Raw genomic sequence first — 144,179 nt, 5'->3', positions numbered from 1 at the left:
GGCTGGTGTTGACGTTCATATTGCAATTATTCACAATAAAGTGTTTAATTAATAGAGGTGTCCCTAAGTGCTGTAGATTTAATTCTGAAGAACCGCTCAAACTCCAAAAGAAAAGAAAACAGAAGAAATCTGTCTAAAGTTCTATCTACACTACCAAACTTGTTTGACAAAAAAAGTGTGGCGTGCCCAAATGATAGTGATATGCTTAATTATGGTAGTGATATGACATCATCATGTCCATATATGGGCACATCACATTTTTTTGTCAAACTAGTTTGATAGTGTAGACAGAGCTTAAGTAAATAATTCAAATTTGAAACGCACGCGCAAAATAAGCACCGTGTTTTGTACGCGTGCCAACATGTACGTATTTAATAATAATTTCCTGGTCGACTGGCATATCTTTCATTGGTCGCTCCGTCATAGTCTGCGATATCGAAAGTCTTCATCCAACTTTGAACTTGATATTGTTTTGAAAATTGAAGATCAAATGTTAAGCGACCCGAATGTGATGTTTTAATTGCTATTAGTCTGCAGGGATGTCCAAGGGGGAACACATACCCACCTAAGCACACAGCTGGTACCAACAACCGAAATTTATTGATCAGTGGATAACTTTTTTGACATGTTTGATGGAGTACGTGCGAAATTGAGTTCCAAGTGTTCCAAACTTAAGATTCACAATTTAAAAGTACGAACCGTAACCTAAAGCTGTTCTTCTCAGAATCAGTACAGAAAGTTATAGTCGCATCTATAATAATCATAAAACTGTAGTTATCGTGGACTTAATGGCTGCCGTACCAGTTCACTTTTCTCTGGTTAGTTTTAGGACAACTACAAGCTTGGGGGGGGGGGGGGGGGGGGGAGGGGTAGGTTACGCTGATTGTGATAAACCAATCAATCAATTAAGCCTAGACAAAATTAATCTCTAATTACCTGGCCTAAACTATAATGGCTAGAATGAAAGTCATGGGCATAATATGAAATATTAAATTAACAAGGAAAACGTATGTGTTTAAAGTTCTAAAAGCGTTATCAATCATAATCCTAACCTTTAATGATCTCGGATTGAATACAAAAGGTTGTTATGACAATCGTGAAACTGCGGTAAAGCTGTGTACTGTACTACTACCAATTTCCCCCTCCTACCTGACGTACGATGACGATGGTTATGTCAAATAGCAGACGATAATCCATCATCAGTACGCCAGGCTGAGGTGTTTTCGTCGGTCAGTGTGCACGGTTCAGAACTTGTTTCACCTTGCGTGGAAAAATGCATTTCGGTAAATCTGTAGGCCTATGCTTCATATGACACATCTTGTAAATACTGATTGACGGTTGGTATGTGCAATTAAAGTACATACTGAACTTCCTTGATGTTGAAATAAGAACATTAATCGGAGTATAAAGCTTCAGCAAAGTGCACTAACGGGCATCATGGGTTTTACTCATAGCAAAAGAATGTTTTAAGCAAACTAATGAGCAGTATAACAACCGTTGAATTTTATCTGGAACGTTTGATGCATTTATCAACTAACAATGGTAATGGGCCTATTATGAATAATTTTTTATATATTATATAAAAAATTAGCAAGGTCTTAAATCAATACATCTTTATCAAATAAGTAAAAGTATTTGAAATCAATTTCTATGTTTTATTATAATTATATTGAACAAATTAATTGCTGGATGGATCACACTCATTAAATATGGTTCCAATAAAAATAAATAAATAAATAAAATAGAAATTAGATTATAGCCTTTTAATATTTTACGGAACATTTCGGTGTACAGCCCACTTACACGAATAGTCGCCTGCACTCAATATAATCCACATCAAGTTTTCTACTGCTATGCTTTAGCAATTAGTAAGCTTTCGTCACTTTGGCATGAACTCTGCCAGTGAATTCATGTGATGACATATCGTTGTATACAGAATGGACGAAACATTCCACTTGTTTTCTGTATGACTTTCTAATGGAAAATTTTCTCCAACCCTTAGATATTTTAACAATTAAATTTCTGAACAAGTTCTTAAAATGATATAAGTGTAAGAAGAGAGGAAGTAGTTGTATAGGAATGAAACTCAATGCAGAGTATAGAACCCATATTGAAATGGCACAAGTAAAGTTTCCCTTTAAGAGGGTTATCCATAATAGATCCCCAACCATCCCCCCCCCCCCCCTCCTCTCCTTGAATACAAACTTAGTTTATACTGATATACTGTTTATTCCTCCTATGTTTTCTTCTTATTCGTAACATGTAATATTATAATTATATTTGTTTTAATAAGAATTTAAAAATATGTAAATCAATAAAACTTTCTAACAAACATGAATGATTGATTATAAATTATTATTATTATAAGTTATCAATCAATAGTCAACTGAAAAAAAATCATAGAAATGTTATTATCACAATGCTGTAATATTATTATTATATAATTATATTATTATACTATTTTACAGTACCTTGAATCTGTCCTTTCATCCATGGATATAAGCTTCTTTTCTGAATTCGTACTTTACCAGGTTCCACTGTTTTTGTCAAGTCACTATTGTCGTTTGCATTGTTTTCATCGGTCTTAATATTATTGTTGTTGTCTGATGGTAAACAGTTATTTTCTGATTCGTTAGTGCAGTCTGCTAACGTAGTAGTAACAGGCAAAGTTTCTACATTTTGATTGGAACCAGTGCATTTAGTTAGGCTTGTGTTTCGTCCCTTAGAAGTGGCATCTATGTTGATATTGAGGTGTTCATCTTCAGTATGATCTTGGTGAATACCGCTAATTTGGTGAGGGGGTAATATATTGGTAGCGCCTAAAAGAAACTGTGGACGATATCCTGCGTAATAGTACGTCTGATGCGAAACGTTTTCAGCCGTAGCGTAATTTTGCAAATACTTTATTGGATCGTAGAACTCGGCGTTGCATAAACCATTCGGCACTGGATAAAAGTCCGGCCCGAAGTTCAAATAAGAGGAGCTCATCTGAATGATTTGTGAGCAGCTTAGAATCACCAACAACTTGTAACTATATAACATCAATTATAATAACTTTTTAGTTACCGTTTAACGACACCAGGAATATGATGGCTGGCCACGTGATGCGATTGAACCTATTACAGAGCTGTGTTGTAGCCAGATGTTGTATGTTGTTGAGACAGAAACCCCTTCAGTCTGTTTGGAACTGTATACCTCTCAATAATGGCAATTAGGACAAAGAATGAAAGTTGATAACAAGTATATGTCGTGGGTGTCATGGTTTTTTGGAAATCATCCACGCGGTTAATTGTATGCATTTTTATGTCCTAAAATAGTAAATGTGGACCTACAATCCAATATTATTAATTAATTGGTATTAGACCCCTATTGCAACCTCGGACGAAGTTTCTGTATTATATTTATACCTTTTAATTGATATAACATAATGGTGGTGACGGAATAGTTATGCCACCATGCCACACGAAGTTTTTTAAGGAATCTATATCTGTATATTCTATTCATATTCATACTAGAAGTTATTGTTGCATAAATCCCTCGTTTCAGGGATTACAGTCCTTTTTATGTAGGCCTAACTATCCAGTATTTTAGTTTAATAAACAAACACTTCGGTAGGCTATCTACCGTCTGTATTTTCTAACGTTCACCTATCTATGATATCGGCAGTATATGAGTGATCAATCTACTTCATCAGGCTCATCAATCACCTTACTTGTCAGCCAATATACAGATTTATACTATGAATTAATTTACTAATTGGGCTAATTATAAATACAATTATTTCTTGGAATTGGTTAACACCATTCAATTGACTCGGCAACATCCATCGCTTTTTACATTTATCACTGCTAATTTACAGAAACTTGAAAACAAATAACCAATCAAATATCTCGTTATGGAAATTGTAAAAAATTGACCGCTTTGATCTTGTTATTAATTAATGTGGAATTTAATCAGGCAGCCAGCTAGGCCACAATGGTATGGAATTCCAATGATGAAAGAAATAGACTCATTTTAAGGGCCACATTTGGGACCCAAAAAAGTGCCCCTTAATAGAAGTGTCCCCTGAATAGTGCTTGAATATAGTGTTAAAACATAACTATATTTCTTCTTTCACGGGAAGTGTTTCTTAGGAGTGTTCAATAAATAGGGTGTGCCCAGAGGAGGTGTTCTACTGTTTGTTAGTTGAAAACAACTTTTACGCAGATACTAATGCAGACAAACACATCTTTACTAAAGATTATGTGATAATTTCAAACACTGTAACCTGTCACTCCTGTTACTTCAACATAGTGCACTGATGCATACTACATTAGTATTGCCTTTAAAAAAGCATTTGTCCACTTTGGGGTTTTGTGCATGTTGTGTATTGTTGTTTGTTTATTACAGTTATCTTTAAGAAATCATTCATTTATTTGGTAAAAATCATTTCCAATAACAATATACAAAGAAAGATATAAGAACAATATTACAACTAAGAAATGGGAAATATAATCAAGAATTAGCATGAATAATTAAAAATAAAATGTACAATTTTATATTTATTTTGCTTGTACGTGTAATTTACAATGAATCAATCATTCCTTAGAACTTCTACTTGAGGTCAAGTATCCCTCGATTAGCTGTTCTGTATCATTTTACCACGTACTTTGTGACGCATATTGGATTCTTATTAAGTATGTAAGGCCTAAATTAAAAGTAAACCATTATGAAAATATAAGTGCGTCTTATAAACAACAGTAAGGGTTGTTGTTATATTCCAACATTCGCCCGACTGTACATGTTTGTATAATACATACGGACAAATTGATGAGCCCTCTAAACATGATATTATCATGAGGCCTAGTTGTTTCAAAAGTTAGTCCAAGTTTGACATTCTTTAGTCTGATACATTCGCTCGTGTGAGGGCGTTTACAAATTTGTTAAGAAGTGTTTTAGAATTTTAAAGATGTATTGTCCTCCCAAAAACATGAAAAATGAAGATTAAGTAAGACTTTGAATAGGTTATTTTGTAGTTTTAATAAAGTTAATCACTTTATCACTTTCGTAGAAAAAGAAATGGAAAAAAACAGTAATGTTTTCACTTAAAAAAGTAAAATGACAAAATAAATGATTAAATTCAACCAAAAATCCAATGGTTGGCAGCCAATTTGACTTTTTTTTTTCAAGGTAAATCATTTTTTTTTTCGATCTAATTTTTTTTTAAAGTGAATAATTATTATGTGACATTAAAATATTGTTTTTTATTTATCTTTAATTAATGCAAAAATCGCGAATTGATCATTCTTCTGATTATATTCTTTGGTCTGGTGAAGTACTAAATGGTCGTCAGATGGCAGCAGACGCAAAATATTCGATATCATATTTCACCATCAATTCTTTGTTTACTTTTAGAGAGTAATACTCCCTCTACGGTACAATTACGATTAACATGTTAATATGAAAGAATGTATTATTGAATTTAGATTTTACTATTATTAGTTTTTCTGATAATTATGCATGTACTGCATCTTGAAAATAACAAAATACGTCATAATTACTAACGTAGGCCTATATTTAAACATGGCTTATAATGTGTTGTAAACATGAGATAATAATGTATAGATGTATGATTTATTGTACTGTATCTATTACGTTTTCTACTTAGAGTAATGCTAGACATAGGAATATTATATCGTAAATGTTACGTAATGATGTATATTTTTACCGCTTTAACTACATTCGCCAACACGGATATAGTCATAATTTGATGGTAAAACATACATAATAGTAATATTAATTAAAGAACAAGAGTTGTGTTTTCAAATAATATTATCATTTCGGTATTGTTTTAATTAATTGTTTTATAATAGGCCTACAACTTAAAGATACATTTCCTGTCCTTAAATCCGACAAAAGAACATAGGCCTATAATAATGCCATGCATCTTGCATAGCTTGGTCCATTTTACATTATCAGATTATTTTTGCCAGATGAATTCATTTTATTGAATTATATTTGATAAGTTCATTGTTATTGTACCGTTATGTCAGCTTACAAAATACTTTTATTGTCAACAAATATACATAAACCAGTTTACTTGCCATAATTACAACAAATTCTCAAACTTCATCTTATCAAGTGTTACAGTTAATTTTCTTCGTCTAATTTTCTTCGTCTATCTTTTATGGATTTTATGTTTTATTCATGAACATATAATATAATAAATTACACAGTTGGCTAAAAACGCTGTATTTCGCTAAATTGACATGAATAATTATCTGTTTTATTTATATTATTCAACTTCACATTGTTTTATAATTGTTATGAATATTTTGTGAATTAGTAGCGTTGAAATGGCCTATACGTCAGATGCTATATTTGCTGCAACCTGAGATATCTTAATGCAAGCATGTACTTAAATCTGTTGTCTTCAATATGAAAAACAAAATCCGAAGACTGAAAAACAACATCCGTATTTTTTTGTTATTCAAAACGATATTAGTCGTAAGATTATGTTATTATCCATTCCATTGAGCGTCGTCCCATGGGGCTAGAAAATAAAAGCTACCGACAAGTTTATAAGGTGATTTTTCTAATTTCACGATGCATAATAATCAGAATGTCTTACCAAAAGTATTGCATTTATTCATATCCTTGTTGTAGCGTTTCGAAATTCAAATTTCCGAGCGCCCCCGCGTGGTTCGACATTAAAAGCCGGATAGTGAACTTAAACGTGAAAATGTCGATGTCTTAAAATCCACGTTGAGATTTCCTTATTATAATTTAAACAACATAAAACTTCTGCAATGCTTTATACGTTTTTGTATTAATATATAGGTTTACTGTACTCGCTAAAACTAAAGGTATACTAGATAGTTCATTATAATGCCTAGTATACTGCCCTGATTTACGAAAAAAAATGTAGTTTTGAGTAAATGAGCAAAACGCGTTTGAGTTTATTCTAAAAAATTTAAGGACAAAGTATTTGTTTTTTAGCTATAATATGTGCATACATGAAAATTATGCAGCTTAAATTTTATTTTAAGGGTATCAACATTGAGATAATTTCTTCTTGTAGATTAATCATCCCAACTAATAACAAAAATGATTTAACAAAAGGCATTATCTCTATTTCTTTCTTTGAATGTACAGTACAAAACATATAATAACACAAAAATGTATTGTGAGTAGTGATAGAGCAATTGGGAATATTATTTGACTTATAAGTGTTGGGTGAGGGGTGTTTTTTTATCTCCGTAAATATTTTAATAGTAGAAAAAAAGCATACCAATTGTGATAGTACATTTGCGCACCAAAAGAGTTACTGCGATGATGTGCACTATCTTTTTATAAACGCTATCAACTATTATGTCATAGTCAGTCTGTCCATTAGTGTGTCCATCATCACAAAATTGCCATATTATGTTTTATTGTAGGCGCGACATACTTCATAATAATTGTCACAAACAGTTTTCCCTTCCTCGGTTCTGTCACTCTAAATTTTATTAAAAGCTTTTAGTAAAAATCAGGTTTTACATGGTTTACAGTCTAATTTTGTTTTCAATATTGCCTTGGCAACGTTTCCTTGAGTAAAATCTTAAAATTCATTGCAACAGACACAATCGTTCGTAATGAAAATGTTGTATTCATATCATTACAGCAGTTTGATGTCTGATCGCTAATGTTTCGTCGTCGTAAATGGTCCACCGAATGTTGAATTTTAACTTTCCATCTGTCTACGAATTCCACGGCATTACAAGCTAATATGGCACCATCATTGGCTTAGAGATAATGTAATCTATTCGTGATCCCCAAATTAATTTATCGCCTGTGGCTCAGATTAATGTTCCAATTATATTTAGTCCCATATCTCAAACTGCGATGTCGTAGAAGAAGAATTGCAGTTAAAGATTTTCTAAACCAATTCCCAGTGTTGCAGTTTTGAGTTACACATTACCTCATGTTATTCCATCTAGCTCACTTGATATCAGCTCTTAAATTTTCTATAATGAGTCGTAAAGTGAGACATTTATGCGCGCTAGTCTTCTTTAGCACCGTCATTAGCAAGCGAATTGGCGGTAGTTTCGGACGGTTACTGAAAATTGGAATTTTGGAAGAACCAATTGAATGGGCCGTAAAATTATGATCTGTAGTATTAAACCTCCAAAATGCAATTTGCCCTTTGAAATATGCGTTTAACTGCTTAGTCAGGACACTTTAGTTTTGGCCTTTGGATAAGATACGATACCTATAAACGCTTCACTATAAATACTATTTACAGAAATCTTATGAATATTTCGTACTTGGAATTTTACTAGACATATACCGTTAGTTTGTTCGTCTTTCAGGACAGACATGTTGTATTGGAGTGTTGTTGGATTCTCGGCAGACATTTTCCGCTATCATGGTGAGGGTTTTAGAACCTATAATTTAGTTTCAATTAGAAAGTAGTTTTTGTAATCGTAATTAATAATATTTAAAACGTTTAGTATCCGTGTAATATTTAGTCGTAAAATGTTCTGTTATTTTATACGGTTACTTTCAATACTGAAACGCTTGTTGTACGTGAAATCGAATATATACTAGCGTAATTTACACTTTACACCGAGCGCTTGTGTAACGCGGAGCTGCTACGCGGAATAATATATTACGTTTTGTGCTGTTAAATATTTTACCGCACCGTGTAAAATGGTGTTACATTTGAGACGCACTTGTTTCAAAAATATATTTTTGAAAAAATTTAGAGTGCTTTTAAAATAATCCACGGCGGTCGCGTCGCATAACACATTGCTATACGCGGAATAGAATTTTATAGAATTTCTATTTAAAAAATCTATAGAAAATGTTTAAACTAAGACAAAGAAGTTATAGTAGATAATGATTATTTTACTATAGCTTCTTTTTATAATGACTTGCATTATATTTTGGTCGAACTTGCAGAATTTAGCATTATAACAGAAACGATTTGAATAACATGTAGAAAGCATAACGAAATGAAACGTTATTTGATTTACATAGTATTATTGGTTCTACGCCCCAACTTCGCGCTTCTGTGTGTGTGTGTTTCTAAATTGAATAACACGCGTAATTAGCCACTTCACTGCACGTAGGCCAGCGTCTTATTAAAACCAGCGAAAGATCACATTTAGTCAGAATCAATTTAGAAACGTACTGTATATACAACACTATAGTATGCAAGTCAAGCAATCGGTTATACCGAGGCCTCGATGAACGATATAATATGCATGTACGGCGAAAACTACTTGTCTTATCATCTAATAATCAATACACGAATAAGTTAATTAAATTTTTAATTAATTAAAATCGTAAACTTATTCACTGAGCTAATTTGTATTTAATTGTTTTTTTTGTTTTGTTATCGAAATTATGTCATTATAACTCCGTGTAGGCCTAATACGAATTAGGCCTATAATTATAACTTTATTAACTATAAGCAACACGATATTTTATACATAGTGACCTAATTAAAAGTAATCAATAAAACTCGATTAACCCCGCTAGGCCTATCTGGTTAATTTTGTTTTAATTTTTTAATTAACTCTTTTCCATATACTACAAAAGTAAACATGGTGTTCATTTGGAAATAGAATTATTTACAAATGATTATTTGATTTTATATCGGTTTATGCATTAAACGTCTTAAATAAACAACAACTGATTGATTACTACATATATCATTGTTTCTTTACTATGTTAGTGTAATCTTATTTCATTATGAAATATTTCTAGGCCTAGCTAACATTGAAGCTAAGTAAGAATACCTCGCTTGTCATCAAACCTGCCGCCGTCATAATGTGCATGATACTCATCATCACACACCATACTCAAATTAAGTTACGGTACCATAATTCTCCTGCACCAACATAAATACATTTTTAAAAATACAATTGATTAAATAATATTACTAGATATAAAAAGACGTGATCGTAAATAAACGTTTTCTGAATTAAAGAAAGTATGATAAGTGTTAGGCCTAACTTATGTTCTTTCTGATTGTTTAAGACGGCTACGAGGGCGACAGTGCAGTGGATAATTTACACGGTGTTTTCAATACGGCAGTATTTCATCGAATGCATCAATAGTATCGCATTTAATTTTTATTTTTGAAATATTCTACAACAATAACAATAATTATGATATGATTCAAATAATGAAATTAACACTAATAGCCTATATAATGAAATATTATAGTATATGCCTTTTATACGCATACTATAATGCGTTTAATAGAAACAAGTTATACTTTAAAACAAATACCGCGAACTTTTAATAATAATTATGTTTGTTTATTATTATTATTAATAGATAAAATGATGATTTCAAGTAGTATAATTATTTCATAAATAGTACCTTTCACAGAGTGAATCGGTATTTTTTTTTTATAGAAAGATAGATTTAAATTAGACCTGTATAAAACCGATAAAAATATATATAATTGTGTCATATTTTCTGAATGAGTGTATTATTTTCAATATTAAAATATGCCTTCAAAATACCATTTCTTAAAAGTTTTTAAAATGTATAGCATCATCGATTTTTGTTAATACAGTAATTTATATTTCAATTTTAAAAAGAGGATAAATATAATACACCAGATTGATTATTGTTTATTTATTATTTATTTTTAGTCGGTCACATTGCTGTCGGTACACTGGCTATATATCTGTCTTCAGCGGTTGAATTGAAAAACAATAAAATATCGCTCTATTCAGACCTAAATTTCGTTTATTGTAGCAAAATTCCTTTAGACAGGTCGGCACGTTTGCATTGTTATTGTTTATATTGAATAGCGTAGTCTATACCAATCGAGAGGTATATCATTCTAGGTATACCATGAGCTAGCATAATAAACAAACAAAAAGAAATTTGTCAAAATAGTAGTGTAGTCAATCATGTTATAAACTCCATATTGTTTAAGAAATGTTATAATTTATCTCTCTGCTTTGATTTATTTCACACACATTTTAAGCTTGGGGTGATAATACACAATGTGTGTCCCGTAGGCCGAACAAGCCATTTAGATATATACTCGGTTGTTACGGGGAGTTAACCAACCATGCCCGCGTGTGTTCCGTTTATCTTACAAGGGCCTTGGGGCGCAACCTATTAGGGTTTTTGTCATTGCATCAGAAATGAAACTAATTTTATATTTGTGATGAGGTAATTACAGCTGGCTCCACTGAAATGGATACATCCCCGAGAGAATTTAAACACACCGAATATATTCTGTTCTTATATCTCGGTGTGTTTCAACATATTGGCAGACTAGGTAAACAGATTGAGTAATTCAGTCTATTTAAATACATTACTCGCTAATTCAATACAATATGTAAATTACTAAAAAGTCTCGTTAAATTACTCGTATATAAAAGAGAAGTACAATATGGCAGTATAGCGAGAGGATGAACTCTACGGTTCAGAAAGTTCAAATTTATACCGTAGGCCTTTTTGTTTAGAAAAAAAACACAAATTCGCGTTTACCCTTTTATGAATTGCTTTGACTTGTTAGGAGTATATCAATGCGTTCAGGTTAAATGATGAAAATGAAATGTTTGAATATAAAATATAGAATAAAATGATAACAAGGCCTAACAGTATTTTTAAAATAAAACAAAGGGAAATAAAACTAGAAAATTGGTATAGTTTATTAGTTTATTCCGACAGCGTATAACAGGTAGAGTGGCTTGTATTATTTCATTTTTGTCACATGATTTTGTCTGTTTCTCTCTAAAAAATAAATAAGGAGCAACCATCCAATAAAGTTTAATTTTCATGCAATTTTGTTAAATTAATTGATTAATTAATAATTCCTTTTACACATACATCATCATGAAATAGTTTGTTTTGTTGTTTTACTTGATTTAAAATAATGAACGAATTTGATTGTTGTTGTTATATTAAAATAATTCAATGAATAAGAAGGTTAACATTATAGCTTATAATTGTGGTAATGTTTAAGTCCATAATTTTATGCTATATTATATAGCTTTTATGTCTTTATTTTTGTTTTTTATGTAGGCCTAGATGCGGTCGGACGAGTGTTCTTCCAGCGTATAGATTTCTGGACGATTTTCTGAAAAAAATTATTTTTTGTTTCAATGTTGTGCGGATTGCTAAAGTGAATATTCTTAGAGGGCGCCGTGGCAGATTTGGAATCAGTCAGAGGTGACGCAAACTCGGGTCAGGATGCTCCTGATTGGTCAATATTTTATATTAGGCATTTCGGGCATATGCTTAACGGAATTACTCGGCACTTAGTTCCTGGATTTCTGTGTCAAATCAGAAAAAGAGTTGCTCTCGGTATTGGCGCCACCAATTCCTTAGAGCCCAATTAAGTAGCTACAAGAAATTAGTCATATCTCTGTCATCTTAATATCTGGAACTGTCTGATTTGATTTTTTAGTCCTGAATCTCACCTTGATAAAGTAAAGTTCTTTGTTCTACGTTTGTCTAAAAATATTTCTTTGCATTTTTACGTTGTATAGATAAATTTCAATTTAGTATTATTCTATCCATATTTCCATTCATTTGGAATTTAATTATTGTTTGATAGATGACGAATACCATAAAGTACTATTCATAAATTAGGCTACGTTTTTACGACACACTAACACTTATGCTTGATGGTGGTATTTACACTAGTGAAGATAATTCCTTCTTACCGTATCAATATTTATTTGAATTGAGTAAAAGCTCAAATTTATACATAAACAATATTTTTTTAAATTGTACATAATAATGCCAATATTTAATAATAAAGTCAATATTTTTATTGTCTTTTTATAACATTTTACGATGTTTTCTAAAGATCGTTGCTTTTTATGTGCAACTTAAGACCATGGGGGCGCTGTTAAATTACCGCGCCTGCTTTTTTTTATATTATTAGTTATTACTTATAAATATAGGCCTACAATTCGTTACGCAATTATTTTGTGAAATGCCTTGAAAGTATCTTTCTGATGAAATGGTAGTTATAATTATGCGATTGTAATTTTTATAATATAACTTTACACATGGATAGGAATTGTAATTTTTTTAATGTAATAATTGATTGATAAAAATATAATCAAATTTTACACATGTTACACAATTAATTATTGTACAAATATGAGATTGAATTAAATAACGCAGTTTTGTCCAAAAAAAACTAACGTTTCCAGAAAAATGTGTGATGCGCTTACAACATGTTTAATAATAACGTTTGTGATTTTAAAATAAGTAAATATATAAATAAACGAACGCTTGTTTGTTCTATATGAATAATTTCACAGCTTTTGACAGGAAGAACCATTAAGAGCTAATAAATTATATCAAAGGTATTAATTTCGCCATGTGACAAATTAGTGGTGAAAAGGTTTGAGGCAATATCTACATCTTTACACATTCTCCTTTATAAGATTAGCTTGATGGTGATTGATATGATAGCTTTCATAATGACATTAATACATTGATAAGATTAGGAGTACAATAGGCACAATTTATCGTATACGTATTGGACACACGTGCGTCCTGCGCCCAAACACATCGTGTACGGGATCCTTTTTCATGCATCGAAATATTTATTTTTAGTTCTCTATAATTTTGTTTTAATGCTGAGTATGTCCTATCCATGATTACAGATCTTTAAAGTTTTGATACGTTGATGAAGATAAAGGTTCATTATGTCGACTAACTTGTTATGAAACTGTGGATTGTAATAGTTGCATTAGGTCAAAGTATTGTTTTATTTTTGGATTATTAAAAGACACTTTAACCCATACTTAATAATAGAGAAATTGGGAAAATGGTACCGTTTATGGGACGCCAACCATGCATGACAATTTGTCGCGCATTCCATTTTCTTTCACATTTTGATGTGGAAAATGATTTTATTATAGCATAAGCAGACACCTTAGGTAATACTAGAAACGTTAATAACAACCTATCTTATTGTTATTACTTGTAGTTGTCTGAAATTGTGTTGCTAATGTTATTAAAACACAAATGACCTTGTTGGATCAATTAATATTATATTATTGTTATTACACTTTATAGGTTTTATAATGCTATTAGTATTATTTAGGCCTATAGCTTATTCATAGTTTAAAATAATAACTAATCATAAAGTTTAAGACACAGTTTCATAATAGCTGTTAATGTCTTAGTTTCATAGAATATGAATGTTAGTTATTTTATAGTTGTTTCAAACCAGTATTTGTTTTTCTTATCGGAACACAATGTTTTATTTAATTAAAGGATGATATTTATAGTTTGTCGATTCTAACATGTCGCTGACGATTTATGTGATGAATGAGGAGGAGTTAACGAGGACTATTGTAATTGTGATAAAAGTATGCTCAAAATTATAAAGATGGCGAATATTATGATGGTAAATATGATGTCATGATAAGACTGATTATGGTATGACTATAATTGCTGATTTACTGAAGATGTTGATTGTGAAGAGGAAAATTATGAACAGAAGATGAAAATGTTGGGTGTAATTACTGTATAGGCCTAAAAAGCAGGAAAATTTATATTGATTATAATTATGAAGATGAGTATGTGTTGAAGTTGTGAATTATAAATGCTGTAGAGAAGATAATGATGATTTAAAAGAATTATGATAATGATTATGATACATGCAGGTGCTGATAGAATGGTAATGATAATACTGTAATCATCTTTCGCCACATATTATTACCACACCATTTTTTCATTTCCCAAGTACGGTATACATAATCTTGATTATTATATGAATTGTCTTGGATGGTTTTTAGAAAACATCTACGGGGCGCAAAATGGTAATGGTTTTGCTCTCGTAAATTTAGCTTGTTTAAAAAACATTAATAACATTAGCATTAATTTGACGAATAGGCCTAAATAATTTTATTTATTATAGTAATATTTTAAGAAAAATATTAAAATTTGTATTGATTTATTTCATATTTTCTTTCTATAGTTTTTAAATAAATTCAATCAATCATTAATTTCATTGGGCCCATTTTGCAAAATATAAATTATACAATTTATATTAATATAATCATTTTATTCTTAGGCCTATAGTTAATAATTGTAGAAACCAGATACCGTTATTTATGAATGTTTTATTAAATGAAATCACGTTTGCGATACACCACTGTAAAGTTCTGTAAAATTGTACTAAAACTGTAGATCATTTTTTCACCATGAAAACCTTCAAACAGTATACTTGCGTTAGATAAAGCATTTTTAAAAACTAATAATAATAAATAATGATAATTAATCGTTGTAAAAAAAAACAAAAAAGCGTATGAGATATGATATATTTATGTGTTGACTTATTCTTTTTAATTTTAAAAACATAATGATAATACAAGCACAAAGTTTGCAAACCTTCAAACAATATACTTCCGTTAGATAAAACATTTTAAAACTAAAATGATAATTTAAAAAATAACAAAAGGCGTATGAAATATGATATATTTATGTGTTTTTTTAGTAGGCCTATGTGATTTTTAATAACATAACATAATGATATGATAAAAACACCATACTAATACAAGCACAAAGTTTAATGTTATGTTTCACAAACTAAGAATATGCAAACATGTAACTAAAACAGTCTTACGTCTTAATGCTGCGTCCATAAAATATAAATGAATTGAGGTTTAGTTGTACAGTCTAGCAAAGAACATTGATTTATTGCCTTAAAAATGTCGTCTACATAGCTTATTAACTTACTGTGATACATTGTTACATGCCCGTGAACATTCTCTCAAACATGTAAAGCCATTATGTATAAACCTAATAATTATACCTTACGAAATGCATTACATCATGATATTTATAGAAAATAAATCAGCCATCACCCAAAACGGTATATACTATATTGCAAATAAATTTTAATATTGATAGCTATTGATTGCTATTAGAAAGCCTTATATAAACATTATTTAAATTATATTGATTATTGGTACTAAAATATTATAAACTAATATATTTATACCTTATCGTACCGTATCGTTTCACTATTGATGTATCCATTATTGATAATGATTGATTATTGATTGTATTGATTGTTACATTGTATTGTAATTATTGCGCTCCATAAAATAAACCATGGTCAATCAAATAACAAGCGCATTAATAAGTAAAAATAAAAAATAAGTAAATAAAAAAAATTGGGGGAGGGGGATATGGAAAAGCATTATGCTCTAAAATTGTTTCAGAAGGGGAGAAAAACCATAAATGATAATATAGGCCTACACATGGATTGTAAAAATAGGCCTATAGCCTATTATACACAAACAAAATAATTTTTTTTTTTATAATTTCAATATTATTTCAGGTTTATTTATTATTAGAATAATCTTTAAAAATGTTACCCTAGGGCCTAGACGTGCATTATATCAAGTTATAATATATTTTAATTTTTAGTATAAACTGGTGTATTTATTACAATGCCATAAATTGGTACAGTATATAATTATTATATAGGCTAAAGCTAACAATATTCATCATTTTATTTCTGTTTCAAACACACATAATTAACACAGGTAACCGAGTTCACGTTGCGATTGTCTTTATGTGTTGAAGCTCTAACGAGTTCTTAATTCAGACCATCATGAAATATTATTTCTCACACATGTAATGTAATTATTTACGTCCAATAACATTACAAAGTATGTTAGCGGCTTGTTATAATAAAGTCGTTCGAATCGTCGATCACTGGTTCATACTAACACTCTGACACAGACCTTAAAAGCCAGAGAAAAAAAATCAGAAAACAAAAATTAATGATGTGAGTAAATGGCACACTTCACGGCATGTAGTTTCGGTGGTTTGGGAATAATTTATGTGTTTTAACTTCGTGCCGGTTGTTCAAATCTTTCTCGCAAAGGATTAAGGACGCTTCCCGCTTACTTCTCCTAATGGTTGTAAGCGCTAGCAAGAAGCATACGAGCGTCTAATTGGGCCTGTCATTTCTACTAGTTTATTGATCAAATATATACGCTCGCTAATGTGAGCCGTTTTTTTTTTTTACAAATGCTCTAATGCTCAGAGGGGCCCGTGGGCTGTCGTAAGACAGGAAATAGCTTGTAAAATTCCGTTTATATTCTCTGTTGAGTATAGATATCATAACAAGAGTAGTGTAAATATTTCTAAACTAATTATGTCATGTATCCCGATATATAAATGCAATAAGAATGATAAACATCAATGACATGAATAATAGTATACCATATTATTGAGAAGTGTACAGGCGAAACAATGTTTTGTCCATCCTTATTTGCTGTTATCATTGTTCCTCCCTTGCGTCATCATTTTTAAAATTTATTCTGGACATTTCATTTCATGGACTTGTGTTTAGCTAGTGATTATTTCTATTTAAATATAATTTAAAATATGAATATACGTACTATAGTTGTAAATCAGATTTAAATTTCCAACGAAACAAATATTTTGTCAGAATTTGTTTATTCTTAAATCTTCTTAGGCCTATTCACTAAATGTCAGTCGTACACGAGTCGGGTTATGTTTCTTCACATTTTTTTCGTAAAATTGAACTCTCATGAGAAATAACAGCGCCACCACTAACAGTTGTGTTCAAGTACCAATCTTATCTCCAATTTCCAAACTTCTTAATTTAAATAAGTTAATCAATGAAAATGTAAAAGCTATACCAATAAATTGACAAGTAGCCAGACAGAAAAGTGCATCTTCACTGAAATTCGTCTTCGCTTAACATACATTCTGTAATTAGCTTTTATTAGATGTACATTGTACCGCTAATTACCCAGTCATTAAAGTTCATTTGTAAAATATCCTCTTGGTATTTTTTTTTAATGTTCCAATTTTATATATTATCATAAAGCGACCTTTTAAAAGATCATTGGTAATTGAATATATATAACCAAACATTGGACTATAATCGGATTTGTGGATAGAGATACCGTTAGTATGAGCGATAGGATTAGTGCAGTGCATTATTATTAGAACATAACTTTAAGAACGTAATTTAAAGAAGCAGAGTAGTTCTTGGAGAAAATATTACATACCCAATAATCTAACTCATTTAATCGTCGAACTAACTCGATTTATGAGTTTAGCGATGAGCACATGTTGCAACGAAATGATAAATTGTGCGAAATGAGCGTAACATAGCCTACATGTTTCAATCAATTCAGTCAACGTTTCATTTCGGAAAAGTTTGTGTCTTCCTGAAAAAAAAATCATTATGACGACAAAGTATGTAGTTTGATAAATAAACATGTCATGAAATGAATATCATTTACCGTTATGTGTATTATACTGTTCATTTAAAATAAAATGTCTGTCTTTAATTAAGAACAAATTCATGTTTCAGTTATCGCTTTATGATGACGATGATATTATTTATTTTGCTAATTTCTATATTAAACAATAATACGAATTAAATAGAATGTGAAATAGCGATCACACAAAAATATGATTTATTATTTTTAATATTGTGGTAGGCTTAATTTTATGAATTGCACGGCAAAACGTTCAATAATTAAACTACGAATATCCAGCAGCACAATAAGATAGAAACAAAAAAACAAAGTGAAGGAATTTCATCATCGGAATGGTCACATAGGTATATAAGATATAGAACAACATAAAATAACAAGGCCAACAGCCATTAAGTCGCGTGCTACAATGCATAGTGATACCGGACCGATAGACAGACAGACCGACAGACATACCGACAGACAGACCGACAGACAGACCGACAGACCGACAGACAGACCGACCGACATAGTGAACTATAGAGTCGCGTCCACGCGACTAAAAATCCCAGTAATGTATTGAATGGATAGTAATACCGCCCGCACTCAGGCTTTGTGATACCAGGGATGCGTTTAACACTCTCCTCTTGTGATAGGCCTACATAGAAAAGCAATAATATTAAAAAAAGATAGACCATTATATTCAAAATTGGATACAGCAAATACATTACTTATCACAGCTTCTCAATATGAAACCAACGAATGTATTAGTCACGTTAATTTATTTGAAAAATATAAGTATACATTATAAAATAATTCGTCACAATGCTCCAAATGATTTTATAAATAAACTATTAATTTTCGTAAAAAGTAATGTCTTAAACATTAATTAGGCAATATGATTTGTCATAGGAATAAATATTTAAATGTATAGGCATATGCCATGTACTAAACCATGAACATAAACAATTAAAAACGAATTCTGAATTTGACATTCTCAGAATGTTGATTATTCTTTCAAACATTTCGTACATAAATAGTGTTTCTTGATCATTTTGAACACAAACTATTACACACAGTGTGTTTTTATTTCAATATAATTGATACTTCATCCAATTTAAATTCCACTTTACAAATATGGACCTAATATCACCATTGATTGTTTTTTCCTCTCGAACACATAGAATAATGCAAAACGCAGACAATAGGTCTACGACAAATTCCTCGTGGCATGTGGATTTACCTTCATAAAAGAGGTCTGACGTTTACGGTACATCTTAGGTTATACAACATGAATATGGAAGGGAAGATACAACTCTCCCCCTCCTCTCCTCCTTCTAATATTTGTTTTAGCCAGGTAAATGTGATTTATGTGGCTACAAATCTTTCGTTTACAAACCCTAAAAAGATTATTTCCTTTCCAACCCACATCAAATGTAGTTTAAAACCTTTCCGGTACAATCATTTTGTATAACAAACAAACGTGTAAACGCAGTGTTAAAAAGTCTGGATTTGTATTGTATTTGATACCGAGCAAATGGTACAGCGGTTCCCTCTTTTAAAATAGATGCAGGCTGAGGCGTACATTATTATACAAACTGGTATGTTGATGTATTATAACATTTTAATTGTATCATGATCTACACAAGATTGACCAACATTAAATATGCCTATTTATTATACTGTTATATTTTAGAAAACACAATGCTTTCTTCATGATAAAATGTTGAATGGAAGATAAGTTTATGTACAGAGGGCGGTGTTTTGTCATTAGTATCTACATTAGAAGATGTGCACGCGTGGTGGTTGGTTCGATTCCCCAATGAGTCATTACATGAAACTTAAGCTCTTCTCTGACTTTTAGAAACATTTAAACGCCTTAATGTCTTTCAACGGTGATTTATACTACGAAATCAAATATATGTACAAAATACGATAAAAGTATTGTTTATTTAAATTGTTATTAATATTTTTACGGTAGCTATCTTTATTTTGAAGCAAACACCCTGAATGAAATCAAACAAATATTTGAACAATCTTTTGCGTTATTATTCGAACATTTCTAGCCATTACCGATGACTTAGAACTACTATTGGTTACTTAATAGTTAATGAAGTATAAGACATGAGTAAAAATACGTAAAATACTCTGCTCTATTTTAGTATTTGTTTCTAATGATTATATGTTTCTTTGTGTTAGCCTCTGTATTTATATAAAATGTCAATATTTAATTTCATTCCATTGTTGGTATTATGTTAAGGATATAGTGGCGGTTTCAGGAAGGTTTTACAGGATTTTTAAAGGCATTACAGATATTGAAATATAAAGATATCATATCAATTCAAATTCTTTCATTCATTGTAACTGCTTATTATTAATTTCTCAATTAATACCATGCATGAATTTAATAAAAAATATAGGTCTCTATTAACTATACAAATAAGTCAAAGGAATATGTATGTATATCATAAACGTATTGTAACACGTTCTTAATATAAATTAATTAGCATCACGAGCTTCTATCCCTGTAATCGATATACATATTTCTCTTAGTTTTTGATACTTTACTAAGTGAAAGGCTATTATGAGTTGGGCGTGCGTTCGTGGAATGCATTATGTATTAATATTCAAAAAGTGCTTCGGCTTGTGTTTGGAGTACCGTATAATATACTCTATCGACTGTATAAGACAATTTTTTTTTTAATAATAATATTTTTTTTTCTATTTTGAATGTCCTATGCTTGAGTCGTATATAGGTCATGAACAATTGAACAAAACGATCACTATTTTATTTCATTAAACGACAGTTTAAAACAGTAAGTATAAATAGATAGTCTAAGTTACGATCTTTTCCGCTATATTTAGTGTACTTAAAAGAAGATATCGTTAAACTCTTACAAAATGATTGAAACTCGTTAAATTCCGAATGCATTAACATAGTCGTATTTTAAAATTTATGAATTACAATTGTCAGGACGCATATTGCAGTAAACGTAAAATTCCCTAGGAACAGTTACAGTAAAATGCGTTTTTAATGCATATGGTTTTCAGCAGCGCATAACTCCATCTTTTAGATTTAATACTTTGACTTTCGAAAAGAACTATCGACGTTAGGCTAGTGATCTCAATCAGTAGGGCTACGGTTTTGTTGCGACCCGGCAGCAGATGCACGATGACTGCTACTTTCTACACCGTAAACGACGTGTCCCTTAGGTTTTGAAAGATAGCGCTTTAATAAGATGGCATGTAATTTTGTCGTAAACGGCAAATCCGTCTTCAATAGTGAATCGTAAAATGTATATTAAGATCACATTCAGCGTTTCTACGACGTACATAATGTAAATGTATATTGTCATATTTTAACATTTATTCTAAATATTATTATGGAACATTTATTTAATTTGATTTGTGATTGAGCTATTAATGTTATCCAAGAAATGTTTCTTTATTAACAGCGCCCTCATCTTTACCATTTTGCTGCTATAAGTGTTAAATAATTAATGCTATTTCCCTATTTTATGCGTTGACTCAATAATATAAATAACTAGGTTGATGTAATTGGTATAAGTCTTACTTATGTCCTTTATTGTTCAGTAAGCTAATTGTGAAACATTAAACCTCACCTATAAACACAACCGTATAAATCATCACCACACATGCCTTAATAACAAAATCAACTGTGAAGCTCTGTGCTACACTATCAAATTAGTTTGACAAAAAGTGATATAACATCATCATGTCCATAATATGGGCAAAAAGTTTGATAGTGTAGACAAGGCTTAATGTTTGAATATTAAAACGTATGCAATAAAATATGTTGGCGATCAACTTTAACCAAATTATAAATGCATGATACATAGCCTACTATATTTTGGCCCGAGAGTAGAGTAGATATTTTCAATATATTATTTAGTTTGAAAATAAATAATGTTGTCAACAAATTATTTGTTCCCGGCCTTGCCGATTTTAATGCCCGGTTGAAGAACAGAAAACAGATATGTTGTTTAGGACAAATACATGTTTTACACTGATCTATTATTATATCTTCGCGGTTTTAATCAATTAATTTCACCGAAACAAAAACAAAATATAAGGTATACATAATTTATCAAAATGTCGTTACTTGAAACGCTACCCCCGTAGCTAGTCTTCTCATGTTTGTTTTAGCCAGGCGAAATGTGATTTATCTGGCTACAAATCTTTCATGTACGTTTACAAACCCTAAAAGATTAATTCCATTTACAGAAAACGATGCATTTTGCAAGGCCACAACTTGCTAACTCTGGCGATTTCCAGGCCGTGAGAAGATTTAGCACCTTAACGATGGTGGTCTCTTGCCCTTTTCCACATATATATCTGTTTCTTTTTAAAATTTATTATTATGTGAGGGTCTGATATAAATAAGTATGAAGAAGCAATGAGTGAAAGAACATGTAGAGAACTACCGGCAACGAATAGGAAACAAAGGCAACATAATCGCAACAATATCATGTTATACTGGCTCCTTTTGTAACACATTACGTGTAATTTAAAATAATTTCATAATTTCAATTAACTTGTATTTTACAAAGTAAATGGTGGTCCCTTAATTATGATTTATTAACATAATCGCAACAATATCATGTTATACTGTATATACATAACATGTAATTTAAAATATTGTTTTCAATTTAATTCACTTGTATTAAACAAAGTAAAAATAATATAAAATGGGGATAATTATCTTAAATTATCATGAATTATAAAAATGATATATGGTACCGTAGTTCTGTAATGTCCTAATATAGGCTAGATGAATCTTTCAATGTGATTACATATCGCGCGCTCAATATTGTTACTGGACATGCGCAATACAATTTGTCTTATTTTACGAGATTCCTGTTCCTAAACGTAAATCAATTACATTAAAGAGAAGAAATGTAATGAATGTAGTGTGATAACGTAGATAAACTGCTATCAAAATGTACTTATTGTAAAACTGGAAATTATAATCTAAATACAACGATATATAAATCAATGCAACGAATATCAACCATAAACGACCGCTGGACAAGCATAAATATAACTTTTATGTATTTACATACTAAATTGTCATATCGTCTTACTTTTTAATTCCAATATCGTTTACGAACTACATAAATGGGTCATAATTTGAATGCAGTAACATTCTTTCGAGCTACGATTGCAATACTACGAAAGAAATAACTCACGCGCAAAATGTTAAACCACATAGGGTTTTTTTTTAACTTGACCCTGACTGGTTTAATATAAAGTGAATAGATTGTTGTTTTATCATGTTTGTAACGCATGATATACCGGTAAGACACACATCTAACGCACGCGTTCAAAATGTGATCGGTACAACATTTGTACGCACGAGAATTGCATGCTGAATTATATATTATTATATGTATTATAATTAGCTTTAAAAATCTAATTTTACTTTATGTATTTTAATTTTTTTGTTTTCAGGCACTAACCTGTAGAAATAAGAATGTTAAAATGAGGCAAGTGCCTGACGACGTGACAACGGAGTACCACATAACGGTGGTACCGTATATTTTGTGTGACTCTCAACTAAAATGTGTACAGTTATGTTATAATAGTTTAAATGATTCTTTATAATACTACAGTTTCACACACTTTATACGACAAGGATAAATGCAATATTGGATGGTTTCACAGATAAACGCGGATCGCCAATATTTGAGCTCATTTTTCCCTGGATACAGGATAACAATTATAAGGAATACAATTTATAACAGGACAGGTATAGCCTAATAACGGAAGAATGGAAATTGTCCGCTCATCATCTAGAACCACAAAGTATAATGTTTTAATGACATCAACTGGTCGCCACAAATACAATAAGGAACAAAAAGACAACGTTTATGTATCCTTAAATACCTCTGGTTTGGTACGCGTGGACAACCAGATAACGTTATGTAACTAGATACACACACTTAAAGAGGAAAAACAAGATTTAATCGCCAACAAGGTACACACCCGGGTTAGGATGCTATCACAAACAGCACCACCAGCTGGAGAAATGAAACGTGCTGTCGCGTGCTTACAATGTTTGCCAACCGTCATTGTTTCACCTGAAGAGTACTTAATAGTTTTTAATAACTGTGTGTGACGTAATTGTTGCTGACAATTTTATGACACGAAACATAATATCCTATTATTATTGTAATACAAAGGAGGAGTGCATGCTATTTTGATGAAATAACTTGTTTATGTTCATTTTTTGAATGTTTTTAAAAGACAATTCGACGAATTGTATTTCAATAACATTATCAGTAGTCCATCAGTGTATCAAAGATGATGACATTCCATCGAAACTAAACATACATTTTATTTAAGATAATATCTTATGTCATCTTCTTATGAATATTTAATGTTAAGTTATTATTTGTATGTTATTATAGGTGTTTTGCCAATAACATCACAATACAGTAACAACATAATATTGAGATGATAATTCACTAATATCTCAATCTATGATAAAGCATTGTAAAAAATAAAGTTTAAATATAAAACCGTTGTCTTATGGTTTGATCTTGTTTGCGTAATCACAAGTCTGTTTTGTGACGTACGTATGCATGTTTACAACGTATACTATTTTAAAGTATTCGGGAATTCAGTAAACACACTTAGTATGCAAATGCAATTGTTCTAAAAATAGCGAAGCATGCATTTTGAAGAACGCCTTTCCTAGCTGTCTGAAAAATAATGGTCGAAGGACATAACACAAGATCGGAAGATTGGAGGTTCAATTCTAATGGCCAAACGTAGGTCTTTGTTGTTTTGAATGTATTGACGATTATATTATATTAACATTACCTTATAAATATGCCAATGTTTTCTCGTTAAGAAAATTTCTGTCTAACCACCATGTCCTACATGTTTGCACCCTACATCTTAATACTGTACCTAATTACACGCTGTTGTAAATACATGCTGTAGTATAGTACGATTCCAATGAGTAGAGAATCTACGGAATACTGTAGAGGCATAAGGGTACAAACCGATATGAAAATAAAATTAATATATACACTACAGTATTTTAATTCGTCACGTTGACCAGCACCTATAGGCCTATAATAGTTGATTTCCGTTATTGGGGATATTTTCCGACATTTGTAATAAATAACTATATCTGAAAGAAATTGTTTGGATAAATATAAATAAACATTTGGAAGTAAAATCGAGAAAGGATGCAAAATACGATGTATTAACAAACTAAAACGAAAGAAATCTTTTAAATTCAAATGATGACGTCACAAAATGTGTGCATAAAATGGATCAATAATGAATTTAAATAAATTAAGAGGTATGGCGAAGGTGTGGTGGATTCTTTAATCTTTCTTTAGTCTTATGAATCATTGTCTTCTATGTCAAACAGACAAAAATATAGTAACATTTTCGGTAGTAACTGCGAGGAAGGTTGCATAACCACACCATTCAATGTCTGATTCAAAATGGGCCAATCTATTTTCGTAAGGGGTATGCATACGTTAAAATATATTACTTAAATTAAAGGCCAATGCTGGGTACATATTTTTGATTTGTTTGAAATTCTATTAGTATAATGGATAGGTAATTTATAATGTTGTGTTTTACAGAACTTTGATTTGCTGTTTCTTTCCGTGGTTGATTTTATTTTCAGTAAAGTCACACATAAGGTTTATTTATATTTTGGAATATTTAAACTTCTTTCTATTGACTTTAACAGGTATAGAGAAATAAATGTCAAATAAGCAGATATAAATAATATTGAGTATATTTAGTTACCAGGAAATCTTGTTAGCCTTTTAGAGCGCAAGAAAGCGCACCCCCTCCCCCCTCCCCCCTCCCCAGTCTGATTGAAAATGGTGTATACGCACGTCATCTCTTTGTAATTTCCTGACGAAATATCGTTATCATATTTGAGGTCATTTTCGCCTCTCTTTCTTACAAATTCACGTTTATCCCAGTGTGTACCTTTTATTTATTTTTTATCCGCTACAGGCTCTTAATATTCACGGTATAGCTTATTCATAGGGCCAATCTATTTGTCATCGGTCGTCGCCTGAACCTAAACCATCAAAACTGATGAAACACATCCCAATATCTACGCATGCGCACAATCTACGCATGCGCACAATCTACGCATGCGCACAATGAATTAACATGACGTAGTTTGGTCGTCGGTCGTACGCGATTTTCGTAATGAACTGATCAATTACGATTCAGCGCATCATCGTCACCGCCATCGATAAATACAAAACTCTCAAACTTAGCTAAATTTATTCATGAAATGTTTTATTTGTTTTAGTTAGATGTTGATTTTCGATATATCAATTATGTATAAGACCAAATATTTATGTCTGGAAGTGTTTAATTATTTGCTTTTGTATAAGATTGAAAGAATGTTCTTTCATACCCTGAAAAAGGGTCGATAAAGAAATAAAGGAATCATTGTCATTGTCATATTTATGGATTTTCAATTATCAACAATATTGCTTTAAAATAATAATACATTAAACTAGTATATATATTAATAAAATAAAATATTTATAAAAATGTTCAATCAAAATTCAATAATTTGTATAGGCCTACTAATAATTATAATTTGTATACTCCTTATACGGGGCCAGGATACGAAATATTGCATTTGGCAAAAACCTTCGATAGCGTTCCTCTTTCGTGACATTTAAATATCAAAGTCATTGTGTTACTTAAGCATGCAATCCGTAGGTTCATGATACGATGCAGTAAAACTCGCTTTTTCTGTGTTGTAAGCTTAATTCTTTACCGATTTTCGCTGCAACTAAAAGGCACATGATTTCGTTAATGGCGTTGGTTAATAAACACGATGTTTGTTTATTCGGCAGATTACTGAAAGATGAAATAAGAATACTTTTAGCCGAACGAGAATAAATAACTCGTAAATAGCATTATCATCTATTTTTTGTTTTAACGAACTCCACTTATTTACAGTTTATAAAATGCCTTATTTTGCAAACAATTCTTTTCGAATAAAGTGGTAACTTTTTCGTTCTGTTTTAATTTGTAAAAAATAATAAAATCATAATAATAAATAAATAAAATATACTGATTATATTAGGCCTAATATGGAATATGAACTTAATTTTCTTAATATTCAGTTTACAAAATTCAGATATTTAGTGTATGTTAACTAATTTGATTATGTTGCGGTACTCCCATCAATAGTCCTTAAATTTAGGCCTAATGATAATAATAATATGGATTTTAAATAACATTGTATTAAGCAATAATAATGAGTTATTGAAGTTTTATTTATGGAAAAGTCAACTAAAAAGATCAAATAAAACTAGGAAATACCATAGCAATTCAATTTCTAATTGCATAAATAACTAAATAACCTGTAACTAAACTGAAATTTAGAAAAGGGAACAAAAATGTACATAAGCTTAGGCCTATAATATTTATTTTAATTTTAGAATTTAGATTTTATATAAGAGTGAACAGGGAATAATTTATTTCAATAATTTAATAATTTAGTAAAGTAATTTAGGAATAGTAGTAATTAGTAATAAAGGAAATTTACATTTTAACAACAATACTTTAGCTGCCTCTTTTATCAAATGATGGTTATGGTATTTTTTCGGAAATTCTCGATGTTTGCGTGCATTATTTTCTATATTATTAAATAAGTAATAAAAACACGAGGGCGAATCGGCAAGTCGGCAAATTGATTAATCTCGCCAGGAAATACGACTAATAGTTGAAATGGGAATTTAAACCTCGGCTTCTTCTCCCATCGATACATCATTACGCTGACTCTCGACCTTACTTTAGTAGAACATCGCTAACAAACATAATTAATATGTAAGAATTCAGTTACCTCAATGACTATTAATTCATTTATAGGAATTCGAACAATCAATGAACGAAGAAACCATGACCGGACTTTGTACAGCTTAATTGGCTTATCTTAGTTATGAAAAACAAAATTGTAGATTTAAGCAGTTTCGAAACGCGTTTCCAACTCGTTTTTAATACTTTGTTCTGTTTTTATCACTTTGCCTAGTTTTACCCTAGTGGCCGCCCATAGTAGAAGGATAAATAGGACTTATTATATATTATTATTATTCAGTTCAGTGTGTACTATGTTGCTACAGTATAAATTCAAAATTCGACTATCACTCGACAAATAACACCCCAACAGCATATGTTTCATTTTTGGAGTAGGCCTACAAATAATAAAAAACCGTGGCTGACAAAACGTCACCTTTTCATTTTCATTTGTTCAATTTAAATGCTTTGTCCAAGATAAATGCTTTACACATTTAGGTTAAATTCTGTCACAAAGGAGGTGTCTCAACTTAGGATACAGATTGGCCTACAATGGATCGTCATAACGTTGTTAGTATACTGTGGATAGACAGACAACGGCTGTGGACTGAGATTCTTATTGTTGCCGCTGATGAGATTAGTAAAAGAGTGTGATTAGTGTTATCCCCGCTTTGCTTTCAAAAAGTTTCATAATATAGATTTGTTTAACCATTCTCTCCATGACAAACTATTTATTTTAATTGACAGAGCAGACAGCATGTTGTTATATTATTTTCTACCTCCAATAAAGACCACTAAAACGACAGGCTTATAGTGATTTTACTCAACAATAAAAACACATTTTCAATATATAAGCCTAGTTGATTTCGTTCACCAAATTGTCCCGTTTCTGTTTGTGTTGACAGTAGTATGAAAGTTTATAGATCAAAATCACTTTCAGTACTGATAAATTTAAGTTGATACCTGGACCTATTATAAAATTAATAATATAAGCCTCTTATATTTTTTTGAAATCCATTTTGTTTTAGCCTGTATGGATTTGGTATCGATTCGCAAGAGTAATTGAATCGTTAATCATTTAATTTGATTTTTATTTCCGCTTTGTTTTAGAAATAAAATGAAATAAAAACAGTGTCCAAAACAAAAGTTTCATTATTCTTCAGCTGTGTTTGCTGTTAATAAAATGAATGATAACTAATATATTCTGTCTGCAAGCATTTAGTTCCATGTTTATAATCATAGAATTACACGTTTGAGGATTTACTTTATGTATTTATTCATAATAGTTTTTGATGTACGATGTGAACGGCAGGTTGAACTGTTGCACAGTCAAAGGAGGAAGAACACTAAGTGACAATCTTTATGTTTAATATATACATTCATGACTGTATACTTATATAGTTAACTTTATAATTAATATAGTAAACTGATTGCACAGGATTCGCGATATAATTGAATATTTAAATGAATGTTTTAGTAGGCCTATTTCTTATATTTAACAAAAACAAACATTTTTAAGTGATCGTGGAACACAGTAAGCGATAAGTTATGCATGCAAATGATATTCATTATGCTATTCCGACAGAAATAATATGTTAATATGATATAGATATAGGCAGTACATTGAGGCACTAATATGCTAGTGATATTCCCAAATACGGTAGTTATATGACATCATCATGTCCATATATGGGCACATCACATTTTGTCACAAAGTTTTATAGTGTAGACAAGGCTTTTTACGGACCAAATCCGGTCTTAGTGTGAACGTACATTTACGCTCGTTTCTAAAGCAACGCATGGACGTACGTACGCACAACACAAGTATTGCAATTGACCCAATTTAAATGGCGCAGTTGCGTTTAGCCAAGCTTATGCGTTGCGTCTTAAAAATGGAAATAAGCAACAATTGTCGACATATTGATGTCCTACTCTTAATTACCGGTACATTTAATGTGACGTCATCAATCTATAATACACTGTACGTAAATGCAAAACTCGTTTGAAAAAAAAATATCAAAATATTCAGTAATTCATTAAGTCAATTAAATTTATTTATTTCTTTTCTTTTTCTTAATTGAAAGACAATTCAATTCACATCGCATTAGCACCGCTTTAAAATGTCCTCAAAAAGACGAGGTTATATCATACATTAATCATATATAAATAAAATAAAACGACTAAATCACATACAGTTATTACACAGAATATTTAAGAAATTGACATTACAATTATCAAAAGTGTTTTCTGGGCAAATGGAATACTGTAAAGGAATGATAGAAAAAGGAGAGACACTTAGTTATCGCGCGCGTACAAAACCTGTTTATCAGCGTTTGTACGCAAGCGACAACGTTTGCTTCCTTTCGTAGTGCCACTGACAAAAAAAATGTTATATATATATAATTCTTTTTTCATGAAAATGCAGAGGTACAGTAGACTTAAAAACAACAATACCGGTAATAGACCTAAACGTATAATTATTTTGTTACAAAATGAGTTTTTTATTGACCCTTACGGTACTTATTTTTACTAGGTATAAGCATATTCATAAATTCCTTATAGTAGTCAAGTCAAGAAAAATGCCTTATTTTTGTAAAACCTTATGTATCATTAATATCATCTTTATCAATAGTAAAAAATATACGGAAAAGAGTCTAATATGAACGTTAAATAAAATATAATTTTAAGCCATGGATACAATATCATCTTATCGGTATTAACGTGTTTATTAAACACACGACAGGGCTATTTTGAGTAAAATATACGGTTGTAGCCTTAAGCACTTTTTATGTTAAAGGATATCATACTGAAATTTACGTTAGACAAGCACACTTAAACTACATTCATATAAAACCCAGTCTTCAATGTCAGAATTTTAAAAATGACTTTTCAAAATCATGGTTGGCTGTTTTTTTAAACAAAATTGTCAAAGGGCCTACTACTCCATCTGTCAACAGATGGCACACGCAGTCATCTTATGTTTGTGTATGCCCCATAATGAACAAACCATTTTACTAAACAGATTTACAATTTGTAACGTATGCCTTTAAATTGTATATGGATATTTAAGGTTATTTTAATAGTATCATCTTGGTTATACATCGCGTTAAATAAATAAAATGTCGCTATGTGAAGACTTATATAACATTGCATTTAGATAATGCTATATACTTGTGTATAAATGATAATTGCTAATCATACCATATTTGATTCTGTATTTTATTATTATAGATTTTAATCAAGCGGATAATAAAATTATAAATTCCGTTTATCGGTATCAGTACTGCAATTTCTGATGATATATTCCTACTGTATAAGCCTAAGCAGCCCATGTCTACCTAATGTAGAACATTTTTTCTGAAAGAATCTAAAAAATATACTTGGAACAAAAGAAAAGAAGGGGTCTAAATTGTCAGGGGTCAATTTTAGAATAACAACAGAACAGAAAAATAACACTATCTCTATAGTTTGATAATAAATTATATCGTAGGGCTATCGTAATATTGAAATACGGTACAGAATTATTATTGTTAGATTAGCTTGAACGCATGAATTTTCTGTCATGTTGCTATATTAATTTTCTTGTTGTGCTTAGCAACGTGTACGAATGCAGATACGAACATGACACATGTACCAGGAAAACCGGCAAAAATAAGTACTGGTTGTTCTTATTTTTGTAAAAAGTTTACTCAATTAGAAAAGATTTATGGTAGGCCCTATTTCGTTAGAAACACAAGGAAAATACGCAAATTTTGACGCGCGCCTAAAACACTGTTTGTACTGATTCAATTGATATCAGTATTTTGTGTTATTACAGACAAACTGGCCTACATCATTATCAATAATTAACCAAGACAAAACAAAGTTTATTATCATTATTTAGCACAAATGTTTATATTGATTTCACACACTATAATTGTGGTGAGTTTTCAAACCATAGGCCAAACCATTTCTGACGCTTGTAGACCTTATTTATAAAAAAAAATCTTTGATATGAGAAAATTAATATAAAAAAACCACAAAATTATAACTTTAAAAGGAAAACTGTAATTGCAAAACGCCCATGAAAGTAACACGCATACTGTAGGCCTACACTTTGCTGTGTTTGTTCGTTCGTGAATTACAACGCCATGTAAATCCTCCTCTGGCTTACATAAACGATACCAGTGCATGGTATCGATACGATGCACGGTATCAACGATACATGGTGCTGTCCCATCGGTTGCTTCTTCACTCCCGGGCCCAGAACCTTTGTACCGTCAGGCCAGCAAACGTATAAAAGGTAAAGGCAACACCAGGAACATTGTGTATAACGCTCGGATTACCTCAATTTGTTCAACCGTCAAATTATTATGTACAGTACATCGTATATTATAGTTTTTAATTATTTTCTTCTCAGTCCTATCTGTTTTGTAAGTTTCATTTATTTTCACACGTATCTGTTGATTTTTCGTCTACCAATTCAGTTGTTTCCGTTGGTGTTGTATTAATATCATCATTCTCGGATTCCTTATCCGTCATACCGTCTTTCTTATTCTCCTTCTTGTATTTCATTCGTCTGTTCTGAAACCAGATTTTGATTTGTCTTTCCGTAAGCCCTAGAAGATGTGAGAGTTCTATTCGGCGCCTTCTTGTTAGATATCGATTGAAATGGAACTCCTTTTCTAACTCGAGCGTTTGGTAACGTGTGTATGTTTGCCGGCATCGTTTCCTGCCCATCTCAACACCCGTTGGAGCCGCTAAAGGAAAATACAATTAAAAACGTGTTAACAAACTTCGCTAAAATATGCGGTATATACTAAAACATGGAAGTCTGGCTCCATAGATAAAAACAGTAGTTAGGAAATAATGTAAACACACTTCGTTCCTAACATTGTATCTTGTAAAAAGAGATTAAAAGCGAAGCACCGTATTTCCTTATAGTAAAAACAAAAGAATACAAATAATATAGTCTACATAGCATTTGTTAAAACATCCATAGAAGAAAAGCGATATTAATTTAATTTAATGTACAATGTCTCATAATATTATCAATAAAGTATAATAATAATATAATAAAGTATTTAAAAAGAATAATTAAGTAACAAACACAATTAAGAATTAAGAACTATCCTCTCATAAACATGGAAAATCATAAATACAAACTGTACGATGATTTAATTAATCTTTACATTATCATACAAATATCATGTTAGTTTATTACTATATAATCATATTGCAATTGACTAGATAAATAAAGTGTCATTAAGTCACATAAAATTGGACATTATAAAACAATAGTCAATGAATTATAGGCAATAGTTGAAAATTGCAACATATACTTCACATGAATGTATATTCAAATAATATTTTATTGCCCATGTGATGTGAAAATATTAGCAGCTATTAAAGTTTATGACATATAGTAACGACGAATCATGAATAACCTGAATTCACATTAAGATAAGATCTTCAGGATGGAATAGTATAAGGGCTACAGGTACTGAAATTAATATATGTATGCCTACAATACCGAATAAGTATAGCGGCTAACGAATAAGTACGACTACCGAATAAGTAAAGCTACCAAATAAGTAAGTCTACCGAATAAAGGCTACCGAATAAGTATAGCGGCTAACGAATAAGTACGACTACCGAATAAGTAAAGCTACCAAATAAGTAAGTCTACCGAATAAAGGCTACCGAATAAGTATACGGCTACCGAATAAGTACGGCACCGAATAAGTAAGTCTACCAAATAAGTACGGCACCGAATAAGTACAGCACCGAATAAGTAGGTTACCGAATAAAGTATGACAACCGATTTAATTTTAATAACGAAATGCACTACCTATATGAACAATTAAGCCTCTGAATCTGATTTCGATTGTTTCTGAACATTAAATCTATAGAAAAAAATGAAATGTTCCCGTAATGTTGTTCTATATTTTGGGGTCGGGATGTTCATTCACTCTCTTTGGACTGGTTATGTTTTTAGATAAAAACCATGTTCGTTGCGGGGGTGTTTCATTTCATTTTACTTAACTTTAATCGAAATTGAACTTCAATTAAATGAACATGATTCAACAAATTAAACAAACTTAATGCCAGCCGGATTGTTTTATTTTAATATTTTGAACAGACGTTTTTGGAAACTTTTATTATTTAGTGGAATTTTTTTATACATTAAGTTATCGGTGTTTCTACTTTAGAAGACTTTTGTGTAAGGTAATGACAACTTTTTAAAAATGATGTTCATTATGTTTATCTTCCGGAATGTAGATTGTTGGTTGTAATTTGTCACTAGTGATGGTCATAAAACAGTAGGTAGGAATGAAGTACCTTGCTCAAGGATAGTATCTGTAATGGACCTACCCGATGGTTTGAACTTTTTATACTCTAGGCCATGTATTTACAGTTACACTTGTCACGAAAATAGCAAATTAAACAAAAATATCACTGATGAATTACCAATAAAACATAATCGAAACAGAAATAACATTGGTTTAGGAAAATGAACAGACTATTACAATTTAATTTTCTCTTTTAAAGATAGCTCACATTGCCATATTCGGTACCGGTAACTGATTATATCTTAACACATTATTTTAGTGATTGCTACGGTGGATTACAGAATATTAAAGCCCCTTGATGGTGCCTATTTAACATTTAGAATAATAGGAGCCTGTGTTCCGGTATGCATAATATGGACTAGAGGGGCCGTTTGCTTGTTGCATACTTTTATTCGTCAATCGACAATAGGCCTACACATTTTTCATTCTTATTTCTTTTATAATCACAACAATAAGAACGAATAGATGTTGGGTTAATTTGTTTTAATCAAGCATTTTATATATCAAACAAAAAAGGTCAACTTATGAGAAGGCATTTATTGTTAGAAATTAGTATACAATATACTAGTTCACACAGTTGAAAAAAAAATCATCTCCTTTGTTACATTAGGCCGGTTCGTGTTTGACATTTTCATAATAATACTGAAATGAACAAAATATAATACTCCAGAAATTGAAGTCTATATGAAAACTTTACTTTTACTGGTTCTTTGGAAAAAAAAGTATATATGGAAATATCTGTACGGTATTCAGCAAAATGATAGGCCTAAAGCTTGTACTGTAGGCCTATACTTGAACAATTATGTTTGTTGCATGTGGGTTTACCTATGTTTTTGCTGCGACATATTCTATCATTCCTAATTCATCATGGAGGTTATTTGGGATTATTGTTATACAGCATACTTTTTACATAAGTATGATGACATAATATATAAGCTCTTAAATGATAATGATTACTATTATTTGAATGAAAACAGTCGTCAGTTAGACTGGACATTCAACACTTCACGCCATCTTGACCAGTCGGACAACCCTTTAACACCACGGTGGTCAGTCGAATTATTTATTAAATAACCTGTTGGATATTAATGTGTTAATATCGATTAGCATAGGCCTAATGATCGATTCAAAACGGTTAATTGGCTTATGTTGTAGACAATTTTTACGGTGTGCATAGGGCATTAGTCCCACCACAACACACCAAGTATTTCCTCGATTCGGAGGTCCTTAAACCGTAATCTACACCTAGACCAGGAAATATTTTGCTTGTCCACGCTTAGCAAACATAATATTAATATAACCTATCCTATATTCAACATGTTTTAAAACAAAGTACTTCAGTATAAAAACATACATTTTCACTCAACATGTTGCTAGGATGTTGCTTAAGTATTTTTCCTAAACACAACATGCGGTTAGTATGCTTTATTTCCGAATAGCGTGTAAGTATTTTCTTTAAAAATATAAACACTGGACACATGCTTTGATTGACAAGAGAAGATCTTGATTTAACACGCCAGGGGAAATATCATGTTAATCCTTGATAATACTGAACAATGGATCAACAAGCAAATTAAGGAAATATTATTTAGTTCACTCGAACAGGCCTCGTATCTTGAGTAGCCAAGTTATAACCAAATTATAATATTAGTATATATTAGTTACAACTAATAGTACGAATTACGAATTTTAATAAGAATTACTCTCATTTGGAACATTTTACACCCTCAATTAACTTTGATTCGTTTCCATAAATAATAAAAATTGAATAAAAAACGAGTTAATGTTATGTATTACAAATCAATAATGCCCTATTGATTACAATAGCCCCAATTATAGGCTATCGTTATGTCGACAAGTGTGAATTTAAATCTTTAATAATAAGTATATCAAGGGTATTTGATTATAATGCATAGGCCTATACATAAATTTGATATTGTAATACCGAAAACTATAATAATAGTACAAGTTCCAAATAAAACGTTAATGTACAATTGTTGGTTATACAAAAGATTTTAACCGCTAAATTACATACATATTATGTACATAAAGAACAAAATCGTCTACCGTTTGCTACAATGGTAAAGTGAAGTCTTAATACCACAGTAAATATCATTAAAATATAGATAGTAAATTAAATAATAAATAATTTTAAAAATAGGCTATGGTATTGATGACATTAATAAATTCCACAAATTATAATATAAACCAAAATATAAAAAAGAAAACAATAAAATAATTATTCGAATACATTTAAATCACAACAGTGTTGTAGTTTAAACAATTGGAAAAGTGTATTTAGACATCGTCTCGTTAACGTTGAAATATATAGCGTCTATTGAGTGTTATAACGGCCTGTATTAATTATTTAATTACGTTCCTAACGAGAGCAGTGTATATTTATTTCACCCAGTAGAAATACTTAATAGGAAGTTAAAATGGAATTAAATTGAGTGTGATTACTTATAAATTATCCAGTCATAATTAGGTAATTGATGTAGAAAAAGAGGCTGTTAACACTACTGTGATATAAGGGGTCAGACCTCGCTGCAATAGCATTTACGATTATTATCTTGGTAATGGACATTTACGACAATACATAGCCCATCACAATGAAACGAGAAATCACATAAAGCGAAAGCCCCATAACAAACTGCCTCTTCAGACAGCGAAATTGCTTGGTTAAAACTACATACAACTAATACATAGTACAAGATTTATTTTACTGCTATAGGTTACGGCCTATTTTGTATCTGTAGTTACGGGAAAGGTTAATGGAGTAATTCAGTGTAGAGCCGACGTGTTAAATCCCTCATCACTCGTACAGCAGTTTAAACACGACTTTATGAGATTTTTTTCAAGATAAATAACTTGATGTTATTTTGTTTGAATTATAAAAAAAATAAATATGTATTATAGTTTTTGCTTACCAGTTACGTTCATCCAGGGATATGCGGAATTTGCGGGGGCTGCTACGACCGACGGACACACGTTTGCATCTGTAGCCACTGAACATAGGGCGTTGTGGTCCTTGAAACTATCCAAATCACCAGGACCACCCCAAGCGGCTGCTCCGTAGCCCTGTAGTCGACTGTCCCATGGAGCCGAGGTGGGAATGTTCTGATTCAGCGAGGCATATGCACCCTGTCCTGTTGGATCATAAGTGCTTGGGAATGTGGTAGGTGCACCGTAAAGACCAGACTGTTGAGGTGTTGTTACTGTCCCTGTAGCAGAGGTGACCCCTGTGGCGGGAGTACCGTACGATTTTTGTCTTTTGTTGAACGCACAGGCAGGTAATTCATAACCACTTGGATAAAATGCATCTCCTGGTTGATACTTCGAAAACAGTGTATTCACAAAATACGAACTAGAACCCATCTTATATTTTGCCCTTATAGAGTAGTATTAATTGACGGTCCAGGAATCATACGTAGAAAATACCTTTTCCAGAGCACGACTTGACTACAATAAGCATTACTGTGCAACGATCAACCATATCTTACACTTTGGTAGAGCGTGAGATTCACCGACCAATCAGGATGCTCGACGGATGAACGATTTTAAGCGGCAAACAACACTAATCAAAATGTTGTCTACTTCAAAACTCAATTTTCAAATCTCAGCAAAATTAAATGAACTCGTTTCTTTAAAATGTTAAACACATAATTAACAACATTTTACTTTTTTTTCGTAACCCATGTTTAGACCTACGCTAATTAATAAACAACACATTTTGGATTTTTTTTCACTACAAACGACAATGGAGAAATATTTAGAAATTACCCTATTATTAATTAATAATTGGAATCTCACACTGGGCTTCTTTAAATTAAATAAAAATACTGTTTTCTGGTACAAATCATAAAGTTTAAAAAATGTCCATCCATATTTTCCATAATTTTCTTAGTAAAACAAAACATTATTTGTTCATGCCTTACAAATAAAACGGTCGAATTGTTACAATAGAAATGGCAACTGTATATTTTGAAGGGTCGCGACCCTAATGCGCCACGTGTTCTATTAATAATCTGATTGTGTTTTGGTAAGTTATGTCAACGTTGGGCGGATTCTATGAATAAAGGTCCTAGACAGCAGGTCTTCTTCAACGCGTCTTCCTCCCTGTTTCATATGATATAGCCGTGAGCATTTTGGTTGACGATTGTCTTGGTTTTCGTATGCGTGTGTCCGTGTGCGTTAAGAAAATTCACGTCCATTCGTTGTTGAGTTAAACATAAAAATGAATAGAATAAAAACAATATTTATTTTAAAATTATTTTGAATATCTCATTGTTGCAACTGCATAATTAGATTGTTTTAAATTAATGTTTAAATTGTTGAAAATGACTTTGAAAAACATAGACCAGTGTACCTTGTAGTGAAAGGAATTATCTTCTTCAATGTTGTATCTTGTCTCTATAATTCCATGTAAATTGCAGTGGCCAACCACATTGAAGTTTCAATTATAAGAATAAGGAAAAAATAATCTACCGTAATATAATAATTAGTAATTTAAAATTGAATCAAAGATTCTGTAACTGTATTACTTGCAATACAATATTTTTTTTAATTTAATTTTTGGATCAAATTAAAACAAAATCCAAACTGAAAAACAGTTATACAGTTTAATATGTCCTTTAATATATTACACAAAATTATTTGAATATGTTTACGATGTAAGAAAGATAGTGCCAAATATTATACCCCAAAAATTGTTAGTCTAAAAGAACAAAATTTAACCTCTTGACACTGTCATGCAGAAATGCATTAAAATTTGAAATGCATTCGCCAAATAATTTCCTTCTCACAGTTGTTTTAAAACGTCTACATAAGTCGTTTATTTATGAATTAATGCAACAAATACGAAAGCACCAACCTTTCACGGCCCGGTATTTTACATTTCCGAAAAATGTACAAACTATTACATAATGAAAAATAGAACGTTAAAATTAGTCACCTCCCAGTCTGTGATACTTTATTAATTGATTCCTCAACACGTATACTTGCATATAGATTTATGTATTGTACATATCAATTAGAAAACCGACATGTAAACCGCTGTTTATCGCGTTAAAATTATTTTAGTATACGGTACCGGAAATCACCATAACTTAAAATATGTATTCATGGTTTTTTTTTCTAGAGTACGAACTCATTCATATACCATGTTAAACATGTATTACAACACAAATGGTAGAATATCGCGTAACGTATACCTCTCCACTATCCTCTATCTATACCGTACATTATTCTCCCAAGGCAATCTAACAATCTGATTCTCCACATAGGCCTACAGTGTAGGAGGAAATATATCTATATATGTCCTCCGTGGTAATACAGTGTCACATGGATTACATGTGGGGCCTGTATCATGGCTCAGGCCTTTGTTACAGGCGTCCCACGTGACACAGTATTCGATACTGTAGACATAATAATTATTTGTCAATACTAGACAAATAATTTACCACTGATATTGTACAAATTATAGTATAATCGGTGACCAATCGGAGTGAGCGCTCTTCTGAATAAAGTGACATTTCCAGAAATTCTACATTAATTGTAAGTATCGTAATCCAAATATTGAAGAAAAATATATAGTAAATATTAAACCCAGTAAGTTGCTCAATTAAAAGCATTGTATAATATTTATAATAATCGGGTTTGATGACAGACGAGTTCGCGTTCGAATTTCGGTTAAAATGTCTGTTATCACTGGACGGTTTCTCTGTTTCCGTTTAGTTTTAACAAAATTTTAAAAAAACTATTGTATAAATTGTTAAAATAGGGAAAAAAACTTATTTTGGTCATATTGAATTTGCTATTGTTACACCTTAAGTGCGCGTGTGTGAGCGACGTGTCGTCGTTAATGTTGTTACTTAGCAATAGGAAGCGTCTTACCGGGTGTAATTAAGCCAAGCTCGCACCAAGGGACGACAACACTCAAAACCTGTCTTAAATGCTAAAGAACAGCTCACAATCTGTTAGCATTTTTGTGTTCGGTGACAACACGTTTTGTCATACATTTGTCCCTGTGGAATGGATCAGCCTCACTTAAAAATAGGAAGAAAAAATCTGAAGACACCGATGCCTGTAGAAGACTAATGACTATAATGAAGGTTTTAACCTATCAGTGCTGTCACTTTTTTCTTCTTCTTTGTTTAACCGACTAAAAGATTTAACGAGTTATAGATCTGATAAAATTAACATCATCAGTCATAGAGGTTGAGTTATGGCGTTGCGGATTTTAGATTGCGTGTGTTTGGGTTCGATATAAATTACTTCATGTTTTAAAAGTTAGGGTTTAACCTGACAATAAATACAACAAATGTATATAAAAATCCTTTGGTAAAAAAACACAAACAAATCAACTCAAATTCTCTTTTTTTTTCTACATTTAAGACGATCATTTTCCCAGGTACAACCTAGGCATATGTATTTTTTATATTTGAAGTAAAAAATATTTTTCAGAGGGACAATATATCTTTAGCTAGCGAGCAGCGTTTTTTGTAAGAAATATTTCTTGTTTATATTGTATTCAATCATTTATTATATTTATTTATAAATTGTTATGTTCACGGTAAATGATTGTTCATGTTTGCGTTACGATACATGTATTTATTTCCCAAAACATAATACACAAATATGTTATGCGAACTGAGATTTCCTCTCTATATTAATACAGTATTGGAAACTTATGCCTTAGTTATACTCGTCTTTTCTTATTGTGGCAAACTATAAACAAAGATTATATCCATGTTCTAAGTAACTCTTTCTTTGGCATTCCATCCGAATTAACGAGCGTACATTGCATTAATGCTATTGCTGATGGTCGAAAATCTTTTAAATGCTCTGTGCGTCTAAATTTAAGCGTCATTATAAATCCGTTTTCTTTTATTTTACAACTTTGTTTAAACAATGCAAGATTCTTGGATATCCATGCTTCGTCGATTATTCTCACTTAACCATTCGAGTTTAACTCACACACCAGTTTTACATTCGGTACAAGTTTTTTTATTTATTTTTTTTTTCAAAATAAAAGGTAAACTTGTATCAGATTTGCAAGCGACCAGTGTGTGAATTTCGTCACAGTCATAATTAAGTGACGAAACTTTTGCTGGTCGTCAATAGAGTGTGACAAGTTGTGTCTCCCCCAGGATGCAATCTTATTCACAATATCAACAAACCGTGTGAAACGTTACAACAACGTAACGCTCGACTAATGTGTGGGTAATGAGCGATATTGCAATGTTAAATATCGTTTAACGAATAAAAAAAGAACAGCTTTAACTAAGCTGTTATAGTTTTGTACTTATATTTATAATCTTTATCGGTAAATAATATACGGTATAGGCCTATGTCGATCCCACCAGTTATTTAACCTGTAAAACATAGAGGCTTAACGTTAATGAATAAAGTCAGGTAAAATGAATGAATGAATGAATGAATGAATGAATGAATGTATATACATTTTTTTACTTCATATATTTTGTATGCTGAATTATAGATTAATCGCATTGTAACCATTTTATCGATAAAACACTATGTACATTTAAGCACAGTTGTGCATTACGGTCTATTTAAATGTCAAGTTAACGAATAAAAATAAGACAAAATAATAAAGCATAATACTATACGAAAGAACAAGTTTATGGAGCAATTTACAATAAAACATATTCGTCTGATTGATATCAAATTGCTTCGGGGATTATAAGGAAATATGTATATCAAGAATTATCGAATATTTATGATAAGAACTCAGAGAGCATAGTAATAAGATTACAAAATACAATGCTTTAACCAGCGCAATTACAATAAATCATTCGTTGCAATAGTATTTGCCCAAGCATTGTTAAAATGCGAACTGGCTGTGGCTGTATGTGATCTCATTGCTATAATACCGTCATGATGTTTTATTACATACAATAACTCATATATACCGTGTATTATTCTAGCATGACGATTGTTTTGCGTATGCTTTACCGTGGAATGTCGGTACATAATACGAATCTGATCATAAAACAAGCGTACAAAACTCACAATTAAACGCCTATATATTCCGTTTAAATCGCCATTATCGGTTATATTTAAGTGCTATTTAAAAACAATATCTACGCGTCTAAGGAGTGATAATGTTAGATATTGGGTGATTCAGATAGAGAATAGCTTTTATTGTTAAGTTTAGCAGATATTACAATAGTTATTTCCTACTTCTGGTATATTATCTCATTACACTGTATAGTTATTACCCAAGTTGTCACTAGGACTATCATTATAATCTTAAGTACATGTTCGTCTCCATTTATAAAATAACTATACGCTGTATATTTTTTTATTTACTGAGAATACGCACGCCGTTTCAACAATTATTAGGCTAAAACGAGGAAAATAATTGAAAACTATGTTTATTCAGCCAGTTATTACAGGCAATATTTTCATTTGATGAATACCGTACCTCTAATAAATAAAAACCATAATTCACTATGTATAGTGTAAACTTAATGAGCATTCCCGTCATTTTTATGCCATTTGATGGATGCATAGCAAAATGTGGTCAAACGTATAAACGCTGCCTCTTATAATTATTAGAAAACTTAGCCTATAGGCCTACATAATTTGTGACTTTTAGAATAGAGGCTAGTGTGTGTATTTCCATTCATTTTGAAAAACCAACAAAGAATATTTAGCCACAATTGGAAAATCAGTTTAAAATACGTTATTGAATGTGAGAATAAGCAAAGGTTGTCTTTTTAAAATAAGATAATTTTTTTCGAAGTTCTATCAAAGTAGAAAAAAAAAATATATATATATATATCCATTTTCCTGTTACTTAGTATATAATTAATTGAAGTAACACTATTAGTGGCCTAAGGGCGGTGACATTGCTCTTTCCCTTGCCGATACATCTGAAAATTCGTGTTAAAATCTTAATGTGTTAACGAAGCCGGAGCTTCTTGCCTTTTGGGTTTTTCTCATACAATGTACATTTACACAAATCTACGCGAATCTACCTTATAACGACAGCACGCTTGGCGTTTTAAACGGCCATTCCTAACCTTTAGCGAAATCTCATTTTAGTTCCCATCTAGTGATACGCACAGTTGCCGGTAATGGGACATTAAGACCCTTAATGTGTTTGGGGATGCTAGCTAGTCGTTAGGTCTTAAGAAGTGTTTCAGAGGGACATAAATCAAACGATATTTACTTATTTCGCATTTAGTATTCGTCAGTAAAAGCAACGCAAGCGGGCGTAGAGACACGGGTCTTAAGTCAGTCTACGGTCTCATGCGGATTGATAATATCGTCTTTATTAATGCGTGTAATGAGATAGTTTTTTCCTTCAGTAGGCTTAAAGGCATATAGGTGATGTTGATATATACGTATCATGACCCACTTTTTAATAGGATTATTAACAAAAGTTTTTTTCGTTGCGTTTAACATGACATCTTAATTTTGTTAAGGAAGTGTGATAAAGAGATTATGACTAAATTATTATTATTAATCTGTCCATTTTTTAATTTCTCAACTAAAAAACACAAAACAACATTTTATGGTATAGGCTATCGTAATATTATTGCATAACAAAAACTAAGAATAAAATGACAACAAATCCGACTGGAAAATGTTTAGAAATTAATATTAAATTCTAAACCTAACAACATATTAAATTTAAAAGCCAGACCAATTAGGGTTATTTTTAGGGCTATATATTTATTAGGCCTAAGCTAAAACAAAATATATAGGCCTAATTGAATAACAGAAAATCTACATAAACATACTATTATGACAAGAACGACAAAAGATTAAATAAATGGAACGAATCAAGCAAAAATATAATTCCGATTAATAGTGTTATTTTATCATAAATTATTTATTTTGTTGTCAATTCTGAATAAAACCAATTCACCAATGTTTGCGACACTCATACATTTGGGTGGTTAATCACTGCACCGGCTTAACCACAAGCCAAAAATTAAGAAAAACATATTAACCACTTGAAAATATGTTTACATGTGACAACATGCTGATTTTAGATATTAAATTGCAATTACTACTTTGTTGAACACAAACTTACTTTTTTCAAAGTACGTTTTTAAGTGACAGCATCTATAAATAACAACCTCTACTTAGGAGCTAGCTTCTTATCAAACTAAATTCGTTTTTATTTTCAGATAAGGCGATAATCGAAAAATATCAGAAACAGAATTAGGCCTATTTACGAAAAAAAAATCTTTAAAAAGCAGGAAATTGTATTCTAAACTGAATTGTATTTTATTAGTCGAAATGACGTACACCTTTGCTCCTAATAGATATTGTCCTAAGTTGAACCGCTACTTAAATTCCGGATGCAAACTTGAGAATCTTAATAAACACGGACTTAGGGCTAGGCCTGGTTGGAAAGGAAAGGGAAGTTTCACCATGGTATAAATAAATATAAGCAAACCTTAAACTTCCTAAGTTGCGATAAGAAACAAGTGACATGGTAAAGGGTTCATCAGTTTAACAGGTCAAAATAAAACAACCATTGTTAAACTATTTAATTAAAGCTTTGATAATAAGGTTAATTGTTCTAGCATGTGTAACCGAAAATAAGAATCGTAAAATAAACACTGTTTTTCCTATTCTAATCCCACTAGGTTATCGTGACTGTGGCGTGATTAAAACATAACATAACAACCAGTAGATTTTTACTGAGGATATTAAATATATTGTTTTTTCGGTTTCAACCTCAAAATTGTCTTATTATATTCCCAAAATTTGAGTAGGCTATACGACAAACTTTTCAAACCAAATTTGAACAGTACTTGTACATTAACTACTGTATGTATGCCATTTTAACACCATGTTTCATTTTTTTAATATGATTACAAAGCGTATCACTTTATCCATGATAATCCCGGAATGATTCCAATAGTAATACTATTTAGTTTCATTCAATTGAATTTACCAAACAATTACAAAATGTTACCATGTTGCCGCTATTGCAAAACATTAAATAGACCTGTTTAGAACAGCCTAATGATAATGTTGAAATATTAAGTGAGAAATATTATTATTATTGTTGTGGTCATCGTCATCAGTATGTTAAGTACTATGTTTAGTATACAGTATTATAGATAGGGACTATTATTATTTAACACTATAAATTAAACGTGATAAACGAGACGCTAATTGAACATTCAGCTACAATGTAAATACCTATAGTTTAACACTGTGAAAAGAGCATATCCACTTATAACGCAGGAAACGTGTTACAAAGATGTAATTCGCATACGTGAACATCTCTTCAACTGCGAAAAAAAGACATTAAATAAACATTGCAAGACCTCGCGTACAATGAAAACAATAATTGAAATCCTTAATATCATGTTTGTTTGCTAACTTAGCAACATTCTGTCGAAATAAACAAAGCATGGAACAATGTAACAAGCCATTTATTTACACGTATTATCTGTGCACAATCTGTTTCTATGAAAATTGTGAGTGAATGAGAGATGTCTTCGTCAAGGACGAAGCGACCATCTGTCCAACACTTGACATCCCAGTATCAATATGTCACCGGTGCTATATATCCTATCCATCGTATAGAACAACTTTAGACCCCTAGGCCTTACGTAATGTCAACCACTGATATGATTTTCCAAAAATTAAATCAGGAGTAGTGTATATTTTAATTGTAAACTGTAGTTTATTAAAATATATCTTTTTATATCATTACTTCTGTAACACCCTATCGGTACGATACCGCAGGAAAATTACACGAGTTTTATTAATGCAGTATTATAAATGTCTATAATAACAATTAAACATTATTGGAATGCATATGCGATTGGTTATTAAATTATCCTATTTAGTTGTGTGTATAGGTATATAAAATAACAGACAATTTTGAAATGATGTACTGGAATGGTAAGGACACACTACTTAAGTTATAAATCTATGTCAAACTATAGGACAAACCAATTAACTAATTAACACCGCTAATGATAATCGATGACTCTAAATACATGTTAAACGAATCATGGCTACCACAAAGCAACCTATGATTTCATGGAAGCGATTATCTTATCCACATCATAGCTTTCTTGAGTCCCATGATGGTCACTAAAATAATAACATTATTTTCAAAATATGAAATAAGTTACATGAGGTCTTAGTTTATATTACTTTGTACTGTGTAAAGCTGTGATAGCTAATTCACTGTTGAGGAAATCGTTATGGTGTGTCGTTATTATACCTAACGAAAAATATGATTTTAACACGCTAACATTAATATACCTACTGTACAAAAAGAAAGAACATTTATAATATAGTTTAGTTTGACCAGGGAGTTGTAAGCAACTGGTTTGACGTAATATATTGTTTATTCTTCTTATAAGTGGCTTTAGGTATATTCAGTTATCACAAGTTAGCCGTTTGCCCAGTATTATAGACACATTAAAAAAAAAATTCCTGTAGGATGGAAATCCCGAATAAAAAATGGCCAAAAATGACACTTTTATTTTTAGACATAATTGGTTACTATATCCTATATTATAATAATGATATGCACAGAATAACAATGCGCATGTTACCTCAATACACATTTTAAAATGTTAATATTTTGACAATTTTTCGAAAAAAAAGTCTCTGTAGGGCTACATGGATTTTTTTTCTCGAAAACAATGCCACATTTCGACACTTTTATTTTTAGACATTAATGATTAATCTTAAAAGGGTGATAACACCATATAAGCAAGTATTAGGCAATATTATCGCATAGCAATTGCATTTTGAACATTTTGGACAAAATAAGATGAAGATACATATATGAGCTTAGTGCGCTGGATGCTGCAGCTTGCGATACGATGGAATCACAAACAGGCCGATGCAGCCTAAGAGAAGATAGATGAAAACGTTGAATGTTTCCATCATTCAACACATTCAAACAAACCTATTGTAATCTCGTCTTTATAGAACTTTAAATGTGGAGTTGTGCATCAAATCCGTTTTTATAATTTGTTTAATGTAATTTCACCTGTGGTTTAAATCATTTTCTTGAACCTAACACATTATTTTTGTGATGTAACGTATAAACGTAGTGTACTAATTGTTTTTGTTTACGGCTGGGGTATTTATGTTGCCATCAGTAAGCATATAAACACAATGTCACCATTATTTTAACAATTAGCATTTTGTTTTATTATACTGTACTCCACTTTCGTCATTTTTAAAGCCTATGCCTACTTAATTAGAACAATTGTTAAACATTTCATACTAAGCATTTCTTTCAAATAGGCCTAAAATAAAATCACGAATATTTTGTTTTGAAGTATCAATATTTCATACAATTCAATTGTTTTAAAAGTAATATGAAATTATTATATAAATATAAATATATTGTCACGTTATTGTCTTTCATTTTGTTCTTATTTCGTTTCATGCATATCGTGACGAAACTGAACTCCTTAGCATAATTTATTTTGTACAGTTAGTTAATTTTCGGCTATTTTACCCTTAATTAGCTTTATTTCTTATTGATAATTACACATTAAACCATACCAGGACCTGTTACTATTCTGTTATAAATGTATTCGGCAAAATATTAACTTTCTGTTTTGTTGTTTTATTCTAGTTTGACCCCAGTTTCAGTTTTATTTTAATTACTTTTTATTATTCTAATGCTAATTTTGTAATAATTATAGTTAGCCTTATTCCATAGAAATCGTGTTAAACAAATTTCAATCAATTATATTTATAGAACTAAAAACAATGTAATTTCAACATCAAAGATTATCCGCATAATTTTTCTCGGTAAGAAACAATTGTTTTACATCTCTTAACAATACAAATAAAACACAACAAAAGAAACAGTAATTTGAATTTGATTTATGCTTTACGTTTTATGTACTTCCGTTAATTTAATTGCCCGTTAGTTATCGAAAGAAGAAACATATTAATATAATTTACTAGTTTTTATGGCAAATAAATTTTGTCTTATTCTGTGATGAAAACTAAATACTACAAGTGCGATTTTTGTTCTGAAACATTCAATAGAGGGCGCTATATTTATTTTTAAGGGTCCCTAAAATACAACCTGTGCAAAAACAAAAAATATAAGATATCCCTCTAGATTTTCTGTTATTATTTTCTAACTTATAGTTTAAAACCTTGGGCAGACATGTCAAATATGTGCATACGAATTAATGGTTTTGTTGAGACTGTATAATGTACAATTTAAAACAGCATGTATCAACGCAGATGCTGTATCAGCGCACAGCTCTTACAAAATTCGCACAAGAAATTTATTTCCTGTGATAGACTCGAACTCAATCAAATAAACTCTAGGCTACCGAGCTTGTGCTTAGTACTATAAGTTATTATAGTAGAATGCACTATGAAGTGTAATTATTAAAGCAAAAGTCAGTGTTTTTTTTTAAGCTGTGAAACTTGCACGTAGGCCTACACTTCAACTAAATTAGAAACTTGATTCTCCAACTATATTCTTAAAATGGAAATTGTATTATGACCATTCTATTTGGATAACTGTTTAAACTATAACACAGTATGATCACGGATTGCGTGTTTGAGATTGTCCGTATTTCCTATTACTGTTATGATTACACTTCCTATTAGTATTTTGGTTACATCAGTATTTCATGTAATTGATGTCTAAAAAACAAAGGTTCATTTGAAGTTTAAATTTACAGAAGGATGTGGTGTCGTCTGTAAAACTTTTGCGGGGTATTTTTATACGTCACGTGTCAAATAATGATATTCATATGTTTCATTTCATGGTAACAACACTGCAAAATAAATTTCTGCGAAATTTTTCTACAGAAACCATAAATATTGACAATTAAATATTCACTTTTTACTATACAAACCGTTTCCAAGAAATAAACTTTTATAATATGAATAATTTTAATAAGACATCATTAATATATCAATTAATTTCATCGCGTGCATCAACATAATACTGTAGGCCTGGTTATAATATTTGGGTTCATTAAATATTTTCCAGGTCCGTTAAATCATGCATTTCGCGCATGCAATACCTAGACATGTTTAACTTCTTTTACACGCAATGCATTCGTGGACTTTTGACCATTTGACCTAGTGCTTGGATAGTGGGCTAAACGGAAAAACAAAATACCAACGATACGGAAATATATCTCGAACAAGAGAGTATAAAACTGGGCAAAAAGGTACTCCTCTTTACCACAAATATCCGATGAACTGAAGTTCAACTATTCTTTTTGAAATGACCTTTCCGTTCTTAGTAGTCGCCGTTCTAGAAAACGTCAAGCAATGTACAACAATGCGTAGGCCTACATGTATCATTCATGACGTATACAGAAAGATATGACCATACATTTCAGTATTTAGCCTACTGATTATACGTATAAAGCCGGAACTTAAATATAGACTAATAATTTAATATAATTATGACAATGATACTGTAGTAATTTATTTTATTTATGCAATAAATTTAATTCGTAAAATGTAAACATGGCATTAAACAAAAATAATGTAAGCAGCGCCCTCTCTATATTCTACACAAGCTTCGATTTTCCTTTCATCTTATTTGATAAATATGTGTTTATATAACCGAACATGTTTTAAAGTTTGTTTTATAAACTATACAACATAGAACGTGTATTACTTTTAAATAAACAAGCTTTTTCTAGATAAGGTTTAATCACATAAATAACAACATTCATGTTTTTTCTCGAGTTCAGAGGTTATTTATTTACTGATTATTTGACAATACTGTGCTGCTAAAACGTAGCTAAGATTTTATTGTTCAATCAGGGCTCGTGATTCCATCATGTTATGTCTATGTTTATAAATTATATACATTTGTCGTAACATCGACCATTTGAGTCTTGATGAGTAACGGTATATACACAGATCTTCTGTATACCTCTGACTAATGATCATTATCTTTAACTAACTGTAGGCCTACCTCATTGTATATACACAGTATTATTATTAGGTACAAAAAACAAGTTTGATCCGGGATGGCTTGGTTACTTCACTGTTGGTGCACGGTCATTTTTAGTCGCGTGGACGCGACTCAATAGTTCACTATGTCGGTCGGTCGGTCTGTCGGTCTGTCTGTCGGTCCGGTATCACTATGTTTATCGCTTTTCTGTACTTTTTGAACTGTTTTGATGTACAGAAAAGTTTTAAAGTACATTACTTTTCATTTTTTTCTGAGAGCACGCGACTTATGGCTGTTGGCCTTGTTTAACTAACAGTACCTCATTTTATATAATTATACAGTATGAGGCGTACACAAAAGCAAGTGTCCGGGATAAAATACAATAATAACTTATTTTTGCTTGGTTACTTCACTGTTTGGTGGTCAATCGTGTCACTTTCTTCTAGCAGAAATCAACACTCATAACTTCCTGTTTGTACATTTTTGTGTTTTCCTTGGAGAATTCAATGTATGAACATTGATAGAATTCGCATATTTATCATCACCTCACCATAAATTTATTGATAATCTTTTAAACTATACCTGTCATTCTAGGAACAAGCTCGCCACAGATTGAAGAGATTTTTCAAATTTTGGGTAAACGTTTCATGTCAATTATACCTATAAATAAAAACAGGCTAATAAACCGCATTTGACTGACTTATCAGGTGGCTAATAACTGACCCAACCACTTTTTTAAATCATCTATATTGAATGAAATATTCCATTCATTTTGTTTGTATTTTTGCTTTTTGTTTGTTTGTTGTTTTTTTTTATTATTATTTATAAACTAAATCCAAAATGACATTTCAAATTTCAACCAACACTTATTTCGTTCATCTCTTTTAAACGAATGATACGGAACCGTAAAGCCTAATAACAAGTTGACAAAGTAAAGAGTCAAAGCCCTAAAAGTTAAAAACGGTTAAAAATAAAGATACAAAGTTAGAAAAAAGTTAAATCAAAACGAAAAAGTAAATAAGTCAGAAAAAGAGCTTTCGTAAAACACTATCTTCCACATTACTACATTATTGTAATTGTATGTAGAGGGCGCCGGATTAATATTATTCAGATGTCAACTAAACCTGGAAAGTTCACGTATAGATGGCGGTATACATAAAATACAGTTGCTCACTCTTCTCTGCTCAGATAAACTGCACCAGAGTTTTGGGGCCTTGTGCTGATTTTACACTATTGATTGAAATATATATTTATACTGGGCGACCTCTTCAGTCAAAGACTGGTCTCCCAGAGGGCCCAGTTATGATCAGTGGCTGTGATGTACTAATACACCGGGGTAACTCCCTACTCGTCTCGAAAGATACTATGCAGTATACCCATGATTCACACACTGCTTCAAAATATAAACTGAACATTTATATATAATTATAAATAATTAGGAGTTAACTGGATACAGGATTTCAAACTGTAATTACTTCTGTTGTAATGTTTAGCCATGTTATCATTCCATTATTTTGTGACTAATATTGTTGTAACCCAACTATAAAATAATGTTTATAGTTTATGTGGTCATAGTGGTTATAGATTGTGTACTCTCTTGCTTTTGTTATGGAGTAATTAGTACTGGAATAGGTACCTTTACCAAGGTGGACCATTGTAATCATGATGCAACAATTGTATTGTAAGTGCATCACACATCATGCACTGACTATACATTGTTAGCATTATTTTTCCCAACATATTCCGTGACCCACATTACATCAAGATTCACGTTAGCAACCAGTTAACTGCGGTTTGAATGGAACTTTCTGTCTACAGTACTAGAAACATAACTTACCCCTACAAATTAAGTATTATAGGTTTAGATGGAGATCAGGCAGGTACGACCCAAGAGAGAAGCACGACATAAGGGCGCCGGCTGAATGATGTCTGCCCACGAGTTGACTGCATTGCAAATATTATAGCCTACTTGTTAAAATATAAGAAGGAAAATGAAAACTTTGTTATGGCTTTAGATATTAAATCAAAACTTTTGTCTGGTATTATATTAACGGAATTTACTATAACAGGCCCTACATTTATTTTAGATTTGGCCCGCAATAAAACCAAACGACAAACAAACGACTGTGCTTTGATTGACTTGATTTTATTTTTAATTATGAATTTTCTACATTGAAATTAGACAATGTTCTAAATTAATACAGTACAGTATTTCATGATAAGAAAGTATTGTTCCATATTTAGTTAGTTTCGAAATTATTATTTATACTTTGTTCGACATTACATTAACAATAGTAGGCCCTAAGTAATGTCATAATATGAAATCAAGATATACAAACAAATGTAATGTTGTCATGAAACAGTTACATCTTCATGGATACTGTAAGCTCATTAAATGATATACTTCCGCCGGATAACATCTAAAGAAAAAGAACAGACAGTTTTGTAATCATACAGTGCCCTGCAAACAAGATTATGCAATTCTGAGGAAGTGGTGTTAATTAATCGATTAAACGTCAATTGCAGCATCTCTCCATGTCCATCTCAACATTGTAATGTGTCCGTCTATGTTTTATGCTTAGGGACTACAAAGACAAGCCATTTTGGCTTCTGTGTGTCTTGACCATAAACTTTGTAAACTGTCTGTTGATGTTGAATAAATGTTGTTATTATCACTTTAAAAAACATCTTGTATTGTTTTTACCCGTTTGTATGTTCTCAGTAGCTCTGTCTGTATCTTGTAATGTTCCTTTTCCCTCTGTATATCTAGCAGTGTCTTATGCACCGTTTCTAAAAGCGCATAACAAAGTAGGACTATTCAGTATTGTATTTTTAAAAAACACTAAACAGAATTAATTTATAGTTATTATTAAGTTATATGTTACAATCATGATAGTTTTTATATAAAAATATATTTTTTGGCTAGCGCAAACTATTTTCTCTCAATGTTTACCATTGATTTTGTGGTTGGTAAAACATAAAATATACAAATTGTAGGCCTATGTTATATAACACTAATGAAATACGTTTTTTATAGGTCCTGCTTGAATTTAATTAGTAAGAAGGAGACAATTATGACATCCAGATAAACTCCTAATAATTATTTCAGTCAACATAGCATAGGGATGTCACTTTGAATTAAATTGAAGCCCTACAAGATCCCATGTGTGTGACATCGATACATTTATATAAAATAATAAGCATAATTGTTTATACTTTTACATGAAGGTATGATTAATTATGTATAATACATATTGTGTTTTATATGATTAATTCTGTTTTAAACATTTGGACAAAACAATTGAAAAAAAAATATGTATGTCGAAAAATACAAATACAGACTTCCTGATCCTAATTTATTCTCAAATTCCATTGGTCTGAAACTAATTCATCAAAATTATTTTTCTTATTGCGTTCATATTTCATTGATGAACTTGTAGGCCATGGTAGGCCTAGTAGTTTTGCTTGAATAATGATGTATGCTCCGCCTCGATGATACTCTTGTAGCGGGTAATTCCTACGACGTGTACGTCGTAAACTTCTGTAGCTCAGATCTGTCAACCTTGGTAAACTTGGCCGAGATTTTCTAGGCCTCCTCCTGTAGTTGTATCATGGAGCTGGTTGTATTATACATTGTCATTAGGCCTATATTAGTAAAGATGTGTTAATGTACTACACATATAAAGGCATCATATTTATGCAATGTTACCTCACTATTTGCTCTACTTTTCTGTTTGGATTGTATTTGTGTTTCATACACAGTCCGAGAGCAATAATGTCTATTATTATATACACTGTATAGACATTATTTGTACTTCAATTTTCTGTATAATACAACATTATACAGTACATTGAAATACAAATGACATAATTCCACACGCCATGTGCTCAGTGTTAATAATTAATGAGTCTCATACGTAATAATAACGAAAATGGGTACGTGCGGTTATCGTCTGTCTGGGATAGGATGGGGTACGTATCTGCACAATTTCTGATTGCATTTACAAACGAGTTATTCTTCAATCCACAGAAGATAAATTAACCTAATTACCTGGCGAACCAATTTCACAATAAGGTAAACAATAATTATGATAATGTAACAAGATTATGATTTGCAATACTGATTACCATTTTTTAACAATCACCCGTGGTACCCCTTCTCTATTATGTCTTCCTGTCAGTCGGTGTTTATGTAAAAAGGAAGCATTACAAATGTTACTTGTGTTTCTCTATGACCCCATGTGTTTTTGTTTGCTATCATAGCGTTAAACGCAATTTACATGAAGTAGAGAACATGTGTTCAGATCTGTGTCAATTGTAATCACTGATTTAAAGATAACGCTGTATTCCGTTTTTCCATAAATAAAATCCGTGCGTAGGATACGGTACGGTCTATATGGGAGAGATATGGTTTTAGTGTAACTGTAGTATAACTGTACTCAACAATGTAACGTACTGTACTAACAGTATAAATAATAAGACATTTTCATGAGTTTATCCTATTTTTAATACAAAACAAAGTATCGTTACATTTCCATCAACATCATTTAGCAAAAACCGACCAACAAATCATGATGTCATAATCATTGTTGTTATCTAATCTTATCGTCATCGTCATTACCATCATCATTATCATGGACCTATACTTTATAGGTCCATTGTTCTTCGTTGCGTATGCATGTAGATACGTAAGAATCTTAACACGTTAGAGGGTATGTTTCGAATGAAATATTTTTGTACATAGCCTAATTTACATATCAATTAGTCTTACTGCTGTGGTTGTTGTCAGTGTTGAGGAAGACAGTTGAACGGGAGTTGAATATCAAGTTCATGTTTATACCAATAATGGATTCAAATGCTTTATATTCGGATTAATGAAAATCATGTCTCTTATCTATATTGGTTATTACCAGATGACTGGATTTTTATGTGCTATTTCGTCTAGGATGGAAACCATGACAAAGGAAGCAAATGTTGATTATTTAGATACAAGGAATATAAGTCACACCGACTGCTTTTGTTCTGTCATGGTGAGTAGCATTTATTTACAATACAAATGACTCTTCAACAATTAATAAATCGAAACTCTTAGCAATATTTACAGTATTTTACAGAAAGTTTAGAGGCAGACCCAATCGTAGTGGGATTCCTCGTCCTGGCTTGGCTTCCTACCCACATACGGTCGGTGTATTAAGTGACTAGCTACAGGTGGCCGTGCCTGCATGTGGGCCAAGGGATTGATCAAATGTATGATGATGCGCACAATTAATAAAAATTTCAAATAATAATCTACATAAATAATCTACAGTTAAGCTGCGTCCAACCACAACACAATGCTAGCCTCTTGTGTTGTTTTCTTAAAGATCGAGTTAGGCCCCTCCGACTATGAATGATAATACAGTAATTGAAAATAATTCATAGTACAGTATAACATGCATGCACAATATAAATGTTGCATAAAATCATTTTATAATAAAACATAATTAGCTAAAATATACTATATAAATAACAAAATAAATTTATTCTAAAAAAACTATTCAATTGTTATGTTGAATCAAATAATTCGTTTGCTGCGAATACAATAGGGAAAATATAATATATACATAATTTACAGGCGTGAAATCGTACAATAGTAGTATTCTATATTTCGTGTATGTTTTAGAGCTACATACTGTACGCTCCTATTCAACTGCAGCAATGGTAGACGGCATCAGTGATCTCTGTATTTAATTAATACTGATGTAGGCTAAGCCTATATATTCTACTATTTGTCAAGGTATAGATGGTTTACGAATGTGACAGAGCTAGGCTACTTTTGGTTTCAAGAGAACACATTCAAATGTGTGGATTGTTATACTTTAAATATATTAATTAAATACGATTACCGCTTAAGCTTTGTCTACACTATCAAACGAGTTTGACAAAAAAAGGTGTGATGTGCCAAAATGTGGTAGTGATGCCCAAATATGGTAGTGATATGACGTTATGTCCATATATGGGCACATCATATAAAGTTTGATTGTGTAGACAGAGCCTATTCAGTCGAAAACCATCACCCCAAGTCCCGTTCAATCAGCACCCATCCATTTACAAGATAATGCTATTTATTTCGTATTCAATTTTGACACATCACATTTTGAAAGCATCTTTGGTATAATATTGTTTAATTGATTTAATGCTATTTTAGTCCATAAATTGAACGAACTCTGTTCTTAATACGTCAATGAGATTTTCCTCACTACAGTAGAATCCCTTCATTCGTCATCATCATGTTCGTCTCCTGAAGCCGTGGATCCCGGCGAATCCTCTTCTGCGTCGTCTCTCGATGTTTCTTTCTTTGCTTTCATCCTTCTGTTCTGAAACCAAATTTTAATCTGACGTTCTGATAGACAAACAGCTTGTGCAATTTCGATTCTTCTTCGTCTCGTTAAATAACGATTAAAATGAAATTCTTTTTCTAATTCCAGTGTTTGGTAACGTGTGTATGTCTGACGTCCACGTTTCTTGTCCGTGCCAATCATTGACGTACCTACAATTTAAAAATTTAAAATAAATAAAATATTGTTTATAGGCCTATATTTTATTTCACATATACAGTAGTCTACTGTGTATGTCAAATATCGTAAGAAAAACGTTTGAGTATAATTTTAATTACTGACGTTCGGAATTTAAACATTATAATTTCATTCCGTACTGTAATGACGTTACATATTGCATAACATGGTTTACGGCATTAGGGCCTACACTATTGTTGTACTCAGGCTTGAATGTACACAGTACAATATTGAAAGCGTATTTGTATCTATAATCCTATTATGAGAACCATGCGTAATATCTATCTACCTATATCTATTTTTTTAAATCTATACAAAAGGGAATCCCCTGAAAATACGTATTGTTCAAATGTATAAGATCAGAATATTTTAATTTAAAACTATGAGAGAAGGAACCATAATGATAAGCCTCAGCTGGATGGACCACCCTCGTTACATATTGTTGAAATAACTACATGAAATAAATTAATTAAGTGGAAAACCTATAGAAATTCCACTCAGCATAGAATTGAACCGAGCACCTTGCAATTGGATGTGAGACCATTGTCTCAGACCCAAGTAATCGAGTTTTAAAAATACTTAATACGAGCATCGAATATGAATAATCAATTTGCAAATTTTCAAATTTAAATATAGCTAGTTATCTCTAATGGTAGCAGATAAGGCCTTATTTTATAATGTGTTCATTTTTGGCCCGTTGGCATACATTTTTTCCCGATGTACTCAACTATACGGCCCTAAGTTATATAACTATATATTTACGCTGCCGTGGGCAGAATATAGGCACTTTGTAGAAAATTAACGTGACCCTTATTATTATTTTTTCTTCCTTATTTTGGGAGAATTTCAGTGAAAGGTAAAAGTACATTTTTCCATACTGGAATGTATCCGTGAACAAGTTTGACACTTCAAAAGTGCCGTATCCTTGTCATTCCTGGTCCTCCTTTAATCTACCCGCTGTTACCGAAGGATAATGTCTGGAATTATGTTTTCCTTGAGCCTAACTCATGAAAGTTACCGTGAGATTGTTTATAAATCTATTACGTTCTTGAAACTTTCTATATTTCGGAACAGCGGAAAAACTACCGGTAAAATTCTTAAAAAGTTAAAACACTATTTATTGAAATTTTAGTAACCGTATAATAGCGCACGCCTTCCAAACTTGAACGTAAGTAATTGTAAAGTAACCATAGGCTCACACTACTTTATTTTCCTTATTCCTACACAGAAACGTGTATAATTAGTACGATGGCTCTTTGGCCTATCTTATAAAACTAAAAATAGCATATTTCATTTTCTTTTCTCGTTTGTTTTAATTTGAAAATTGATTTTGATCTTAAGTCGATGATTTAAGATTTTTAAAATGTTCCTAAATCTTTAACCGTGAAATTTAACAAATCTTGCTCCTTTTATACAACATTATTATGTGAATTTTGGTTTCATTAATTTTGTTAATTTTGACTCACAATGGTTAAACTTAAGTTTAAGATAATGTATCCAAAAATAACTAGGGATACCTTTGACTGGACATTACAAACTAAAGTATACTTATTCTGCTTTATGTTTAATTAAACATCTATTTCATTCGTGTTTAGACGTAAGAAAACAACTACCAGGGTTTTCGCTGATAGTCGGCAACGTAAAGGAATAGTTACCCGTTAACAGACAGATTTGTCTGTAACATCTGAAGGCAATGGGTCTTTATAAATGAAAAATTAGTTTGCTTAGTGTTCCTTCAAGGATAGATAATCTTGCGGTTCCCAACTGTAAAATAAACACGTCTTTTATACATTCTTTCTAAATCATTAGGTCTAGAATGAGAACAATAATAAGAGAAATCAAAACAGTGTCCAGTCCCCCAGACAGGGCCCATGTTTTGCGTACCTGGTCAAACTTCAAAGAAAGAAGCGACAAGATAAATTGGTAGCAAACGCAAGTGAAAGTGAACAGTGCATCGGTTTCGGTTAGCCTAATCATCTGAAGTTAGAAATCAAAGAAAACAGAAGCAACACCTATCTGAAATCATTATTTTGTGAAACCTCAAATTGTTGTATAAGACTTTGGATGTATTTTACACAATAGTTCCAAAAAGAATGATAATGATGTTTGTATAAAATATGCTTTCCATATCTTTTAACTCTTTGAGAACCATGATGATGAGAGGATGGTTAATAAAAAATTATAAAAATAAATTGAATAATATTGCTAATGTTCTTTCTATTCTATAGAGTGGAGGCAGATCAATTTACCATTATATATATTTACTACATAATTTCCAACCTATTTTCGAGTCAACCTTTCTACCACCAGGGACCAATATCAGCCGGAAGCGTGACAATAATTTAATGTAAATTTAACAATATTATATATAAACTATATAGGGTGCCAATACATCAAAATACTCAAAATTGAATACGACGTCTTCTTTCCCTCCATAAACTATAGTTTTGAAATAATATCAAAAGAGTATACACAGTTTAGCATTGCCAATTATAAGTTCTAGATATTAAAGACTTCTACAAAACACTCATCAGTTATTATTACCGTTATTTCTGTTTACATCTCATCTCAATGTTTTGATTTCTCTATAATCTTTATCTGTATATTATTAAATTCGCTGACTCAAATGTTAAACCTAAGCTAAAACACTTTTTTGCAACAATTCAGATTCGTTTATTATAAATGATAAAATTGATTATAGGCCTATAATATTTTAGTTATTTTGTAAATTTATTCCGTAACCCACGAACGTTCCATAGTTTTAAACAACTTTCGTTGCAGTAACTGTTCACTCACATATTCAGACATAGTCTATATATTTATAGACAATACTACTAATAATTAACAATCAGTGGTTGTCCAAATATCAATCCCAATCATATGTTTTATAACTTAACCTTCACTTGAAAGTCTGACTAAAAGCCATCAATTTTCTTGATATTCACCGGAGAAAATGAAAACATATCGGTTTTTCATGAACTTTTGTACCGTAGACCAACAACTTACTACCTATCCCGATTGTCTTTTGCTGAACCTGACCTCTAAAAATGAATTGGCCCTTCATATCAAAATGTATAATTCATTTTCTTAATTCTCTATGGACCCTTGTCAAGTTGGCAATACGTGTGAAATTATGATCCAAAATAGGCGTTCGATAATTCTATCAAATCTTCCGTTACCCCACTTATTCGATTTCCTATTTTATTTAATAACAATAGTCCTATTAGGAACTGAAATTATTATGTTCATCATATTCAAAATATTAATTGGAATTAATATAATACAATAATTGTGACAGATCTGTAGATTATTAGTTATTATGAATGGTGGTAAATAATTTCATACGGTGATTATTATTAAATATGAATTTAGAATAACATCCGATAATGCAATTATAGAGTACTAGAGATAAGATAAAATAGATAACATACATATATATATAGTGATGTTCCATATTTGGGAATATATGGTAATTTATGCAAATTTCTAAGCATTAGGCCTAATTTAGAAAATGTCTATGATGTTTCTAATTCGGAATGACAGTTACTACCTCATCTTTAGTTAGTAAATAGCCGAATATTAATCAATGCCTTTAAAATAGAAGAAATTAATAATAATTCTTCCATGATACAAACAAAATAAAGTACTACCGCTAATGAATATTCATATTTAAATATGAATATGTAAGTCATCATTTTAATATTCAAGTAAGCGTACCGTAACGTACGATGATTTATAGTTGTTTTTATTTTAATTTTAGGAATTGCCTATCAATTGACGCTTGTGTTGGCAATTGCCAGAGACACTTTGACTATTTTACGATATGTTTAAGAGCAACTGTCGGTCTTTTCAACATCTCCCCAGTGTGTCACATTTGACCATTGATTCGAATCATTTCGTTACTGGAATGCAATAGACTTACAATCATATTGCATAAAAAAATAACTAAACGTATTTTCATTATGTACTGTTTAAAATATAAACACTGTTTTATAATGTATAAATATACACTATTAGTTCCACAATACGGTACTTATCTATTATATAAATATATGTACCGTATTCTGGAACTAATAGTTTTATAATTGAACGGTTTGAGGGCATGTATGTGGAACTTGATTTTTAACGAAAAATGATAAAGATAGAAACACTGAAAATAGCTGATATTTTCAGTGTTTCTATTCTATAGAGTGATATTTTTATAACATCGTTAAGATGAAAACTACGTCACTTCCGTCTACATATAACATAATAATACAATAAGTAATAGTAATTTAATAAAGTGCATTTATTTATGAACAATAGTTATAGTAGGTGAATCATCAAAAATGGTATAAATAGAATGATAGAACATTGAGTGATAGGTGCTTTTAAAAGACGACAATAAACATTTTCTAATGTATATATTTAATAATGTTGTAAACAAAAAGTTATTCTTGATGAGTTAATACCATATACCGTATGATGATGATACAAAGTACCATGTAACCGAAACCGAATATTATCTTATTTTGATAGTTTACTAATTGGACGTTTGTCAGTTTACATGTGTCCGCATCATTAAGAAAATGTAAAGCTTTTAATCGGATCGTAACACTACTGAATATGTATATACTAATTCTAATGAAAACTATGCTGTATTGGCCATTCAGTAAGCTATTCGACCACGAAGAAATAAGTTCAACATTGCCCTGATTGTTATCCGATTCTCGATAAGGCCTACCTGTATCTAAATTTCTCCAGTTTATCATAGGAAAATACCGTGGTTTCACAAGTATCGCCCCAATAATATAATATACTCTAACCTAACTCTTAACATAGTCGTGATGCAACAAGATTCTGCATACATTTATGGAAATATCCTATGGTGCTTGGCATAGTTTGATATATATTTGAGTTTATATTTGAGTATCATAAGTTTGAGATACAGACCTAACACTAAGAATTGGATGATAGCTGCACACAGTGTTGTTTTTTTATATATAAAAAAAACTTGTAAATTGTCAAATCAAAGTGTCTTAATTCATCTAAATAAATCGATAATGCAATTACTGTAGAACTAAAAAAAAATCTTATTGTATATAAATCATATTGTCAAGCTTGCTATTGTGTCGTTCGTTATTAAATTATTGGATCTTTTTAAATTATACCTAAACTTAGGTTTCTTACTGTAAAGCTGTTACTTGTATGCCCATATTAATTTTTCTGCTGTAACTGTTATTTAATTTTACCTTCTTGTAAGCTATCATCGATATTCGTACAATAATAATTAATGATTTAACATTTTTTAGTTTATAATCTTGTGTAGTGTGACTAAATAACAAATAAATTTCACATATAATTTCGGTAGAGTATAGTATGTTTTTCATGGAAGAATTCATGGTTCTTCGAAGCCTAATTCAATTTTAACACATGTGGTGACATTTAACGCACCGATTGTCCTCCACAGATATTTTAACTTTGTATGTAGGCCTAACATTATTGTTAGGTAATATAAAGCTATAAATATATTTTAATATGGATAATAGCATAGTATTATTGAATACTGCACGTAACGTGGATTTTATTACCCTTCTTATAATGCAATTAAAATAGTAAGCGAATTCTAGTTCGGATTCTAAGCAGTACGGTGTCCAGTTGTTAATTAAGAATGATTTAATGCTAAACCAAAGTTTTAGTTTAACCTAATTCCAGTGACAATGTTTTGGGACTATTTAATTATATACAAATATGCCTATAAGGTAAACATTACACTCAAGCGAACATTTTCAAATATACATAGTCATAAGGAGTATTTCAAATAATGCAGTACATTAAAAATGTATTTGTTAACTTTTGGTTTAGTGATGTAGAATAACACTGAATAAGGCATAATGGGTTTTTTTTGTAAATGAAAAAAATCGCCCACCAACATTGTGTAGGCCTATAAGTATAAATATCAACAGCAACTGTGGTGGGTATCTTTGTATCGAGCCCTGTTATACAGTATTTCCTCCATGGTTATACAGTATATGCTGTATTCAGGAAAGACTCTTCCTTGCTGTATCGAAAATAATCCAGTACGAATCATATGCCTTTATTAATGAATAATTCCCATCACTTTTTAAGTTTAATATAATATTATTTGATCATAAATAATGGATATTTATATTTAATGTACGATACGGTACCAATTAATGAGGGCCTAATTCGTAAATTATACTAAAATATTAAAGATTAATATAATTCATAAAATACTTCAATTTGTCTTAATACTTCAATCAGTTAAAATATACCTCATCAATTAAAATAAATTGCTGTAATATTGCAGTATATATTGAAACTAACTATATTACCGATGCGTTTACACAAAAGATATAAAAACAAATACAGTATAATGCTGTATCTCACCTGGTATTTTCATCCAATTATAGACGGGTCCTTTGTACTGAGGCTGAAGTTCATCTTCTGTTCTTTCTTTTGTACTTAAAATATTGTCATCTTTTCTGTCTGATGGTTCATAGTTATTGTTCTTTTCAAATGCCATCCATGAATTTCCCCCACTTGTTCTAATCCTCCCTGCTTCGCCGGGCTTCGGTATCCAACTACAGCTGTAAGCTGGGGGCGCGAAGTTACCAGTGTACCCGTTCCCGTAATGTTCCTGGTAGCTAGCTTGACTGTAATTCTGAGAAAACGCACAGGCTGGATACCCGTAGGATCCAGGGAGGGAGGTGGGATTTACACTAGGTACGATCGGTGTAGAACCGGTGCATTCATAACTTCCGTAAGTAGCGGCGGCACTGACGAAATTAAATCCCGTCGTATCGTAGGTTCTGTTCTTTTGCGGAGGAACCGGGTCAAAACCGCTAGGATACCAAGATTCTCCCGGCTGGTATTTAGTAAATAGTGAGTTCAAAAAGTATGAAGTCATCTAGGCGATTGATTTGTGACCTCGTTTCGCAGGTTTTATGACTCTCTTCGAGGAGATTTAGCGGATTTACTACCTGTGCTCCTCGTTCCTCGCTTCATACAGGACGCACCCTGGCGTTTGCACCTATCAAGACTTGGGGAGTGTTATCAGCCAATCAGCGTTCACTTAATGCTCTGCAAAGTGGAGAATATGATAAAATGACATTCTTAATGGATTTGATAAATTGCTAGTCTCGGCTATTTACAAACATGTGGAAATCGCATATTAGTCGCATCATCAACAAAAGACAATTTAGCTTTCGAGAGAGTAATCTTATTCCTAACGAAGTAAATGTAAACAATAATTGATATACGGGTAGTCAATACGTTTTCAACTACTACTTGGCCTAATGGTTGTATAACAAGAACATACTAAGATATTATAATACGAAATAAAAATGCCCTTAAATGATGGGGAAAATTAAATATTAGCCTTTTTGTCAATAACATAAATTAGGCCTATCATTTATCACAGAATAAAAAAAAAATATATATCACAGTAATGGCAATACCGTAATACATAATGATGAAAAAACGCAAAACTCGTATCTGATATTAAAGTTATTGCACAAAATCAGTAACAGCAATGACCGTATATTATCAATTGTTAAAATGATTGCACAAAATCAGCAACAGAAACTGTGATTAGGACTGTAGGCCTATAAAAAAAAGATATATATATATAATATACCGTTATGTGTGATTATTATTACTGTTTCGGTTTGGTAACATTGTGGAACAAACTTGTTTACTTTGACTCAAAATATTTAAAAGCTTAATGCCGTAGTCATTTAAATACTTTTTAGATACTTTTGTTTTTCTTTTTTCTCGTAAATTTCAAGTCCCACTTTTATCAAGCTCATTTGCAGTTGTTATGTGTTTCCTTTTCATCTCCTTTTCGACCTAATTTGTCTGATTTATTTATCATAATTAACGATGATGAATAAAAGTATATTTGATTTTATTTAGTATTTGATGTGAATAGCAATAACATAGGCCTAACACCTTTTCTTTTATACTGTTCACACCGGTAATATTCCCAAACTTTGTGCACTCTTTGGCTTGGCTAAAATGTAAGTTATTGGTTTCAGTATTATTTCACCGTAGTCTTGTTATCTTAGGGAGCCTACATTAATATTCAGTTGTTAGTTATAAGATTTTTTATTTTAGTAAAAGTTATTTAAAAAAACACAAAGGGCTAATTTTAAATAGTCTTTTTATTGTTAGGCCATTAGGCAACACCAAATATAGAGACCAGACAACTCTATTGAACTTTATTTTGAAATACAGAAACAAAGACATCAATGCTATTGTCTAAATACGAAATATAATTGAGTAAGCAGTTGAGTAAATGAAGTATATGTAAGTACAGTAATGCAATTGATACAGTACCGTACTGCATCTCACGTGTTACACCTATAGTATTATATAGTATAGGCCTAAGTATACTTATTCCGAAACACACTGTTCAGCAACATTTAAAATGGAGAGAGTGCTACTCTTTGGATTTTTTATGACAGGGCCTATAACAAAGTAACATGAATTGCTATATTCATGTGAACCATCGATACAATGTAATTAAATATTAATGTAATTATTAATTACGGCAATGCAATTAACTATAAATACAGTAATACAAGTCTGTATATACCGTAGGCCTAATAAACTAATTTTGCTTGTGTTTAAGACCAGCGAACTTATCCGAAACAAATAATAGAACAAATATAATCATTTTACAGTAAGCCCTTACTTTAATTATAAATTAAAGAATAAGAAACTTAAATTATCATCATTATCAATTTAATATTTCAAATATATTGAAAATGTAATTTTGAAAAATATAAATATCTGTATGTTTTACTTATTTACTGAATTTAAGTCTACAAAACATTGTATTTGTTCAATTTCTCAATTGTAAATGAATTTCCAGTCGAATTTTGTTAATCGTAAATTGTCTTTACACATCGTCAACTTCAATTATCTCCGTCTTTAGTTTATAACCAATGCGTTTAGTGTTCTACGGTAGAAGACGTAGAGAATACATTTTACATGAACTGAACTATTACATTTTATATTCTATATGAATTTAAATATCAATATAATAATTTATAATAATTTATTTGATGTGATTTCTGTAGTTTTCTGTGGGCTATTTAAATAATTACCATATCGACTTGTTGTATGATTGTTTGAAATGTAACGAATTGATTAAATGATTTGGAATTAAACAATCTCTACTTAACGATTATCTCAATAAAGTACATTTAATTGATGATTTCAAACGTATTATGTAGTCTAACATTTGATAATGTGTTGAAATATTAGGCAACTGCAAACTGTAGCAGTATGTTAACTCACACTGTTTAGACATTATTACTGACCTTCGAATGCAATGTACAGTGTATACACGGTATACCACTAAATAATACTATATAAAAATGTGTAAAGTCAATAGGCCTATATACTTACTTTCTTCTTATAAATATACTTGTTGTATCGCGCCGTTGTAATGTTCTAAGTTAGATGGTATGGGTCTACGATAATCTGTTCGTTATGTATTTGTTCTTTTAAATTGTATGTGTTCGAATCTACAGAATGATTTGAACAATGCTAATGTAATCTGGTTTGATTTTCTTAATAAATACTATAAAAGAATATAGTTTATAGAATGTTGAATACAGTTATTATAATAGAGGTTATTTTTCGATAATTAAATAATTCATATTCAGAAAGAAAACAGTACTATGGAATCAATTCATCTGGACCCAACTAATTAACTTTAGGAACATCAGACGGTGAATTATTAGGCTATATAAAGATATGTAAATGCTGTTTCAATTCAAGTGAAATAATACAATTAAATAATTTAAAAACGAGATATTCCTTTATATTTAATTATTTTTTAAATAAGAACTAATGTAATCTACTTACTTATGTTGTTTGTTCCAGTGTATTATACTTTAACATAAATTGAGCCTACTGAAATGTGTAATATCTAAATAATAGCCTCTGCCTGGGTTCTTTTCTCTTTAGATTTTTTAAATCAATTTATAATCAGTTTTTAACTTCATGTTTTATCAAAAGAAGCAAATACCAACATAACTACTTTTGGTTAATTTTTCTCTTTTACATAATGTAAAGTGTAGGCCTATTGAAAACAAAATGACCTTTGTAATGTAAAGATTACCGAACGTTAGACACAATAAGTTTCGATGATTATTGGTCTATTTTAGATTGTTAACGAATGTAGTAGTAAAACGTCAAATAATTTTCGAATTTAATTGATTTACGGTGATGATAATTGGTATTATTCTTGTAACTTTCACATAAATACTAGTTTATGGACCATTTAGCAGCCACGGGTGAGCGACTGGACGTAGTGAGGTTAGTACATGGAAGGCATTTAGCTTGTTCTCAAACGAACCGACTCTGTTGTTTAACGGGACTGTAGACAGATTGAGAAAGTGTTTGCACGATATATCGGTTTAGGTCGGCTTCCCAACAGAACATCTTTCTATTTATTAGGGGGTTGATCATGGTATTTGTAAACACAAAATTATAAACGTGAAGCTTGAAAAATGAATCGGTATGATGTCAATTTCATGATATATGATACTTTATTCTGATGGTTTTTAAACCTGAAAACAATTATCAATAAAAGTAGTAATATACAATTCATTAAGCTTATGTTAAGCTTCGCACAATATCAATGTGTTGATTAATATAGCCTTAATTAGGCCTATATTAATTACAATGTTTAAAATACATTCCTATTTAGGCCCTAATCCGTAGAGATTTAGCCCGATCCGTCTGACTCTGATGGAATTCACTGATCATGACTTTTTAAAGCGCATTAGAAATGTTTTTATTATTTAATAATCATTATATTATATACAAAACAACTTAAAAAACAGTTGCCCAACAGATGTTTTATAAAGTAAATCCTCTAATTGTGTAACTGTATTCATTGTAAGTGTTATACTTGTAAAGCATTATACTAGTAATAGTACTGTTATTTGAACGTACATGATCAGCTGCACACTCGACATAATAGTGCGTTCACTACAATCAAACACAAATAACTTTACAATATTTTGCCTTATACAACTATTGTACATTGCCGTGCAACTTGATCAATATGTTTATTTTTTTATTATAGTGTGTACAAATAATATTTCTATTCTTTTTTTTATTGTCGACTAATTTGGACGCACCTATTAAGAGTACGGCGCTACTTTTTTGTAACAATGAAGCATAACCACCAGACATGAATGCCAGTATTATTGCTATTCCGTCAATGGCGCGGAAAATATAAATAACATAATAACTTTATAACCATAAGATCATTATATTATTTAATTGTTATGTAGGCCTATACGTTTTGTATTGTCAACTCGCCGTGTAAGGATGCCGATATATCCTATAATATACGGTAGGCCTACACAATGCAAATTATCGAAGAAAAAACCGGAACCCGAAGGCACACGCAGCGAAAATTACAAACGGAACAAAATAGATACATACAGTTTAATTGTTCAAATTGTCTGCTAATGATTAATTCATGGTGTTGTTGACAATTCTATGGTTTAAGGAAATGCCTTATCAGTAATACGACAACATCAAAGAGCTTTATACCGCTAAGTGTGATGTAGCTACAGATGGGTACTGTACGTACATAGCCTAGAGGAGCAGGCTTAAACAAGATTAAGGATTGATACATCTTCCTTACCGTTTACTTCACACCTGGGATAAAACATCATGCTTAAAATCTGCTAAATCATGGGGAAATAAGTTAACTAATTTCTCCATGGTTAAATTATGTAGGTGAGACTATAGTGTTTGTTTTTATGTATTTATATTAATGTTCAGGTCTATCATACCATTTATTTTAAGGTAATTCACTAAAATCCAATATGTAATATGTCCAATACTAACATCAAACTGTATAGTAAGATTGAGAGATCATATTCTCTGAATAATATTTTTAAGTGAATATTTTTGTATTCTTGTAGGCCTACCAATAATGGTCCTATCCGCCTAACATTCTCTGCAATAATATATATGCCAGGCCTAATCAAAAGACTTGAAACTTGACATCCGCTTAAATGTAAAAATATTTATAATTATGCCTACATTTTTTATTTTTCAGCAATGGACAGTAGTTTCCTTCAATTACGACCAAATTGATATTGGAAGAATAGTGAGAATTACCTGTGTAGTTGTTTAATAACGTACCGTACTGTAGCGCTTCGTCGTTTTCTTACTGAACAGCATGAGATGACAACTATTCACAGGTCCACCGATGTACGACACGATGTTATATTTCAGAAACAATTATAATACTAGCATGTAGCACATTGTTCAAAGGCATGAGAATAATCGTACATTTTCCACAAGTATTATAATTGCAAAAAGTAATACAAAAGTACTACTACTGGTATTAACAATTTATTTTAGTGTTCAACAGAAGAAAAGTTATTAGTATATAGAGGGGGCTGTTTTCATCACGTGATATAAATGACCAATAGGTTACTCAATATGAATTATGTATTTACTGGTACATTTTAGTAGATTTTGATTTTAACGTTGTTGATAATAAATAATAATATGCATCTAATGTTTCAATTTTCTTAAAAGCCTTTTCTCATTCATCTTTACAAAAAAAGTTTACAGAATATTGTTTAGGAAATTCTCAGATCTCTAAAACAAAAATACCTGAACGATTCAACTTATGTTTACTATGAAATGTTAATGTTTATATTAGGTAGTAATTAAAACCATAATACTGTTTAAATTGCCTTGCATTGCCTTTGTCAAAGTCATCACATTTTTACACCGTTATAAGAATATTCAAGCTTAAAACATAATAGAATAATATTAAAAATCAAATTGAAACATGTACATCATATTGTAGGTGCATTGAGCCAAGAGTATATGAGTATCCGTTTTCCGTTTTTATTTATAAAAATTGCCTCCGACCCATTTCACATAATACAGTAAATAATATTATTTTCTGACCTAGGCCTAAATATGAGGAAAATGAGCGAAATTTTAAGCTGTCTCAGTATTTTAAAATACATGTACATAACTTAGTCAGATTATTTGCTAGTACATTTTCTTAACCATTAATTATTTCATCGATTTCAACCTCAAGCTGTTTTTAATACTTAGTAAAATTACTAAATTTTTAATTTTGTTTCAATAATATGTGATTTAGGAAAAAAAATATTTCAAAGTGAATCAAAGCTGTTTTTAATACTTAGTAAAATTACTAAATTTTTTATTTTGTTTCAATAATATGTGATTTAGGAAAAAAAATATTTCAAAGTGAATCAAAATTGAGCGGAGACCAAAACATTACGGTAGGCCTATGTTTTATAATATCAAATATAATACTAAACAAAAATATAGATGAAGATGGAACTATTTATGTCTTTTTTCTCTCGATCCTATAATTGGAAATCACAAAAATCGTTAATGATGCACATTTTGTTTTTAAAGGTGGGTTTCATTTTATTTTACCGTCTTTAAAATTGCATTGTTTATTGTTTTCATATTATAAATCTGTTAAAAATATTGTTTAGATCCATTTTTATTTATTCTAGAAGAGAAGCAGATGGACATTTTATTACAATTAAAGTCAAATCTGCGTCTCAATACGGTCAATCATCTTCTGACGCGTCGTGTACGTTAAATGAAATCATAAAAGGTCGTTTGACAGTTCTATTTGTATTTCTTGTTAGGTTCGGTTTGGATCAAGAAGATCAGATCAAACCGGTCATTAATCTATTACTGTTGATCCTTATTACATTATTATTATTATTTATTTATTGTTGATCAACTATTGCATTGCATTGAACAGAGGTAAGCATGTTTTGGTTTATGAAATTAATAAAAAGGTCGTTTGACAGTTCTATCGGTATTTCTTGTTACTGTTAGGTTTGGTTTGGATCAGGAAGATCAGGTCGACCCGATCATTAATCTATTACTGTATAATGATCCATATTAAATTAGTATTTATTTATTATTAATTAGGCCTAACTATTGATTATTATTGACATGTATCGTCATTGCATTGAACAGAGGTAAGCATGTTTGGTTTATGAAATTAATAAAAAGGTCGTTTAACACTATCTATCGGTATTTCTTGTTAGGTTTGGTTTAGATTAGGAATAACAGATCAAACCGGTTCTTAATCTATTACTATGATCCGTACTACATTATTATTTATTGATTATTGGTCGACATTTATCGCCATTGCATTTAACAGAGGTATAAGCAATGTTTTGGTTTATACAATTATGCAATACTGTATAGATACTGTTCTGGTTAGTTATCCCAGCTGAAATCGGAAAAACAAAATGAACAAAACAAATTGAAGCTGCGATAGATGAAAACAAAAATTGTATTCGGGCCTACAAAACTACTCAAAGTATTCCTATAAAGTTCGAGAACAGAAAAATTGAGAACTGATAGCAGCAGAGAAGCAGATTATTTTGTTTGTTAAAAATATAATTTGTTCTCCATATTAACTTAGTTCGGTGATTCCGTCGATTTTTACAAATAATATAATGTTGTTTATTGGTCAGTATACTTGTTACAAAAGTATTCGAAGGTTCCAAATGCGTCCTATTTATTTGTTAACATGTTCGAAATTGTAAGGCCTTGTTTTACCGTGTTCTGTTTATTTGCCTGTTTGTTTAGTGCGTATCATATGGTGCATTCCAAGACCTATCAAGTACGAACAAATTTAAAAATAAGCAAACTACTTAAGCCTGTGACAGATCGTGATTTTAACTGAAATCTGTCAAGTTGTTTTGCATAAAGATAGTAATATTACTATTAACTTTTTACTACAATATTCATTCATTTATTTATCTCAATAAGAAATACAAGCAACATAACTCAGTAGCTAATATAACTTTGTTCCAATTTTATGTTTCAAAATTATTTAGTTTGCCACTTACTACTTAAGAGAAGAAGGGATCAAAATGTCACTGGTAAACAAACTACCATTATTTTTAAAACTCCACATTCAATGCAAAATTTCGTTATCGTATGATTTTATACTATATAGGCCTACTTATATTCAGCAATAAATCTTTAATTTCATTTTGTGTTTAACACTGTATAAAATGCGGTAGTTAATGTTGTTCGATTTGTATAGCGCTTATACAATCAAATGATTGTCCCAAAGCGCTGAGAGAAAAAACAGTGTTTTGAAAACTATGATAGAGGATGCATTTTTACTAGGATCAGGAAGATTGTTTCACAGTTTAGGAGCTGCAACTGCAAAAGCTCGATCACCATAGGTCTTAAGGTGGAACAAAAAGTACAGATGGATTAGTAATCGACCTAAGAGATCTTTTGCAAACTGAAGATCTACGTATAATTAAATTGGAAATTATGATGGTGATTTTTCGTGAAAAGATGTATATGTAATTAACATTAGTTTTAAAAACTGACGAAATATTATAGTTGACGAAATACAACAGTATATAGTTGACGAAATATACAACATAGACCATTAATTAATTAACTTAATCTCATCATACCTCGGCTTTCAATACGGTATATCAAATGTGAAGTACACCCAAAACAAGATACTTTTAGACAAATTCAGTAACTGATTCTGAGCAATATTCATTCATTACAGTACAATGGGCCTATCGTTTTTTGAAACACTGACAAAACATACATTTCTAGTGGGCCTAACTGTAGGCCTACATCTGGCATAATAACGGCTTAGAAGGTATTAAAGGTAACATACTTTAAACTTCAAATTTTGCCTGATTTACCTGTCCATTATTTATCTTATACCATTGCCTATTTTATTTTTAGCCATCAGTTTCTGGCATAATTACGGTTTACCTCGGTTTCTGTAACTCGGATCAATTTTCTTTTTGTTGTTCTTCTTTTCATTTCATGAACATTTGGAACATAATTTGACGTTATTGTTAATATATATTGTTATAATAAAGTAAATATGATGTATCTTTACAGTATTGGAAGCATGTCGTTAGATCATTGAACATGATGACAAATTGCTATATAAAACTAGAACAGTATACTTATTTCTATTGAGATCCACGTGTTTATCTAGAGAAAAATAATGTTCAATCACATATCAAATAATGTGAGGTTTTGCCATTGTAATCCAAGCTGTAGTGATTAAGACATCCTATTTAATCACGATTCAATTAACAAGTGTATCTTAAGAACATTAACTACAAACATTTGTCGCAACACTGGCTATAAGATAACAGAATGCTGATTTACTGTTCATTGTACAATGAAGCTATGTTTCAATTAGTTCATGCAATTGCAATAAATTCCCTTTCACAGATACAATATAAAACAATATTCATTTTTCCATCAATACTCCGCGGGCTGGCCATCCCGTATCATTTTAAGCAGTCATTATAGGGTATTGGATTTATCCATAACTTTTAAATAAACAATGTTTAGAATCGATAATTGGGCAAGGTACTGTCAGCATTACCTTACATAATAAATATTAATAATTCTATTTTTGAAATTCTTCTTTATGGTCATTTTTGCTTATGCGACTGCAATTAAGATATTCATAATGGCATCTGCTTATTCAATTCTTAAATTGATTAAGGCCTATAATAAATATTATTTTATTTGATGTCACTGATATAATAAATACTATGCCTAATTATTACAATTATTATAGTTTTCCCGAATTGTTATTGGCATCGAAATAATTTAGCTTTTTTTCTATATTTTGTGTCTGTTTTTTGTAGCCACTGTTGATATCCACTGACTATTCAAGATCCATGATTTTTATTGGTTCATAACTTTTATTTTTTTTTTATTGAAATTATAGATACTTATATTTATAAAAATGTAAATAGATGATTTAACAAAACATTAAGAATAAAGAAGTAAATAATATTTTGTATTAATGTTAAGTAACTATACAGAAAACAAACACAAACATTGCTAAATGAAATATAAATGAATGTGATTTAACAAAAATAATGTCCAGTAATGGTATCATACTAAAGGTTAAAATTATAAATAATATTTTTTTTTAAATAGAAAATGTTTACAAATTATGTAATCATTATTAATCATGAAACATTGAATGAATAAAGGTGGCGGTGAACCACTAAACAAAAAAGACAACAAATGAAGTGATTAAACTTTATAAAAATGTTCAAACTGTTCACATATTGGTTTTTGGATTTATACAGTATAATTGTTACTATACTATAATGTAGGCCTGTGTAGCAATGAATGTGATACTATCAATGGAACTTCAGGAGGTTCAGGATGATTTTTTTTTTGTCGTATTTATTATTTGTTGTTAGGTATGCGAGGTATTGGTCAAAACTGTCTAACGAAACCGGTCTTGTAACAATGTACTAGTACAAGCACAATACAAACACTATGTTTTTTTAATTAATTGGTTTATCAGTTGTTTTTGTTTTATTGAAGTCTTTAAATTTATCCCAACCTCATTTTTTTTTATTGTGTATATTTTGTAAATATTATCTCAAACGTACATTTTTAGTCGCGTGCAACGCGACTCTACAGTTCACTATGTCGGTCGGTCGGTCGGTTGGTCGGTCGGTAAACATTAACTTGAGCACGCGACTACAGCCATCTATATGGCCTTGTTATATTCAGATAACATATTTTAATGTTTTAATAAACAGGAAATATAAAAAATGTTTATAACATACTAATACTAAGATTTAGTCATTAGTCCTACATACATTTTAACTATTTTCTTGTATAAATGATATGTTTAATAATATTTGAATTTTGAAATCTGAACGAATTATAAGTTCTGTATGATGTAACAGATACTGGTACCGGTAATGTACGATTTTAATTTTGGGTTTTCTATTACAGTAAAGAAAACAATATAACACAACAAATTAAAAGTTTTTCCCGTAGATTTACACAATTTTAAATTGGAAGAAAATAAGCTTTCGGAGAATAATACAGTACAGTGACGTTGGTTTTGTCACCGTGCAATCCGTCTAGTCGTCCGTATACTACTGTACACTCCATGTTGCGATTGTCTATACATCCGTAATGATTTTATTAATATACGAGAACCATCACTGTCTGATCTTTCCGCTGTTATAAAACATGGAGCTTAATTAACGTATACATAAATTAAGACAGTGGTAGAGCAAATGGAAGTGCGTAATTGAGTACTCGTTGATTTTAATAATTCGACAACACTTCAGATCACAATAAATGCGTTTTTAACTGACGACAGGTTTTTGTTCAAATTTGAGTAAAGATTGATTTACCAATACCTGTACGCTTATTGTATATGTAGCATGAAGTAATTATCATTACATATTATTTCTTTTCACTTTCTATTATAGTCTAACTAAAACTAAACTAGCAAAATCACCGTCCAAAAGCACTGCATGTTTTTTGTCTGTTGTGAGGTTCTCATTTCATTTCAAAACATATTTATTTTGATAAATAAACATTCTTATTATGTTTGTGTATTATATATTTAAATATATTTTCATTAAATATTAAGTTTCTCATTCATCTTAAAAATCTGCAAGAGATCATTCATACATTTACATTTACATACAAATTGAAATAATATCAATAAATATAAAGAGAATCAAAAATAACTCAATAACTATTTGCTTGTAGAGTATATCATTATCAATAATATTAAAATGCTTATTAAAATTATTCTTCTCGACTTTTTTTAATTCATTTTTATTAAGACAATGTTGTTACAGAATCGTATTGAATGTTACAATGAAATAAATTGTAATGTTCATTGTATAACCGAATGTTGAAGTAGGCCTATACAGTCTGGGGGCGTTCAACACATCTTTAAAGCAAACATGAATGTGTAATGGCGCAATAATTTTCCTTTTAGAGTGTTTAACTTCAGATCTTTATGTTTCATGTACTAAATATTGACAACTATTTTATTAGTGTTAAAGCAATAGTTAGACATAAACCTAGAAACCATTAAATAGTAAGTTACAACATACTTAAATTCTACAATATTTAACACAAAAAAACGATTGTAACTACATCTTAAGTACACCAGTAAATAAATTAGTAAGTACTATTTCTACACAAACTACAGTAAAATAACCTTACCAAAAGACTGTAATAACAATTCCCATTTTAGAGCATCATAAAACATTAACTTGTAGTAGATAACTACTGCGATTCGCAATAAACTTTTGTTTATGAACCATAATACTAAATTTATTGAGATCCATTAAAAAAAGATGGTGTTGAGTTAAACTTTATTTAAACAGGTAACTCTATTATGATTCCGAATGCTACTAAAAATTTACTTACTCAAACGAATGTAATTCAAACTACGCAAATAAATCAATTTAAACAAGGAATAAAAAAAATCTAAGCTGATAATAAAACGAGAAGATTATAATTTAATTTACAATACCTTTTTAAGCCGTGCTTGCTGCTTCGTGAAAATAAGGCCTATCTGCTGGGTCGGAGAGACTACCATAATAAGGACAAGATACGTATGTATAGGAATGGATTGTTTTGCAATCACATGACCATATTGGATTATCTAATTACCCAATATCCAGTCTTTTGCTCAGGGCCGATTTTGGAGAGTGTTGTGTTTGGATTTACTTTACTTTTAAGAAGAATGTTAGAAAGTTATGCGCACGCCTTCGATGATGAGGAAGGAGGGCCAGCATTTACTGTGGTAGAAGCTAATTCCTCCGACACATACTGTAGTTTATAATATTGAATAGAAGACCTGGGAAGAGTGAAATTATTTTCACATTTCCTTGATTAGACTCACAACAGATTAGTTTTTCTTTTGTTTTATATTCGTAGTAAACCTTATTAGCTGATTATCTCTGAATATAAAATTAGTTAGAATGTACTATACAGCATGATTAAACTGTTATACATGGTAGGAGAGAAGTTTTTTAATTTTAAAAAAGCATTATAAATTTTATTTGGATTACGTTTAAGAAAAATCAACTTACTTATATACTTATATAAGTAAAGGTTAACACTTTTTCCGACACGCGGTTTATTGCTAATAACAACCGTATTTATAATTTTAGTAGAACCGATTTTTTTTAATGACGTATTAAATGTCTTATTAGTAACGAATAAAAACGTAGTAAAAGTAGTTTTAACAAACGGTTATTATATATAAATACACCATATTTTTATTTTATTATAATATCAACATAGCACAGTTTATTCTTTGAATCGTTGTCCTCAAAAGAATATTATAGCTAATAGTGCGTAAGTCTAAACATATGTACATTGCATAATCATACTATTGCGAAATATTATTCACTAACCATGGTAATTATTTAAATTTACCTATCTTTGCATTACTCAGTAATATACATTTAATGTATCGCAATTTCATAATCATAATTTTGCGAAATATTATTCAATAACCATGAAACAGGTATCGGTAATTATTTCAATTTACCTATCTTTGCATTACTCAGTAATTTACCTTTTGATGTATTGCAATTTCGCAATATTTTTCCTCAATAATTTTTCGTATTCTAATTAACAACTGATTAAAGGCCGTTTGTAACGAGCATGCGCATTCGAGATGTTTGCTGATGTACCAATAATGATTTTTGATTTACAAGATTAGTGCATGACACTTGTGTACAAGTGAATACAGGTGAACACTGTCCTTGGTACCATCTCCAGCTCACCTCTGTATGATTTACAATTTACTCATGACAGCCGAAAAACAAAACTCAGCCTGTCCACATGCGCTGAATACCTTTGTCGCGACTTTGCCATCAACACATGTACGCTTGTATAAAAAAAAATCGTGCGCTGACCAACCATCCACTTTCAAATGAAATTTTATGTGTTTTGTGGATACTTTGGGAAAATAAACCCAATTGGGTCCACGCATGGAGGTATACCGCTATATGCCCCATCTGAAAATCAGAGCTTTTGTTAGAATGACATGTGTGTATAAATCAACTTTTTATTATTAATTAATCAGATCGAAGTCACGAATTTGACAGATCTGAGATTTTGTTATTACAATGTAGTAGGCCTACACAGGATGGATATAGATTGACACCCACACTTTGCATACGATCTTAAATTATTCAGTCTATAGATATTGTACTGTATTGATTTATTTTATTTTAAAGTTAGTTTCACGTCCCCTGCTTCTTAAAATTGTTTAGCCGCATTACATTTTTTAGTGTTTGCTATTTTTATCCAATGGTCGGTTCAAGACAAATCAACAAATCGTTCAATTTATCATTAACATCGCACGGATTACCATCGAATCGTTAGTTAATTTATCGTAAATTGTAGTTTTTCGATATGATGGTTAATAGGCATATCACCATTTTTAAATTGTCGAAAATAGCTAATAGTAAATCCTCTAAAAAGTCAAAATCCAGACGTAAAAATAACAATTATTGTTCAATTGGCCTTAAAATGGTACATGTAAAATAAAATTAAAAGTTTAAAGTATATATACAAACTTCACTAAATATGACAAACAATATAATACAATTGATAAATATACTTATTTAAATATTATATTAGAAAGCTATTAAATCGGCTAAAACATGGATAAACTGAAAAAAACCTTTATTAGGCAAAGGAAACATAATACTAACAGTTCAAAAATAAAACTGTCTCTGTTTATTTTACTGACGTTCCTGGTATTATTTTAAAGAATTATACTCTGTTAATATAATAACCAAACGTTATGAACCTGTTAAGTATTTAACTAGACAGTGATAGAGCTACAAATGCCAACTTCACCTGTAAACTACCCCATTATTGTCACTATTAGCACAACGATTAACGTACAAACAAATCACTGTATCAACTTTATACAACAACACAGATGGTGGCGGTAGCATCGAGTATCAAAGAACCGACATAGTGTTAGCTCATTTGTTTTTCATCATTATAATTTAAATGGCTTATGTCATGTACCACATTTTATTTTCCCCAAAAGAACAAATTTTATCAAATAGAAACATTTTTTTAAATCGCGAGAACAGCCCATTATTTTCATAAACAACCTGTTAATATTCATAAAGATGCAAATGTAAATGGCCCTAACGAATGCTTCTTTCTGGCTATTTTTTTTATTTGCATATCCATTATCCAGCCATTGGCACCCACATCGTTTTTTCTTTTTGCCTTTGTATTTAAGTGTAAATATTGTATTACGACCGGTTAGGCCTATAGTATATAGTTATAGGCTCGATGGAGCTGATTTCACACAATACTTATAATAACAGGCAATTATTGACATTAAAGATAAATGAATTTCAACTATCATAGTTTTCGATATTTGAAATGACGTGATAGCAAATTTGTGTTTATGTTTAAACAGTGCAAAATAGGCAACATCATTGTTTAGGGTAGGAAACCACTGTATCTTTCTCAACCTTTGTTCTGCATCACTGGCATGACATTGATATGTCAACAATTGATCATATTGCATTAAAACAGAAAGAAATCATATTTTGGACATTTAATGGTTTACGTTATATTGACAGAATGATTAATTAGAAAAATAACATGTTTTATTTCTGTAAGTGATATTTTCAACTTTATTATTATTCTTTAACCTGTACTAAAAAACTCGGTAAATTAATAGTAATTACTTGTTATGATGAGTATTATACATTTATGTTTTATTAGTAATTATTATGCCAAAGTATAATTTAGTAGAATCAGTTAAATGTTTTAGTTCAGACTTAGATACATTTGAGTTTTTATTTTTTGAAATGTTGATTTGCTTGTTCTAATCGTTTTCAATGCTCTTTGCATTATTATTAACATTAATTTAGGCCTGTACTTATTTTGTGTAAAAAGCAAATGTTCGGGTTCTTCCAATTCCAGCCTTAAAATGTATGTTACAACATTGTATTGTATTGTATTGCTCAGCTACAGTGATTAATTTCACTTAGGTTGACCCTGGTCTCCCTAATTTCATTTTTTTTTTGTTTTGTATATACTTAAATAGACCAAATAAATAATGAAATGAAATGCACTAATAGGTTGTTCTTTATTACCATTTTTTGTAATATCTATATTGGTTCGGGTACACTGGAAATTTTCTTAGCCTAAAATATTTTTTTTCAGTTCTTGTGTAGTAGGCCTAACTGTAGATGTAGACCATAATTAAATATAGGCATGTTATGGTTGATCTTCTGCTTTATTTTAAAAATCAGTCCCTAATCAAATGGCATGTAAAGTGACCTCATGCATCATAGCGCTTCTTCAGATCTTTGCAATTTAAATCATTATAACTTGCTTACTACCCAGCTTCATTGTAGTTTTGGAAAATAAATGGACACCTGACGTAAGGTCAAGCTTGAAATATGTATATATCAAAACGGTACAAGGTCATTGTGTCAAGTTTTTACGACCGAAAATGATGGCCTAGGTATAGTTAGGTCACGCTATGTTTAAAGCTAAAAATCCTGACAAACTTGACATCAGCAAGAAATAATTTACATATAGTTGTCAGTCTGATAAATTCTTAATACTTAGTTAGCCTATATTCAATAATCATATTATATCTTTTTGATATGCTTTTTTGTAGGCCAATTACTAATCCTTATCCATATCCTTATTGTTAGAAAAAAAACGAATAAAATGCCTTTCACTTCCCCGAAATACTAATAGCGTGCATGCTACATACTTTAATGTATACGAAACAAACAATATTAGAAACCCCCCACCCCCCCCCCCCTTTTTTTATGACATACCCTTGTAAGGGACAGTTCACCGTGAAACGAACAAGGGGAAATATGTATGACAGTATGAACAACCCCTATTAAAGGGACACTCGTATTACGGAGACAGTTGGTTGGGTCCCAATTATTTAGTAATAATAGTTCAAATATACACTTTTGAAATTGAAGACAGCATTTGGAATGTTAAATGTAATAATAAATCTTTGGGAAAATACACATGCCAGAAATTGATACTTACTGTACAGTTATTTAAGGAAAACATTGTTTGTTCCTTTATAATAAAAAAACCCAACTAGTTGGCATCAACAGATGGCGTTTGTCAAAAGTTTACAAACTATAGGGGGCGCTTGATGAAGAAAGATCGTAAATTAAAATGGTAAGACGTCATAGCTTGACAGCCGCCTAAATTTATGATCCGAAGACGACTTCGTGAAAATCAGCTGATGCTGTAATTGTTTATTTTTCAAGTCCCAACTCTTGTCGGCACTAATTGGAATATGCTAGTATATCAGAAATGTTTAACGAACCTTCTAAACTAAAGTCTGGAAAGGTTATACCGGAGAGCAAATATTGATAATTTATGTTTTCTGTCTCACCTGTACTCGGGGGGATACACGAAACATATGCAAATATATAAACAAACAAACAAAATACAAAACAATATCGAAATGTTTGATGATACCGGCCGTGGTCGAATCTATCAAGGACATCAAAATGAGACGCGTCCACTAGTACCGTACTAATACTAATAATTATGATTTATTATTAATTGCGGGTTAAGGATAATGTTCATGTGTTGGAAACTTTCCGGCACGGTAAATTGAATATTATTTTAGAAACAACACAAACTTTCTAGTTGTTTTGTTCCAATATAAAAACTGTCAATATGTTTATATTTTGCGTTTAATAGTCAGTAGGCCTTTACATGATTATGACTGTCAAGGACCAAACTTTATGCATTGAATAACATTTTTTAAATCAAATCTCAACCCTATACATTTTAATTTTGTATTTGTCTCGGTTCTTAGTTGTACTTATTGTTTTACCTTTAAAACAATTAGATTTAGATCTATTTATTGTTTATTTTCGTTTATGTATAACGTCATCATTGACTCCACACAGATAAATTGGCGCGCGCGCGTACAAAAGCCGCATGCCCTATTATAGTTATAGTTCACAATGTTTTAAAAAAAAATGTTTATTTTATTACAGAGTACTTTCGTTTTTCAGTGTATTTAATACATAACAAAATATTACAGAAAACAATGAACAATTGTTTAATGTAAATTAGCATACTTATCAATACAATCTATGACTTGTATTTTTACTCGGATTGGCAGTGGTATTATTCTTAAAATTATGATGTTATTAAAAAGTTTAGTATTTTTCATTCGTTGGGGGCGCAATAAATGTTAACGGCTAATAAAATAAATGCTATACCGCCCCCACTGTTGGTATTCAATTGTTTTTTCATTTGTTTTTTGGCCTATCACTCTAACTGTTGTAACATCGTCTACTACATTATTAAATTATTCTATAAATATCTCAATAATAAAAAGAAATTAGTTCATATGATTGTAAGCCTGCTAGATAATGTACTGGTACGAAAGTACGATACAAACTTGAGGACGGAAGAATAACACAATTTAAATTTCATAATAATAAACATTAGGCCTATAAGAAACTTGCACAGAACGAAATTGCTATAATACAAGACAGACAGTTATCATCATTTATTTTATAGGCCTGTTCCATGTTTAAGAATATTGCATTACCTAAATTGTATGAATAAAATAAATTAATAATAATAATATGTTGGATCTCACTTGTTATGAAAAAATTAATGTACCTCTTATTGGAGTCGGATGAAAAAGAAATGATAGGCCTATTGTAATTTGTCAACTTCACTTTTATTCGGAAACAAGTTTGATTCAGCTAGTGGCATGTAAAATAAAATGTACTAAAAATACAATATTAAGTAATTATAATTGGCCTACATAGTAACAAATAAGATTAAGATAAGTTAGGTTGGATATGGCAACCTAGGCATTCAATTGTATATATATATATATTATTAATTAAATATTATATATATATATTATATATATTTATTAAATAAATTTAATATATAATAATCAGCAAAATATGTTCAGAGTTTAATACAAGTAAATAATATAGGCCTATACACTTTTGAAAAATAGATATTAACAAAAGACAAAAAATCAGTTTATGATCAAAGTAGGAACGTTGTACTGTACACCGCACATTAGATTATAATCCGTTTTGTTTAATCAGGTATTAGATCTATGAATCAGTAAACATCTCCAGGCTTTTGGTTGAAATGTAATAAAATTGCTATAAACACACTGACCATAAAGTAGATAGAACCTTAGTTATAGATGTGATAAAAATTAAACGATACTGCTCATTCTCATTCAAACTACGGATACTACCTTCTGGATAACATTGCCCAACTTGTTCCTATCGGTTTTAACGGAGCTAAAGGCTCATCGTTTTGGTGTCTTGAACAAATAACTGGAGGTAAGCAATATGAATTGTTTTAGATGTTTAAAAGTAAAGCATTTTGTAAAAATGTTTTAAATATTGTTTTTATTGTTGTTGTGTGTGTTGTGTTTATTAACTATTAGTAGACCATGTTATTTGTTTATTTTAATCTGTTAGGGCCAACTGATTAGGTCTATCCATATTATATGAAGCAAGCCAAACAGCCCTTTTTTATCATCGATGGTATTAGTAATGTACGGCCCACTAAAAAACGATGTATCATGGCGTAAAACAACACATTTTATTCAAAAACTTTCGTAAACAGATTATTGCTATATATATATATATTATACTGTTGATTTGAAGGGTTATATGCCATTATTGTTATTGTATAGTCAAGCCAGGCAAAGCAACGGTCAATTCAACTGGTATTCATGCATTATTCGTTTTGAATGAGGCCTAAAACAGTTTTCTGCGTCTCAAATGCATTTGCGCATTCGTAGGCCTAAAAATGTAACCGTGAGGAATACTGTAGAAATGCTGCCTCATGCTCTAATCATGCATTTATTTATTTAATTCAACATATATTTAAATTGTAATGTATTAGGCCTACTTATTTCATAAACTGTTTTTGTTATTTTAAATCCCAGGAATATTAGCCATCAGATAATACAAAATAGGATACATTTCAGTTGGGAGAATGAATAGTAATTAAGATTTTAAAATTGAATAATATACCGTGCTAATACTACGTAATAGCATGGAGGAATTAGTTTAGACTAATTTCTCCATAGTAATAGTAATCAAACATTATAGCTACAACATTGTAATAATCAATTAATTAATTGACACATTTCGAAAAGTACGAAAAATATGAAGTGTACGAGTAAAACAAAAATAACATATTGTTTAAAGAATATTATGTTTCAAGAACAAAATATGTACACATTAGACTGTAAAATCAGAATTAAAAACATACAATTAAAAGTAACATTGGTTAGGCCAGGGAAGAATGTTTCACTCTTCCCTGGTTAGGCCTAACAGTGTTGTTATAACGGACTAGTTACCTATCAGGAGTTGCTCAGTAGTCACAGAACAGGTATATTGCAAACAAAACAAACTGTACGAATAAAATGGAAAAAAGAATAAAAAAGGATGATAACTTATTCAGAATAAAAACCTATAAAGACACCTGTCCTGACTGAAAAGTTTGCCCGTTCTTATAAAATTAAGAGAGTTTCCTTTCTTTTTTTATTATTATTTCATTTCCAAAAACACAAAGCGCCACCAGCTGTGGCAACAAAACAAAACAAAACAACAAAATGGTCCTCAACAAAAATTTTAAAAAACAATCCAGCAACAAATTATACAAATCATGAGTAGTTAAAGTTTTTCCATTTTAGGTTATATCAGGGAAGAGTTAATTTAGTTAATAGTTAATTTAACTCTTTCCTGTTTATATGAATCCTTTCTCTTGTTCACAGTTTGTCATTTCAAATTTATTGATTGTTTTTTAATAGTGCGCCCCCTAGATGTTTCATTATTTCACTCTATTTCCCAAGTGTGGATTGTTATTGTTTTCACTAATCTCAGCATTTTATTTTGTTTGAATTTATTAGGAAAATAATTATAAAAAATACATCCAAAGTGAAATAAATTACTGACATTACACTGAAACTTTAGTTAGTATTAAATATATACTTGTGGGCCTATTATTTCCTAATCTCAAATTTCGATTAGTCAAATATTAAAGATGTAGGACTACTATCAGCTGATATAATCTCATCAAAAGAAAAATTGAATTTGATTGTCTTTTAAACCAAAATAAATGTTATTAATATTAATATTAAACATAACGATCCTCGCTACCATGGTCAGTATCCTCGTTATGATTATTGTCATCAGTTACAATAGATTGATGTTAATTAGGTCTTATTTTTTATCAACCCCTTGATTTAACTAAATCCATTTAGTTTTATCAAACAATTTTGTGTTGCTTCTCGGTCTTCGTATCGCCATTGGTTAACAAGCGTACATACCGTACATTTCTCAAAATTGTTTATGGTTATCATCACCATCATCATGGTCGTCGTCGTCAAAATCATAATTTGTAGCTAACCTTAATCAGTAACAATGATGTCTACACATACATTGCCATCCATCGTCACATGAGTATTAAGTATTATCATTGCTACTTGCATCTTTGGTCTGAAACAAATTTCCTGAATCATGATCTGCATTTACACTGATTACCCGACGTCATCTTGTTTCAAACAATCTAATGTTAATTACTGTACACGGATATTGATGAGTTTGTCGGCGTTCCCGAATCTTCTGTCAGTAGACAGTTATTGTCCACCTGACATAATTATAATACCTGTCTCTTACAAGGGACATCGGTAACGTTCCATTCAAAATAAGACTAGATTAAGATAAATTAAATAAAAATTGAATATGTTACGATTTGCATTCTTAGTACTGTGGTGTATTTATAATGCAATTGTGTATAATTATGGTTTTTATTGAGTTCGGGCTCCAGTAATTTAAATACGTTAAGTTACCACATTAAAAATGTAGTTGTTATTTATTATATTACGTAAATTATGATGAATGGTGCATAAAGCTCTATCTACACTATCAAACTAGTTTGAAAAAAAAGTGTGCTGTGCCCAAATATGGTAGTAATATGTTAAAATATGGTAGTGATATGACATCATGTCTATATATGGGCACATCACATTTTTTGTCACATACAGTTTGATAGTGTGGTTGAAGAAAAAGTAAAGCTTTACTTTTAAAAAGCATGTATTTGTATCATATAGGATGGACTTCGTCATCTGCGATTTTAAAAAGAATACGTACACATATTTGCTTAGGTTATTTTGAAAACTTATCAATTTTGATAAATGACCCCCAGTATTCGATAATACAATAAATTGCAATATGCTATTTTACTGTATATTGTTTTGCAGTGGATAAATTGTAAATATCGATTCAGTTGCTTATTTCGTTCAAAGGATGACATCAATAATATTACACTTGCCACGAACACAATAATAACATTTTACAAATAATAATAATAAAAACAAATTAGTCCAATATGGGAATTACAGAAAAGTAATCATTTATTCATTTTGAACCATGTTAATTCAAATCAAAGTAAAACATATATACAATTATGCAGATTAAACATGGTACAGAAAATTAATTAATAATTACAATAATACTGCAGAGTTACAAATAAAACAAATTCATTAAAATGATATTTCCGGTACTATATGGATTTAACGCGGAAAGGTCAACATCTTTGTGACCGAAATCACCCTGAACCAGTAATAATAAAAACATGGGACTATTGGTAATGAAGGCTTACTGATAATATCACAAGAATAATACAATATTTCACATAAAAGTAGGCCTATTAATCATCATTATTATCTTTTGTTTCGTAATTTGTCAAAAACCTGATTTTTACTCTATAAAAAATGCAGTACATGTAAAGACCTTTCCTTCTTTAATAATTATTAAAACAAAAATCGTATATTAACGATATTTTATATTAAACTGTTTCTTAACTGTAACTGCCAAAGATATGCGTAAGTAAGATTCATAGCAACATTTCCTGAAGAAATACAAATTTAAATTGCTGTTTTTGAATTGACAATAGCGTGTAATACAGTACAAAAGATCACTGACATAATATTATTTTACTGTCATCTATTTTTATGATTTCCTGTCTGTCATCCGATAATTTCAAAAGATGTTAAAAGAAACACACAAAAAAAACAAATTGCAAATAAATTGTTGATATTTGAAACAGGTAGATATCTGATTTGTTTATAATTTTGAACTTGAAGTGTGATTATGTACTGAAAAGATTTTGAAACAAAACCATCATCCTATTGACAAATCACATTAGGGATTTGGCTACATATCAACACTAAGACCCAACCAAACATCAATGGAATTGATACAGAATTAGACATGGGACATCTCGGACGTGCTACACCGATTTTTACATTAGTTACTCATCATTGACAGTGCGAAACGATCACAAAATCGCCCGAGTGTGAACAGTTTCATTTGCTTAGCGCCCCCACAAGAGACCTAAGCTGATTGACGAAAACAGCTGTTTTGTCTTTGTTTTACTATTAGTTGTCAGTAACAGATGGCCCCCAGTCAGTTACATCATTATCAAGACTCAATGAAGTAAAACTGAAGCGCTACTTGTAATTAAAATTTTAATCTCAAGTGAGGTGGGAAACTAGACTTTCTAAAATGATGATCCAAATTTTTAGAAATTTTCTGAAAAATGTTTTTAGAAAGTGTTTGTATCATATAGAAATTTCTCGGACTTTCATTACTTACTCAATATGTTATATAATTGATATACAAAATTTCGGAACAAATACATCAATAAGTCTGACTTCTACCCATTTATCAGCCTTTGGTTTTGTTTATTCTACTTCCGGAATGCAACATCTTGGGAACTACCATATTTTAAAACTCGATTGACTGCGGAATGGTAACATTATAAATAATAAACAGATTAAAAATCTATCAGAATGCAAAATATCCACGATTTCTTTATTTCTTTATACAGTACTTTCAATTCTTCGTGCAATGTGTGTACATAAGTTACACGAAGTTCCATGAAATGCATTGCATACTTCATTCTAACCTAAGAACATTTGAATCACACACAATGGACAACATTATCACAACATGGTTTACCATTCACAACTTAAATTGTTACATCGAAAATTTACAGTTTAATACACTGTTCATTGAACATCGTTACAACCACGTTCTCAGTAGTTGAATAAGGTTTACAAAATTGAACTAAATTATTTAAATATGTGTTTTGTATGGAAATGAAGGTAGTTCATCTACCACACTCCATACTATAACAGTCAACAATGATTTATCTATAAACCCAGTTTATTCAGCTGACTACGAAACGGATAGAAAAAATAAGATTTTTGTTTAAAAAGAAATCTAATATGCAGTTCTTTTATTAGAATGTAAACACACTTGGACAAGTTTCACTATACTGAAAGATCTTCATAGCACAAATGTATTTTCTTCTTGCAATTCCACCAACCAAACTTCTTTCTAATTATGTTTGTCCAGTTAGCCGCGACCACGTCCGATGACTTTTTTGACATAATTCATAACTCATCAGTTTTATTACTTATTTTGTCTACTCTTGTTTCTCCTTTCATGTTAGTGCATGAGCTCTATTCATTTTCTTCATTTTCATCCTTCTGTTCTGAAACCATATTTTTACTTGTCGTTCTGTTAGATTCAATAGCCTGGCAATTTCAACTCTACGATCCCTTGTTAAATACATGTTGAATAAAAACTCTTTCTCAAGTTCCAAAGTTTGGAATTTTGTGTATGGACATCTTTTCTTTCTACCGGACGTCGCTGATAACCAATTCGGTGTTTCATTTTTTCCACAACTGTCGTCACCTGTGTAAATAAAAAGAAAGTTTATATTAAATACAATGTCGAAAACAATTTGGAATATTATTGTCTTAATTAACAATCTATACAAAAATAACCCACACAATGGCTTCACTATGTGGTTTGAGTGCTAATTTTTGCAACGCATGGTCGAATTAAAACAGAAATGCATGAAATTATCGCGAAGGATACGTCAGGATAAATTCTACGAAGCATTTATTAGCTGATTTAAAAAGAATCAAGAATTAATTGACACTTCACCAAAATGTAGGTTATTCAAACTTAACGTTCTTTCCTGGATCGCGAAGGACCAAAACTGATTTTGAACCCCATTTTCATTGGCCCTTTTGTTTACGTGCCAATCGGTAACATATGGCGGTGTCCGTAGAGAAATAAGGCATGGGGGCTGAACAGTGGTGTTTCTTTTTAACCGTTATTCCTCGGGAGACACAAATTTACACAAAAATGCGTAGACAATACCACTAGTTTGGTTTTAAAAGACTGATGCTTTTTATAAAAAAAACATTTACCTTTAACTTGTAACATTGATGTACCTGTTACGATAATATTACTATTGATATAATCATTTAAAATGTGGCTGCTTAGGCCAAGGTAAACACCAAACTAATCGGTTGTTTTGTTTTTTTCCCTAGAAATTATGTTATATTCTGTAACAAGGCCTACTGTCCACACGCGTGTCGTAAAGCACTACAGATCATACTATCCAATTTCAATTTCTGATTATGTAAACCGTTTTCTCTGACACTTTTAAAAGGATATTTTCAGATTTGTAACTATCAAAAGAAATACGATATGTTCATGTGCGATACGACTAAGTGCTGTGGTAAAATAGAAAAAGTAACATTGAATTGTAATGGAAATACATTTCTGTGAGATAATGTATTGAGAATCAATGAATGAATCTAATTAATTATTAAAATTAGTCGCATTAATATTATTTTTAGAATATTATACAGCTAAATTATGTATGCCTACAATAGTGTAAATATCACAGACGAGGAGGGAAGGGAGTGCGGACTGTCTTATTATTGTCATGATTAAGGATGATTGGAATCAAGTTTGAGAAGAATGGATATATTTAATTTCTACACAGAGAAGTTCTATAATTTCACAAAATAATGTAGGCCGACAGTATAAACCAGTATTTTAGTTTCAAACGACTGATATACGTGTGAACAACAATCTCATATATTACTCCTCTCACAACTTGATTTAGCTAAGCCATTATATTTGTTGAACCAGAGAATAAAGACGGATCTAAACACATATCCCCATAGCGGTATAATAATAAGACGTATATTGACGACCAAAATCAACCATTAATCCACTGTCCTCGATGTAAATTCTTGGCGTATTCTACCTACTGTCACATCAGGGTCCACTTAGGAGTCGATTTTAAAGTCTGTTAACGCGTACTTTACTTGATCTGGCAAAACAACTTATAACGTCATTATGTGAAATGACGAAACTTGTAACGTAGTTATGTATTTCTACCAATATCAATAGCGACGCGCCACACCGAGTAAAAGGATCATTGTGCGCATGCTCATAAGTTTCTGAGCCTGGGCAGAAAGATAGGCACGTAGTCTAGTGGCGCGTCGTCCTATTATGATAAATAGGAAGAAGTTCATATTTTTATTCATAAAAGTGAAATATTAATTAAAACAATAAATAATTTTGACAATGATATTTTGATAAATCCGTACTGTAACCACGAAGGAAATAACTTATTATGGCAGTGCTATTATTGAAAAAAATATTTTTTTAACGTGCTATATTTATTCACTTATAATCTTCGATTTAATGAGTCATATGGCAAATCCTAGTAGTCATGACCGAATGAAAACGTTTGCCGCATCTCTGCACATGTAGCCACAAACGGTCATTTCAATCACGTGGATGACAAATACTAGTACAAATACTGACGCTGGTGGCGCATTTAAATATGTGGTAAAATTTATTTGTAATTGCATAAAATTAATTGTTTTCACTTTTTCGAGAAATTTTGATTACTAATACTAATAGAGCGAAACCTTCGATGAAACTTTGCTCTGACTTTGGAAATGGAAGTAAGCGAGCGTTGAGAAACATGCGACCGGTCCGACCCTCCCACCACTACGTGAACTTCCCATACCTCACCTTTTACCTCACCAGCAATCCCTTCCCACCCACTTTTGATATATTAGATACCCGCTAACAATATTCTGATTACGAACTAATTCCTTTCTGCATTCTTTGCTCTATGCTTCGTGGTACAATTATGAAGTGATTACGTTAGGATTATCTTTACCATGTCGATATTATTACAAGGTTTATCGCTTCTTAATCGGAAGATAAGCTTATTCACACAATGAGGTTTGCTCTTTGTAAGGAAGATGGCTTATTGAATTAATTAAACTTAATACTACTTCAATATATGCACTTTTTTAGATATTGAAATAGTTCTAATTAAAGATCAAGTCACAATAAAAACAATGTATCACTGGGATTTTAAATTAGTAATTGTAGAATGCCATCAGCGTCTCTGTACATATCACCAATATTGAAAACTTGGTTTTTACCATTTATCTCAATACCCATTATCGTGTTTACATTTATTTCTGAGTAATTAAAGGTTTGGTATTTTAGGTTTGCTCATTATTTCTGTACCAGTACATTGTTATGACTTCTGTAAATACGGACGCTGGTGGCGCTGTAACATTTAAATGGGTGTAGTTGCAGGTTTATATGATTAGTATTACTGTATTATATTAATTATTTAAAATTAGTCATTCTGTAAATGATAAAGGGTGAATTTGTAATTGTAGCAGAGCAAACTCTACGATGAGATGATTATAGTATGTCATCCATGTAATCCAATCTTGAACAATATCGTTATTATAAAATAGTAGGATATGCCAGCAACACGCTTCACACTCCTTCCCCGTGTTCTCACTTTCCCATTCCTTTCCCTTTCTCTCATCACTATATTAATAATGTATAAGAGGTCCAATGATTAATTACAACATTCTGTTTATGAACTGTTTTGAGAATGATTGTTAAAAAAAGACATCCGACGCAAAGCTTTAGAGTACCTATAGCAAATGTTTCTATAGACAACTGACATGTTAGCCGAATGCTGTCATTATCAATGAAACCGGGATGACATTTATAAGCAAAAGGCCGTCTTAGTAACACATCTACACTCGTGTATCCAGGCATACGGATATAAATCAAGTCGCATCTATACGTGCATATTAAATACATATTGGAAATACATTATATACATTTTAAACTAATGATGATATTCGTATATTAGGTCAGAATGAATCAGAAAGTAATACTGTATAAAACAATTATTTGTAAAGGTTCTTGAATTTTCACTATTCTAAACACACACATAGAAAGTACAGTCCTGTAGTTATTTATAATTATACTAGTATGCATATAATAATCTATTAACGACATAATCTCATCATGAAGTTATATGTCTCCTCTTAACTTAACTATGGACAAGATCCATTACTAAACAATATCAAGACGTTTATTTTACTTGCTTAATTTAAAATAGATTACGAAATAGTGATACAGTTTCATAAATTTGGATAATTGGATATGTTTTTTTTTCAAAACCTCAACACATACCTCTTCAATATTCGGTGTGTTTTTTTCGCTTCTGTTTGTAAAATCTAATTATATAAATTCCTAAAGAATGAATAACAATTCCTATAGTTCTAACAACAACCCCCATCGGAAGTAAACATATGTTAAGAAAGAATTACAAATCTGGTATCAGGCCAATGTATTTCCATAGGGAACATTAAGGGGGCCACGAGTGATGAGAGACCGGTTTGTTATCTTTTAACCCAGGAGGACTATCGAAATTCAAATTTGACCTTTTTCGACATTGGTTTAAAAAAAAACATTTGCCCTACGGTATATATTTGTGTAGGCATATTTATTGCTGATCAATTTCTTTTCACGATCTCGAGAATCGGTTATAATATTATTTTATGCCTAGGTTTAAAATCATTACGATACACAACGATCTATAGCCAGGCCTATACTTTCATGCGTATTTTAATTATTTAGAAGATGTGTACAAATACAAAGAATAAATAGCTATTAAAAATTCCGATAGCTTAATAATAGGAACAGTGGTAGGAGGCTAGTCATATTTTACATTATCAACTCTGTCATGTTGCATGAAATTATTATAACACTGCAAGTCACAAAACTAACACATACAGTGCTTTCAAACGGAGTTATATTCATTAAAATCTACTAAAGGTATAAATTATGCTATTACCGTAATGACTTGTACAAGTCATGGTAATATCATTTATATATCATATAATTTCGATTTAGAGCCTCGGGAGTATTGTTCGTTGATTGCAATACAAACAATTCGAAAACTTAACTATGTACATTTTTTACTACGCTCAGTTGGTTTTCTATAAAATGCCTTCGTGAGCTCATTGAAGCGTGCGAAAACTATCCCCTTGGTTGAACCAGGTCTGTCTACACTTCTACAGCATAGGTATAATAAACCACTTTAAAATATACACATTTATTGTAACTTTACACTATTGTGTTTGTTTTTAATTGAGAAATATTCATGAAAATAGGCCCATAATGTATTTGTTTAAATGTTAAACAATGAGGTAGAAGATAGACCTGCGTGTTTAATAACTTCAGTAGCGCTTATATCATTGTACATCATAAGAAGTGCTTCTGTGTAATATTTCATTCAATTCTGGGTTTTTTTTCTAATATCTTCTTTATTTTTTATCTAAAAGGTCAAAAGGTCGTACCATAACCAATTCTCTTACAACTGTCATCACCAAAACGGTCTTTTTCACTACCACGAATTAGACGGTGCTATGGGGACCTAGGGGTTCTAGATCTATCAACAAGCTACTTTACGATACAAGAAACATCATGCTATCCACATGCAGTCTCAACCATTCCAGGAAATGGGGTAACGTACACTCATAAGTATTTTGGCCATTTTTTTCCTTTCAATTTATGCACTAAATTCTACAAAACCAAAGCAAGACAGTGTATGTTTACATTAAATTAATTTCGGCAAAACACAAGTATACAAATACATTTGCTATTTATAGGCCTATTAATACGCATACGTTATAAATATAGTCATGATTTTAAATATCTATAATAATACTAGATGTCTTATAATCCTAATATACTCTCAAAAATTGAAAATGGGATCAGTGAACAATGATTGATTTATTAGAATCAATAATTCATATTACTATATATATGCTTACGTGGTAATTCAATCGGTCCAAAGCGACAGAGCAAAGTTTCTGAGAAAGGTTTAAAAAATATAAGAAAAACGCATTCAGAGAATAGGCCTAAATGAGTCTCATATATTATATATATTAATTCTCGAATTAAAACAAAATCTTTATTATAAGACGGTATATCATTACCATTGAGTATTGAATGATGCATTTAACATTATTCTATTATAATTTTAAGGGGCAATTTTCCTATTAAAATAGAAAACTTTTTTTTCTACACAAAAAAAAATATTGTTTTACAAAATATATGCTAATTATGAATTTCATAGTAATGAGTGTATCCATTACCATCACATTACCCAATTATTTAATATCTGTATGTTTTTGTGCTTATTATAATATAACAATATCGTGTTGACTAAAAGGGAACATGCCATTTGATGACAAACACACACTTACGCGAGAAAAAGCCTACAATCTGCAAGCGACAGAATAGATATAAAATAGATAGGATGTCACATTATGGATGGCATTGCAATTACTGAATACTTTAACACAAAAATGAATTTTAAAAATGCTACGCGAGATATTTTATGCCAACTGATTTGAACAAAGATGTTGAAATCCAAGTATAGAGGCCTACGCAAGTCCAACACCTATATTAACTTAACCTAACGGTCTATAATATCTCTCGATTATTTCTACAAACCATGGGGGAAAAAATAAATACTGGGAATCATTGTCTACATATTAGAAAGCTAAATTCTGACCATTCAGCTGGCTTAGAAAAAAAAATAATATTTTTAAAAAGAGGCAATTGACGAGTAAATGTATTGTCGACTATATATTGTATAATTCTACTGCGATAAACACTAACAATTACAATATCTTGAATCTATATCTATAGTGTTATTTTGTAATTATTATGTTCCTACCGTTCTATTAATTAATTAAATGTTATAGGCCTATATCATTACATTATTAAATGCAGAACATTAACAAGTCGTGATTAGACGCCATATTGTGTTAGTAATTGACAAATTGTTTTATTTTATGCTGCATATAAGTTTCATTATTATAATTATACTGATAATAATGAAACATGATCAATATGACGTCATTACAATCCGGTATTCATATCATAATTTAAAGCATTATCATTCTATTATGAAAGCGAACAATACATGCAAACAAATGTACAAATTAATAATAAAAAATATTGCATTATTTTACAATGACAAAGCAGAAATTAAACATCAAAATACCAATATTTTCGTTAATTTATTTTCACATTTATTTTGGAATTAAATTTTAATATGCTTTTGTTATCATATCTGGTTGACAGTGATAAAAATAGTAAACATACCCGGCTTATAACAATGGCAATTAGGAAAACTCCATTTTAAGTACTGTATGTTTTACAGACAGTTTACTAAGTTTCTGGTATTTTAATCGATGCCTAGACATTCTTTTGAAAGACGTTGTCAGCTCATTTTGATTGATTTATAAAAAACGACTAGAATAAAGTCAATGTTGACATATAGAACTACGCCTCATTAATTTTGTAGTAAACAAATTACATATCTTCTTTCAAAGTGCCCGATGGTAATTTTTTTTTATAGTAAGTGTCAATACACAATTAAAATTTATATTAAAAACAATGTCATAATGTCTGAATGAACCATCATAAGAAAAAGTACATATCCAAATTAATATTACTGTGTATTCTGTTAACACCGTGGTTCATTCAAGTTATGTTTATTATTGTAAATAAGATGTATTGTGATTGCTGTATGCAAACAAATACAACATTGTACGTTTATAGATTAGCCTAAACCGTTTAGCCGGCATTTTGATTAAAACACTATATAATATAATTAAATGAATTTGATATTCGCTTATAATATCTGGAGCCTTGCTTGCACTAACAACGAATTGTTAGTTATACCAGAGAAGAGTGAAATTATATATAATTTCTCTCTTCTCTGGTTGTACATTGTATATTGATGTACCTACGTTTTCTGCTTAGCCTAAACCGTTCTACCCGTTAAGCATTTCGATTTAAATCGCAAAATCTTCTAATGTATATAATAATCAATGTGAATTTAATATTCACGTTTTGAATATTGGGAGCCTTGATCGCCGCACTAGTTCTCACGTTAAGCAGCTTTACTATTCATTTTAAATGATGTTTGATTCGGTCACTGCTTAGTCAAGATTTCCAGCTGTAATCCGCGGGCTCGTGGATAGTGGCGATGTATATCCCCTGGCGTGGTATACCGTCACACATGAGGGATGATCTTGTTATGTGGATCTGACGAAAACGTATTCCAAGGATAAAATCGTCTTACATTATTTTTCTGTACATAACTTTTTATAAAAAATCTTTTGACGAAGAAAAATAAAACGGGAAAGGAAAAGAACAAAGGAATATTGATGTTAAATCAAAATGTTATGTTTATCAATCTACTAACGAATCTTTATTTTAGACCCCGAATAATTCGCACGGTAAACAGCGTTGCTTTGCCATTCCTATAATTATCTGCAATATAGTAGGCCTACAATATTTATGGAAATATTTGTGATACTGTATTTAAATATGTATACTTCCAATAGTTCAATTTGTTTAGGCCTTTAGGATTTTAAAAGTTAATAAAAAAAATACAAACAAATTCTACATTAATTGTTGTGAAATATTATTGAAATGAATAGGCCTATGTAGCCTATAGCAAATAAATACATAAATACATTTCATTAAATTGCACAATTAAACAAACGACGAAGAAATCTAATTAATGGATATATATAAACCCTTGTACAGTAATGTCAGATATAAACTGTAATAATAAAGGTGTATTTAACCTATTTCACCTATGTCTAAAAGTAAAAACTGCTATTAATTTGTTTAAAGATTTGGAAGCTGTATAATGTGGTTACTGTGTTTTAAGAACGCACATATTTGTATTTTTTTTTTTTAGAATTACCAAAAGTAACATAATTAAGCAATGAAACTTAAATTATGACGTCATTTTGATAAGCGTTCTATCCTGGTGTAAACGCAGATACAGTATATCCATCTGTGGTAATTAATTATACGTTATGAACAAGATGTGACGCGATACCGGTTTGATACACTAAAGTTCAAAAGAACACGGTCACGTAGTTTGCATTTAACGAAAGTAAGTATTTAACATGTACATGAATTTGAGTGTTTAATTATATCAGGGAGTTGTTACAGCTTGTTGGTGAAATACTAAAATGGGGGTGGGGTCTGGAACAATGGGCTAGGCAGTTGGTGACTAAAAAGTGGGTGGGGATCACTGGAACAATAGGCTGTTTGTCTCAAAAGTTTAATTGAAAACTTACACTTATAAACACTGATGAAAGCAGTAATTTTGTGATTACAATTTCAAGTATAGGCCTGTTTCGATAAAACAAAAGCCTACAAAACTCCACTTGAAAAAAAAGAAAGACCATTTATTATATTGAAACAATACACTCAAGTGGCGTACGTGCAAACCTAACGAATTAATTAGAAGGCGTCGGTAAGATTTGCATACAACATACTCCTTTAGTTTTATTCCACATTGTTATGTGAGTGATCATCATTCACAATGCTTTAAAGTGAGGGCGCTTATTCGAACTTTCAATTGTTAATTCACAGGTATACGTACTGGTTACATTGTATGTTATTACGTCATAAATTTATCTTTATTACTCTGACAATGACGTTTGTGTGAATTGTGTCTGTGATATTGATTTACAAGCAATGTAATAAACTTCAGACACTGATTGGTTGATTGATTTCCTTAAACAGACGATATATGCCTAAAAAAGAACCATCTTACGCTGCCATTGGACGAAAATGTCTTTGGTACAATAATTTTTCAAAACAAAAACAGTGCGCGCGTAAAAAAAATAATTAATTTATAAGCGGTTACTTTTTTTCGATTTTATACATTTTTACAATAGGTTTAAATATAATACCTGTAATATCTGTATTTCTTAGACCAACAAACATTCTAATTTTCTTCAAAGTCCTCCTTTATCATTATTAAGATTTTTTAAATGATTATGACCAGGAGAAAGAAATAAATTAAATAATAATATCCTAGAAAATGTAGTGATTATCAATTAATTAGTTGCGTGTTGCGATGATTTTGTGGTCATTTTGTTGTCTTTTCTATGTGTTTTTTTACCGAAAAGTGTGTGAACCACCCCCTAGGCCTACAAATGTGTACTTTATACTATATTATATTATACGTTATACCATATATTATACTATTATTATCATTGCTCTATGGTTATATTATTCAAAATATAAATTGATTTATTGACGACAAAACAATAGTTTTCCGTCTTTTATAAAATGATATTTCCTGTTGGTTGCATGGATCGGTACAGCAACAACTACAATCACGGTATTTCCCTTTGTACAGTGTTTGTTAGCGTCAATTCTAATAACGATTACAAATTTATTAACGAATCGTCAAAAAGGTTAGTAACGATAAGGCACTAGGTGATATTTGATACAGTTTGGAATTTTTCAAACACTCTGATATATCACCATCATGATTGGATCCGATATGGCATTAAACCTAAAAACAATACCTTTCTCTCAATGAAGGTATGCTTACGGACTAACGTCAGCATATAGTCACGTAGCAAATTTAGGCGACCTAGTATTTTGATACTCAAACGTTTATAATAATGTAATAGTAAATGGTTATAACGAAGTTATTCAAATTCACCCGTCAAGAAATCGTATTTTAATCTAATCTACAGTCTAATTTTTATTTGTTACCGTGAATCAGGTTAATGAATTGCATTTTCTTTTTTTTTATTTTTTACTTTTTTTTAAAGAAGCAATAACTTGAAGAAAGTTAAATTAATACAGTGTTATTTTCAGACGTTACCATGTTTACCTATATAACTAGGCCAAATGTGAAAATTACTACAGGCCTACAAAATTCGGTAAATCTAGAATGTTTACTCGATGGTATAAAATGTTGGTTCATACTTTCGGTATTTATTTTAACCACCTAATGTCACCCTGTTTACTAATTGAGTTGAGTTAATTGAGTTGAGATAATTAGTTATTGACAATTAAAACGAATTTAGGTTCAACGATTTGCCACAAATAGGGGTGTTTTTCGATCGTGGTATACACTGTCGATGCTGAAAAATACCCCTACACAATAATACGAGGATTCTTCGCATTTACCTATCTCCTTCTACAAATTCCTATAATTGTTTTAATTGCTAAAAACCTGTTAAACAGCTCTAGTTATATTAAAATAAACGATGTTTTTTTGCGGTCGAATAAAAAAAAAGCATGTTCAAACTGCCTGTACTATTTCTATTACTAAAATAATTACGCAAACGATGTAGTATCATTATTTTTACAGATCATTGATCTAAAGAAGCTACACTAGGGACATAAGATAACTATTATCATATTATTACTAATATTATGATACCTATATAATTATTTTAACGCATTTTAGCTCAATGTGTATTACAAAAAAAATTACTGATGTGTGAGAATACGAAATAAAATAATTGGAAATTTATAACGAATTATTAACGCCAATCCTATAGATAAAAATTATTCAATTTTTAAGAATATTTAATTTTAATAGGTTGTTTACGGTTAAATAAAAACGTTTGTAGGCCTACTGTCGGCTGGCGTATTATCACATAGGCATTATAGCCTCAGTTCACGCGCAAATAAATAACGTTTGCCCTGTTTTATTGTTTTAAATTATTTGCTTAATGCTTTTATGATTAGGCCTAAGTCATTTTTGTTTCGCTTGTGTGGTATCACCTTTATTTATAATTAGGCCTAAACAGTCTTAATATAATAAATGATTTTCGTACTTTACTATCAACCTTGTCAAGCACTAACTTAAGCATTATTTATAAATTAATTTAAAATTAATTTATTAAATGTAAGTTGAAAACAACGTGTAGTGTTCTCAGACATATTTTGGTTAAAACTTCCTTGGTTAGTTTATTATTTGTTCTAATGATCTTTTTCTTTTTTTAGTAAACAAATCTAAACTAAAAATAGTTATACATGTTTATTAAAAGAAATGATTTAAAAATATTGTCGACATATTAAAGGAAGTTATAGCTATTTTATGTCTGTGTACAATACCGCATTTACCGCAGTGAATTACAAGAGATTATAGTTTTTATATAGACCGAACTTGACGATCTTGTTGTCTTTCAAATATTAATGTCAGATTAAATGTTTATTTATATATCACTCTATGAGTAATAATCCAAAATGTCCATTGTTGTTGTCCGTTTTACCGGAATAAATTGTTTTTTAATGTGTATAGATTATTAGGCCTATAGTATATAATCTTACAGGGAACGTTTGTTAAAAATAAGAAACTTGAAAATTTGCGTCAAATGTTTAGATAGATTAGGTTATGACGCTTTTTCCTCTTAAGTTAAGTTCTCTGTGAGGTTTTTAGTATTACGAATTGTATTTATGAATCGCATTTGTTTATACAGTAACACTTTAATTCTTGGTAAAAGGTAAAGTTAGATCTTCACCTGTATAATGTTGTCAAACTCTTCTAAATCTATGAACATGTTTTCAATTTATAATTTCACAAGTGATCTATGTGTTCTTCTATATAATGTTTGTTATATATGAAAGTTATTGTTATATACAGTGATAATAAATCACAATATTGGCGAGAATTAAATGCATCAGTATTTTGCTTTTATGCGAGTTGTGGAGTTGGAGGAGAGAACCGTTTTCAATCGAGAGTTGGTAGAAACCTCTTGAGAATTTTACAGAACGACCAAAGACAAAGACTTCAATGTTAAATATCAATCTGCTTTAGAATCCGCACTATAAAAATGTCGTGTATGCATGGTTGTTAATGTTGTATGGCCGTTTGCCATAGATGACTCGTGGCTGAAAAAGGTTCAGATGGGAAATACGAAACGGTTCCTTTTGCCACTTGTATGCTAACCAACCGGTGTGATATTTACGATCTCGAAGCGTAATGTAGCTAACAAGGGGAGCATAAAAAGCCACAAACACATACAAAAACTTAAGGGGAAAAATTACGAGCGACACACAATTGCATTTGACCCAAATCTCGATCGGGTTCTGATGTTGATAGCGTCGCACATAAAGGCAGAATTTATCCATGTTGAGTTATAACGCTAGCCGAGCGCTTTGCTTCAGCTTTAGTCGTAATTGCTCTACGTTGCTAATAACAGTAGCTGTATCAATCAACCAATGCAATATGGGAATACTGATAGAGCACTATGTAAATGAAGAAATTAATAGATTTTTCTACTACGAACAATGATTATTAATAACCGCCATTACTTAAGCTGTTAACAATTCAATGGTATTATGGGCTTGTTTCGTCGTCAAATGATGTACTTTTTCAATCACACGTGCTTACAGAATTCTGTAATACTTTTGCAATCACGCAATTAAAGAATTGTGTAATATTTATTTATTGATTTCAGAATACTCGTGGTGATGCTTTCTGGGGCGATTACTATAATGGTTCTCCTCAAAATCTCAATTAAGTTATTGAACTTCGATGCATTTTATCTATTGCTAGTAGGCCTTACTGTCGATTATAATGTAATGGATTTGTACAACTGAAGTTTAACGAAAGATTCAGATTGTGAACAATCTCTTTCATAATCGATAGCTTGGATGATTAAACTCGTTTATAGGCCTAATTTTTACTGAAAGACCCATAAGAGAAATTGCAATTACATAGAATATTTTATATCTATTTAAGATATTACCATCTAAAATTAATGGTAATTGAGATTGAAATTTTTAAAATGGTATAATTAATGACATTGATTGATTTTATATAATGTATACACAAAATTAACTTTAGATTAATATTGCTAATAGGCCTATTATATTAATTATTAATCAAACTGAAAACCTTAAAAGGCCTAATTACCGTACCGATGCCAACCTACCGTATCTATTTATTTTATATATATTATCTCTCGTTCATCACACGCACACCTATATTATTTTTTCGTATTAAATCAATGTTGATCAGTAACGCCATATCATAAATCTGATGCGCGCGTACAAAAACCTTACATTATTATCAGTGTTTAAACGCGCTCATTGGAGTCGTGATCTCGGTCACGCAAAACTCCTTTTGTTATATAATTGTTGCGCAATCAACATAGGTTACACTTTACACTTTAACGTGCCACCATTATTTAATTGAGAACCTAGGCCTACAGATTTCATGACGCGATTGGGTTTTAAACGTTGTCGCATGGAAAGACCGTTATGGAAACAAATTACCGTTTGTTGATAGATATAACGGGTTGTTTTGTATAAGTTAATAGACCAGCAAATAGTATAAATGTGTACAAAATATAATGCGTTTTATCGCACGGTCATAACAAATATAAACAATTATTTATTTTGGTCTATTTCGTCAGACATTGCATATTGTTTTTGTTGTATTGTTATTTACTAATATATGACGTTGACGATACTTGTATAACAACATAAACACAACAGAACAATCATAGTATTATCCAATTGTGATGAATGAAGCTCTATGACACATGCACACACGGTATATTATCGAATGGTAAGTCTATTAAAAATGAAATACGACAAGTGGGCTGGGATAATGATATGCACTCGGCCGCTAAACGCCTTTTCTGCGTGATTTTGTGTTCATAGACAGTTATTGCATTACAAGTACCGTACAATCAATGCTACACCACCGTTGTTCTATAAAATGTTCCATTAATTATCATGCAACCTACCATGCGACATGATGATTTGTGTTTTAGGCTTTAAAGGCTGATAATCCAATATTTTTACAAATGCATATTCATTCATCCTACTGAACAAATTGTTAGGAATATCATTACAATTATTCGTTTGTTTTGTTTGTATTTATCAAAAATATATTTAATGACTATAATAAAATACTATTAACAATTTTAATTTGTTCTACATCTACAATGTATATTAAGATTCGTTCCTTCGGAATATAATAAACTCCGACCCATTTACGTCTACTTATGAAGATGTCAATCATTCAACTAATCAATTGTAATTGGATAAAAGTATATTAGGCCACGCCTTCGGCTACTGAGTAGATTATGGTCTTGAGTACAGACTTGGCACAACTTCTATATCGTAGTTTCAATAGTTTTTGGTGTTAAATTTTATTTACTGTTTCCACTTTATTTAGCAAATATTAGATACGTTTTTAATTCGAGAGTGTCTTTATGAGATTAAAAACTGTTTCGGACAAAGTTAAAACTTGTTTTAAATCATGACATTCAAAGTTCTCACTCACTTAGTCAGCTGTTCGATATGCCATATTTGATTTTTGTTTTCAAACAATTACATGAATAAATATAATTTTAATAGTTTCCAATGTTTTGGTTAGCAAATTCCAATATTCGAATGTATGCCTGCCCGAGAAAAGTCAACGTTAGAATACCTGGATTGCTAAGATATGAATGTGACACGTGAAATGTACCATTTTTATTTGAACCCACGTGTCAAAGTGTGTTTTGTGTCATTCTGACGATATTGGCATTGTATTAACAGTCCTTCATTTACTTACTATTACAATGAGATACATAACTACACGTGTATAATTTCTAATACTAAAATTGTGTAATTTCTTTCCTATCTCGACTACTCATGATTTTTAAATATGATATCATATAGCGGAAGCAATTCAAAAAGAAACAAGCTATGAAAAGCTATACGTTGTCCAATAAACATAGAATTGTTTCCTGTAGTTTGATTGTAACCAAAATATACAATAAATCAAATGTTCGATTCGTTAAGGGGCCGTGCATTTTGGAGGCCAGTAATCGTTAAATTATGGCATACTTTTGACGACGATGGTTAATATAATAGTAATTTAATTTTACGTTTTAAACAATAATAATGATTTCATTGTAGACCAAAATAAACAACGTAACCAACTAGTTATTTTTGGTAGGATCAGAGGTTCATATGTTGGTTTCCATAAAACAATTATCTTCATTTTATATGCGTAAAGCATAGAGCAGGCTTGTGATTTCTAACCAACCTGGCGCTATAAAATTAGATTTAATAGTGCCATGCTCTAACAATAAAATGTTTGTTTCTCATGACTTATTATCTTTACATTTCAATATAAGATTTCAGGCAATGGTATTTCCTTTCTTTAAACTAATCTATTTCTGTCTAATAAAGGGCGGTTTGGAATAAATTGGCGTTTTTCAATTTGATAAACTTACTGTTTAGGCCTATAATTGCTATTTTGTAATATTATAGGCCTACCAAATAACACGTAGCATGTAGGTTTGTTACTCACTAAGTGGACCAATTGAGTTTTTATTTGTAATTTAGAAAGGCACTACCAAACAACGTCATTGAACTTTGAACTTAAGTCTAAGTCAGACGATAAAAAGGGATCAGCACGAGTAGAAAGTCGAATTATTGCATCTACCTATACATAAGGAATGTATACCAGGAAATCATGTCTGATATGCCTGATTGGACAAGTGCTACCCCAGACACAAACTCGTGTGAGTCTGTCCGAATTTTGCCATAATCTGCACGCAATCAACCTAATCGACTACACTTTTCTGACCTGTGTACAGGTTCATTACAAATAATTTCTACGCTGATATAATAATTTCTTCTTAGTTAAACGATACTTTGTTGTTTTGTTCTAGGCCTACATTTTTCCAAGACGTAAAATACCTTCTCGATTTTATATTCGAACTGCGCATGCTTGGTATTTGCCGATTCGATTGTAGAAGTCCCTGGATATACAAAGGGCGCCCCTGGGATAAACTTGAACATTTTGAATCTTTGCCCTAAGCCGCATATTCTCAATACATGACCTATATACAGGTTTAGTAATTGGTCCTAAAATGTATAATAACAATCTAATTTAACGCGTTATTCCATTATTTTCAAGTTATTTATAACACATCTTTTGTGATAACAAAATGTGATTAAGCCTACTATGTTTATCAAATTAAACAAGATTTGTTAGTGTCCGTTATACGGTTATACCATTATACTCCTTATATCACATTACTCTGGGGGGTTTAGTATGTTTGAGTATGGACCAGTACAATAATTGCTCAACATGGTTGTGTAGTCTACCTGGAGATTCTTACTCGATTGTTCAGAATGATACATTGAAGAGAATACGCATAATGGAACAAACTCATTCAAAAACTTTCTAAACCATGTGGTTACTTGCGCCATTGTATTATTATTATAATTACCTAACTAGTAACTATGGAAACACATTTTCATATGTTATGTTTGATTTGCGACAAGCACGGATTAACCTTTCAGATACGCAGTATTTTAGAACGACATGGAACGTTCTGAATTCTCATAGGAGCGTCCGATTCTTTCGCGACCCAGAATGTGTAATGATGCCAAAGTGTTTTACGAAACAATTTGAATGGGTTATTGAGGACTATAATTAAACTGGCCTAGATTAATTAATGGATTCTGCAAAAGTTACCACAAAAAATTACAACTAATAATGCGATTGAAAAACCCTGTGGGAAACGCGGAAAAAAAATGGCAATTATATTGGAAACCACATTGTACAGGATGGTGTAATTATTTATTTTAAAAAAACACACGACCGAGAATGTATACATTTGGGGACGTGTAGCACTGTTGTAAAGGGTTTAGAAAATTAAACCATAGCTCCGTAAACTACGGGATTACGAGAGAATCACTTTGGGAAAATAAAACATGATACCTATGATTTATTTAGGATCATTATATCGTTAATTATTCAAAAACGTTTGCACTAACGATGCGTTTTATAATAAAAACATAAATGGTTTATTTAGTATTTATCTATAAATTGTATGATTTATTAGTTGATTTATTTACTATTAGTCTGCGTTAATAGTTAATTTATTATCGCATTAATATTAATAGGTCTATTGTATACCTGTATGTTTTTCAATAATAATCAAAAAGTTGTATGCGCAACCCTGGGGTGTTTAGGCCTACATGTGAATGATTTCTAGTGGTAGCATTTTGCAGACGTGGCGCAAGATAATTAATCCAAATTTACTCATTCTAATATAGGGCCTAGATATTATACGCAAGAAATAGGACTATTAATATTACAGTTACTAATCTGATATTGTTTTGGTTTTCCGGGTGTAGACATGTACGGTAGGCTAAACCTTTATTTACCCGATTCGCAGTGCTGTATCTCCACATACTATACAATATTTTGCCCAGTATAATAGGACAATTTGATAATCTCATGTGGGTATCATGTAAGGTTAGGTGAAGGGTATGTTATGGCATATGATACTAGGAGATACATGTTAAACACATGGGATGTTGTATACCAAATATCCCTATTATACTGAAGAAATCAAGATAATATAGTGTTTTAAGGTTTCCGAATGCAAACGAGCACTAATACCGTAACTAAATATAGAGTCTATTATAATAAGCGTAAACCCACTTATCTAATCATGTCTTGCCTATTATAACTTTTCCATTATCGGAAATATTTGAAAGAAAAATAATTAAAAACTTCCGAGCTTATAATGTAACTAAAATGTGTTAAATCCATGGTGTGGTGCAATTTAAAGTGTGACTTCCTCTATAGGCCTACAAGCAAAGACCACATAGATCATAGCGATTATGTTAATCCCCTCCACCACGTACACTTTACACAACTATTATTATACAGACAGTAAATTCTAAAAATATAGTTACATTAATAAGACAAAACTGGTTATTAACATGACATACCAAATAGATCAAATTTTTATATAGTAAGCCTAATAGAATAATTCATAATTATGTTTTATGTATATATTTGAATAAAGAGTATACATGAAAAGACCTAATTCAGGATTTACGTGGTACGAGTCATTCGATATTATCAAACATAATATGTATGTCTAAGTTAAAGGTATATTTTGAATCATTTACAAGATCAACGTCTATATCAAGTGCCGTAATTGTTCCACAATTTACAAATTAATGTCGAGAACGCGTGTTAATGTCTCAATTAACTTGTTTTACTAACCTTTAATTACATTGTTATTCAATTGAACAAATCGTTCAGAAGTTTATTGACATTAATTTGCTAAAATACAATCGTGATGAAATTTAACAAATGGCATTATATTCTGTAATAACAGATAGAGGTAAAAACAATCTATCATTTAATTCATTTCTTTTGTATAAATATTCTTATTTTAATTGGTAACTGAAACGCTTGTAGATATTATTGGTGTTAACTGTAATGAACTTTTTCTATATAAAATAAATGGCGGAAAGTTCCACCCGGATGCGGGATGAATGACCCAATGGGGTGGGGGTATACAATCCCAACACAAAAAGCTAACACAAATCTTAAATTGAAGTCTACTTATGCTGTAAAGTTATTCAAACACTACCGTTAGATGACCGCACGTATAGTAAATACTACAAACAAATGCAAAGTTACTTAATGTTTACTAATAATTCATATTTTTCCGACAACAAACATCCCAACAAACCGAGAGAAGCGAACATCGATTGAAAGATTCTATTTCCCCACTTACGCTACCACTGTCGTTACATAATAAAATACTAAATAGCTTCAATATGGTAATGTTGCTAAGATGGATAAAGAAAGTCTTTAAATACAAAAGCAGTTGTTCAAGTGCTGTAATTTGAAATTCTAAAGTAGATACCAACGTGACAATGCTTTAGCTACTAACAAGTATATTGTAGAAAATTGCTTCATTTGCGTCAAAACTTAGGACTAAAATGAATTTCGATTTATCAAATACTTTGCCTAAGTACCAATAAAATTAAAAACCTAGTCAAAATTACCCATTTCCTAAATCGGCCATTAGTTTTATTTTCGATGGAAGTAAATTTTTGGTAGAAAGCGGCAGTCTTTGACCTTATTCCGTTAACTGAGTGATTGGATGAGAATGATATTTGTAACGACCCGTGTACAAATAGAAAATCTCTCGTGAGAGATGCCTGGCCCCATTTCAAATGCAAAACAACCAAAAACATTGCAACTTGGAATGAAGTCGGTGTAATACCATAGCAAAGTATCTCCAATATAATTGTGCTAAACAGTTTGTATGGAAAGTAAAAGTATCGATGAATACAAAAGCTAATGAAATGTTAGCAACATTGTTTGTTTCCAAAATTGTAAATGCAAAAACAAACAAAACATTGCAACTTGGAACGAAATCGATGTAATACCATAGAAAAGTATCTCCAATTTATTATTATTAATGAACGGGTCGCTAAAGATTACAGGAGCAAAAGCTTGGAATATGATTCCTGTAAAAATTCAAGATAGTTTGTCTGTAAATAGTTTTAAAATTAATTATAAAAAGCATTTCTTTAAAAAATAATTGTATTTTCACACGTATTATTATTAACGTTCTATATTCACTGATTGTCTTTTTTTTCTATTTTTCTTGTGTTTTCTTTAAAGTTGTTTCATTGCAGGACCATATTGAAAAACAGAAATTTTGTGCTTTTCTTTTCTGAATTATGTTATCCTGCCTAAATATGTTTTAATAAATAAATAAATAAATAAAAAATATAATCAGAGAGCTGTAAAATAATATTACAACTCTCTCATATAATTGTGCTAAACATTGAAGGTAAAAGCATTGTTTGTATCGACGAATACAAAAGCTAAAGAAATGTTTGCAGCTTTGGAATATTACATTGTATTGTTTATTTATTTATTTAGGCACAGTATATTCACTGCAGTTGATTTCACGTGGGCTAAACGTTTTAAAAATACATTAGATCTTTTGATAAATGAATAAATATGTTTGTCGAGAAAAACTTTAAAAATACAAAATAATGCATAGGCCTAATGTAAATTTTGTAATTCGTATGTAGCCTATGAAATTGTTAAACCAAGTTCAATGAAAATGTAACACATGCAGTGTAGCTGAAAAGAGTAATTCTGCATTGCATTATTGATTGAAACTGAATATGTTAGGTTAAAAAAATGTTTGTATTCATAAATGTATTTAATAAGTCTATTTTGAAGGGCACAGTTATCATACTTACATGTTCGATGCTTTCACAACATTTTTCAAATTGTCATCAAAAATTATAATACAGTATAATTATTTTTTATTTAATTGAAAAGAATAACAATTTTTTATATGATCCTTTTTGTCTTTAGTTCAATGCAAAACATATTATTAATCTCTTACCATTGAAAAGATATTTTGCGTTATAAAATATTTCGTAAAATAATTATGCCTATTTTGTTGTCTTTTGTGGCTAACCACACCCTTTATTCATTCAATGTTTTATGAATAATAATTACAGAATCTGTATATACAATATACCCAGTTTCGTTATTTTGGGGGTTTTTTTTATCCATTTAATATTGTTTAAGCCTATGTATTTTGAACCGTTAGGCCTATTCGTAGTATACGATAAAATAGTATCATATGCTTTATATATTTCTTTTGACTATCAATTAGGCCTTCTTTAAAACAATTTACATTTTTCTCTTTCGTAAATATCATTTTCATTAATACACGTGATATACGTACGCATGTATGTGCGCTATTTGATGTCTGCTTTAGATAAACACATTTACCTAAAATTAGTTATGATATTAATAACACAAATGTTAACAGTTTATTTAACAGTGAAAATCTCAGTAAACAAAACACAAATTCGAATATAATCGGATACTGAATTGTTTAAAATTCAATTTAAAGAAGGAAAGAGCTAGAAAAACTCATTATCTTGATATGATTGACTTTTTAACAACAAGTCATGTAAAATATGAAATGAATATAATTTGGTTTAGAGTTCACAAATGAACACGCATACGTTTTATTATTAAAAATTGACTTTGTTTCTGTTATTTGATACAAAAATATGTTTTTACGGACAATTTGAATTGTGTATACAAAAGGTAATGATATCTAGGCCTAAATGAAATAAGATAATTTATTTTTTTTTATGAAGGTAGGCCTATGTTTTCTTATTATTCTTCAGTTTAAATACACATGTCGTTTAATTTCAGTTTAATCAATTACTGACTAAATACAAAGTACTGACCTGGGCATAATATGAAATCATACCAAATAGTTTATATAAATTAATATTAACAATATTATTTAAATCAATGTTGGTTGAAATAATGAATTACATTATGTTCATAATTCCGAGAAATAAACTTATTTGGATTCATGTTTAATATTATATTTTTGAGATAATTTCAGATAATAAAAATCATTGTCAATGTGTACTGTATTATGTTTACAATGTGATTTATTTAAAATGTTAAAATAATAACAAAAATATATTAAAACAATTATATAAACACGTGTGTAGGCCTATGTATATATATTTAATATGAAGCTGCATTGCAGTAGGATTATATCACATAGGATGGGCTGTAAATGAATGAATAAATAGTAGTATTATCATTGTAGGCTATATATATTAGACTGATATATTGTATACTGAATTTTCATTTAATAATAAATTAATAATGAACACATTATGCTTGATATTATAGTAACCATCCTGTAGTTTGCAAAAGCGAATAATGTGCTAGGCTATACGAAAAACTGTATAAGCATTGAAAAATAGGTAACAGGAGAAAGTTGGTTTTGCAACCCAACCACCGAGTATACTGAAGTTTAAAATAGTGATAAATTGCTTGTTTTGTTTAGAATAACAACCCTCTTAGAATTGGATACAGTTATGTCTCAACTTTTGCTTTTAAAAATAATATTACGGAAAATGGAATAAAAATGTGAATTCTGACCTGTCTCGAAATTGTTTAACGGGTCTGTGTTTTGTTTCTAGCGCTTAGCAACAAATATAATTGGCCTCGTGCTCTTTGTCTTAGATTCAATTAAAATGAATTCGGTACGTTAACATTGGCCCGAGTATGATAGGCCGACAGGGCCATAAATCACAGTCATTCTAAACCTGGCCGCGGTAAAGTATGAACTTGCGTCTGTCCCAGTTTAGTATTTTTGAATTCAGTGCCTAGTTAGTAATTACAAATGGCCGTGTGTTTATCGACAATTTTCCGTCCTTTGTTTCACAAACGATTTGTTTATAATTTGTTTTCTCGTCGTCGTGATGACGTATAAAACAATGAAAAGAGGGTAAATATATAACTACAATTCGTAACATATTAGTTCATGATCAAAGATGAGCACCTGCTATGTAATTGATTAAAGCGTAATATAGAGATATGTTTTTAATCTTTCCAGAGACTATAGACTTAATATTTAGAGCCAGTTTGTGTTGTTTATATTTAATAAATGTTTTGTTAACTTTGTAGGCATACTAATAATTGCAATCAAGATTTAATTGATCAAGCCCAACAGAAAGGTATTATTCCAATAAAAATATTGGTGTTGATATAAACCGTTCCGATGATAATATGCTATATAAACATGGGATAGACCCTACCATATTTACAATACCATATAATCCGTAAAAACATAATTAAAAGAAACACGGAAATGAGCAGAGTTAATAATCAACAGTGAATCTTCCAAATATTAAAAAATGTTGTATTTTTTTTTTAATTCTTAAATTATTTTGGAAAACAAATTTAGAAGAAAAATGTTCTTACCGTCTTCCTTTTCTGATTTTGCTCCGTCTGTGGATCCCGTATCTTTCGTCGTTACCGGAGGCGGTGATGAAGTCGGCGACGGCGGAGTAAAAGATGAGGTTTTCCGTCCAGTTTTACAAGTTGCTGGATAAGTTTGACTATCAAAATTTGAAAAAGTTGTATAGCGTTTTTCATCTGCTGCAGTTGCTGTACTGTTGTATCGGCTAAAAGTGCTTGTATATGCTGGGCCCAGACTAGCGCCGCTGTGAGGTGTATACATTGTTGAACCGGGGTTGGCATATCGATCGTACGATTGCTTCGACAAAGAGTAATAACTACTGAGTCCTGAATCATAGTTTTTTTGCGTACCCATGTAAGGATAGGCTGTCGCATCATAGTCCTCTCCGATACCAGTCATCGGGACAGAGGTGTAGTGCTGGGTATCGCATGAAAAGTACCAAGGGTTAGCATACCCCGGTTGATCAGTGGGAAAAGAGTACATATTCGTGGCGGGGGTTGCCGATAGGTTATTGTGTACTCCAGCTGCTTGTGTTACGGAATCTGAGAATTTCGTGGCGAAGCTTCCGCATTTTGAGGTGGCGAGAGCGGTCGTCTGTATTTCGCTCGCCGTCGAAGGTTTCAAAACTGGAGCGTTCTCACCAGAATGTATTAGAGAATTAACGCAGAATGCCGATGCTGTCATTTTAATACTGGTCGTATTTTTCTTCAGTGCAATTCGGCCGCTTGACTGCGTCTGGCGATAAACCTTATACGACCCTATAGGCATAAAACATAAGCGAGAAAGAAATATTAGCAAAAGTCATGTGACTACAGTGACCAATCAAAATGTAGAAAGCCGAGTAAGCACGATTACTTTGACTTCAAATATATAAATTGTTACAACTTTTAATTCGTTAAATTAGCCTTTTTTATTTTACCTAACGCCGATTACATCATAAATAAAGTTTGAATCATCATTATCATTGACTTATTGTTTCTTGTTAACATCAGCGCAGGATAATTACGCAATTGAATTAAAAACTAAAAAGTATATCTGTGCGATAAGTAAGCCTACATGGAGTGAACACATTTTAACAAAAACTGTTCAATCAATTTACTACAAATAATGGTTATAAAACATAAGCATAATTCATTTCATGTGTTCACTCCATAATTCATTTTGTAATCATAATTAAATCAAATTAAAGTATTTTCTTTTTCGCCGCAGTTTGATAATAAAACGGTTATCATAGACAGAATGACAGTTGAGTAAATTCTATATTGGTAATTTAATTGAGTCGTATCATAATGATAACAATAAACAACATGTATAAGTGTACACTTTTCATTCCTTCTGAAGTCCTTTAGGCGGCCCAAGTGGTTCGCACAACAATATTTGTTCCCCTTTTATCCATACAAAATCAATAGTTAAATTGAAGAAAGGGTTCCAAGCAATCGTCACTTTTATCGTATTGTATAAATAAATACAACTTTTTAGGCCTAAGTATAAAACTATATCACCAAAATAGGAAAGGACAATTACTAAAAAAACAATAAGATGATAAGATCCCAATTTAAAATAAAGAAAGTAAAAATAAAAAAGGAAACTAAGCAAAACTCAAAACATATTTAAAAGCCAGTGAGCATACTCCAAGACTTGAAAAAAAACTATTTAATATTTAGATAGGATAGACAGTCTAAACTGTGTCTGAATTATATTTAGTAAATATAAAATAAACAGTGAATTAAATTTAAGATAATTATTCAATGTTTAGGCTTACTATTACTGTATATTTATGTATGTTTGATAAAATAAGAAGACGTGGTACATGTAATTTTAATCATCAATTTTGAAGAAATTATCAACCTAATAGAAACTAGTTTCTGATAAATAATTTCTGTTTTTATTCATGACTTGTAAACCATAAGGCGTTTATGGTTTGCCGTTGGCAATGAAGTTGTTAAAATACTCATTACTTTCGCTACTAAACGCGATAACAACCAATTGATGATTAAAAACAAATCGAATAAAATGATTATAAAGTGTGCAGTGAAACACTCGTGAGTCCGTCGTGTTATCAGCCATGCGTTCGCTTCAATGGCCTAGCTTTTCTGGCTGCGAAGGTAGGTAAAATACAGAGACTATTTCGATTAGTGTTCACAATAATTATAGATAAAGCACTCCGTGATTAAGATTTAGACCAAAGTTTACAATGTTACATAAAATGCAGATAAAATGAAATTTTGTCGTAAAGAGAATTATATTCTAAAAATAATGTTTATAAGAATTGGCCCCTATTTTTAATCTGTAGGCCTATGTTTTGTTTATACAAACAATTATCGTTAATATTTAACTATGTAAATGTGTAAAATATAAACTAGGTATATCAGTTAGTATGGATTGCGATTTTATTTAACGTTATCTAGATTTTTAAAATATATACTATAATCGATGACTATACTTTGTTACGCTTAATTTATAGTTTTTATTCTCACGTTTCCAGTTTACTTATATAGTTGTAAAGTATTAAGAACGTAGTGTACTTTCAAAAATGTGAAAAGGCCAAGCAAACAACATATTATTCTACAACTGCGGAGACGTCTTCACTGTGGTTTCAAATAGAGGTACGTCCAACGGGGCTTAAGATGGATTATGGGGATCAATCAGTTAATCCAATCCTAATACCATATTGCGTCTTCTGGTATTCTAAAGCTGTTACTTCAGATATCACAGCATCTCTGGAATTAGAAATACTCACCAAAAGTCACAGTTTTAACAAGTTTGTTATAAGACCACAGGTATGCTGAAACTGAAGACGACTACTTTATAAAGATGGAAAATTAAATGATATATCCAGATGGTTTAACACTTCAAAATATGTTCAATAGAAAATTTCAATTCCTACTTATTTTCTCATAAATAACTATTTTACTTCAAATAAAAAAAAATGTTATTGTTGGAAATTATTAATTTATTTCGGTAATTGTTTAATACTATTTGATTCACGTTCAAAATAATAAATGTAATTTAATTGTATAATAAAATTTAATTATAGGTCGTCTTATTTTAATATGTACACAAATTGTTACTTATTATTCATATAAAACAATGATTTAAAAATAAAATAAAATTTAATTTCTCTTTTTGACAAGGTCTATAAATTAGAGTTTGTTGGTAGGATTATAATTTTCAGAATGTCCATATTATAATATATATCATAATGTCATGCCGGTGGGTTTTGTTGAGCTAGGCTAGTCGCTTTAATTCTATTAATTCAATCGGCAAGACAAATTGGTACTTTCTTTAGCTTCTACGGGATATGTATTAAATGGTGGTAGGGCCTACATTACAGAAGGACAAGCATGTTGTTTGTTGATTAACAAAAGAAATGATTTAACATTAAAATACATTTAAGTAAAACGGTTCGATTATCGTAATTGGTATACCTCAACTTAGAAAGTTTCCATAACGAACCTATATTTAAATTAAGATCTATGCCTAGTGTAAATAAACTATTCGCATATAGTACAATAACTTTCTTCAAAAGATACATAATATAAGTGACAGAATTGATCGAAGTTGATGCGGTAAAAAATACCAGATTACATTATAAATTTTCAACACTCACAATCACTTACCTAAAAATGTCTACTTTTCTGAAAATCCGTTATTTTTACTTTTTTACTGGTATATCATATATACAGCAGTAGTAAAATATTAATTCCGCCACGCTGCTGTTTAGACTGCACTGGTAACGCTGTCCGACCAGCTCCGACAAAATAAAATACCGAACTTGACGAAGAAAGTAGTTTTACTATGTTTTAATCTAATAAAAAGTACTCTATCACCTTAAATTGACCGCCCTTAGCCTACGTTTGACTTGACCATGGAGGACGTTTCCAAGGTCTACTTATTACCGTATTATATCAAACTTTTTCTGTAGTATGATAGCACTTCATCAGCGTGAGGGGAAGACGGTTGATGTAGTTACCATACATTGGATAAAAAAAAGCACACATGTTCTTTGCTACAACACCGTCTGTCATTGGTTAGTTATAAATTTGCTAGACTAGCTTTCGAGCGTTCGATCATTAAAATGATTATTGTTATAGGCTTAAAAACATTTTTGTTTATAGTTATACAGAACCTTTTAAATTCAGATTTTGATTCTACTGCTGCAAAAATACAATAATATTTAATAAGTAGTAAGAAAGATTAGAAGAAGATTCAATTAGAAGTATGGAATTCTTGTTATCATTTCCAATCATTACGCTTTACCTATTATGCCGATTGTAGCACCTCATACGACTATACTACCTACATGATAGTCCTATAGCCAAACAAAAATTAGTTTTACGTCCTAGATTTGACTTTTTTTTCAAATGTTGATGGAAAATTATTTCTTCGGTTTTTGTTTCTGATCATTTATTTTTTAAATTATTATTAACATTATAGGCCTACAGTGGTTTTTAAAAAGTAATGAGGCTCCAGCAGTTGTTGGCCTACATCTTAAATTAGAATAGGTTTTAACTAAACTATATTGCTAATGTAATATAGAATCACAATATATGATATAAAAATAGGCAGATAGATAAAAACATACAAAAATAAAATATTTTCAAATCCAAATTTATATAGGCCTATTAACAATGTAATACAATTCAACATTGAATTCACACCATGGCCAACAATCGTTTTTTTCCAAAGTATGCCGTATCGAAATGTTTATATTGTTTTCAACATAATTAAATTAATGTTTAAAAAGTGTGCTTCAAGTTGTAATTGTCAATGAAGAAATATAATAAGTCCTATATATTGCATCTAATTTTATAATTGAAAATCAACGAGATAAGTATGTTTGCGTTGACAATAAAGGAAAACCGTAACTAAATAATAAGTGAATACTGCTAAGAAAACTAGTTCCATAATAGTATACGTGTAGGCGTATATTACATTTTATACCAATTAGGTTGAGGTTACTTGCCATTTTATCGATATTTCTTAAATAATAATGATTATTGTAATATGATAAGTAGTTTTTGCCACTTAGTTAATTCCCTTGCTACTTGATTTCTCAACTTTGTAAATGCATTCGCTATATTCCGTCACCAAATATAATACAATAAAGCCATAGAATACGCAAGGGAATTGTAATTATCCAATCTTTGTGTGATTACAACAACTTTAAATCGGAAACAGTTAAGAATCAATAATAATAGAGATCCCCGCGGCAAGAAAGCAAGGATGATACTCGTATACCTTAGGCCTAAGTAAACAAGCAGGTTGTAGCAGGCTAACTTATGGTGTAAACGGCAGCAGACATCACTTATGACGCCATTTGCTGATACTCAAACTTCTACATGTTTATATAGTTCAAGATCACTGCCAATGCAAACAAAGGCTAACCGCGGAATTATTTAGAACAAGTTATAATTAACGGGTTTGTAAGTGATACAAGTTGTAATGAGGAAAACATGAAGACAATACTTTATTTTGCCGTCCCTAATAAACCACAGGGACATATGCTATCGTTAGTAATGATTCGTGTTTTTTTTTCCTGTCTCTTTTCGTAACATTGTGTTTCATAAAGTACCGTACCGAGCTTCTGTGCAATTACTGTGCAATATATTATATTGGAACTGGTGTAATAATACCGTCTTCTATAGTTTAGGAACAACCCCTTCGTTTATTGACATTTGGAAAATTTGATAAAAATTGTTTTACTGTTTAAAGTTATTAAATTTAAACAGTAACAAATATTATTTTACGGCTTAATTATAATGATTGAATAACGAAAAAAGTAAACATTTATTTTGTTACCCCGTCGTATTTGTATCAGCACAACTTTGCATCATTAAGATTTTTAAAAAAACTCCTTATTTTATCTTTAAAAATGAATGTGATTTGAATAAAACTCCAACGTGCATATTAATTGTTTTTGAAACACGTTTTTTTTATAATCAGGGAAGAGTGGATATAACTTAATTCCTTTTTGTTTCAAACGGTTATTTTGAATATTATTACAATAGTATCATGTTGAAAAAAATCATATCGTAAGACTATTAATGTTTTCTTTTATAATTTTTTGATTAGAAGACTAATCATGGTTGAAACGCCTTTATATACAATGTTTGGGTAAAGTTACACTACATGCAGATTGTGTGATTAACATGGGAATACGGATGGTGATTTATCTATCTTCACTCAAACACATGGCTTAAGTTGAGTCACCAGCCACTAACTAATATTTCCAATCTATGAGCATTGAGTCGTTTCTCTAAAGATGAGGACTGTAAGTAAAACTCAAAGGCAAACCGATTGAAAATATGGAAATAATAAACGTCTTAACTGCCCCTTTTTAAATGAATAGTTTGTTTAATTCAAATGTTACAGTATATATAAATTATATGAAACTATACTAAAATTAATTGGTTTTATTTCATTGATCATTGATAAGAAAAACAGTGATATAAAACATATTAGTTTATTATAATATCGTTGTCGTTTTCTGCTGTTTATTTTTACGATTTAGATAAGTTGAGATCATTAAGCAAATAAGCACTTTATTTTATCTGTATTGAGGAGACTCAGTCCTACCAATGCCACAGCTTTTAGATATATTTTTTCAACTGTAACTTATTTATCTTTGTTACTTTTATTAATATTTATCATGTCTATGTTTTATTTTATTATTTGTATTATTTACATTTTTAACTGAATTGGTTTTTTTTATTATAATATAATAATTATTAAATCTGTGTCCACCTTGGCCTGATGTTGTGTTGTGCTGTATTACCTTCGTATACCATGTAACAATGGAATGAAACGGACCTTCCATAGGTGTTATAATGTTTGTTTATACAATTTATATTTTAAATATCTTGTTAAACCTCAATGTATACAATATCTGAAGGTGTTTTGTTTTCCACATTACAAATGAAGTATTTCAGTATTTTATTGGCACTTTAGAAACAGTGGTGCACACCTTCGGTGATGCGCCCATACAAAAAATTAGAAGTATTAAAGGACAGTAGTATGTCGATAGAGGGCGCTGCATATTCTCCTAATACTATTTATTGGGAAAATTGTTTTGTTTACAAAGTTTTTAATTTCAAATTACTCCTAATTACACTTAAACTATTGAATAATGTTGAAAGCAGTTGTTTCTGAAATAATTTTTTTTTTATTTCTTTTTCTTGAAGAGATTGCATGCATATGACATTGTTTTCTTCCAATACAGGATACCCTGCAATAATGGTTAAAACATAATTATATTTTATATATTGTTTATATTGCCATTATTTAATAATGGATGTTCTTTTTTCAATAAACTTCAAATGAAAACAAAAATCGTCGAAAAAAGAAAATCTTATTAAAAAATTGAAAAAAAAGATAGTAAACTTGTAAACCGACTTTAAATTAGTAATATACGTTTGTGTGTATATCCGACACAATACGTAATGATGACGTAATAATGGTGATGAGATGATGATAAAAAAAAACCAATAAACCATTACTATTAATTACTATTCGTATATTTGACGTGTTGATAGGCCTACATATTAAGACATTGACAACTATTAATTATGCATTATTATTAATTAGTGTTATTATCAAATAAAAAGTAAATGAATCGCTTCCTTTACGTTTTAGTATAGCTGTCACTCTTTTTAAAAATACAACCAAAAAACCCCAAACAATTCGCATATTACTTTACTCGTAAATCGAACAATACAAGATCTAAGACTCTCTAAACAATATAATTGAAATACAGCTATGTACAAGGGCTACGTTATGTAATGTATATTTGATAATAACTTTTATGTATTTCAATCACAGATTTTATTATATTTGATTTACGGGCATTTTATTTACCATTGTTAGTTTTTGTATTTCACTTAAAGGCCGTCGTGGGACGAAGTTAAGTGGTTTTTACAAATTGTGCCGTAATTTGTGTTTCAGTTACAATAGGTCCACTAACTATTGTACACACATTATGTTAAGTTTTAGCAGTTTTATTGTATGGTAATAACTAATTATTAATCAAACTGTTTTTTGTTTCGTTTAACTATACTATATATGACATTTTGTTTATGTGATATTTCAATACATTAATTTATATACCAGACATTTTGCTGTAAATTCCGTCTAGCTAGATTTGTTAATTAAATGAGTTTATATTGTAATTAACAATCAATTTATAATCATCCGATATAAGCCTTACTAATTTGATTTGAATAGTATACTGCGATTGAAAGGTTATGGCCAATACATTCATAATTGCTATTACTGATCATTCTATTCAATAATGCATGTTGTCGTAGGTTCATCATTGTATATGAATAGTAATAATCTCAATTTGAATATGATTATACATAAGATAGTGTTATATGAAAGCTATAATGTGACAATATGATGACATTTTAATAACTTTAAAGTCAAAAGTATAGAAATTCGTTGCGAAATTATTAAGCTTAAATTGTAAAAAAAAACATTACATGCATATCGTTCGCGAATAGACATTAATACATGTTATGTTTAAATTATGCAACTGTATATAAATTAATAATAGTCAATTACTTTCTTTAGGCCTCATCTATTTATTTTTAGCTTTATCAATGGCAATAGCACCGTATTTCTACTGTTGGCCTATGCTGTTTTAGATTGGTACTAGTCTCTTGGCCTAAATCAATTACTTTTAGCTTGTCGAAATAGCCTTATACTTGAGGCTTGACTTAGGTTATATAAAACATTTTTGGCCTAAATTTATTTTGTTTTATCATTATCAGCTCAAGGTTTGAACTAACGATTCAAAGTCAACTTCTCTAGGCCTCTCTCGTGGCTTTTCTCACTGACGGTATATTTTGCTAATTTCTTGGTTTAAGGCCTTTCTCTCAGCCGTGAAGTTTAACAGTGTGCTAATTTCATTCAACACGAACAGTCCATTATTTTATTCCCATCCACACTCCCTCGCTGATTACTCTTCTACTCACCAAGCGCATATACTCATCGTCATAGAAACAATCAATTACGTTAATTGATAGATGAATGGAGAATTTCGCTATACATTATTTATCGTGTGGTGATTTTTCTCAAGTGACTATCCGCTATAATTAGTAAATTAATGTTCATCGCAGTTGTATGAAAAATTATTTTAGTTGCCAACCTATCAGGCGGGACAGTTTGTTCGATGTTCGGCGAGCATCGCAAGATATATTACTCGGCTGGGACACTAACAGGTTCTAAGTACTTTTCTGTGATAAAATTAATACATATGCGTGGTTTTTAAAACTATTATAATGTATAGGCGCATGGCTGGTAATTGGTAAAAAGTCAATTATAATTGTATAGCATTTGTGATGATTATATTATTATGATACATATGAGAAAATGTTATGATGAGTGTCATCGTTTAAATTAAAAGACAAATGTAAATAGTATCTGTACGCAAGTTATGGCTATTAAATCTATTATTAGTAACAAACTATTATACCATTACAATTTAACTATTTGTATTAATGCCTACTATACTATGGCGTATTGTGTACAATAGTTTACTTCACCAAGTATTAAAATAGTTCACTCAATCCTAAATTACAAGCCTGTATTGTTGTTTCTTCATAGTGAAAAGTTTATCAAACCATGATCAAACAAATAGACATGTACGAATAAAATAAATACATTTTACAACATGGTTAACATTTGTGCAAAGTGCAATATTAGTCGCTCAAAGTTTCTACCTATTTTAAAATTATTTGGTATTTTCATGTTTTGTTTTTTTTTTTTAAATTCCACCACCGGACATCCAGAGGGCGTATTCTACTCTTTTAAACATTAAAGTAAAATTAAGTGAATCACATTTTACCAATGATGATTAAACAGATAATAATATAAAAATTCAGTGTATATATACAGTCATCCTATTATATTTTAAGATATTTCTTTCATTAGATGAAATCATACTTTGGATTTTAAATTAGTTTGTGTTGAATTTGCACGATAAAGTTACAGTTGCCGATTTAAAACAATAGAGGGCGCATTATGTAAATATGGAGAGGGAAAAAAAAATCTCGTGAATTCACGCTCAGGCGATAATACCAGTAATACGGTTCAATCAATCAAATGATACTACAGTACGTTACTTTTTTCTTTTTTGTTCATTTTAAAACTTAAAGTGAAACTACAAAATACAAAATAACGTGACTGTATAGTTTGTATAATGTTGATAGTTAGGCCTATTTATTTGCTTAAGAACTGTAATATGTATTTGTTCTTACTACCAGTTATATCAATATTAATACATAACACATCAATGCAAAAATATTAGCATGCTGTAACCCTTATTTTTTTTATAAACTAGTTTATACTACATCTACAAGTATTAGATGGTTAGGTGGAGTTCTTATTCGTTCGTATTAAATTTAATGCAATGGGTGCGGAATATACAATCCATTTTAAATACTACTAATAATAATATTTAGAGTAATTTAAACAGTAAAAATGTAAAATAAATTGATTAATCAAACGAAAGAACAATTCACTAATGTATAACATACTATTTACACTCTAAAAATTGAGGGATAAGATATAGGCCTAGGTGTACACCATAACAGGCTGAAGTTTAATGAATTACGTACTATAGACATCAGGACAAACTCATGTTTACTTATTTATAATACATATAAAGTGTTACGGACGGTATCAGTCGTTAAACAATAAAGACACGTTGTGATGCTGTATATAGAATCCTGATTGATCTCATAATAAAATACATTAATGTCAATGATGACATTCCTCTATATTTACTTTGTTAAACTTTAATTTTCGTCGACAGATCGTAATAATTTTAAGAAGTCTTACGATTGACGTTCGGTTAGTTTTTACGTGTCAAAATCTAATTCCACACAGACCACCGTCACAATTTTACGAGGCACTTTTTATGGACAGTGAATTTTATTGCTGGTATAAACCCAGCTTGACCCAATCTTACTACAGTATCTTTCACGTTGTACCAAGCATGCTGTACTCGTTTGCATATACTAGTAAAAATAACGCTATACAAACAAAAAATTTATCTTTAAAAAGATTAATCCAATTTTACAATACTTTACTATTACTTACATAATAGGAAAAATCCTTAAAACATTATAACAACTCTAAAACGGAATACTATGTACAGAACATAAAATGTTACGACTCAAATAATTACCTTCATAAAAACCAACTAACGAGCACAAACGATTAAGTTAAAATAATAATAAGTTTTATTAGAATTTTAAAGTATAAAATTGGTACTAAAGTGAATAAAAAGTTAGTCTTACCGTGAAGTCGTCAAGATGAAAAATAGTAGACCTGCAGATTGAGGAACCGATCTTATTCTCCTCCTACTTTAACGCATGCGCAGTTTTAACCGTTTCAGGCGTTTTGTGATTTCGTTGATTCCAATGCATGTGTCGGTTTACCGTTATACAGTAATGATAATGGCATAAAGTGATAATCTGATAAGAATAATTACATTTTAGACGTGTGATTGTAATCATCATAACGTGTGTTTTTTTTTTTAATGGTAGTTTTTTTCATTCACCAAACTTCAATCTTATTACGGTCAATACCGCTATTTGTTTATGTGTATAGCTATGTTTGGAACTTTGTTATTGTTTTTCAACATTAGAGGTAATAAATACACAAACAAATAACGACCACAATATCCTATTGTTTTTAATTTCGTTAACCGGTCATTAGTATATTTAGTACCTTAGGCCTATTCAATGTACCGTTTATGTATGTTAACATTTGTGAATAAGAATAAGGAATAACTTTTATTAGAGCAACAATATTTGTACTGTAGCCTAATAATACTAATATTATTTTATTTCTAAAATGTCAACCTTTCTTTCTTTCTTTATTAGTAACTTTGGCCTTCGGGCCATATTACACAAGTTGAGCATTTACTTCTAGAAGGTTCTTTCTTAAAATAAAGCATTTTTCTAAATACATTGCAAAAAGTCGTAACTTTGTTTCTGGTTCTGTTCAGGTATCTAATATACATCTAAAATTATAAAAGTTATAGGCCTACAAAGAGCAACTAAATAAAAAATGTAGCATCCTCCTTCTCCTCCATAAACTGGGCATATTCTATTTTCCCATGCTACTTTAGTATGTCTACCTTTTCAATAAATAAAGTATGTGTTGATAAACGAAACCTCTATTCAATTTACGTTGTATAGGCTGTCTTTTAAATTAGGAACTATCATGAAACAAATAATATTAAACTGAAATACTTAATAGGAATTCAGAATTTAAATAACAATTGTTGTTTCCCCTTTTTCGGTCTGCCTCACGTTTATTACTATTACTGTACTCATAACTTGGTTAAGTTAGTACATACAGGTACGGAAACAATACCGTAGTGTCCAACCCAAACTATTATATGATTTGTATTATTTTTATTCCAATTTATGTATACCACATAAAACCACAATTGTTACACATAATCTAAAATGAGGAGATATACTTTTATATTAATTAGCAAGTAAATTAAGTATTTGCAAGCAAACTTGTATATTATTCGAACTAATTAAGTTACTTTATTCAAAGTATATGAAAAAACAGTGATAATTTAATATTTTATTTTCAAATTATCAAAGTTTTAAAACATTAAATGTAAATACATTAGAGCATTAATGATTAGATAATTTAAATTTCATGTTTAAATAATATGTTTTCACAACCAAAACAAACACCAACTTTAAAATGTACATCGCCGTTTACATCCGCAGAGCACCGTGGCCCATGAATATGAAAACTTCGTTTATAAGATAACATGTATAAAATCTGAAGTGCACCCAATCTAATCAATTTTAGTTTACTGTAGTTTAAAATTGTTGAGATTAAACACAGTTCATAAATAACACCTTATTTGAAGATAATGTTATGTTGCTACCGGTAGTAGAAATCATGCCTGAACGATAAAAAGAAAAAAGCCTGCGAATGTAGGAAGAAAATAACAGGAAAACAAGAGGTGTTAAGACATACCTAATCCACCCCAGGCCAAATATGCAAGTGTTATTGTACCAAGGTCTTTTGAGAATCTGCTTGGAAAAGGCATTATTTATTGTTTATTTTTAGAAATAATACAATACTTATTTTTTATATTTAATAACTACAGTATTAAAAAAATAAGATTCACTTAAAGAAATCATCTTATAAACCACTGTTAGTACAGTAAGTTGTTATTTTAGCCTTATATTTGTTTCACAGTTACTATACCATGACTGACGCGTGCCTATTCGGGAAAGAAATTCATCAATTTTATTTTTTTTTTTTCAAATAGAGCAACTAAGAGCATTCTCTGATTATCACCGTTTTTTGTCGGGTGTTAAATGTAGGCCTACAAAATGGACTTTGTTTTCACAGAGCCCTAAACTTGCTTATTTCTGTCACACAAATAGGCCTAAATACACGTAAGCAAAATATGACGAGACCTACATTGTAAAATGCTGCATCATTATTGATTGAAGTCGCATGAATTAGCTAAACGCAAGTCTTTTATCTTTGTTGTCCTTTTTGACTTTTGTCCAATGGCCGGCGATTTTAATCAAAGTCTTGGTTTAAACGATTCTAAATACCAACACAATAATATTTTCACATCCAAACTGTTCTCATTGTTTAATTGGTGTCGAAACAGATCACAACGAAAATGGTCATCATTGATTTTTAATGTCGTATATCATAATTATTTCTTTTGTTTCGTCACGTCGACAACAGCTGAAGGCCCTTTACGTGTACTTGGGTTATGACAATGTATGTGTTTCAAAGACGCGTTTAACGTTATAAAAGCCAATGTTTAACTCGTTCGTACTCTTCTGTAGCAACACGGAACTATCCACAACTCGTCTCTTTTACAGCATTCAATAAATAATATTGTCAAAATAATAATTTTATAGAAAGGATTGCTTTTATCTTACTGTATTGTTTAGTAACACGTTTAAGCTATAACAATATTTAAACTTTCATCGCGTTATATTAATGTTATAGACACTATAAATATTTTGTGGCTCATTTGATTTAGAATGACGTATAAGTGAATATATCTCGAGTTCCTATATATTATATCAATATATCTACAGTAATAGAATACTGCAGAAAGGACAATATTGACATTATGATATACTTAAATTAAATAAATAAATGAATAACAAAATTCAAACTATCTTAGAAAGGAAAATAATAATGCCAGTTGCACCGTGTCGTAAACACAATAAACCAAAATTCATGTAAAAATACAAAACTGTTAAACTTAACATTGTCTCATCTAAATAAATCGTTTAGCTTCCGATTTTGAAGGTATGCGTTATTTATGAAAAACAATATGTCTTTATCCGTTACGGTATAGTTATTCATGTTATTAGTGATAGGCCTATATTACATTTACACCTATCGACTACGGTGCGTAATGCTGAATATATAGACCTATTGTTTAGTTTTAGAACAGGGAATAATAGTAATACATCGGGTTTAATGTTAGATGAAGTATGCAACTCAATTATAAACAAAATGTTGATTATGTAGGACATTGTTATGTTTATGGCATGAGAGTGTATTATCGGTCTTACCTGATAATTTGTATGATGTTAGGTACAACTTAAACACATAATATTAAATTTCACTGCAAGAAATACAATTGAATTAAACGAAAAGTAAACTTTTAGTTCTTGAAGCGTTTAAATACATTTTCAGAAAAGCCATTTATGTTGTTTCATTGTGCTTGATGGCTTGGTCTCTCGTTGTAGCTTGTTTAGGCCTACATCCATGTTGAACTTCGTTTCTCAGTAGAATCAGACTATGCATAACTCTTCGTTGAAGACTTTTGTTTTTTGTTTAATCTCTCATTAATGTTAAGTTACAACCAAAATCTGAAAGCAAATTGTGAACATAGTTTTGCGGATTACACAGGACACGTCGAAAAGTAACAAGAAAAATGAAGTCATACATAAACAAACGGTCACAGATTGTAGTGTTGAGCCGTTGATCCGTTACATGTTTAACTGTCAATCCGGGGTATAACTCATGCAATCAAATAGAAAATTTTACGATTGTACTTCTCTTGGTCTTTTTAGTACGGGACCACCCCACTAATCCATCGTAAATGTCGCGTTGGTTTATAGCATAGATTGGGCACAGACATTGTATGTCAGTCACCGTAAAGGCCTAATTTGACATACAACTTGCTATAGATTTAAAACTTAGAGAGGGTCAACACATCTATATTTTTTACATACTTAATGAATGACAAAGAAATGTATACATGACAAGTCAGAATTAAAATCACATTTATTTGTCCTTTTCCTGAAATTTGAGGAATACGTTTGTTAAAGTTTTTTTTTTTAATAACAGCATGTAGGCCACTTAAAAGTGCTTCTTATGAGTTGTTTAACTCGCCTATCAAGCGACGAAAAACAGGCCTAAAAAGTATATACTATTAATATTATTAGTATTGATAAAATAATCATTGTGTGAAAATCTCCAACAAGGTGCTCAAGTCGCAGAAATGTGCTTCAACGAAGTGTGCAGGAAGGGTAAATGCATTAAGGCATTGGTGGTTTGGAAGTGTGAAGAGGTTTTATGAAATGGAGACGTGTACCATACCATGTTTAAACAATGCAGGATCATTCAACAAGGCGAAGGAAGTCGTGGAACTCACAAGACTAAAGACAAGAGCTAAATCGTGAGTTGGTTGTTGAGTAATACCATCCAAAAAATGAAGACACCTCTGCAGCAGCACAATTTAGAGTTTTAAAACGGATGATAATTAATGACATATAATTTCACGATGGAGTGTGAAGTCACATAAATAGATCACTCTATGAAATGACAGTTATTAGTACGACAGGTCAAGTTAAAATAAATACAATAAAAATATTAAATCATTGATTTAATATGACCCAGTCAACAATGATTCCCAATAGACATACAGTTAAATAATAACGAATTATATTAACTGCCAAAATATCCCCAATATCAAAGGGTGCTTTTTTTTTCAATTAACCTTATACAAAATGTATAAATCAAAGATCATAATTAGGGCGTATATTTTCACATGTTGTGTTTTCAAACACTCGCAATTAATAGCTGACATTGCGAACGTGTGATTTACAGTGAGTTTTAGTATTGAAGTATAATAAGTTATAACCGTTTGTGAGTTGTGTTAGGATCATAACGATAACTTCTTTTACTACAAACCTTGAGCGTTCGGCGATTAAAATAAGCGTAGCAAATAACCCAGAATGTTATCCTCTTGAACGATTTACAAACAATTGTATGGTTTTAAAAACTCAAATTTGATTCCCATGACTGGTCGGTGAATCTCGTAAATTTTACACCACTCATAAACATCAGAATCAAAAGCGCTGATCGGCGCAAACTAACCTTGCCTTTGTACAAGTGTATATCATCCAACAATTAATGATATCATCTGTTAATAACCTAAAGATACCCACGGGGTACATAAAGCGATTTCCTTTATTTACGATTGAACAATAAACTCGCTACGAAGACACAATAAAAAAGAGTAGCGACAATTCATACTCCATCAAATGCTCAATATATGCAACTGGTATAACATACCCTGTAATATCGTCAGCATACTATCTGAGAGATTACCCGATCAACCAGGTAGGTTCAAATATAACGTTAGGCTATTCTTATGATTATAGAATATGTAGGCTTAATATTATCGATACTCCATTTATTGTTAATTGTACTGTTTGATAAGAAACGGAAATCTATCTGTTCTGATCATTTATAAAATTAGGCTTTTACACTGAAATCATAGCTAACTGTGTCGTTTTTCTTATATTGAACGTAGGTGTTGAAACAGGGCCAATGTAGATTATTTTGGATCAAAATGGACTTTAATATTTTGTATATGCTTCATGGTTTGAATTGTACGTTTATAACTTGAGGAATTACGACAAAAATGAACAAACAGTTGGGCTATATAATTGGTGAGGAACTGTACTTCTAAGGCCTAAGTATTAGTAGCAGTACCTTACTGCAATATCTACCTTAACAAAGATGTTGTGAGATTTGGATTCGTTAGTCTATTTTTAGAAATACTGGTAATACACGTCATCGCGTGTCGACATTTTGAATTTTCCAGATAAACAAGTACGTTTATAATTTTTACTGAAATAACGGCATGTCAGTATTTTAGTTCGACGCGATAAGTTTGCCTTTGTAGTTGGTTACTAGTGGGACACATTTAGAGCAAGCTTCTACGTTGAAACTTCTTTGATCCATACATCGCTGTGTTCATCCATAATGAAACCAAACCATAATTCAAATGTAATCAAATTCGTGTACAATAAATCTTGCTTACCATTCTTCACACTTTTAGTAGAACTTAGATTCAGTATTCTTGCAATTAAAAGTTTGAAATTGTAATTAGCCGTTGAGAGCTGTTATTTATTTCCATCCTTAATTGCCGTGATCTAAAACAATACAAGAGCTTTTTGGATCATTTTGACAATAATCTAAATTAAGGGTGTAAATTACCCAATTCCTCGAGTCACAAGTGCATTTTAGTGCGTTTATTACTCTAGTGAAAATCTCACTTCACGATTATTCGGTGTCCGTTACGCTGAATCCGATAATGGGCTCGTGCGTTCCCTTGCGACGTTGTAGAATGGGGTTACGCGATGCGGGCCGTGTACAGAAGTTAGTACGCTGACTCTAGACTGTAATTGGTAATGTAACACGAAATAGATATCATAATGTACGGCTAGAAATGAAAACAAAATATGCTGTCATAACGTTTTGTTGAGTTTCTGACCTAATAAATACAGACAGGTGCTTATTCGCTATTCGTCTATCTGTTAATATTATATAGGTTTATATATCAATAGGCGTAAAAAAGGTATAAAGGGACCATATTTTGGACTATTTTTTTTCCAATTGCCACAAATCATAAGAAACGTTCCTGTGATAAATATTACAATATAAATGTGCAATTAAAACGCACCTGTTATAGAACAACCAACAATTGTAATCATATTGCTTTTTAATAACGCCGTCACATGACAATAATCCATCTTGGATATTAAATTTAACAATTGTTCTTGTCATTTTATTTTTTATTTTCTTAATTGAAAATTCTTGATTTTGAAGTATTATGTATTAACGTTTGTGGTTTCGTATAGCTAACATAATAATAATACTACTCAGGCATGATGATAATAATAAAAACTTTAATAATTATTAAACCCTATATGGCCTACAGTAGAATATGTTCAACACCTTTATAAATCAAGGAAAAACAGTATAGGCCTACAAAAACAAAAATCTATAGTCATGATTAACTAAGTTCAGGAGAAAAATAAAATAAGACATTTTATAAGACAGATATCATTATATTTCAGATAACCAATTATTCTTATTAATCAAGTTATATTTAATTTGTTTACAGGCCCTAACTACATTTCTAGAACTATAACTTATACGACTAAGATATCATCATAGTTCTGCAAAACTTTCCTAAAGAGATAAGAGGATTTGGAAGAGCTAAATAAAAATGATAAAATCGTGTACAGTACTGCAATAGGCCTAATGTTAAATAACTGAAATGTTAATCTGGGGCTACTAAAAGAATATTACAATTAAAGAAAAGGCCTAATTCATTTGTTACATGCATGTTACGTTTGTTTACTGTGAGATAGAAATAACACACAGAAATCAGAAAGTTTGCAATGCGATGTTACCAATAAAAAGATGAGCAATTTGGCGTACGATGACTGACAACTGTTTCAAAAAGTGTGGTAATCTATCATTTTCTTTATTTCATAATTAATATCACTTAGTTTCTTTTAAAATTTACATGCCTTATTCGAATTCTCTTAAACCTATATCGTTTGTTTCAATAATGCATTAGGGAGATTAAATTCTAATTCTTGAATAAATTGTGTAAATTTATATACATATTGTTTCTCAATTTTCTTTTTTAAAAAAGGTCCCCGGAAGGACCTATTTTAAGTAAAAACAACCTGTTTATTCATATTCATGAATTCATGTAAATTTACGAACATTAAATATCATATAATCGGATCATTGGTATATATTGAAAATAAAATAAATAGGCCTACTGTACACTTAGCTGGATTGTTTACACATTAGCTAGGTTTTTACACTTTAGCTGTGTTTTTACTAACATTGTGATAGTTGGGTTAAGCTTAATTTTTAAAAATTAAGTGTATCTTTATTTTTTTTTAACGTCAAAAGTTCTACGTGTTCTTGTCGGTGATCCCTGAGAGAAAGCTATTAACGCAAACTTATTGTTGTTGTTAATAATTCATTGGTTAAGATGGTACCGATAGATTGTCACAGTAATTATTTTACTGAAATAAATTTTCGTGCTAAAATTGGTCGTACAGTAATCCAATGCACTGTAGATGTAATTGTATACCGGTATTAATAAAAATAATATATTTTTTTATTTTTTTTTTAATAATAAAATTTTAAATCTTCCCGCAAAAGTGTCTATTTTTTGTCCTTACATTGCTGTTTTTCATTCCTCAATTTTCGGGCGATTGTACTTGTGTGTTATTCAAATGCTGCTCTCTTACATATCAAAACCGATAGGCCTACATTTCTGTTACAATTCATCGTATTTGTTATTCTGTGTACAAAATGTGTAAAAATAACGACAAGATTCCAATTCATATATAGAAAAAATAGTATTATGAAATTTGATTCGAACCAATAAAATTGATACTTTGTTCTTGCACGTGCGTATGGTCTCATGACCACAATGAAAGTAATGAAATTATTTCATCGGCATATTGAATGGTCAAATGTTTTCCAAGTTTTTGTGATATATTGGCGTATAGATGTTTCAACATTATTGTGCAGTTTTTTTTTTATATGCGTATACTCATCTGAAGCTCTTCGATTTCTCAAATACTCATCTTCTTACTCCCAGAAGGTTGCTTTATTTCAGAATATTACACACGTGTTCATGTAATCTCGATTCAGATAATTCCGATGCGTCGTTAAACAGACCAAAACTTCCATAAAATCTCTAACTTTTACGACATTCTGGTGATTACGTAACCGTTGTGCGTTAAATTCATTTTCTTTTACGAGGCCTGCGCTGCTATTCTCAAAACAGTTGGCATTTCGCCTAAAATCTCGACAGGGGTAGTAACTGACATAATTTCCAAATCTAGATGAAAAATTTCTCAGCATCTTTGCATAATACACTTGTTTCTAATCATCAATTTTACGGTTTTGGCCTTGGTCGGACCGTATAGTAAAATACTTTGCTGCGTTTTGATTATACCGCATTTTCTGTTGAGTTTATGAATTGTCTCGCGTTGGTCCATATTCGTCTGTTATTCATTTTCCCATTTGAATTGACGCAATTAAAATGCAAAGTAAGGGTACGCCATATTCGAAATCTAATTTTATAAAATCTGTAAATTATGTAACAAACAACCTATGAACCGGAAAGACATATGCACTTCGATTTTTAAAGATGTTTCTATTAAATTCATTTTATTGTGTTTTTTTTATTAGTATAACAATCCAAACATGAAAAAAATATATATAGATATTTTATTGACTAGTTGATAATATATAGTAAAACTAAAATGATTGATATTGAAAATAACATTAAAAACAGCTAGGCTTATAATACATGATCTGACGTAACGTAACTTTAAAGTAAAAAGAGAAGTATCTTATAAACCAAATCACGTTTTGATACTATTTTGGAAATTTTATTTTCTTCATAATCTTAATATTCGTTCAGATTGTGTTCGGCCGACATTGTGCGAATTTGCGAAAAAGGAAGAGCAGTGTACGGTATCGTTAACAATTATATATTAGTATGTGTAAATACTACGGTATTTTTAATTACAAACCACAGCAACGAAAATAATAAAAATACAAAAGTTATTTTCTTTCACATTATTCCAGATTGAAAACATTTGTAACAGTTTGTTCCTCACATAATCTAAATTTAAATAACCCTTTGAACATTATGCCGGCTGGTGTTAACGTTCCTTTACGTTAATGTAGTTACGTTACGTTGTTACGTTTAATATAATAAAAAGTCATAGGCCTACTTTTAATGTAAACAAGTTCAAATAATATCTAAATCGTAATTAAATTTGTGTTTGCGCAAATGTTCTGCGTATTGTTACCGTACTTTAGTTTCTCTAAAAGTAAAATCGAACCGACTTTAACTTGCTCCAAAAGAATACTGTAGTAGTTTATTAAACCATATTTCAGCTCTTTATGTCTATGGTTTTCTAATCTTAATTTACACAAAAGAAAATATTTATTTTATGTTTTGACAGTCACGTTTCATTTAATTTGATAGTTATTATATTTCTTCCCAGTGATATCATATCGCTTTTTTCTTTTCTAGATGAAGTTTCCATTTCTCTTGATACTCCGCACTGTGATTGCTATAGAAAATAAAATTAGGCAAATCTGGTATTAATTGACACGAGTGAAAGGGTAACCCAACCTGGTTAGCCATAGTAATCCAAACCATATAATGTCGGGTTCCATGGGCTGTGTACTATATCATCAGCCCAGTAATTCGTTCCCTAATGCACTTATAATTGGTTCATACTCTCGTAAATAATATTTGAGCTCCTTGGTAAAATGTTATTAGTTTATTAATAATAATATAATACGGAACTAGACACGGTTCTTAATTATTGCACGATCACCTTGGAATTAATGGTAAATCTTGCTCGATGTTAGGATCTTTACATTTTTATACAACGGTTAAAGTTGAAAATTACCGTATGTTAATTAAAACACTAAGTCTTAAAATTAATTAACCAACGGTTATATGCAAAATCATAAATATATAATTAGATTATAAATGTAACCATGTACTTACACGAGTATACAATGTGAATTTATCGAATTTAATATGTTCATGCGATAGATTATAAAGAAAATTATAACATGCCATATCTATAACGCCAGATTTATTATATATAGTATAATATTTCATATCTCAATTTATCCCGGTATTATTTAATTAACTTGTAACTAAATTATGACTCGATATGATAATCAAGTGTTAACGTGTTAAATATCTATATAGTCTAGCTTGTTTAAACAGTAATGTGGCCTTAATTGTTTAGTTGAAAAGTATAGGTCTAAATACACATTGTTTTGTACTGTGTGACATACAATGCACTGTATTCTCTATTTACTTATACTGTACTGCGTATGATATTTTATACTTGTTGCCTCTCTCCCATGCAATTGTTAGCAGACCCGTATCGGTCTAGCCTTACCCTCCTCTCTTTCCTCTTTTTTTCTCCATATTTCTATATTAATTATTAGCATATTTATTAACTTCTATGACACGTTTGGTTTCGTTAATCTTCACGTAGACCTAAGTGAACGATTTGAACCCACTTTCAAAAACCCTAAATTGTTTATAAAAGTTTTACCAATTTCCTTTTTTTAACTTTTTACAGTATCTTTCGTTGGCCTACATTAGGTTTTTATTAGATTTATATGCCCTATTGTTTTAAAAATTAAAACATTATCGACTAATAATCGTATCGTAAATTAGATATAACACAATACAGCAGAACGTGTGTTTTTTTTTATAACGAGTAACATAATAAAATTATAAAAACACTTTAGTTTTATAATTTTAAATAAAATATTTAGGCCTACTAGAATGCATTGCACAGTAAAGAAAAAGAATTTAAAAAAAAAACAAAATTAAGGCTGAGATAGGCTGCAGCAAAGAAATGTGGATTAGCATTAGCCTACTATACGATATGTTTAAGTTTAGACAGCATTTAATATTTATATTTCATTTTAATTAATTATTGTGAAATTAAATCATGGGATAGCAAAAATCAATTTGACATGGCGCTCGCGTTCAAAAATGGGTAATATAGGCCTATTATTATTACTTTTTACGCGCGCGTTCAATTTGTTTGTTTGGTTTTTTTCGTGGCACTGAATACGAAGGTAAATAAATATATATAGGGCCAAGTAACTTCATGTATAGATCAGTGCATATTTATTTTACAATCTATTTCGGTATTCTAATGTTTTCTCGTTGTAAAGGATTACGTATGTTAGCAAGACTATTATTTATAATTTGTTGGTCCCATATTTTATTCTAAATAAATATTTTAGTATAATTAAAGCTAACATTAGGCGTTTACTACGTCAGTGACGGTGTTGATTTTAAGTCTATATTTTTAGCCTTAATGGCAACTTGTCTATATTGGCGTGATCAAGCAAAATAATTAAACACACATCGAATATCAATGTTGCTTATTTTAACCATCTTGTGTTTGGGGATCTGTTATAAATATAAAATTCCATGTCTTTTTCATATGGTATTTTTACGCAATGTGTTGGATGTGTACTAACTGATTCATGTCGGTCTTCACAAAGCCTTGTTTACTTGTAAGACCTTGTTCCACCATGATTGCACCTTGGTTTTTCTCATCTGCAAGATGGACTTCAAAGGGTTTGTATACCTTACCGCCTGCTTCCTGCCTCATCCTAACATATTTTATGACCTATGCCTTTTCATGAAATCTTCTTTCCACGTTCTTAAGCCGTAGGACGGACGGGATGTTACTCTAAACATTCCTACTTTAGTTTTTCACATCAAAGAGCTAGGCCGAATGATTAGGTGTCTAAATTGTCTAAAGTCGGCACGATTAAGTCATTATACGCCTGTACATGCTAAGTACCTGACAAACATGGAACATACGCCTCGGGCTAGATTCCGAAAAACCTTCGTGCACGCAATCATATACACATCGCCTATCAATTGAGTATTTAAACTTTTAGCAAAGTTTAGATAAGAATCTTTCCTTTCTCTAATTTAAAATCATTTGTACGAAGACAAATTTATTTGAAACAAAACTCATTTATTCGTATTGTATTGCTTCAAATCTGGAAGTGAAAACTTATTGAATGGACAGACGATAGCACGATATGTAACACGAATACTATAGTTATCGTTCTTGTTTGTACTAATATTTTAGTCTACACTTTTGGATATCTATTGCAGTGATTTGAAATGATAACTGGTAATATGTAGGGCGTGAATTAACCTTCTGACTTGTTATAATTTAATGACTCGTTTTGTCATTAAGGTTGTAACGGTATACAGGTGTCGTTATTTGATAGCATTATGAATTGTATGTAAATAGTGGAAAGTCTCATGGTGTTAATCAAATTAGCAAACAGATAAGAGAAGATATTTATTCCATGCTTATTCAAACCTTATTTATTTTAAGTACGGTGTACTTATATTTTTCAATATTATTCTTAACAATGTTATTTATTAACTTTAAAAGTTTTTGCAGTAATCATTTAGAAAAAATGTCATGTTTAGGCCTATACTTTAATCTAAACAATGAGAAAATCCAAAACATGTTTTCAATACAGCTTTTATTGGACTTAATTTATCCTATAAAATGCTGTAAACATGGGTATAGTCAGAAATATTACTATGTATTACTTCGGTACAAAGATGTCCACTAGTACATTGTTAGCTTGAATCTTTTTACTATATTCTATTCTATTGTTTTTGAAAATAACCAAAATGTTATTAATGTGTTTCTCTTCTCGGATGTACGAAATAAGTATTGTACAGTGAAAATAATATTCGGTGTGATCAAACACATTTCGTGTACCCCCTACCACCCTAATTAGTCTTTATCTTCTTTTATGCACCGCAAACACCCTTTTTGTAAATATCCGCACTCTCGTTAATTAATTATTTCCCAGTTGTAAGATAATCCATTCCCTCCAGCAATATTGTCGCCTTTTCTATTGTAATTGTCACTAACCAAATTAGTACACAAATAGTTATGTACCTTGGAAATATTTTGAGAAGTAATTATCAAATCGATCGAAAAATTGTCAATAAGTCTCCGCCTATATTGGAATTTGTTTTATTATTTGAAATTATTGAATGCTCTTCTGGTAGATAGGTACTTATTTTCTATATAAATATATTCTGTTCCTGTGTTTCGTATTATTGTTGATAGTTTAAGATGCTCTTCATGATAGCCGAAGAAATATTAATTAAAAATAAGTATTGCTTGTGTAAATTTAAATAAAACAAGATTGAAAATAAATATGTTTTGGTTTATGTGGTGATATGTAATATACATTTAGCCTAAATTCGATACAACTGCATTTTCTTTTTATTGTTTTTAAATGTTATAGGCCTAATTGTATTTCTTATTGTTTAAACTTATAAACAGTAATGTAGAATACTTTTTTACTGATATAATCGAAATCGAAATGTTTTTTTTATCTCTTACTAGTTATTTAAAAACAAAACTTTAACGAAAGAATTAAAATTGTTTCAAAATACATTCATACACACATGTTTCCAATATATCTTTCTAGTTTTTCTGTACTTTTACGTTGCCTTGATATTATTCTCGTATGTAATTATAGTTGGTGTAAATTTTCGTTATAATCTTTCACCGCAATAGTACGAGACATCGAACAGAACTCATATAATTGTACATTTGGGAATGATATTAGCCTTAAATATAAGAATTGAGTAGATAGAATAACAGCGTGACGAATAATACATTTTATAACCTTATATTGATACGGTACGTTGTTATCATGTAATGTAAATTCGTACTACAGTTGCATCTTATACTTGCAAGTATCACTACAATAATACTATAGTTTGGTACCTACGTTATGTTCGGTGCACTCACTGATGAGAATCACAACTTAAAGATATATTGTACCCCTGAAAAAAAATTGTTTTTTTTTGTAGATATGCCATTTTAATTTCACATGATAGTTATACACTTTGACCAAAAATTGGATTTAAAAATATAGGCCTATATATTTACCTAAAACTGTAATTCAAAGCAAAAATAGTCCTTTGAATGAAAAAGAGTTTTTGGTTAAATTGAACTATTTGTTTTGTCTTTTTATATAAGAAATCATTATTTGTTTTTCTTATGGAAGTGAATAACTTCATTAAACTGCAAAATGGCCTATCCAAAGTCTGATTTTAAAATATTTATTTTTTGTGATTTTGTGGGACAATACTTTATTATTCAGAACCAGGTAAGATTCATTTTATAAAATAAGTCTATAAAACAAAAACAAAATAAACATGTTAGGAATCAACTATCACTAACTGATGAAAGTTCTATCTTACTCCCAAAATGGCACAAATCCAATACATTAACAAAACCACAATTATTATTATTTATTGAATCTGAAATTCACAAATATTAATATTAAAACGGAAGTATAAAATTAATTTTGTCAATGCACTAGATTGAAAACATTATTGTAATAATACTGATTCCGTTTGTATACAGATTCAATAAAGATGTCGCATGTTTAATTGACCATATCATGGAGAAAATGACTCCTTGACCAGATGATTGGTCAAGCAATGTTTATCGTTTATGAAATTCTCGTTAAATGTAACTGTCTTTCAATTTAATCTGTGTTTTTTTTATTCTGCAACGTGTATACAGTGTATTACAGAGTACGATGTACAGTTAATATACTTCACTCCAACTGGCCTAAAGTCATTATAATCGTTTTGTTTTACATGTTTTTTACATAACTATACATGGGAACATGAGTTTATTATAAAAACAATAGGGTATGTTATAAAGAGGGTCCATGGTACAATTATTTGAGGGTACAGCTTTAATTCTTTATGCAAGCGGCCTGGTTATTTTAATAATCATACCTAAAAATTGTATCTTTTCTTCAGACATTTCAGGTAGTAACATAAAACAGGATGATAAATCACATATGTATTATATAATAAAATATATTCATATACCGCAAGTTGACCATGGCTTTTTTTTATAGGCATAGCCCTATATATTTAATAATTACAGAGTTCTGCATTGACTGCCAGTTCAGCTGAAATGAGGGCGCCTTCAAAATAAAATATGACCCCAGTTCGCACCATAATCATATTTTATTTTACAGGAATATAATGGATATAAATCAGAAGCTTTTTATTGGGGGGCTGGTGACAAATACATAACATTTATTTCGAGGGTTTTCGTCATAATTTACTATAACATTTTCCAGATTTTGGGTAAATATAGAGTACATTGAAAGTGCATTGGGAAACTATAACTGTTTGTCGGTTACTATACACAAATAATTCTGAATCGGGCATTTGTATATACAAAAAAGAGAGTGTTGTTCCAAAAAGTGGAAGAAAGGAACATTGATTTAATTGAAATACTGTAAAACAAAATAATATTTTGTTGTTGAAGTTGGAGAAAAAGAACATTACAGCTTTGTATAAAATTACTGGTTCTTTTTTGTGTATGTATTTGTTAGCACATTAGTGTTTTGTAACCACTTTCGTCACAATGGGCAATAAATCGATTTCTTTGTATATTTCTGAAGACGTAAGAGTCTGAAATCCTTGTTCATTGATAAGTAGAAGTCACATTTAATGATTAAGAACATTACTTCATCCGATCCAATCTTCTTAACTCTCTCAACACGCGGTAATTTGTTGTATTTTGAAGAAACTTACAATTTACCTAAATATTATCTCTAAAAACAAACAAATCGGAATCATATCTTACTAGAATGGTAGATATAACGTTTAATAATAAAATAAAGCATAATAACGTTATTCTATATGTAGTACCGTAATAAAACATTGATACAATAATGTTTGTTGAAATGATTGTTTTATTTCGTTACAAAACACTTGATGGTAATAGTTCAAGTTGACTATGGTAATGAAGATTTGTTTTATTTAGTATTTTATGCATAATATAAATTGTTAATGTGAAATGTTACTTTTTAAAAGAGAACAACATGTCGACAATTTCCATTTGGAAAAACATTGTAAAGAGAAGAACACAAAACAAAACAAGTAAAGATGTGTTTACATTTTTTCGTGGAATGCCTACATTCCGATTTCGTACTTAAATGTTATATCATGTTTTGATCGAAGATTTATTTCAAATCAAGAAACCTTTGCCATTTTAGATTGTTTTTTATCAGCAATGTGTCATTGTTATTGTTGACTTTTTTCCTTCATTAAGGTGTCGTGCCAAGTGGAGAATAAACATTTTTTTTAACTGAAAAAATAACATTGTTTTTGTTTCTTTTCGAATTCTAAATTTAGAGTTTATAAAAAAACTGTTATTAATGTTAAATTTGTTTAATGATCATGTATGGTATAGTACAGTGTTATTGTTAACGTCATCACCTCTTATGCAAATTATTATGTAAATCACAACAGTTCTTCTTGATACTTTTGTTTCGATTCTGAATACATTATTAAACTAAATATAATTATTGTTTTAATTGATAGTATTTTTACTGTAATTGATAATTTTATATTGATAAAATATTTTTATTTCTAAATGATAAACACTATAGTAATTATACTATTTCTTCTTTCAGGATTGTATTAATGGATCAGAATTTTTGAAAAAGCGTTCCGTTAACGGCATGGCCGCATGGAATAGTTTATGATAATGTACTATGTAAAATTCCTTCGTAGGATGCCTTTGTGAAAATTGCATTGTGGAGTAACATACCTACAACCGATAAATCATACATTCAAAGGGATAATGTCTAGCTCATTTGCATACCTGTTAATACATAAATTAAACTTATTAGTATTATATCTTACCCATTGAGGTTTCCTCCATGATCTACCTATGTATATGGTTCTACAATTATGGAAATAACCACTTAAACTGCCTTCAGAAGACGAAGGATATGGTCGCAGAATGATAAATAAAGACACCCTTTTGGATTGGATTTAATACTTTTACCAGAACAATTTCGGTATGAAATAAAATCGCTCGGAATCAACCATAAAAGAAAAAACAACACTACTCTATTCTTTGTTTACACGGACCGGTCTTAATATGCCAGAAACATCTGATCGTATTATTTTTACCAATTTATTTTCAACATATACAAGGACGCATAACAAACTGATTATTATTGTATATAAAACAATGAGCGGTTAATTTTATAGTAGATTCTAAGCAAAACAAAGTTATATTTTATTTTTTTAAACAAATAAAAATTATATGTTTAACATTAAAGTATTACATTTTTAGGCTATAACAAAATAAATAGGATTAATAATATTTGCATGATGATATATATTATTATAGTATACTGCAGCAATCTGTAAACTGTCTCTATTACAGAATATCTATGCAATGTCGCTATCTTGTACAACAAGGTCTAAAATAAATTATGTTGACTGTACGAGAATACTGTTTTTGTGTTAATGATTTATTGGGTTGATTGTATGCAGAAACTCAAATGTGTTAAGCCCATGAAAACCAATTATAGCTTGCTTTTAGCCAAGACATGAAGGTATGTTATACACAGCGCCCTCTATAAACATCTCCATCCATTTATCAAAATAAGTAAATAATACTAATACAACAGCGATAGCCAGCTTGCCTTAATTAATCTAACGTAAATAAGTTATATAATAAATATTTATATAATTTTGCCCTACCTCTATTACGACAATTCTGTATAATGTTTTAATTGTATAGGCCTATCGGTAAACTGTTAACGTCTAAATAAATAAAGCCTGCCCTCTGTAGCCCAAGTGCACGGTCTCAGTCAAGGTCATTTACGTTAAGGTCAAAGATTGTAACTCAGTGTCGTTATTTACAACTACTCATAAAATGTCTAAAACTATGACTGGTTGCTTGGTAACCTAATTCCAAATGATTAGCATATTAAATATGCGCGTAGTTTGTATCAAAATACAACCTATAATGCTTCAAAACCTCTAGTTTGTAGTCAAATTAGCAAACTGCAACAACAAATTCCAATGAGATGCTTTTGTTTTTAGGTTATTTAAGGTATTATTGTTGCAAAATCCTATTCACAGAGCCAATATTATTTCATGTTTACATTTGACAATAAATTTAATCTAAATCTAACATAATTTTATATTTTTACATTGCTGCTTGTATAAATAAAAATAACTAAAAGAGCAAATAAATAAAACACAATATAGTATTAATTTGACAATAATAATAGTAATATTTCTAAAATAACCAAACTAAAATTCTATATAAACAGCTTTTTTATTTCTATCTATTGTTTTCATATATAACAATATCTCTCATTCTATAATCTATGATACTAAACTATTCTAGATACTCATTTTAAAAAATGCTTTGCTGCGGTTGAAAATTGAGCAAGAACATACTTGATTTACGATTTTTTACATGCATGCATATTAATCTTCAGCAATTGGCCTCTATAGACCACTTAGGTTAAACAATTGGATGAGGCTTAACCGAATATGTTCATCTTTAGCATTAGGCTAATTGATTTCATCATATGTAACATACAATCTGCACACTCATTAACGTATCTTCTATATAAATCAAAATATCCAAGTAAAGCATGGACATACTTTACCGAGTTGTTAACATCATTTGTGTTTATTATCTTTTATTATTATTACTAGTATACATTTTTTTAAATAAAAAAAATTTATTATCACAATTGTGTTTTTGTATTTGTGATTCTTTTAAGCTTATTTAATGTTTGTATTAACCAGAATATAAGCATACATAGGCCTAATAAATGCATGTTAATAATGTTTTATATAGCAGAACTTCTCCTTTTGATTGACACACTCCTATTCAGGGACCACCCGGACACTTTCATATAAATCAAATAGAGAACAATATAATTTTGTTTACAATTCGGACAATCCATATTCACTTTGTTGGGTCACGAAGTTCTTTACTTAATAGGGGTTCTACACTGTATACACAAGTTTTGTTGGTGGTGCGTTTTGGAACAAAATCTGCATGAACACTCATGGAAATGAAAGTGAGCCCTCTTTATTTATATACTTTAATAATACCGTTGGTGGCGTACTTATAAATGTGAATTGGTAACTGTTGGAGATGTAAAAACTGATCCAATCCGAAAATCCATGAATTTAAAGTATTATTTAAATCACAGTACCTATATTGATTTGTATCATTATGTACCAAATAAGGCGTTTATTTATAGAGCCATGGAATATAATGCCAGTGTATATAACATACAATAATAGGTCTACATTTCACTTTTACATCATATTTTAAAAGCGCCCTCAATAGAGCATGGCGGCATTCACTAATTTGAAAACTGTGCAAACAGGTTTATGAGAAAATAATGTGATGTATAACCAAAACATGTTTGAACTGTTCGGTCATGCGTCATGTCAATTTAAATATACACATAATTACCACATAAATACTATATACCACTTCAAAGAAACACCCGGTGAGTCAACGGGCCTACACTGTTGTGTTAAAGAGTTTTTGTCTACACAGAAATCAACAACCAAATTTATACTACCATCTCTATTGCCGCATTCTTTGCAACAACAGGACTAACAGAAGCACTGTGTTAACCGCCATTTTTTTTTCCTGTTGACATTGAAAACTGTAAACAACAACATGTGTAAGACACTTCCAAGTATTCCTTACGGTCACACGTGATACACATGCATGGATACCCAGGGGACGCCCTCTTTCAACTCTGTATTTGAAGATTGACAGGGGTGTGACCATTGTGTGACAACCATAAATTTCAGAAATACCAACCTTATGATCTCACAAATAATGTTCTTGTTTTCATCTTTAGTGTAATAATTGAAGTTCTAACGAATCCCACAAGATACGAACAAATAGACCCTTTCACATATTTTCCTCTGAAGTTTGGTAAATGCTTGTTTTATCAGAAGTTTATTAAACAATCATGAAACTTGTCTCTTGAAATATACAAGTGAAATTTGGAATTATTTTGACAGAACGCGTTTATAGTATTGTTAACGTAAACATGACTTCAGAAAGAATTAGGTCTAGGAAATCACTGCAAAATCATGGTTAATGGAATCAAAACATTGACTTCTAACACAGTGCTCTAATAATATTATAGCTTGTTCTATATTCTTTTAGTATGCCTACTTATGCATTTTGAATTCTTATGTTGGACACTTGGAAAAAAAATCCGATGGCGCTGTTTAAATTTGACCTTTATAAAGAATCCTAAAATCCTAAAACTTAAACATTGTATTTTTCTAGATATTAAACTAGTATATTTAGTTTTAATTTATTTTTCGTTTATATTATTTTATTGTACTGATTTTATTAAAATAATTATCAATATTATTATTATTTCATATCATATCTCGCCCAATTCCTCACTTCATATTGAAAACGAATCAGAGTATGTGAATGAAGAAAACAAGTTTTTTTAATATCATAAAGGTAGAGACCTAATTTCAGCCTATATGTAATATATTAAATGGGTGACTGTATGATTTCAATAAGTTATTTAGACCTATTTACAATGATTTTAAATTGAAATAGAACTTCATTTTTCCAAATAGGATTTATTACTGTGATTGTAAGTTAAGTACCCGTGTCTCGGCTAGACGTACTCGGTTATTTTTACTCTACTATGATGTCTTATGTTTACCTCTGGTAAATAAGCAGTCGATACAGTATCCGCGAGTGTTATTCGACTTACTAGGAATCTACGGCGTTTGTGAAAGGTTTTACTGCTTGTCGGCTTCCTTTCATGTTGAATCTGTTTACATATTATATAAACATAACTGTCCGATTGAAAGAGGTCAGTTAAGTTAACGGAATATAAGCAATAACAAGTAAAGTACGGTAGCAATGTCTTCAATTATAAATAAGTGTAAATATGCAAACGTTTTTG

The 144,179-nt window shown here is 30.6% G+C and overlaps 4 protein-coding genes and 1 long non-coding RNA gene across 11 annotated transcripts in view; 1 reads left to right on the top strand and 4 right to left on the bottom strand.

Annotated features, from left to right (window-relative positions):
- Positions 1 to 3,357, bottom strand: part of LOC144840244 (uncharacterized) — a 4,991-nt gene extending 1,634 nt beyond the window's left edge. Inside the window, exon 1 of the mRNA XM_078696002.1 lies at positions 2,472 to 3,357. Within this exon, the coding sequence (XP_078552128.1) occupies positions 2,472 to 3,042 (571 nt within the window). The 5' untranslated portion in view covers positions 3,043 to 3,357. The remainder of the gene's footprint in view (positions 1 to 2,471) is intronic.
- A 21,554-nt stretch (positions 3,358 to 24,911) lies between these two features.
- On the top strand, positions 24,912 to 140,688 carry LOC144840312 (uncharacterized). Of its 7 annotated transcripts, XR_013611890.1 has the most exons (4): positions 24,912 to 25,009; positions 55,240 to 55,324; positions 93,312 to 93,493; positions 139,866 to 140,688. It is a non-coding gene; the product is annotated as an uncharacterized LOC144840312 (long non-coding RNA). The 7 variants fall into 7 exon arrangements; XR_013611894.1 differs by lacking the exon at positions 93,312 to 93,493; XR_013611893.1 differs by lacking the exons at positions 93,312 to 93,493; positions 139,866 to 140,688 and adding an exon at positions 68,946 to 69,247.
- Positions 30,077 to 37,805, bottom strand: LOC144840272 (homeobox protein HB1-like). Its single transcript, XM_078696033.1, has 2 exons — positions 37,303 to 37,805; positions 30,077 to 32,779 (listed from the first exon to the last, which is right to left on the bottom strand). The coding sequence occupies exons 1-2, from the start codon at positions 37,748 to 37,750 to the stop codon at positions 32,460 to 32,462; spliced, it is 768 nt and encodes a 255-aa protein (XP_078552159.1). The 5' UTR covers positions 37,751 to 37,805; the 3' UTR covers positions 30,077 to 32,459.
- LOC144840262 (homeobox protein Hox-B7-B-like) lies at positions 56,403 to 63,811 on the bottom strand. Its single transcript, XM_078696021.1, has 2 exons — positions 63,239 to 63,811; positions 56,403 to 56,823 (listed from the first exon to the last, which is right to left on the bottom strand). Exons 1-2 carry the CDS (start codon positions 63,756 to 63,758, stop codon positions 56,549 to 56,551), a joined length of 795 nt encoding a protein of 264 aa, XP_078552147.1. The 5' UTR covers positions 63,759 to 63,811; the 3' UTR covers positions 56,403 to 56,548.
- LOC144840233 (uncharacterized) lies at positions 86,138 to 115,378 on the bottom strand. Its single transcript, XM_078695981.1, has 3 exons — positions 115,049 to 115,378; positions 111,431 to 112,186; positions 86,138 to 88,518 (listed from the first exon to the last, which is right to left on the bottom strand). The coding sequence occupies exons 2-3, from the start codon at positions 112,110 to 112,112 to the stop codon at positions 88,265 to 88,267; spliced, it is 936 nt and encodes a 311-aa protein (XP_078552107.1). The 5' UTR covers positions 112,113 to 112,186; positions 115,049 to 115,378; the 3' UTR covers positions 86,138 to 88,264.
- Positions 140,689 to 144,179: the final 3,491 nt, after the last annotated feature.

The sequence above is a fragment of the Antedon bifida genome, chromosome 1 (genome assembly GCF_963402885.1).
Source record: "Antedon bifida chromosome 1, ecAntBifi1.1, whole genome shotgun sequence".
Taxonomy (NCBI): Eukaryota; Metazoa; Echinodermata; class Crinoidea; order Comatulida; family Antedonidae; genus Antedon; species Antedon bifida.
Note: the sequence above shows the minus strand (reverse complement) of the source record. Positions and strands in the feature narration are given on the sequence as shown.

What these genes read in the sequence shown, in the direction of transcription:
- LOC144840272 (XM_078696033.1), bottom strand. Translation starts at nt 37,750, where the DNA reads ATGGGTTCTAGTTCGTATTTTGTGAATACACTGTTTTCGAAGTATCAA. An exon ending in TCCCTGGATGAACGTAACTG is followed by an intron (nt 32,780 to 37,302) that starts GTAAGCAAAAAC and finishes ATTTTCCTTTAG; the next exon opens with CGGCTCCAACGGGTGTTGAG.
- LOC144840262 (XM_078696021.1), bottom strand. Translation starts at nt 63,758, where the DNA reads ATGACTTCATACTTTTTGAACTCACTATTTACTAAATACCAGCCGGGA. An exon ending in TAATTGGATGAAAATACCAG is followed by an intron (nt 56,824 to 63,238) that starts GTGAGATACAGC and finishes TTTAAATTGTAG; the next exon opens with GTACGTCAATGATTGGCACG.
- LOC144840233 (XM_078695981.1), bottom strand. Translation starts at nt 112,112, where the DNA reads ATGACAGCATCGGCATTCTGCGTTAATTCTCTAATACATTCTGGTGAG. An exon ending in AAAATCAGAAAAGGAAGACG is followed by an intron (nt 88,519 to 111,430) that starts GTAAGAACATTT and finishes TTATTTACACAG; the next exon opens with GTGACGACAGTTGTGGAAAA.